This window comes from Artemia sp. Qi Xiang Cuo, chromosome 6 (genome assembly GCF_049724085.1).
Source record: "Artemia sp. Qi Xiang Cuo chromosome 6, ASM4972408v1, whole genome shotgun sequence".
Classification (NCBI taxonomy): Eukaryota; Metazoa; Arthropoda; class Branchiopoda; order Anostraca; family Artemiidae; genus Artemia; species Artemia sp. Qi Xiang Cuo.
Window position 1 is genome coordinate 5,531,004 of NC_142799.1, and position 144,179 is coordinate 5,675,182.

Here is a 144,179-nt window from a genome sequence, read left to right on the forward strand (position 1 = left end):
GTATCCAATAGGTAAAACCAATAAACACTTTATTACTTACTTGGGATTTTATTATGATTTATTGAATTAAATATCTGTATTGTGTCCAGGAAGCGATTCAAGAAAGCTATTGTTACTTACTTACAATTTCTTCATAATTTAATTAAATTAATAAAACTATTCTAAATAATAAAGACGGGTTAAGCTTAAAGATATTTATTGATTAAACGTATTAAAATATTTTTTGAGAAAAAAAAACAAAAAAAAAACAACACCACATATTTATATAAAAATAGTACTTTTAGTTCACACTTAAACATCCAGAAACCATGATTCTATGATATAGAATAGTTTTTTTTACCATGTCTTATGGATTTATCACCATCAGATATGTCCTTAGGTATCAACTGCGCGAAGAACCTAGCCTCGTCTTCAGGACGGTGATAAGCCCCTTCAAATTTAGGATACTTAAACTCTTCTAGATTGAAAAGTGGAATCCCAGGGTCACACTTTTAAATTAAAACTTTATCTGTAGGTAAATTACCCTTTACGTAGAGTACTTCAACCCCGAAAAAGCTGCAAATTTCACTGACTTCCTCTTGAACATTTCTAAGTTCCTTACCACTATTTTTAAGTGGTGTAATCACTCTATCGTAGAATCCCAGTCTGTTTATATAACGTAATGTACTACTCCACAAGCTTTTATCATACTCAAACAGATTATAGTTCACTATCCAATGATAACAGTCAATTTCTTCGAGATCAATAGACAATAATAAAAAAGCACATTCAAATATAACACCACAAGATGATTTTTTTAATCCGATAAATTCGGTGTCATACAGTCCTATCATCTTGGAGGCTATTAATGTAGTTGTTAAGTAGAGAAATACTTCATCAAACTTTTATACCTTCGCTCAAGGTTGAATGGAGTTATGGGTAGTGAGATGAGTCCTAAAAAAATCTGAATCCATTGTGGGGAGGAGTCATAAAACCTCCAGTGGGAATTTCTTAAGAAAAACACTTACATTAGAAAAAATACTAAATGTTCCATTATTACCTAAGTAACACGACAAAAAATCAAGAATTTATGCGCAGTTTTAACTAGCTAAGGTATCTTAAAAACCTAGGTCTGAAAAACCTAAACAGGTAATTAACTATTCTAATTCATGATTTCAGGCACATAAAACCACAAAATACTAAAGTTAACTTCTCAAATAATAAACCCCAGGAGTCAAACACACGCGAAAACCTAAAAAACGTAAGCATGAAAATCTCCAAACAGCCAATTAAATATTCTAATTCATGATTTCAGGCACGTCAAATACGAAATACTAAAGTTAACTTCTCAAATAATAAATCCCAGGAACCTAACCCCCACAAAAATCTAAATAAAAAAGGTCTGAAAGCCCAAACAGCTAAATCAACTATTCTATTTCATGATTTCAGGGACGTAAAACCAAAAATAGCTAAAGTTAACTTCTCAAATAATAAACCCCAGGAGTCAAACACACGAAAACCTAAAAAACCTAGGTCTGAAAATCCCCAAACAGTCAATTAAATATTCTAATTCATGATTTCAGGCAAGTCAAACTATGAAATACTAAAGTTAACCTCTCAAGTAATAAATCCCAGGAACCTAACACCCAAGAAAATCAAAAAAACTAGGTCTGAAAACCCAAATAGCTAATGAACCACGAAGTCAAATCACGAAATACTAAAGTTAACTTCTCAAATAATAAACCCCGGGAACCAAACACCCACGAAAATCTAAAAAACGTAGGTCTGAAAACCCAACTTGGACTTGCAAACACCAGCCCGGACATGCAAAAAAAAAGAATCAATGAAATAAAATCAAAGTGAAATTTGAAAGATCAAGAGAATGTAACTGTGACAAGCTAAACCACGACAAAGCACTACTGAAATATTCCAACTCTTGCATTTCAATGAAAGAAAATCTCAATTCCTCTTAGAATTATTTAAACTAAATACTTACCCCCACCTCTCACAGAAAGTTCAGAAAGACGCAAAAGCCTTATTTATAGTCGACTCTCGTGGAACTCAAGCCCCATTTAACTCAACCCCCGTGCAGCTGAACCCTCCATGTAACTGAACCCCTGTATAACCGAAACCCTGTACAACTGAACCCCCGTGCTACTGAACCCTCGTGCTACTGAACCCTCGTGCAACTCGACCCAATTTAACTAAACCCCCGTGTTACTATACCTCCTTTGACTGAACCCTCGAGCAATTGAACACTCCATGTAACTGAACCCCTGTTAAACCTCGTGCAACTGAACCCTCCATGTAACTGAACCCCTGTATAACCGAAACCCTGTACAGCTGAAACCCCCGTGCTAGTGAACTCTCGTTCTACTGAACCCTCGTGCAACTCAACCCAATTTAACTAAACCCCCGTATAACTATACTCCCTTTTACTGAACCCTCGTGCAACTCAACCCTCCATGCAATCCCATCTCCCTCAAAACACTTTTCAGCCATTTCTTGTTAATTTTTTTTTTATTTCTAAACTATTTTAAACTGACAATACTCTCCAAAACATCACTTGTGTATTATACAGACCAACATCATCCCATCTCCTCCAATTCGCAAATCCCCCCTCGTGCAACTGAACCCTCCATGTAACTAAGTCCCTGTATAACCGACACCCTGTTCAACTGAATCTCCATTCTACTGAACCCTCGTGCAACTTGACCCAATTTAACTAAACCCCAGTGTAACTATACCCCCCCTTTAACTGAACCCTCATGCAACTGAACCCTCCATGTAACTGAACCCCTGTATAACCGAAACCCTGTACAACTGAACCCCCGTGCTACTGAATTCTCGTGCTACTGAACCATCGTGCAACTCAACACACTTTAACTAAACCCCCCGTGTAACTGTATCCCCTTTAACTGAACCCGCATGCAACTCAACCCTCCATGCAACCCATCCCCCTCAAAACACTTATCAGCCATTTCTTTTTAAATTGACAAAACTTTTCAAACGTTACTTGTGTATTATACAGACCACATCGGAGAGGTAAAGCGAGGTCGAGTCACAATGTCATTCTATCGTTACTTTTCAATTAAGCTATTGAATACCTTTTACCAATGTCTCTTGTAGGCGTCAAATCTATTAAGTATCTGAGCATATTCTTTGTATTGTTGATGCAAGCATCCCATTCCTCATTCTTTAATTACCCGTGAGACATTCTTAACTAACGCAATACCTCTACGCAAATACCTTTTCGCAAAAAAAATTCGCAAATAAAGTTATTTTTACGTCACAATTTCCAACTTAAGACCATTCCAATTATGGCATCCCATTCCTCATTCTTTAATTACCCGTTACGCTTTCTTAACCAACACAATACCTTCACACAAATACTTTTTTACAAAAAATTCGCAAATAGAGTTATTTTTACGTCACAATTTTCAACTTAAAACCATTCTAATTATATTATCCCATTCCTCATACTTTAATTACCCGTTACGCTTTCTTAACCATCGGAAGTTTAACCTACGTAAATTAAGTTATAGACAATACTGGTTTAGAAAAACTGGAATAAAATAATTGATAATTATACCCATCAAACCAGACTATACCCACCAGAAACCGGTCCGGTACGGGGGCCCCTTAGAAGTATAATGTTGATTACTACTTCTTACAACCCTTGTCCTGAGGACTGTGAGGGGGTTTTCATCCTCAAAGACAACATTCTGGACTTTTAAACTACGTCAAACAAAATAACTATCTCGAAATTTTGACTGGAAGTGTTTGGGGAAATGATGGGCGTGGGGGGGGGGGGTTGGTTGGCCTCCAATCACTTTTGACTATTAAAGAAGGCACTAGCCCTTTCAATTACCCACCGACTGAACCCTTTTCGAAGTTTCTACGACAAAAAATGGTCATCTTAAAATTTCTATCATTTGCTTTTCGGGAAAATACGACGTGTGTGTTTGTGTTTTTGGAGGGGGGGGGTTATTTGCCTTCTGATCACTTTGAATCTTAAAAAGTGCACTAAAACTTCTGAATACCAGTCCCAAGAGCCCTCTTTGAAGTTTATACGACCACCATTTCTATAACAACCTTATATGCCTCTAGGGTGTAACTTACAATCCTTGACCTGAGGGCTATATGGGGGAGGATATCCTCAAAGACATAATTTCTGGACCTTTCAACTATACCGAACAAAATGAATAGCTAAAAAATTATGATTGAATGTGTTTGGGGAAATGATTAGTTACGGGGAGGGGGGGGGGCTGGATGACCTCCAATCACTTTGGACTGTTAAAAAGGCCAGTAGAACTTCTGTTTACCAATCAAATGAGTCCCCTTTGAGGTTTATACGACCACCGTTTCTATAAAAATTTTGTATTCCCACAGGGCCTAACTTACAACCCTTGCTCTGAGGGTTGCGGGGGGAGGGTGGCATTCTCAAAGTCCTAATTTCCGGACGTTTAAACTACACTGAACAAAATGGCTATCTCAAGATTTTGATTTGATGTGTTTGGGGAAGTAATTGACGTGGGGGAGGGGAAGCTGGTTGCCCCCATGGGCTCTTTTGAAGTTCCTATGACATTTATTTTTATAAGAAGTGCCCTGGTCTAAAAAAAAATAATATATTGTGCCCACATCGTTCTTTAATATAAATTTTGCCTCTGATATTTTGTCTTGAGATTTCAATTATACAGCACTGGAAGTGCCGTTTAGACCAGGTAACCCCCCCCCCACCCCCTAAAATTCATTCTATGGATTCCCATGCTGAATACAAGGATGTGTCAAAGGCAGATGTTCTCAAAACCCTGGTTTCGCTTTTCCAGCTGCTTAGTCAACGCCCAAGATTCACAGCCGTACATTAGTACGGAGAGGACATTACTATTGAAAAGCCGGAGCTTGAGCTTTAGGGAGAATGCTGGATTCATCCACACACTTCTTAGTTTATTGAAGGCGCTTCCTGCGCATGCAATGCGTGTGGTAATTTCTCGCTCAAGGCTACCATCACACTTAATGACACTATCAAGGTACTTGAACTCTTCAACCTCCTCTAGCTTCATCAGATCTGATTTTAAGCGGTGGGGCAGGTAGGGTATTGACGCTGACTCCCATGACTTTTGTTTTCTGTGTACTGATTGACAGACCAACTCACCCGGCCATACTGGAGAGTGGAGCGATATTATTCTGTAGCTCCTCTTTTAAATGAGAAAGGAGGGTTATATCATCAGCAAAATCACCGTCACAAAATGTGTGGTTGGGTTCAGCTGAATTCTACCTCTGAAATTACATATTCAAAGTACATAGTCGATGAGAATAGCAAATAACACTGGGGAGAGGATACATCCTTGGTGGACTCCAGACTTCACACTGAACCATAGCTTTTTTGAAATTACAAAAAAACTTTAGCGTAAAGAGCGAGGTATTGACTAGGGGGTGAACCCCCTCATATACGTAGTAATTTCTGTTCGTTTGAAGTTTTAATGTTGCTCCTCACTTTCAGTTGAAAAAGCTTCTTTTATTTTATTTCTGATCGTTTTTTAAATAATGCTGGGAAATCCTGCGCCCCCTTTAATGAAATGTTCCGTCCCCAATGAAGATCCTCCCACGTACTCCCCTCCCCTTAAACCCCCCACCCCCCACCAGACAAAATCCCTTCTGAAAATGTCTTTATGCTTCCCAATAACAAATACTATATGTAAACAATGGGCAAAATTCATAACTTGCAGCCCTTCCCCCAGACACGATGGAGAATTAGGTCATCCTCAAAAACATAGTTAAAGACATGGTTATTAGATTTTCGACTAAGTTGAACAAAACGACTAACTCAAAATTTTGATCGAGTGACTTCGGGAAAAAATGAGCGTGGGAGAGGGCCCAGTTGTCCTCCAACTTTTTCGGTCACTTAGAAAGGGCAGAAAAAACAAAACAAACACGCATCCGTGATCTTTCTTCTGGCAAAAAATACAAAATTCCACATTTTTGCAGATATGAGCTGCAAACATCTACGTTAGGGTTTTCTGATATGCTGATGGTGTGATTTTCATTAAAACTCTATAACTTTTAGGCGATTTTCCCTCTTTTTTGAAAATAAGGCAATTTTTTTCAGGCTCGTAACTCTTAATGGGTAAAACTAAACTTGACGAAACTTATATATATGAAATCAGCAGAAAAACCCAATTCTTTTGATGTATCTATTGGTATCAAAATTCCCTTTTCTTAGAGTTTCGATTACTATAGAGCCTGGTCGCTCCTTACTTACAATTCGTTACCACTAACTGTTTGAAAAAAAAGAAAAATGCTGTATAACTGACTTTTGAAGTTTTGCGATCGATAACTTTGACTTCTTTTTTTCTAAGCCTTGTGAATTTTTTGAGTGGGATGGGCTAAAATTAAAATAGTAACCATTATTGACTCCTAACAGCCCTCTGACCTAAGAAGGTAAGTTTGATAACGCTCTATCTTCAGGGCTGCAGTTTAGGTTTTGAGTTTGGAGGGGGGATATAAAGCATGTGCCGAAAAAATGGTCCGAAAAGTGTGCCAACCCCCTCCCCTTTAGGTGCGCCCTTGCATGTCTTGTTCATTTAATTATCATGTTTCAATGAAGACTGAGGATTCAAATGTATGGCTTACTGTTACTTTTGTTCTTTTGTAAAAGCTTTTTATTTACCAGACTACAACGTTTCAATTTAGGGCCTTATAACTGAATTTCAAATTAACAATTTTTAGGCAAAACTTTTCTTGTTTTTTTGCTGTCCTACAAAAAAAAACCAGAAACACTAACAGAGTCCTCCCTGTCAACTATTGCATTTTCATGGCAGTTCATTGAGCTTATCATAATGTTTAACAGCCACAGTAATTATATTCCCATTAGGTGGATATTTGTGAACGATATGTTTTATTTCAAGTTGTGGTATAACGTTATCAAAAGTAGGAGCCGATGTTACCCCCCAGGAAATTTTTACCCACGGAAAACTCCTGAACGTAAAATTGAGCGGCTACAGAGAGAGTGCAAAATAGGTACCTCAAAATGTCGATCAGATGCCCTAAGGGGTAGATATCAAACAGTAAGGGGTAGATATTAGGGAACAGATATCAAAACAGTTCTAGGACAGGTGCTGGTTGGTCTCCAATCCCTTTCCTTGACAAGAACAAAGTACAAATAATATGGTAACAAAGGGACAAGATAGTTGATTAGCTGAGACAAAGGAAAATGAAACGAAGCCCAAAAAGATCCTTGAGCAAACAGGCCCAAAAGATCAGAATCGTAGAATGTGATTGCCTCATGGATTATACAAGGAATCAGACAACATTGTTTAGAAAAACTGTATTTATAGAAAAAGTTAGCTTACAAAACTTATAGATTTGTCTTTTAAAAAGATGGCTGAGTATTAATTGCATCACAGCTGTTTAAATCACAAGGCACATCAGTAAAATCAAAGAAATATTAACAAACAGAACAAAATTCAAAAATAGTAAAATATAATAACACCGCAAGACAAAGCAAGAAAAACAAACACAAAAAAATACAGATAAATGTAGAGATCAGATCCCAACTCGTAGAGTGTGTCTAAGAAGCTGATTGGTCATTTATTAGTATTTTTTAATCTTAAAATGGCAGAAAATGAAAACTTAAGGGTATTTTGATTTTTATTAGAGTGAAAAATTTCATTAATTTATAAAAGAACAATTATATTTAGTTTTTGTTCTCAGCTTTTTGAAGTGAAAATAGGTCTTATCTAATAAGGGGAAACGTTTGAGAAGCTTCAACTGTCAGGTTGTAATTTTCAACATAATTTTCAACATAAATTACATTCTATATACTAGCCTTTTCTTTTCTTAGACAAAAATTAAGAAACAAAGATCAAAAAAAGGATCTGGTATTTCACAAAGATGTTTATTCAAGGTAAAAAAAACTAAAGGTAATGTTGTATAAGATTTATGTTAAAATTTAACCATCTACACTAAATATTTTATTAATAATTTAAAAAGAATAAAATTAAATAAGATTTAAAATATTTAAAGATCACTAAGTATGACTAAGATCACTAAGGATATTAAGCATTTAAGTTGAGAGATTCACGAACAGGAGATCTGTAGTTTGCTGAGGCTCAAACTAAGAAATTCAAAAAGCTTAATCAAGAAAAACAAAGTTCGCAAAAAGGAGTGACAAGAACTAAGACATTTCAACTTAGGTAATTATAAGATTAGAGATTTATTCTGACATTACCTGGATGACTCTTTCTCTCCTTTTTTGCATAACCCTTTAAAAAAATTGAATTCTGCATGAAGTAAATTAGTATAGAAATAAATTTTATTCTTTAAAGGTCACCTTGACTTGTTTGAGAAAGGTAATGTCAACATTACTGTATACACAAAGTAAGGTTGTATGTCCACGGAATTATCACTGCTAAGTACTATACAGACAAAAGTTTTTTTTTAATACAGTCTGTACGTCTTTTTTGATGTGGGTGTACCTTGCACCAACTACCAAATAAGTATTTCTTCCCAGATTAATATTTATTTTGAGTTCTCTTGCGTTTACCTATTTAAGGTGGAAAAATGGTTAAAAGGAAGCAAAAAAGTACTCTGCATCAATATTACAAACAGATGAAAAAAAAACTAACGAACAAATATATATTGTTGCCCAAAATCCGAGGATGTCAGTACTACTACTGATTATCTCTTCGATTTTACTATATTTGAAAAAAGTTTTTAATCTAGTTTTGAATTTAAAATAAATAAAAAGTATTTTAATGACTATCAGAATAAATAAATAATCAAAATAAAGTATACATTTTTCGTGAATAAATCTGATTAAACTGACAACCCTGGATAAAAGCAACGCCTAAAAAATTCATAATGCACAAACAAATGCTTTAAAGCACAAAACAATTCAACAGTACAACTCGAGGTCAATGTAGTTATTGGCTTATGACACGTTCCAAACCAAGTTAAAAACTACCACCAACAGATAGTAACAAATTGAAAGTGTCCAGAAATTAAGCACGTCCATTGAGGAATTTTTGATCAAAATTTACGAAGTAGGTAAGTTGAGAAATGTTTCATCAAACAGGAGATGTACAGTTTGGTGAGGCTCAAACTAACGACTTCAAAAAGCTCAATCATGAATAATTTAACAAGTAAAATGGAGCAACAGAACCAAGATATTTCAAATCAGGTGATTACAAAACCTGACTTCTCAGGGGCATGAGGGCTATTGGCGGAAAAATCCCAATTATTATTGATACAAAGCAAGCACACAGGGAAAAAATAAAGCTACTTTAATAAGAAAAAAAATATAAAATTGTTTTTTGGATTAAGAACAAATCCCGACTGTAACGAACTGAGATAATTTTGTACCAACAACCAAGGGACATATCTGAAACTTCCTCGAAAAATGAGTTATTATGCCCCTAATGGTAAGTTAAGACATAGAAAAAATAGTGTCTCTAATCTGAAAAAATAATACATTTTTTAGACCGAAGAAGGTCTAGTTAACTGTTTATCTATCCTTTTTTTTAATAATTTAACTCCTCTTTTCAAGAAAACGTTCCAAATAGCATAAAAAGGCATGGAAATGAGAAAAAGGTTAGCGAACCATTGTTGTCAAAAATTTTTGATTAAACACTCAAAATATGTAAAGTACAAATAAGAGTTAAAACAGGGATAAATTCTTTTATTAGACACTGAAAAAACTAACAAAATTTCTGGACATTTTGATTACACACATAGCGATGTTCATCAGCAGATAAACCACAGATAATACATATGACAATTACTGCGTGTATGATTTTTCCGGAGATTTTGTCATTGTTTTCACTATCTAATAAAAATTTATCCCTATTTGAACTGAAAGGCAGTTCAGTTTTCAAAAATGCTTAGATATGTAAAGATAATACACAGCATATGCTATAAAATCAGTTTAAAATATTAGTTCAAGAATAAAGCTTAAGAAACTGGATAAAAAAGGTAAAAATTAAAACAGGAAAATCTTCAGACTGTTCGTCTTTTTGATGGGGACAGTCACTTGCGCACTAGATGGTCCCGTGCTGGCAGGAACTGGTAGCTTCGGTCGAATCTAGAACAAGACTAAAAAATTGAATCACAGTCAATACTATGCTACCTAAGTTTTTCTGTGTCAATGAAACATTATTCTAAAAAACTCAATTACACATTTGACAGCCAAAAAAAGTCTTTTATGTTCATCTCTCATGAAACTAATAGCATGAGCATGTCAATATTGTGTAATGTGCTGCTTCAAGTACAAAGAGATTAAATTGAGTCATAAACATAATTTATGTATGTCAAGAGTCAGGTGACACGGTTTATTATTACTAGAGTGACCATGAATGCTACAGATTACACAAATTAATGAATATAATAGATACATCATTTATACAGAATTACGATCAAACGTAACTCCAGTAAACAAATATTAAAACGTCAGTTGGGAAATCCTATCGCTTCAGGTTGAAAAATGAACTTAAAAGTGATTTACCTTTTTTAGTCAGACAGTCAACGTGCGAGTTTCATCTTAAGTCTTCGTCCAAAAGTATTTCAAGCATTTTGACTCTTTTCTTTGCTGGTAGTAGAAAATTATGAAAAGTGTTAGAAGAAAACCTTTAAGAAGGAAAAGGCCATAGAGGAGCTCTTAGTCTAATGTAAAAGGAACGTTTAAGAAGAAAAAAGTCATAGAAGAGCTCTTAGTCTAGTGTTGAAGAAACCTTTAAGAAGAAAAAAACATAGAAGAGTTATTAGTCTAGTGTAGAAGCATCCTTTAAGAAGGAAAAGTCAAAGAAGAGCTTTTAATCTAGTGCAGAAGGAACTTTTAGAAAGGAAAAAGTCATAGAAGAGCTGTTAGTCTAGTGTAGAAGGAACCTTTAAGAAGGAAAAAGTCATAGAAGAGCTCTCAGTCTAGTGCAGAAGGAGCCTTTAAGAAGTAAAAATTAATAAATAGCTCTTAGTGTAGTGTAGAAGAAACCTTTAAGAAGGAAACAGTCACAGAGGAGCTTTTATTCTAGTGTTGAAGGAACCTTTAATAAGAAAAGAGTCATAGAAAAGCTCCTAGTCTAGTGTAGAAGGAACCTTTAAGATGGAAAAAAGTTAATAAAGAGCTCTTAAATCTAGTGTAAGAGGAACCTTTAAGAAAAAAAGTCATAATAAAGTTCTTAGTCTAGTGTAGAAGGAACCTTTAAGAAGGAAAAATTATAAAAAAGCTATTAGTCGAGTTTAGAAGGAACCTTTAAGAAGGAAAAAGTCATAGAAGAGCTCTAAGTCTAGTGTAGAAGCAAATCTTTAAGAAGGAAAAAGTCATAGAAGAGCTCATAGTCTAGCGTAGAAGGAACTTTTAAGAAAGAAAGTCACAGAAAAGCTCTTAATCTAGTGTAAACGGAACCTTTGAGAAGGAAAAAGTAAAAAAAGAGCTCTTAATTTAGCGTAGAAACAACAGTTAAGAAGGAAATAGTCATAGAAGAGCTCCTATTCTAGTGTAGAAGGAAACATGAAGAAGAAAAAAGTCATAAAAGAGATCTCAGTCTAGTGTAGAAGCAAAAATTTAAGAATGAAAAAGTCATAGAAGAGCTCTTAGTCTAGTCTAGAAGGACCTTTTAAGAAGGAAAAAGACAAAGAAGAACTCTTAGTATAGATAAGAATAAAACTTTAAGAAGGAAAAAGTCATAGAAGAGCTCTTAGTCTAGTGTAAAAGGAACTTTTGAGAAAGAAAAAGTAAAAAAAGAGCTCTTAATTTAGTGTAGAAGGAACCTTTAAGAAGGAAAACATCATAGACGAGCTCTTAGTCTAGTGTGAAACGAACCTTTAAGAAGGAAAAAGTCATAAAAAAGATCTCAGTCTAGTGTAGAAGGAACCTTTAAGAAGGAAAAAGTCATAGAAAAGCTCTTAGACTAGTTTAGAAGAAACCCTTAAGAGCGAAAAGTAATAGACGAGCTTTGAGTCTAGTGTAGAAGGAACCTTTAAGAAGGAAAAAGTCATAGAAGAGCTCTTAGTCTAGTGTAGAAGGAACCTTTAAGAAGGAAAAAATCATAGAAGAGCTCTTAGTCTAGTGTAGAAGAAGCCTTTAAGAAGTAAAAAGTCATAGAAGAGCTCTTAGTGTAGTGTTGAAGAAACCTTTAAGAAGGAAACAGTCACAGAGGAGCTTTTATTCTAGTGTAGAAGGAACCTTTAAGAAGGGAAAAGTCATAAAAAAGATCTCAGTCTAGTGTAGAAGGAACCTTTAACAAGGTTAAAGTCATAGAAAAGCTCTTAGACTAGTTTAGAAGGAATCCTTAAGAAGGAAAAAGTAATAGACGAGCTCTGAGTCTAGTGTAGAAGGAACCTTTAAGAAGGAAAGTCATAGAAGAGCTCTTAGTCTAGTGTAGAAGAAACCTTTAAGAAGAAAAAAGTCATAGAAGAGCTCTTAGTTAGTGTAGAAGGAGCCTTTAAGAAGTAAAAAGTCATAGAAGAGCTCTTAGTCTTGTGTAGAAGAAACCTTTAAGAAGGAAACAGTCACAGAGGAGCTCTTTTTCTAGTGTAGAAGGAACCTTTAAGAAGGATAAAGTCATAGAAAAGCTCTTAGACTAGTTTAGAAGGAATCCTTAAGAAGGAAAAAGCAATAGACAAGCTCCGAGTCCAGTGTAGAAGGAACCTTTAAGAAGGAAAAGTCATAGAAGAGCTCTTAGTCTAGTGTAGAAGAAACCTTTAAGAAGGAAACAGTCACTGAGGAGCTCTTTGTCTAGTGTAGAAGGAACCTTTAAGAAGGAAAAAGTCATAGAAGAGCTCGCAGTCTAGTGTAGAAAGAACCTTTAAGTAGTAAAAAGTCATAGAAGAGCTCCTAGTGTAGTGTAGAAGAAACATTTAAGAAGGAAACAGTCACAGAGGAGCTTTTATTCTAGTGTGGAAGGAACCTTTAAGAAGGAAAAAGTCGGAAAAGAGCTCTCAGTCTAGTGTAGAAGAAACCCTTAAGAAGGAAAGAGTCATAGAAAAGCTCCTAGTCTAGTGTAGAAGGAACCTTTAAGAAGGAAAAAGTCAAAGAAGAGCTCTTAATCTAGTGTAAAAGGAACCTTTAAGAATAAAAAAGTCATAGAAGAGCTCTTAGTCTAGTGTAGAAGGAACCTTTAAGTAGGAAAAACTCAGAGAAAAGCTCTTAATCTAGTGTAGAAGAACCATTTAAAAAGAAAAAAGTCATAGAAGAGCTCTTAATTTAGTGTACAAGGAACTTTTAAGATATGAAAAATTCATAAAAAAAGCTCTTAGTCTAGTGTAGAACCAACCTTTAAGAAAGAAACAGTCACAGAGGAGCTCTTAGTCTAATGTAGAAGGAACCTTTAAGAAGGAAAAAGTCGTAAAAGAGCTCTCAGTCTAGTGTTGAAGGAACCTTTAATAAGGAAAGAGTCATATAAAAGCTCCTAGTCTAGTGTAGAAGGAACCTTTAAGATGGAAAAAGTTAATGAAGAGCTCTTAATCTAGTGTAAAAGGAACCTTTACGAAGAAAAAAGTCATAATAAAGCTCTTAGTCTAGTGTAGAAGGAACCTTTAAGAAGGAAAAATTATAGAAAAGCTCTTAGTCTAGTTTAGAAGTCATAGACGAGCTCTTAGTCTAATGTGAAAAGAACCTTTAAGAAGGAAAAAGTCATAAAACAGATCTCAGTCTAGTCTAGATGGAACCTTTAAGAAGGAAAAAGTCATAGAAAAGCTCTTAGACTAGTTTGGAAGAAACTCTTAAGAGGGAAAAAGTAATAGACGAGCTTTGAGTCTAGTGTAGAAGGAACCTTTAAGAAGGAAAAAGTCATAGAAGAGCTCTTAGTCTAGTGTAGAAGGAACCTTTAAGAAGGAAAAAATCATAGAAGAGCTCTTAGTCTAGTGTAGAAGGAGCCTTTAAGAAGTAAAAAGTCATAGAAGAGCTCTTAGTGTAGTGTAGAAGAAACATTTAAGAAAGAAACAGTCACAGAGGAGCTCTTATTCTAGTGTAGAAGGAACCTTTAAGAAGGAAAAAGTCGGAAAAGAGTTCTAAGTCTAGTGTAGAAGAAACACTTAAGAAGGAAGGAGTCATAGAAAAGCTCCTAGTCTAGTGTAGAAGGAACCTTTAAGAAGGAAAAAGTCATAGAAGAGCTCTAAGTCTAGTGTAGAAGCAAATCTTTAAGAAGGAAAAAGTCATAGAAGAGCTCATAATATAGCGTAGAAGGAACTTTTAAGAAAGAAAGTCACAGAAGAGCTCTTAATCTAGTGTAAACGGAACCTTTGAGAAGGAAAAAGTAAAAAAAAGAGCTCTTAATTTAACGTAGAAAGAACATTTAAGAAGGAAAAAGTCATAGAAGAGCTCCTAGTCTAGTGTAGACAGAACCTTTAAGAAGGAAAAAGTCGGAAAAGAGTTCTCAGTCTAGTGTAGAAGAAACCCTTAAGAAGGAAAAAGTCATAAAGAGCTCCTAGTCTAGTGTAGACGGAACCTTTAAGAAGGAAAAAGTCAAAGAAGAGCTCTTAGTCTAATGTAAAAGGAACGTTTAAGATGAAAAAAGTCAGAAGAGCTCTTAGTCTAGTGTAGAAGGAACCTTTAAGCAGGAAACACTCAGAGAAAAGCTCTTAATCTAGTGTAGAAGGAACATTTAAAAAGAAAAAAGTCATAGAAGAGCTCTTAGTCTAGTATACAAGGAACTTTTAAGAATGAAAAAGTCATAAAAAAAGCTCTTAGTCTAGTGTAGAACGAACCTTTAAGAAGGAAACAGTCACAGAGGAGCTCTTAGTCTAGTGTAGAAGGAACCTTTAAGAAGGAAAAAGTCGTAAAAGAGCTCTCAGTCTAGTGTTGAAGGAACCTTTAATAAGAAAAGAGTCATAGAAAAACTCCTAGTCTAGTGTAGAAGGAACCTTTAAGATGGAAAAAGTTAATGAAGAGCTCTTAATCTAGTGTAAAAGGAACCTTTCAGAAGAAAAAAGTCATAATAAAGCTCTTAGTCTAGTGTAGAAGGAACCTTTAAGAAGGAAAAATTATAGAAAAGCTCTTAGTCTAGTTTAGAAGGAACCTTTAAGAAGGAAAAAGTCATAGAAGAGCTCTAAGTCTAGTGTAGAAGCAAACCTTTAAGAAGGGAAAAGTCATAGAAGAGCTCATAGTCTAGTGTAGAAGGAACTTTTAAGAAAGAAAGTCACAGAAGAGCTCTTAATCTAGTGTAAACGGAACCTTTGAGAAGGAGAAAGTAAAAAAAGAGCTCTTAATTTAGTGTAGAAGGAACCTTTAAGAAGGAAAAAGTCATAGACGAGCTCTTAGTCTAGTGTGAAAGGAACCTTTAAGGAGGAAAAAGTCATAAAAAAGATCTCAGTCTAGTGTAGAAGGAGCCTTTAAGAAGGAAAAAGTCATAGAAAAGCTCTTAGACTAGTTTAGAAGAAACCCTTAAGAGGGAAAAAGTAATAGACGACCTCTTAGTCTAGTGTAGAAGGAACCTTTAAGAAGGAAAAAGTCATAGAAAAGCTTTTAGACTAGTTTAGAAGGAACCCTTAAGAAGGAAAAAGTAATAGACGAGCTCTGAGTCTAGTGTAGAAGGAACCTTTAAGAAGGAAAGTAATAGAAGAGCTCTTAGTCTAGTGTAGAAGAAACCTTTAAGAAGGAAAAAGTCATAGAAGAGCTCTTAGTCTAGTGTAGAAGGAGCCTTTAAGAAGTAAAAAGTCATAGAAGAGCTCTTAGTCTAGTGTTGAAGAAACCTTTAAGAACGAAACAGTCACAGAGGAGCTCTTTTTCTAGTGTAGAAGGAACCTTTAAGAAGGAAAAAGTCATAGAAAAGCTCTTAGACTAGTTTAGAAGGAACCCTAAAGAATGAAAAAGTAATAAACAAGCTCCGAGTCCAGTGTAGAAGGAAGCTTTAAGAAGGAAAAAGTCCTAGAAGAGCTCTTAGTCTATTGCAGAAGGAGCCTTTAAGAAGTAAAAAGTAATAGAAGAGCTCTTAGTGTAGTGCAGAAGAAACCTTTAAGAAGGAAACAGTCACAGAGGAGCTCTTAGTCTAGTGTAGAAGGAACCTTTAAGAAGGAAAAAGTCATAGAAGAGCTCTTAGTGTAGTGTACAAGGAACTTTTAAGAATGAAAAAGTCATAAGAAAAGCTCTTAGTCTAGTGTAGAACGAACCTTTAAGAAGGAAACAGTCACAGAGGAGCTCTTAGTCTAATGTAGAAGGAGCCTTTAAGAAGGAAAAAGGCGTAAAAGAGCTCTCAGTCTAGTGTTGATGGAACCTTTAATAAGGAAAGAGTCATAGAAAATCTCCTAGTCTAGTGTAGAAGGAACTTTTCAGAAGAAAAAAGTCATAATAAAGCTCTTAGTCTAGTGTAGAAGGAACCTTTAAGAAGGAAAAATTATAGAAAAGCTCTTAGTCTAGTTTAGAAGGAACCTTTAAGAAGGAAAAAGTCATAGAAGAGCTCTAAGTCTAGTGTAGAAGCAAATCTTTAAGAAGGAAAAAGTCATAGAAGAGCTCATAGTCTAGTGTAGAAGGAACTTTTAAGAAAGAAAGTCACAGAAGAGCTCTTAATCTAGTGTAAACGGAACCTTTGAGAAGGAAAAAGAAAAAAAAGCTCTTAATTTAGCGTAGAAAGAACATTTAAGAAGGAAAAAGTCATAGAAGAGCTCCTAGTCTAGTGTAGAAAGAACCTTTAAGAAGGAAAAAGTCGGAAAAGAGTTCTAAGTCTAGTGCAGAAGAAACCCTTAAGAAGGAAAGAGTCATAAAAAGCTCCTAGTCTCGTGTAGAAGGAACCTTTAAGAAGGAAAAAGTCAAAGAAGAGCTCTTAATCTAGTGTAAAAGGAACCTTTAAGAAGAAAAAAGTCATAGAAGAGCTCTTAGTCTAGTGTATAAGGAACCTTTAAGCAGGAAACACTCAGAGAAAAGCTCTTAATCTAGTGTAGAAGGAACATTTAAAAAGAAAAAAGTCATAGAAGAGCTCTTAGTCTAGTATACAAAGAACTTTTAAGAATGAAAAATTCATAAAAAAAGCTCTTAGTCTAGTGTAGAACCAACCTTTAAGAAAGAAACAGTCACAGAGGAGCTCTTAGTCTAATGTAGAAGGAACCTTTAAGAAGGAAAAAGTCGTAAAAGAGCTCTCAGTCTAGTGTTGAAGGAACCTTTAATAAGAAAAGAGTAATATAACAGCTCCTAGTCTAGTGTAGAAGGAACCTTTAAGATGGAAAAAGTTAATGAAGAGCTCTTAGTCTAGTGTAAAAGGAACCTTTACGAAGAAAAAATTATAGAAAAGCTCTTAGTCTAGTTTAGAAGGAACCTTTAAGAAGGAAAAAGTCATAGAAGAGCTCTAAGTCTAGTGTAGAAGCAAACCTTTAAGAAGGGAAAAGTCATAGACGAGCTCTTAGTCTAGTGGGAAAGGAACCTTTAAGAAGGAAAAAGTCATAAAAAAGATCTCAGTCTAGTGTAGAAGGAACCTTTAAGAAGGAAAAAGTCATAGAAAAGCTCTTAGACTAGTTTAGAAGAAACCCTTAAGAGGGAAAAAGTAATAGACGACCTCTTAGTCTAGTGTAGAAGGAGCCTTTAAGAAGTAAAAAGTCATAGAAGAGCTCTTAGTGTAGTGTTGAAGAAACCTTTAAGAAGGAAACAGTCACAGAGGAGCTTTTATTCTAGTGTAGAAGGAACCTTTAAGAAGGGAAAAGTCATAAAAAAGCTTTTAGACTAGTTTAGAAGGAACCCTTAAGAAGGAAAAAGTAATAGACGAGCTCTGAGTCTAGTGTAAAAGGAACCTTTAAGAAGGAAAGTCATAGAAGAGCTCTTAGTCTAGTGTAGAAGAAACCTTTAAGAAGGAAAAAGTCATAGAAGAGCTCTTAGTCTAGTGTAGAAGGAGCCTTTAAGAAGTAAAAAGTCATAGAAGAGCTCTTAGTCTAGTGTGGAAGAAACCTTTAAGAACGAAACAGTCACAGAGGAGCTCTTTTTCTAGTGTAGAAGGAACCTTTAAGGAGGAAAAAGTCATAGAAAAGCTCTTAGACTAGTTTAGAAGGAACCCTAAAGATGGAAAAAGTAATAAACAAGCTCCGAGTCCAGTGTCGAAGGAACCTTTAAGAAGGAAAAAGTCCTAGAAGAGCTCTTAGTCTATTGCAGAAGGAGCCTTTAAGAAGTAAAAAGTAATAGAAGACCTCTTAGTGTAGTGTAGAAGAAACCTTTAAGAAGGAAACAGTCACAGAGGAGCTCTTAGTTAATGTAGAAGGAACCTTTAAGAAGGAAAAAGGCGTAAAAGAGCTCTCAGTCTAGTGTTGATGGAACCTTTAATAAGGAAAGAGTCATAGAAAAGCTCCTAGTCTAGTGTAAAAGGAACCTTTAAGACGAAAAAAGTGATAATAAAGCTCTTAGTCTAGTGTAGAAGGAACCTTTAAGAAGTAAAAATTATAGAAAAGCTCTTAGTCGAGTTTAGAAGGAACCTTTAAGAAGGAAAAAGTCATAGAAGAGCTCTAAGTCTAGTGTAGAAGCAAATCTTTAAGAAGGAAAAAGTCATAGAAGAGCTCATAATATAGCGGAGAAGGAACTTTTAAGAAAGAAAGTCACAGAAAAGCTCTTAATCTAGTGTAAACGGAACCTTTGAGAAGGAAAAAGTAAAAAAAGAGCTCTTAATTTAGCGTAGAAACAACATTTAAGAAGGAAATAGTCATAGAAGAGCTCCTAGTCTAGTATAGAAGGAAACTTTAAGAAGGAAAAAGTCATAAAAGAGATCTCAGTCTAGTGTAGAAGCAAACCTTTAAGAAGGAAAAAGTCATAGAAGAGCTCTTAGTCTAGTGTAGAAGGAACTTTTAAGAAGGATAAAGGCACAGAAAACTTTAAGAAGGAAAAAGTCATAGAAGAGCTTTTAGTCTAGTGTAAAAGGAACTTTTGAGAAGGAAAAAGTCAAAAAAGAGCTCTTAATTTAGTGTATAAGGAACCTTTAAGAAGGAAAAAGTAATAGACGAGCTCTTAGTCTAGTGTGAAAGGAAACTTTAAGAAGGAAAAAGTCATAAAAAAGATCTCAGTCTAGTGTAGAAGGAACCTTTAAGAAGGAAAAAGTCACAGAAGAGCTCTTAGTCTAGTGTAGAAGGAGCCTTTAAGAAGTAAAAAGTCATAGAAAAGCTCTTAGTGCAGTGTTGAAGAAACCTTTAAGAAGAAAACAGTCACAGAGGAGCTTTTATTCTAGTGTAGAAGGAACCTTTAAGAAGGAAAAAGTCATAAAAAAATCTCAGACTAGTTTAGAAGGAACCTTTAAGAAGGAAAAAGTCATAGAAAAGCTCTTAGACTCGTTTAGAAGGAACCTTTAAGAAGGAAAAAGTAATAGACGAGCTCTGAGTCTAGTTTAGAAGGAACCTTTAAGAAGGAAAGTCATAGAAGAGCTCTTAGTCTAGTGTAGAAGAAACCTTTAAGAAGGAAAAAGTCATAGAAGAGCTCTTAGTCTAGTGTAGAAGGAACCTTTAAGAAGTAAAAAGTCATAGAAGAGCTCTTAGTCTAGTGTAGAAGAAGCCTTTAAGAAGGAAACAGTCACGGAGGAGCTCTTTTTCTAGTGTAGAAGGAGCCTTTAAGAAGGAAAAAGTCATAGAAAAGCTCTTAGACTAGTTTAGAAGGAACCCTTAAGAAGGAAAAAGTAATAGACCGGCTCCGAGTCCAGTGTAGAAGGAACCTTTAAGACGGAAAAAGTCATAGAAGAGCTCTTAGTCTAGTGTAGAAGGAACCTTTAAGAAGGAAAAAGTCATAGAAGAGCTCTTAGTCTAGTGCAGAAGGAGCCTTTAAGAAGTAAAAAGTAATAAAGAGCTCTTAGTGTAGTTTAGAAGAAACCTTTAAGAAGGAAACAGTCACAGAGGAGCTCTTAGTCTAGTGTAGAAGGAACCTTTAAGAAGGAAAAAGTCATAGAAGAGCTCTTAGTCTAGTGTAGACTAAGAAGTAAGTCATAGAAGTAAGTGTAGACTAAGTAAAAAGTCATAGAAGAGCTCTTAGTCTAGTGTAGACTAAGAACCTTTAAGAAGTAAAAATTATAGAAAAGCTCTTAGTCTAGTTTAGAAGGAACCTTTAAGAAGGAAAAAGTCATAGAAGAGCTCTAAGTCTAGTGTAGAAGCAAATCTTTAAGAAGGAAAAAGTCATAGAAGAGCTCATAGTCTAGTGTAGAAGGAACTTTTAAGACAGAAAGTCACAGAAGAGCTCTTAATCTAGTGTAAACGGAACCTTTGAGAAGGAAAAAGTAAAAAAAAGAGCTCTTAATTTAGCGTAGAAAGAACATTTAAGAAGTAAAAAGTCATAGAAAAGCTCTTAGTGCAGTGTTGAAGAAACCTTTAAGAAGGAAACAGTCACAGAGGAGCTTTTATTCTAGTTTAGAAGGAACCTTTAAGAAGGAAAGTCATAGAAGAGCTCTTAGTCTAGTGTAGAAGGAACCTTTAAGAAGTAAATAGTCAGAGAAGAGCTCTTAGTCTAGTGTAGAAGAAGCCTTTAAGAAGGAAACAGTCACGGAGGAGCTCTTTTTCTAGTGTAGAAGGAAGCTTTAAGAAGGAAAAAGTCATAGAAAAGCTCTTAGAAGGAACCTTAGAAGGAACTCCTCTTAGAAGGAGTAGTTTAGAAGGAACCCTTAAGAAGGAAAAAGTAATAGACAAGCTCCGAGTCCAGTGTAGAAGGAACCTTTAAGAAGGAAAAAGTCATAGAAGAGCTCTTAGTCTAGTGTAGAAGGAACCTTTAAGAAGGAAAGTCATAGAAGAGCTCATAGTCTAGTGCAGAAGGAGCCTTTAAGAAGTAAAAAGTAATAAAGAGCTCTTAGTGTAGTGTAGAAGAAACCTTTAAGAAGGAAACAGTTACAGAGGAGCTCTTAGTCTAGTGTAGAAGGAACCTTTAAGAAGGAAAAAGTCATAGAAGAGCTCTTAGTCTAGTGTAGAAGAAACCTTTAAGAAGGAAAAAGTCACAGAAGAGCTCTTAGTCTAGTGTAGAAGGAGCCTTTAAGAAGTGAAAAGTAATAGAAGAGCTCTTAGTCTAGTGTAGAAGAAACCTTTAAGAAGGAAAAAGTCATAGAAGAGCTCTTGGTCTAGTGTAGTAGGAGCCTTTAAGAATTAAAAAGTCATAGAAGAGCTCTTAGTGTAGTGTAGAAGAAACCTTTAAGAACGAAACAGTCACAGATGAGCTCTTATTCTAGTGTAGAAGGAACCTTTAAGAAGGAAAAAGTCATAGAAGAGCTCGTAGTCTAGTGTAGAAGGAACCTTTAAGTAGTAAAAAGTTATAGAAGAGCTCCTAGTCTAATGTAGAAGAAACATTTAAGAAGGAAACAGTCACAGAGGAGCTCTTATTCTAGTGTAGAAGGAACCTTTAAGAAGGAAAAAGACATAAAAAAGATCTCAGTCTAGTGTAGAATGAACCTTTAAGAAGGAAAAAGTCATAGAAAAGCTCTTAGACTAGTTTAGAAGAAACCCTTAAGAGGGAAAAAGTAATAGACGAGCTCTGAGTCTAGTGTAGAAGGAGCCTTTAAGAAGGAAAAAGTCATAGAAGAGCTCTTAGTCTAGTGTAGAAGGAACCTTTAAGAAGGAAAAAGTCATAGAAGAGCTCTTAGTCTAGTGTAGAAGGAGTCTTTAAGAAGTAAAAAGTCATAGAAGAGCTCTTAGTCTAGTGTAGAAGAAACCATTAAGAAGGAAACAGTCACAGAGGAGCTCTTTTTCTAGTGTAGAAGGAACCTTTAAGAAGGAAAAAGTCATAGAAAAGCTCTTAGACTAGTTTAGAAGGAACCCTTAAGAAGGAAAAAGTAATACACAAGCTCCGAGTCCAGTGTAGAAGGAACCATTAAGAAGGAAAAAGTCCTAGAAGAGCTCTTACTCTAGTGTAGAAGGAACCTTTAAGAAGGAAAAAGTCATAGAAGAGCTCTTAGTGTAGTGTACAAGGAACTTTTCAGAATGAAAAAGTAATAAAAAAAGCTCTTAGTCTAGTGTAGAACGAACCTTTAAGAAGGAAACATTCACAGATGAGCTCTTAGTCCAATGTAGAAGGAACCTTTAAGAAGGAAAAATTATAGAGAAGCTCTTAGTCTAGTTTAGAAGGAACCTTTAAGAAGGAAAAAGTCATAGAAGAGCTCTAAGTCTAGTATAGAAGCAAATCTTTAAGAAGGAAAAAGTCATAGAAGAGCTCATAGTCTAGTGTAGAAGGAACTTTTAAGAAAGAAAGTCACAGAAGAGCTCTTAATCTTGTGTAAACGGAACCTTTGAGAAGGAAAAAGTAAAAAAAGAGCTCTTAATTTAGCGTAGAAAGAACATTTAAGAAGGAAAAAGTCATAGAAGAGCTCCTAGTCTAGTATAGAAGGAAACTTTAAGAAGGAAAAAGTCATAAAAGAGATCTCAGTCTAGTGTAGAAGCAAACCTTTAAGAAGGAAAAAGTCATAGAAGAGCTCTTAGTCTAGTTTAGAAGGAACTTTTAAGAAGGAAAAAGGCACAGAAGAACTCTTAGTCTAGAGAAGAAGAAAACTTTAAGAAGGAAAATGTCATAGAAGAGCTCTTAGTCTAGTGTAAAAGGAACTTTTGAGAAAGAAAAAGTAAAAAAAGAGCTCTTAATTTAGTGTAGAAGGAGCCTTTAAGAAGGAAAACGTCATAGACGAGCTCTTAGTCTAGTGTGAAAGGAACATTTAAGAAGGAAAAAGTCATAAAAAAGATCTCAGTCTAGTGTAGAAGGAACCTTTAAGAAGGAAAAAATCATAGAAGAGCTCTTAGTCTAGTGTAGAAGGAGCCTTTAAGAAGTAAAAAGTCATAGAAGAGCTCTTAGTGTAGTGTTGAAGAAACCTTTAAGAAGTAAACAGTCACAGAGGAGCTTTTATTCTAGTGTAGAAGGAACCTTTAAGAAGGAAAAAGTAATAAAAAAATCTCAGTCTAGTGTAGAAGGAACCTTTAAGAAGGAAAAAGTCATAGAAAAGCTCTTAGACTCGTTTAGAAGGAACCTTTAAGAAGGAAAAAGTAATAGACGAGCTCTGAGTCTAGTTTAGAAGGAACCTTTAAGAAGGAAAGTCATAGAAGAGCTCTTAGTCTAGTGTAGAAGAAACCTTTAAGAAGGAAAAAGTCATAGAAGAGCTCTTAGTCTAGTGTAGAAGGAACCTTTAAGAAGTAAAAAGTCATAGAAGAGCTCTTAGTGTAGTGTAGAAGAAGCCTTTAAGAAGGAAACAGTCACGGAGGAGCTCTTTTTCTAGTGTAAAAGGAACCTTTAAGAAGGAAAAAGTCATAGAAAAGCTCTTAGAGACTAGTTTAGAAGTAACCCTTAAGAAGGAAAAAGTAATAGACAAGCTCAGAGTCCAGTGTAGAAGGAACCTTTAAGAAGGAAAAAGTCATAGAAGAGCTCTTAGTCTAGTGCAGAAGGAGCCTTTAAAAAGTAAAAAGGAATAAAGAGCTCTTAGTGTAGTGTAGAAGAAACCTTTAAGAAGGAAACAGTCACAGAGGAGCTCTTAGTCTAGTGTAGAAGGAACCTTTAAGAAGGAAAAAGTCATTGAAGAGCTCTTAGTCTAGTTTAGAAGTAGTTTTTAAGAAGTAAATTAATAGAAGAGCTCTTAGTCTAGTGTAGAAGAAACCTTTAAGAAGGAAAAAGTCATAGAAGAGCTCTTAGTCTAGTGTAGAAGGAGCCTTTAAGAAGTAAAAATTCATAGAAGAGCTCGTAGTCTAGTGTAGAAGAAACCTTTAAGAAGGAAAAAGTCATAGAAGAGCTCTTGGTCTAGTGTAGTAGAAGCCTTTAAGAAGTAAAAAGTCATAGAAGAGCTCTTAGTCTAGTGTAGAAGAAATCTTTAAGAAGGAAACAGTCACAGAGGAGCTCTTATTCTAGTGTAGAAGGAACCTTTAAGAAGGAAAAAGTCATAGAAGAGCTCTTAGTCTAGTGTAGAAGGAACCTTTAAGTAGTAATAAGTTATAGAAGAGCTCCTAGTGTACTGTAGAAGAAACATTTAAGAAGGAAACAGTCACAGAGGAGCTCTTATTCTAATGTAGAAGGAACTTTTAAGAAGGAAAAAGACATGAAAGAGATCTCAGTCTAGTGTAGAAGGAACCTTTAAGAAGGAAAAAGTCATAGAAAAGCTCTTAGACTAGTTTAGAAGAAACCCTTAAGAGGGAAAAAGTAATAGACGAGCTCTGAGTCTAGTGTAGAAGGAGCCTTTAAGAAGGAAAAAGTCATAGAAGAGCTCTTAGTCTAGTGTAGAAGGAACCTTTAAGAAGGAAAAAGTCATAGAAGAGCTCTTAGTTAGTGTAGAAGGAGTCTTTAAGAAGTAAAAATTCATAGAAGAGCTCTTAGTCTAGTGTAGAAGAAACCTTTAAGAATGAAACAGTCACAGAGAAGCTCTTTTTCTAGTGTAGAAGGAACCTTTAAGAAGGATAAAGTCATAGAAGAGCTCTTAGACTAGTTTAGAAGGAACCCTTCAGAAGGAAAAAGTAATAGACAAGCTCCGAGTCCAGTGTAGAAGGAACCTTTAAGAAGGAAAAAGTCCTAGAAGAGCTCTTAGTCTAGTGTAGAAGGAACCTTTAAGAAGGAAAAAGTCATAGAAGAGCTCTTAGTGTAGTTTACAAGGAACTTTTCAGAATGAAAAAGTCATAAAAAAAGCTCTTAGTCTAGTGTAGAACGAACCTTTAAGAAGGAAACAGTCACAGAGGAGCTCTTAGTCTAATGTAGAAGGAACCTTTAAGAAGGAAAAATTATAGAAAAGCTCTTAGTCTAGTTTAGAAGGAACCTTTAAGAAGGAAAAAGTCATAGAAGAGCTCTAAGTCTAGTGTAGAATCAAATCTTTAAGAAGGAAAAGGTCATAGAAGAGCTCATAGTCTAGCGTAGAAGGAACTTTTAAGAAAGAAAGTCACAGAAAAGCTCTTAATCTAGTGTAAACGGAACCTTTGAGAAGGAAAAAGTAAAAAAAGAGCTCTTAATTTAGCGTAGAAAGAACATTTAAGAAGGAAATAGTCATAGAAGAGCTCCTATTCTAGTGTAGAAGGAAACTTCAAGAAGAAAAAAGTCATAAAAGAGCTCTCAGTCTAGTGTAGAATCAAACATTTAAGAAGGAAAAAGTCATAGAAGAGCTCTTAGTCTAGTCTAGAAGTAACTTTTAAGAAGGAAAAAGACACAGAAGAACTCTTAGTATAGATAAGAATAAAAATTTAAGAAGTAAAATGTCATAGAAGAGCTCTTAGTCTAGTGTAAAAGGAACTTTTGAGAAAGAAAAAGTCAAAAAAGAGCTCTTAATTTAGTGCAAAAGGAGCCTTTAAGAAGGAAAACGTCATAGACGAGCTCTTAGTCTAGTGTGAAACGAACCTTTAAGAAGGAAAAAGTCATAAAAAAGATCTCAGTCTAGTGTAGAAGGAACCTTTAAGAAGGAAAAAGTCACAGAAGAGCTCTTAGTCTAGTGTAGAAGGAGCCTTTAAGAAGTAAAAAGTCATATAAAAGCTCTTAGTGCAGTGTTGAAGAAACCTTTAAGAAGGATACAGTCACAGAGGAGCTTTTATTCTAGTGTAGAAGGAACCTTTAAGAAGGAAAAAGTAATAAAAAAATCTCAGTCTAGTGTAGAAGGAACCTTTAAGAAGGAAAAAGTCATAGAAGAGCTTTTAGTCTAGTGTAAAAGGAAATTTTGAGAAGGAAAAAGTAAAAAAAGAGTTCTTAATTTAGTGTAGAAGGAACCTTTAAGAAGGAAAAAGTAATAGACGAGCTCTTAGTCTAGTGTGAAAGGAACCTTTAAGAAGGAAAAAGTCATAAAAAAGATCTCAGTCTAGTGTAGAAGGAACCTTTAAGAAGGAAAAAGTCACAGAAGAGCTCTTAGTCTAGTGTAGAAGGAGCCTTTAAGAAGTAAAAAGTCATAAAAAAGCTCTTAGTGCAGTGTTGAAGAAACCTTTAAGAAGGATACAGTCACAGATGAGCTTTTATTCTAGTGTAGAAGGAACCTTTAAGAAGGAAAAAGTCATAAAAAAATCTCAGTCTAGTGTAGAAGGAACCTTTAAGAAGGAAAAAGTCATAGAAAAGCTCTTAGACTCGTTTAGAAGGAACCTTTAAGAAGGAAAAAGTAATAGACGAGCTCTGAGTCTAGTTTAGAAGGAACCTTTAAGAAGGAAAGTCATAGAAGAGCTCTTAGTCTAGTGTAGAAGAAACCTTTAAGAAGGAAAAAGTCATAGAAGAGCTCTTATTCTAGTGTAGAAGGAACTTTTAAGAAGTAAAAAGTCATAGAAGAGCTCTTAGTCTAGTGTAGAAGAAGCCTTTAAGAAGGAAACAGTCACGGAGGAGCTCTTTTTCTAGTGTAAAAGGAACCTTTAAGAAGGAAAAAGTCATAGAAAAGCTCTTAGACTAGTTTAGAAGGAACCCTTAAGAAGGAAAAAGTAATAGACAAGCTCCGAGTCCAGTGTAGAAGGAACCTTTAAGAAGGAAAAAGTCATAGAAGAGCTCTTAGTCTAGTGAAGAAGGAGCCTTTAAGAAGTAAAAAGTAATAAAGAGCTCTTAGTGTAGTGTAGAAGAAACCTTTAAGAAGGAAACAGTCACAGAAGAGCTCTTAGTCTAGTGTAGAAGGAACCTTTAAGAAGGAAAAAGTCATAGAAGAGCTCAGAGTCTAGTGTAGAAGGAGTCTTTAAGAAGGAAAGTCATAGAAGAGCTCTTAGTCTAGTGTAGAAGAAACCTTTAAGAAGGAAAAAGTCATAGAAGAGCTCTTAGTCTAGTGTAGAAGGAGCCTTTAAGAAGTAAAAAGTCATAGAAGAGCTCTTAGTCTAGTGTAGAAGAAACCTTTAACAAGGAAAAAGTCATAGAAGAGCTCTTAGTCTAGTGTAGAAGGAACCTTTAAGAAGTAAAAAGTCATAGAAGAGCTCTTAGTCTAGTGTAGAAGAAGCCTTTAAGAAGGAAACAGTCACGGAGGAGCTCTTTTCTAGTGTAGAAGGAGCCTTTAAGAAGGAAAAAGTCATAGAAAAGCTCTTAGACTATTTTAGAAGGAACCATTAAGAAGGAAAAAGTAATAGACAAGCTCCGAGTCCAGTGTAGAAGGAACCTTTAAGAAGGAAAAAGTCATAGAAGAGCTCTTAGTCTAGTGTAGAAGGAGCCTTTAAAAAGTAAAAAGGAATAAAGAGCTCTTAGTGTAGTGTAGAAAAAACCTTTAAGAAGGAAACAGTCACAGAGGAGCTCTTAGTCTAGTGTAGAAGGAACCTTTAAGAAGGAAAAAGTCATTGAAGAGCTCTTAGTCTAGTGTAGAAGGAGTCTTTAAGAAGGAAAGTCATAGAAGAGCTCTTAGTCTAGTGTAGAAGAAACCTTTAAGAAGGAAAAAGTCACAGAAGAGCTCTTAGTCTAGTGTAGAAGGAGCCTTTAAGAAGTAAAAAGTCATAGAAGAGCTCTTAGTCTAGTGTAGAAGAAACCTTTAAGAAGGAAAAAGTCATAGAAGAGCTCTTGGTCTAGTGTAGTAGAAGCCTTTAAGAAGTAAAAAGTCATAGAAGAGCTCTGAGTCTAGTGTAGAAGAAACCTTTAAGAAGGAAACAGTCACAGAGGAGCTCTTATTCTAGTGTAGAAGGAACCTTTAAGAAGGAAAAAGTCATAGAAGAGCTCGTAGTCTAGTGTAGAAGGAACCTTTAAGTAGTAATAAGTTATAGAAGAGCTCCTTGTGTAATGTAGAAGAAACATTTAAGAAGGAAACAGTCACAGAGGAGCTCTTATTCTAGTGTAGAAGGAACCTTTAAGAAGGAAAAAGACATAAAAGAGATCTCAGTCTAGTGTAGAAGGAACCTTTAAGAAGGAAAAAGTCATAGAAAAGCTCTTAGACTAGTTTAGAAGAAACCCTTAAGAGGGAAAAAGTAATAGACGAGCTCTGAGTCTAGTGTAGAAGGAGCCTTTAAGAAGGAAAAAGTCATAGAAGAGCTCTTAGTCTAGTGTAGAAGGAACCTTTAAGAAGGAAAAAGTCAAAGAAGAGCTCTTAGTCTAGTGTAGAAGGAGTCTTTAAGAAGTAAAAAGTCATAGAAGAGCTCTTAGTCTAGTGTAGAAGAAACCATTAAGAAGGAAACAGTCACAGAGGAGCTCTTTTTCTAGTGTAGAAGGAACCTTTAAGAAGGAAAAAGTCATAGAAAAGCTCTTAGACTAGTTTAGAAGGAACCCTTAAGAAGGAAAAAGTAATACACAAGCTCCGAGTCCAGTGTAGAAGGAACCTTTAAGAAGGAAAAAGTCCTAGAAGAGCTCTTACTCTAGTGTAGAAGGAACCTTTAAGAAGGAAAAAGTCATAGAAGAGCTCTTAGTGTAGTGTACAAGGAACTTTCCAGAATGAAAAAGTCATAAAAAAAGCTCTTAGTCTAGTGTAGAACGAACCTTTAAGAAGGAAACAGTCACAGAGGAGCTCTTAGTCTAATGTAGAAGGAACCTTTAAGAAGGAAAAATTATAGAGAAGCTCTTAGTCTAGTTTAGAAGGAACCTTTAAGAAGGAAAAAGTCATAGAAGAGCTCTAAGTCTAGTATAGAAGCAAATCTTTAAGAAGGAAAAGGTCATAGAAGAGCTCATAGTCTAGTGTAGAAGGAACTTTTAAGAAAGAAAGTCACAGAATAGCTCTTAATCTTGTGTAAACGGAACCTTTGAGAATGAAAAAGTAAAAAAAGAGCTCTTAATTTAGCGTAGAAAGAACATTTAAGAAGGAAAAAGTCATAGAAGAGCTTCTATTCTAGTGTAGAAGGAAATATCAAGAGGAAAAAAGTCATAAAAGAGATCTCAGTCTAGTGTAGAAGCAAAAATTTAAGAATGAAAAAGTCATAGAAGAGCTCTTAGTCTAGTGTAGAAGGAACATTTAAGAAGGAAAAAGGCACAGAAGAACTCTTAGTCTAGAGAAGAAGAAAACTATAAGAAGGAAAAAGTCATAGAAGAGCTGTTAGTCTAGTGTAAAAGGAAATTTTGAGAAGGAAAAAGTAAAAAAAGAGTTCTTAATTTAGTGTAGAAGGAACCTTTAAGAAGGAAAAAGTAATAGACGAGCTCTTAGTCTAGTGTGAAAGGAACATTTAAGAAGGAAAAAGTCATAAAAAAGATCTCAGTCTAGTGTAGAAGGAACCTTTAAGAAGGAAAAAGTCACAGAAGAGCTCTTAGTCTAGTGTAGAAGGAGCCTTTAAGAAGTAAAAAGTCATAAAAAAGCTCTTAGTGCAGTGTTGAAGAAACCTTTAAGAAGGATACAGTCACAGATGAGCTTTTATTCTAGTGTAGAAGGAACCTTTAATAAGGAAAAAGTAATAAAAAAATCTCAGTCTAGTGTAGAAGGAACCTTTAAGAAGGAAAAAGTCATAGAAAAGCTCTTAGACTCGTTTAGAAGGAACCTTTAAGAAGGAAAAAGTAATAGACGAGCTCTGAGTCTAGTTTAGAAGGAACCTTTAAGAAGGAAAGTCATAGAAGAGCTCTTAGTCTAGTGTAGAAGAAACCTTTAAGAAGGAAAAAGTCATAGAAGAGCTCTTAGTCTAGTGTAGAAGGAACTTTTAAGAAGTAAAAAGTCATAGAAGAGCTCTTAGTCTAGTGTAGAAGAAGCCTTTAAGAAGGAAACAGTCACGGAGGAGCTCTTTTTCTAGTGTAAAAGGAACCTTTAAGAAGGAAAAAGTCATAGAAAAGCTCTTAGACTAGTTTAGAAGGAACCCTTAAGAAGGAAAAAGTAATAGACAAGCTCCGAGTCCAGTGTAGAAGGAACCTTTAAGAAGGAAAAAGTCATAGAAGAGCTCTTAGTCTAGTGCAGAAGGAGCCTTTAAGAAGTAAAAAGGAATAAAGAGCTCTTAGTGTAGTGTAGAAGAAACCTTTAAGAAGGAAACAGTTACAGAAGAGCTCTTAGTCTAGTGTAGAAGGAACCTTTAAGAAGGAAAAAGTCATAGAAGAGCTCAGAGTCTAGTGTAGAAGGAGTCTTTAAGAAGGAAAGTCATAGAAGAGCTCTTAGTCTAGTGTAGAAGAAACCTTTAAGAAGGAAAAAGTCATAGAAGAGCTCTTAGTCTAGTGTAGAAGGAGCCTTTAAGAAGTGAAAAGTCATAGAAGAGCTCTTAGTCTAGTGTAGAAGAAACCTTTAAGAAGGAAAAAGTCATAGAAGAGCTCTTGGTCTAGTGTAGTAGTAGCCTTTAAGAAGTAAAAAGTCATAGAAGAGCTCTTAGTCTAGTGTAGAAGAAACCTTTAAGAAGGAAACAGTCACAGAGGAGCTCTTATTCTAGTGTAGAAGGAACCTTTAAGAAGGAAAAAGTCATAGAAGAGCTCGTAGTCTAGTGTAGAAGGAACCTTTAAGTAGTAATAAGTTATAGAAGAGCTCCTAGTGTAATGTAGAAGAAACATTTAAGAAGGAAACAGTCACAGAGGAGCTCTTATTCTAGTGTAGAAGGAACCTTTAAGAAGGAAAAAGACATAAAAGAGATCTCAGTCTAGTGTAGAAGGAACCTTTAAGAAGGAAAAAGTCATAGAAAAGCTCTTAGACTAGTTTAGAAGAAACCCTTAAGAGGGAAAAAGTAATAGACGAGCTCTGAGTCTAGTGTAGAAGGAGCCTTTAAGAAGGAAAAAGTCATAGAAGAGCTCTTAGTCTAATGTAGAAGGAACCTTTATGAAGGAAAAGATCATAGAAGAGCTCTTAGTCTAGTGTAGAAGGATCCTTTAAGAAGTAAAAAGTCATAGAAGAGCTCTTAGTGTTGTGTGGAAGAAACCTTTAAGAAGGAAACAGTTACAGAGGAGCTCTTATTCTACTGTAGAAGGAACCTTTAAGAAGGATAAAGTCATAGAAAAGCTCTTAGACTAGTTTAGAAGGAATCCTTAAGAAGGAAAAAGCAATAGACAAGCTCCGAGTCCAGTGTAGAAGGAACCTTTAAGAAGGAAAAAGTCCTAGAAGAGCTCTTACTCTAGTGTAGAAGGAACCTTTAAGAAGGAAAAAGTCATAGAAGAGCTCTTAGTCTAGTGTAGAAGGAGTCTTTAAGAAGTAAAAAGTCATAGAAGAGCTCTTAGTCTAGTGTAGAAGAAACCATTAAGAAGGAAACAGTCACAGAGGAGCTCTTTTTCTAGTGTAGAAGGAACCTTTAAGAAGGAAAAAGTCATAGAAAAGCTCTTAGACTAGTTTAGAAGGAACCCTTAAGAAGGAAAAAGTAATAGACAAGCTCCGAGTCCAGTGTAGAAGGAACCTTTAAGAAGGAAAAAGTCCTAGAAGAGCTCTTAGTCTAGTGTAGAAGGAACCTTTAAGAAGGAAAAAGTCATAGAAGAGCTCTTAGTGTAGTGTACAAGGAACTTTCCAGAATGAAAAAGTCATAAAAAAAGCTCTTAGTCTAGTGTAGAACGAACCTTTAAGAAGGAAACAGTCACAGAGGAGCTATTAGTCTAATGTAGAAGGAACCTTTAAGAAGGAAAAATTATAGAAAAGCTTTTAGTCTAGTTTAGAAGGAACCTTTAAGAAGGAAAAAGTCATAGAAGAGCTCTAAGTCTAGTATAAAAGCAAATCTTTAAGAAGGAAAAAGTCATAGAAGAGCTCATAGTCTAGTGTAGAAGGAACTTTTAAGAAAGAAAGTCACAGAAGAGCTCTTAATCTTGTGTAAACGGAACATTTGAGAAGGAAAAAGTAAAAAAAGAGCTCTTAATTTAGCGTAGAAAGAACATTTAAGAAGGAAAAAGTCATAGAAGAGCTTCTAGTCTAGTATAGAAGGAAACTTTAAGAAGGAAAAAGTCATAAAAGAGATCTCAGTCTAGTGTAGAAGCAAACCTTTAAGAAGGAAAAAGTCATAGAAGAGCTCTTAGTCTAGTGTAGAAGGAACTTTTAAGAAGGAAAAAGGCACAGAAGAACTCTTAGTCTAGAGAAGAAGAAAACTTTAAGAAGGAAAAAGTCATAGAAGAGCTTTTAGTCTAGTGTAAAAGGAACTTTTGAGAAGGAAAAAGTAAAAAAGAGCTCTTAATTTAGTGTAGAAGGAACCTTTAAGAAGGAAAAAGTAATAGACGAGTAATAGGCGATACCACAGCAAATTCCGTCGGGATAGCATCTAAGTCATACAAAAAATACCTTGGCCCAAAGTGCATGAAATCAATGGCAGTGAGTCCTGTAACACCACGTGAACTTAAATTACTCGTAAAAAAATTGAAGGGCTATTCTACTTCAGATTTTGACCTGGTCCACACAAAGGCACTGAAAGCAGTAATGAAGACCATTGCTGAGCCGCTAACTTACCTTAGAAATCTTTCATTAGATAAAGGGGTTTTTCCTAAAATGTTAAAAAAGGCAAAGATAATACCTTTTCACAAAGGTGGAAGTCATACAGACACAGAAAATGATAGACCAATCTCAATCTTATCAGTTTTCTCGAAAGTCTTTGAAACGCCAATGAAAAACCAGCTTTACCAATATTTAGAGGCCAAAGGCTTTTTTAACTGCCGCCAATTTGGGTTTAGTTCGGGCCCTTCAACCAAAGATGCACTTACTTCACTAAATTTGTTCTTAAATGGAATTCTAGACTTGGGTGCTTTATCGGCAGCAGTACTTTTAGATTTTAAGAAAACACTTAATAGCATCCACGAAAAAATATTACTAGGAAAGCTGGATCATATTGGAGTTCGTGGCCAAGACCTAGATTGGTTTAAGTCTTACCTTGAAAATTGTCGAATGTACACAGGAAATGACAATAAAAATGATGTCGTAGTTAACTGCGGAGTGCCACAGGGCTCTAAATTGGGACCGGTATTGTTTCTTGTTCACGTAAATGATCTTCAGCAAGTACTGGCTTCTGCAAGTCATAGCCCTTATTGCTGCAAACTATGTCACCCACAAACGACGCCGGGGTCTCTGGTAGAAGCCAAGGACGAACTAATGGCATGTGTGGATGATTCACTTATGGAAAGCTCAGAATAGAAAAGCAGGTATCTCAAGACGAAGCTCCAAGAAATTCTTGAAGAAACGTAATTGTGGATGGACACAAATCGTATAGTCATCGAGACTGACAAATCAAGGGTTTTATTTTTTTCACGTATGGATTCACTGGCTCCTGATGTTATTGGTATAGACACCTCTCGAGGACTTATAAAAAGGCCAGAAAAAGTACACGTTTGTTACCTAGGGGTTTTAATCGACAAAAACCTCTTGTTCAGACACCATATAGCAAGTGTCGAGACGAAGCTTTCAAGGAACCTTGGAATCTTGAGAAAACTCAGTCACCATTTCCCTAAAAAAATACTGATCCTGATTTACAATAAAGTTATCAAGCCTCACATTCAATATTGTTCTACGGTTTGGCAATCTAATTTCAAGACACATTTACAGAGACTAAACTCAGTTCACAATAAAGCACTTCAAATTTTAGGCCCAGCACCGAACAGATTATCAATGGCATCACTTTACAGACTATCTTGCACCGTTTTTTGTTTTAAATATTTTTCAGGAACACTCCCATCACCATTTAAAGGCTTATTCACACTAGCATCACAAATCCATAGTTTAAATACACGATCTTCATCATACATTTACATACCTCCGACACCGACAGCAAGGTCGGAATTTTCTCCTAGAATTGCGTGTGCTAGAGAGTGGAATGCACTTCCGCAAGAGCTGAGGTCATATAGGTCTCTCGGCTCCTTTAAAAAGAATGTGAAAAAATATCTAAAAGATGAAATATTTTTTTACTAGATTTATTTTATTATTATTATGTTTAGAATTTTTCGATATTATTATTAATTATCATATTTCAGTTTAATACTTCAAGGGGTGTGAGTGGAGGAGAGGTTGTGTTAAATTTATTGTTATTTGATGGCGGTTCGGGGTGGAAATTGAAGAGGACAGGAGGCCAAGCTGTATGTAGAGTGTGCATTTATTACGGGCCCAAACGTGCATCAATGCACAAGGAACTAAGTTAAGTGTATTTTTATATATATTTTTTTGAATTAAAACCCATATTGAACTGAACTGAACTGAACTGTGAAAGGAACCTTTAAGAAGGAAAAAGTCATAAAAAAGATCTCAGTCTAGTGTAGAAGGAACCTTTAAGAAGGAAAAAATCATAGAAGAGCTCTTAGTCTAGTGTAGAAGGAGCCTTTAAGAAGTAAAAAGTCATAGAAGAGCTCTTAGTGTAGTGTTGAAGAAACCTTTAAGAAGGAAACAGTCACAGAGGAGCTTTTATTCTAGTGTAGAAGGAACCTTTAAGAAGGAAAAAGTAATAAAAAAATCTCAGTCTAGTGTAGAAGGAACCTTTAAGAAGGAAAAAGTCATAGAAAAGCTCTTAGACTAGTTTAGAAGGAAACTTTAAGAAGGAAAAAGTAATAGACGAGCTCTGAGTCTAGTGTAGAAGTAACCTTTAAGAAGGAAAGTAATAGAAGAGCTCTTAGTCTAGTGTAGAAGAAACCTTTAAGAAGGAAAAAGTCATAGAAGAGCTCTTAGTCTAGTGTAGAAGGAACCTTTAAGAAGTAAAAAGTCATAGAATAGCTCTTAGTCTAGTGTAGAAGAATCCTTTAAGAAGGAAACAGTCACTGAGGAGCTCTTTTTCTAGTGTAGAAGGAACCTTTAAGAAGGAAAAAGTCATAAAAAAATCTCAGTCTAGTCTAGAATTTTAAGAAGGAAAAAGTCATAGAAAAGCTCTTAGACTCGTTTAGAAGGAACCTTTAAGAAGGAAAAAGTAATAGACGAGCTCTGAGTCTAGTTTAGAAGGAACTTTTAAGCAGGAAAGTCATAGAAGAGCTCTTAGTCTAGTGTAGAAGAAACCTTTAAGAAGGAAAAAGTCATAGAAGAGCTCTTAGTCTAGTGTAGAAGGAACCTTTAAGAAGTAAAAAGTCATAGAAGAGCTCTTAGTGTAGTGTAGAAGAAGCCTTTAAGAAGGAAACAGTCACGGAGGAGCTCTTTTTCTAGTGTAGAAGGAACCTTTAAGAAGGAAAAAGTCATAGAAAAGCTCTTAGAGTAGTTTAGAAGGAACCCTGAAGAAGGAAAAAGTAATAGACAAGCTCCGAGTCCAGTGTAGAAGGAACCTTTAAGAAGGAAAAAGTAATAGAAGAGCTCTTAGTCTAGTGCAGAAGGAGCCTTTAAGAAGTAAAAAGGAATAAAGAGCTCTTAGTGTAGTGTAGAAGAAACCTTTAAGAAGGAAACAGTCACAGAGGAGCTCTTAGTCTAGTGTAGAAGGAACCTTTAAGAAGGAAAAAGTCATAGAAGAGCTCTTAGTCTAGTGTAGAAGGAGTCTTTAAGAAGGAAAGTCATAGAATAGCTCTTAGTCTAGTGTAGAAGGAACCTTTAAGAAGGAAAAAGTCACAGAAGAGCTCTTAGTCTAGTGTAGAAGTATCCTTTAAGAAGTGAAAAGTCATAGAAGAGCTCTTAGTCTAGTGTAGAAGAAACCTTTAAGAAGGAAAAAGTCAGAGAAGAGCTCTTTGTCTAGTGTAGTAGGAGCCTTTAAGAAGTAAAAAGTCATAGAAGAGCTCTTAGTCTAGTGTAGAAGAAACCTTTAAGAATGAAACGGTCACAGAGGAGCTCTTATTCTAGTGTAGAAGGAACCTTTAAGAAGGAAAAAGTCATAGAAGAGCTCGTAGTCTAGTGTAGAAGGAACCTTTAAGTAGTAATAAGTTATAGAAGAGCTCCTAGTGTAATGTAGAAGAAACATTTAAGAAGGAAACAGTCACAGAGGAGCTCTTATTCTAATGTAGAAGGAACCTTTAAGAAGGAAAAAGATATAAAAGAGATCTCAGTCTAGTGTAGAAGGAACCTTTAAGAAGGAAAAAGTCATAGAAAAGCTCTTAGTCTAGTTTAGAAGAAACCCTTAAGAGGGACAAAGTAATAGACGAGCTCTGAGTCTAGTGTAGAAGGAGCCTTTAAGAAGGAAAAAGTCATAGAAGAGCTCTTAGTCTAGTGTAGAAGGAACCTTTAAGAAGGAAAAAGTCACAGAAGAGCTCTTAGTCTAGTGTAGAAGGAGCCTTTAAGAAGTAAAAAGTCATAGAAGAGCTCTTAGTCTAGTGTAGAAGAAACCTTTAAGAAGGAAAAAGTCATAGAAGAGCTCGTCTAGTGTAGGAGCTCTTTTTCTAGTGTAGAAGGAACCTTTAAGAAGGAAAACGTCATAGAAGAGCTCTTAGTCTAGTTTAGAAGGAACCCTTAAGAAGGAAAAAGTAATAGACAAGCTCCGAGTCCAGTGTAGAAGGAACCTTTAAGAATGAAAAAGTCCTAGAAGAGCTCTTACTCTAGTGTAGAAGGAACCTTTAAGAAGGAAAAAGTCATAGAAGAGCTCTTAGTCTAGTAGAGAAGGAGCGTTTAAGAAGTACAAAGTAATAGAAGAGCTCTTAGTTTAGTGTAGAAGGAAACAGTCTCAGAGGAGCTCCCTTTAAGAAGAAAAAAGTCATAATAAAGCTATTAGTCTAGTGTAGAATGAAGAGCTCTTAATCTAGTGTAAAAGGAACCTTTAAGAATAAAAAAGTCATAATAAAGCTCTTAGTCTAGTGTAGAAGGAACCTTTAAGAAGTAAAAATTATAGAAAAGCTCTTAGTCTAGTTTAGAAGGAACCTTTAAGAAGGAAAAAGTCATAGAAGAGCTCTAAGTCTAGTGTAGAAGCAAATCTTTAAGAAGGAAAAAGTCATAGAAGAGCTCATAGTCTAGTGTAGAAGGAACTTTTAAGAAAGATAGTCACAGAAGAGCTCTTAATCTTGTGTAAACGGAAACTTTGAGAAGGAAAAAGTAAAAAAAGAGCTCTTAATTTAGCGTAGAAAGAACATTTAAGAAGGAAAAAGTCATAGAAGAGCTCTTAGTCTAGTATAGAAGGAAACTTTAAGAAGGAAAAAGTCATAAGAGAGATCTCAGTCTAGTGTAGAAGCAAACCTTTAAGAAGGAAATAGTCATAGAAGAGCTCTTAGTCTAGTGTAGAAGGAACTTTTAAGAAGGAAAAAGGCACAGAAGAACTCTTAGTCTAGAGAAGAAGAAAACTTTAAGAACGAAAAAGTCATAGAAGAGCTCTTAGTATAGTGTAAAAGAAACGTTTGAGAAGTAAAAAGTCGAAAAAGAGCTCTTAATTTAGCTTAGAAAGAACATTTAAGAAGGAAAAAGTCATAGAAGAGCTCTTAGTCTAGTATAGAAGGAAACTTTAAGAAGGAAAAAGTCATAAAAGAGATCTCAGTCTAGTGTAGAAGCAAACCTTTAAGAAGGAAAAAGTCATAGAAGAGCTCTTAGTCTAGTTTAGAAGGAACTTTTAAGAAGGAAAAAGGCACAGAAGAACTCTTAGTCTAGAGAAGAAGAAAACTTTAAGAAGGAAAAAGTCACTGAAGAGCTCTTAGTCTAGTGTAAACGAAACTTTTGAGAAGGAAAAAGTAAAAAAAGAGCTCTTAATTTAGTGTAGAAGGAACCTTTAAGAAGGAAAAAGTAATAGACGAGCTCTTAGTCTATTGTGAAAAGAACCTTTAAGAAGGAAACAGTCATAAAAAAAGATCTCAGTCTAGTGTAGAAGGAACCTTTAAGAAAGAAAAACTCATAGAAAAGCTCTTAGACTAGTTTATAAGAAACCATTAAGAGGGAAAAAGTAATAGACGAGCTCTGAGTCTAGTGTAGAAGGAACCTTTAAGAAGGAAAAAGTCATAGAAGAGCTCTTAGTCTAGTGTAGAAGGAACCTTTAAGAAGGAAAAAGTCACAGAAGAGCTCTTAGTTTAGTGTAGAAGGAGCCTTTAAGAAGTAAAAAGTCATAGAAGAGCTCTTAGTGCTGTGTTGAAGAAACCTTTAAGAAGGAAACAGTCACAGAGGAGCTCTAATTCTAGTGTGGAAGGAACCTTTAAGAAGGAAAAAGTCATAAAAAAGATCTCAGTCTAGTGTAGAAGGAACCTTTAAGAAGGAAAAAGTCATAGAAAAGCTTTTAGACTAGTTTAGAAGGAACCTTTAACAAGGAAAAAGTAATAGACGAGCTCTGAGTCGAGTGTAGAAGGAACCTTTAAGAAGGAAAGTCATAGAAGAGCTCTTAGTCTAGTGTAGAAGAAACCTTTAAGAAGGAAAAAGTCATAGAAGAGCTCTTAGTCTAGTGTAGAAGGAACCTTTAAGAAGTAAAAAGTCATAGAATAGCTCTTAGTCTAGTGTAGAAGAATCCTTTAAGAAGGAAACAGTCACGGAGGAGCTCTTTTTCTAGTGTAGAAGGAACCTTTAAGAAGGAAAAAGTCATAAAAAAATCTCAGTCTAGTGTAGAAGGAACCTTTAAGAAGGAAAAAGTCATAGAAAAGCTCTTAGACTCGTTTAGAAGGAACCTTTAAGAAGGAAAAAGTAATAGACGAGCTCTGAGTCTAGTTTAGAAGGAACCTTTAAGAAGGAAAGTCATAGAAGAGCTCTTATTTTAGTGTAGAAGAAACCTTTAAGAAGGAAAAAGTCATAGAAGAGCTCTTAGTCTAGTGTAGAAGGAACCTTTAAGAAGTAAAAAGTCATAGAATAGCTCTTAGTGTAGTGTAGAAGAAACCTATAAGAAGGAAACAGTCACGGAGGAGCTCTTTTTCTAGTGTAGAAGGAACCTTTAAGAAGGAAAAAGTAATAGAAAAGCTCTTAGAGTATTTTAGAAGGAAACCTTAAGAAGGAAAAAGTAATAGACAAGCTCAGAGTCCAGTGTAGAAGGAACCCTTAAGAAGGAAAAAGTAATAGAAGAGCTCTTAGTCTAGTGCAGAAGGAGCCTTTAAGAAGTAAAAAGGAATAAAGAGCTCTTAGTGTAGTGTAGAAGAAACCTTTAAGAAGGAAACAGTCACAGAGGAGCTCTTAGTCTAGTGTAGAAGGAACCTTTAAGAAGGAAAAAGTCATTGAAGAGCTCTTAGTCTAGTGTAGAAGGAGTCTTTAAGAAGGAAAGTCATATAAGAGCTCTTAGTCTAGTGTAGAAGGAAACTTTAAGAAGGAAAAAGTCACAGAAGAGCTCTTAGTCTAGTGTAGAAGGAGCCTTTAAGAAGTAAAAAGTCATAGAAGAGCTCTTAGTCTAGTGTAGAAGAAACCTTTAAGAAGGAAAAAGTCATAGAAGAGCTCTTGGTCTAGTGTAGTAGAAGCCTTTAAGAAGTAAAAAGTCATAGAAGAGCTCTTAGTCTAGTGTAGAAGAAACCTTTAAGAAGGAAACAGTCACAGAGGAGCTCTTATTCTAGTGTAGAAAGAACCTTTAAGAAGGAAAAAGTCATAGAAGAGCTTGTAGTCTAGTGTAGAAGGATCCTTTAAGTAGTAATAAGTTATAGAAGAGCTCATAGTGTAATGTAGAAGAAACATTTAAGAAGGAAACAGTCACAGAGGAGCTCTTATTCTAATGTAGAAGGAACCTTTAAGAAGGAAAAAGATATGAAAGAGATCTCAGTCTAGTGTAGAAGGAACCTTTAAGAAGGAAAAAGTCATAGAAAAGCTCTTAGACTAGTTTAGAAGAAACCCTTAAGAGGGAAAAAGTAATAGACGAGCTCTGAGTCTAGTGTAGAAGGAGCCTTTAAGAAGGAAAAAGTCATAGAAGAGCTGTGAGTCTAGTGTAGAAGTAACCTTTAAGAAGGAAAAAGTCAAAGAAGAGCTCTTAGTCTAGTGTAGAAGGAGCATTTAAGAAGTAAAAAGTCATAGGAAGAGCTCTTAGTCTAGTGTAGAAGAAACCATTAAGAAGGAAAAAGTCACAGAGGAGCTCTTTTTCTAGTGTAGAAGGAACCTTTAAGAAGGAAAAAGTCATAGAAAAGCTCTTAGACTAGTTTAGAAGGAACCCTTAAGAAGGAAAAAGTAATAGACAAGCTCCGAGTCCAGTGTAGAAGGAACCTTTAAGAAGGAAAAAGTCCTAGAAGAGCTCTTACTCTAGTGTAGAAGGAACCTTTAAGAAGGAAAAAGTCATAGAAGAGCTCTTAGTCTAGTAGAGAAGGAGCGTTTAAGAAGTAAAAAGTAATAGAAGAGCTCTTAGTTTAGTGTAGAAGGAAACAGTCTCAGAGGAGCTCCCTTTAAGAAGAAAAAAGTCATAATAAAGCTCTTAGTCTAGTGTAGAATGAAGAGCTCTTAATCTAGTGTAAAAGGAACCTTTAAGAAGAAAACAGTCATAATAAAGCTCTTAGTCTAGTGTAGAAGGAACCTTTAAGAAGTAAAAATTATAGAAAAGCTCTTAGTCTAGTTTAGAAGGAACCTTTAAGAAGGAAAAAGTCATAGAAGAGCTCTAAGTCTAGTGTAGAAGCAAATCTTTAAGAAGGAAAAAGTCATAGAAGAGCTCATAGTCTAGTGTAGAAGGAACTTTTAAGAAAGATAGTCACAGAAGAGCTCTTAATCTTGTGTAAACGGAAACTTTGAGAAGGAAAAAGTAAAAAAGAGCTCTTAATTTAGCGTAGAAAGAACATTTAAGAAGGAAAAAGTCATAGAAGAGCTCTTAGTCTAGTATAGAAGGAAACTTTATGAAGGAAAAAGTCATAAGAGAGATCTCAGTCTAGTGTAGAAGCAAACATTTAAGAATGAAATAGTCATAGAAGAGCTCCTATTCTAGTGTAGAAGGAACTTTTAAGAAGGAAAAAGACACAGAAGAACTCTTAGTCTAGAGAAGAAGAAAACTTTAAGAACGAAAATATCATAGAATAGCTCTTAGTCTAGTGTAAAAGGAACGTTTGAGAAGGAAAAATTAAAAAAAGAGCTCTTAATTTAGCGTAGAAAGAACATTTAAGAAGGAAAAAGTCATATAAGAGCTCTTAGTCTAGTATAGAAGGAAACTTTAAGAAGGAAAAAGTCATAAAAGAGATCTCAGTCTAGTGTAGAAGCAAACCTTAAAGAAGGAAAAAGTCATAGAAGAGCTCTCAGTCTAGTGTAGAAGGAACTTTTAAGAAGGAAAAAGGCACAGAAGAACTCTTAGTCTAGAGAAGAAGAAAACTTTAAGAAGGAAAAAGTCATAGAAGAGCTCTTTGTCTAGTGTAAACGAAACTTTTGAGAAGGAAAAAGTCAAAAAAGAGCTCTTAATTTAGTGTAGAAGGAAACTTTAAGAAGGAAAAAGTAATAGAAGATCTCTTAGTCTATTGTGAAAGGAACCTTTCAGAAGGAAACAGTCATAAAAAAAGATCTCAGTCTAGTGTAGAAGGAACCTTTAAGAAAGAAAAAGTCATAGAAAAACTCTTAGACTAGTTTAGAAGAAACCCTTAAGAGGGAAAAAAGTAATAGACGAGCTCTGAGTCTAGTGTAGAAGGAACCTTTAAGAAGGAAAAAGTCATAGAAGAGCTCTTAGTCTAGTGTAGAAGGAACCTTTAAGAAGTAAAAAGTCATAGAAGAGCTCTTAGTGCAGTGTTGAAGAAACCTTTAAGAAGGAAACAGTCACAGAGGAGCTCTTATTCTAGTGTAGAAGGAACCTTTAAGAAGGAAAAAGTCATAAAAAAATCTCAGTCTAGTGTAGAAGGAACCTTTAAGAAGGAAAAAGTCATAGAAAAGCTCTTAGACTCGTTTAGAAGGAACCTTTAAGAAGGAAAAAGTAATAGACGAGCTCTGAGTCGAGTGTAGAAGGAACCTTTAAGAAGGAAAGTCATAGAAGAGCTCTTAGTCTAGTGTAGAAGAAACCTTTAAGAAGGAAAAAGTCATAGAAGAGCTCTTAGTCTAGTGTAGAAGGAACCTTTAAGAAGTAAAAAGTCATAAAAGAGCTCTTAGTCTAGTGTAGAAGAAGCCTTTAAGAAGGAAACAGTCTCGGAAGAACTCTTTTTCTAGTGTAGAAGGAACCTGTAAGAAGGAAAAAGTAATAGAAAAGCTCTTAGACTAGTGTAGAAGGAACCCTTAAGAAGGAAAAAGTAATAGACAGGCTCCGAGTCAAGTGTAGAAGGAACCCTTAAGAAGGAAAAAGTAATAGAAGAGCTCTTAGTCTAGTGTAGAAGGAACCTTTAAGAAGGAAAAAGTCATAGAAGAGCTCTTAGTCTAGTGTAGAAGGAGCCTTTAAGAAGGAAAGTCATGGAAGAGCTCTTAGTCGAGTGTAGAAGAAACCTTTAAGAAGGAAAAAGTCACAGAAGAGCTCTTAGTCTAGTGTAGAAGGAGCCTTTAAAAAGTAAAGAGTCATAGAAGAGCTCTTAGTCTAGTGTAGAAGAAACCTTTAAGAAGGAAAAAGTCATAGAAGAGCTCTTAGTCTAGTGTAGTAGGAGCCTTTAAGAAGTAAAAAGTCATAGAAGAACTCTTAGTCTAGTATAGAAGAAACCTTTAAGAAGGAAATAGTCAGAGAGGAGCTCTTATTCTAGTGTAGAAGGAACCTTTAAGAAGGAAAAAGTCATAGAAAAGCTCTTAGACTAGTTTAGAAGAAACCCTTAAGAGGGAAAAAGTAATAGACGAGCTTTGAGTCTAGTGTAGAAGGAACCTTTAAGAAGGAAAAAGTCATAGAAGAGCTCTTAGTCTAGTGTAGAAGTAACCTTTATGAATGAAAAGATCATAGAAGAGCTCTTAGTCTAGTGTAGAAGGAGTCTTTAAGAAGTAAAAAGTCATAGAAGAGCTCTTAGTGTAGTGTGGAAGAAACCTTTAAGAAGGAAACAGTTACAGAGGAGCTCTTTTTCTAGTGTAGAAGGAACCTTTAATAAGGATAAAGTCATAGAAAAGCTCTTAGACTAGTTTAGAAGGAACCCTTAAGAAGGAAAATTAATAGACAAGCTCCGAGTCCAGTGTAGAAGGAACCTTTAAGAAGGAAAAAGTCCTAGAAGAGCTCTTAGTCTAGTGTAGAAGGAACCTTTAAGAAGGAAAAAGTCATAGAAGAGCTCTTACTCTAGTGTAGAAGGAGCCTTTAAGAAGGAAAGTAATAGAAGAGCTCTTAGTCTAGTGTAGAAGAAACCTTTAAGAAGGAAAAAGTCATAGAAGAGCTCTTAGTCTAGTGTATAAGGAGCCTTTAAGAAGTAAAAAGTCATAGAAGAGCTCTTAGTCTAGTGTAGAAGAAACCTTTAAGAAGGAAAAAGTCATAGAAAAGCTCTTGGTCTAGTGTAGTAGGAGCCTTTAAGAAGTAAAAAGTCATAGAAGAGCTCTTAGTCTAGTGTAGAAGAAACCTTTAAGAAATAAACAGTCACAGAGGAGCTCTTATTCTAGTGTAGAAGGAACCTTTAAGAAGGAAAAAGACATAGAAGAGCTCGTAGTCTAGTGTAGAAGGAACCCTTAAGTATTAAAAAGTCACTGAAGAGCTCCTAGTGCAGCCTAGTGTAGAAGAAACATTTAAGAATGAAACAGTCACAGAGGAGCTCTTATTCTAGTGTAGAAGGAACCTTTAAGAGGGAAAAAGTCGAAAAACAGCTCTTAGTCTAGTAAAGAAGAAACCTTTAAGAAGGAAAGAGTCATAGAAAAGCTTCTAGTCTAGTGTAGAAGGAACCTTTAAGAAGGAAAAAATCAAAGAAGAGCTCTTAGACTAGTTTAGAAGAATCCCTTAAGAGGGAAAAAGTAATAGACGAGCTTTGAGTCTAGTGTAGAAGGAACCTTTAAGAAGGAAAAAATCATAGAAGAGCTCTTAGTCTAGTGTAGAAGTAGCCTTTAAGAAGTAAAAAGTCATAGAAGAGCTCTTAGTGTAGTGTTGAAGAAACCTTTAAGAAGGAAACAGTCACAGAGGAGCTTTTATTCTAAGGTAGAAGGAACCTTTAAGAAGGGAAAAGTCATAAAAAAGATCTCAGTCTAGTGTAGAAGGAACCTTTAAGAAGGAAAGAGTCATAGAAAAGCTCTTAGACTAGTTTAGAAGGAATCCTTAAGAAGGAAAAAGTAATAGACGAGCTCTGAGTCTAGTGTAGAAGGAACCTTTAAGAAGGAAAAAGTAATAGAAGAGCTCTTAGTCTAGTGTAGAAGAAACCTTTAAGAAGGAAAAAGTCATAGAGGAACTCTTAGTCTAGTGTAGAAGGAGCCTTTAAGAAGTAAATAGTCATTAAAGAGCTCTTAGTCTAGTGTAGAAGAAACCTTTAAGAAGGAAAAAGTCATAGAAAAGCTCTTAGACTAGTTTAGAAGGAACCCTTAAGAAGGAAAAAGTAATAGACAAGCTCCGAGTCCAGTGTAGAAGGAACCTTTAAGAAGGAAAAAGTCATAGAAAAGCTCTTAGACTAGTTTAGAAGGAACCCTTAAGAAGGAAAAAGTAATAGACAAGCTCCGAGTCCAGTGTAGAAGGAACCTTTAAGAAGGAAAAAGTAATAGAAGAGCTCTTAGTCTAGTGTAGAAGGAGCCTTTAAGAAGTAAAAAGGAATAAAGAGCTCTTAGTGTAGTGTAGAAGAAACCTTTAAGAAGGAAACAGTCACAGAGGAGCTCTTAGTCTAGTGTAGAAGGAACCTTTAATAAGGAAAAAGTCATTGAAGAGCTCTTAGTCTAGTGTAGAAGGAGTCTTTAAGAAGGAAAGTCATAGAAGAGCTCTTAGTCTAGTGTAGAAGAAACCTTTAAGAAGTAAAAAGTCACAGAAGAATCTTGTGTAAACGGAAACTTTGAGAAGGAAAAAGTAAAAAAAGAGCTCTTAATTTAGCGTAGAAAGAACATTTAAGAAGGAAAAAGTCATAGGAGAGCTCTTAGTCTAGTATAGAAGGAAACTTTATGAAGGAAAAAGTCATAAAAGAGATCTCAGTCTAGTGTAGAAGCAAACCTTTAAGAAGGAAAAAGTCATAGAAGAGCTCTTAGTCTAGTGTAGAAGTAACTTTTAAGAAGGAAAAAGGCACAGAAGAACTCTTAGTCTAGAGAAGAAGAAAACTTTAAGAAGGAAAAAGTCATAGAAGAGCTCTTAGTCTAGTGTAAAAGAAACGTTTGAGAAGGAAAAAGTCAAAAAAGAGCTCTTAATTTAGCGTAGAAAGAACATTTAAGAAGGAAAAAGTCATAGAAGAGCTCTTAGTCTAGTATAGAAGGAAACTTTAAGAAGGAAAAAGTCATAAAAGAGATCTCAGTCTAGTGTAGAAGCAAACCTTTAAGAAGGAAAAAGTCATAGAAGAGCTCTTAGTCTAGTTTAGAAGGAACTTTTAAGAAGGAAAAAGGCACAGAAGAACTCTTAGTCTAGAGAAGAAGAAAACTTTAAGAAGGAAAAAGTCATTGAAGAGCTCTTAGTCTAGTGTAAAAGAAACTTTTGAGAAGGAAAAAGTCAAAAAAGAGCTCTTAATTTAGTGTAGAAGGAACCTTTAAGAAGGAAAAAGTAATAGACGAGCTCTTAGTCTATTGTGAAAGGAACCTTTAAGAAGGAAACAGTCATAAAAAAAGATCTCAGTCTAGTGTAGAAGGAACCTTTAAGAAAGAAAAAGTCATAGAAAAGCTCTTAGACTAGTTTAGAAGAAACCCTTAAGAGGGAAAAAAGTAATAGAAGAGCTCTGAGTCTAGTGTAGAAGGAACCTTTAAGAAGGAAAAAGTCATAGAAGAGCTCTTAGTCTAGTGTAGAAGTAACCTTTAAGAAGGAAAAAATCATAGAAGAGCTCTTAGTCTAGTGTAGAAGGAGCCTTTAAGAAGTAAAAAGTCATAGAAGAGCTCTTAGTGTAGTGTTGAAGAAACCTTTAAGAAGGAAACAGTCACAGAGGAGCTTTTATTCTAGTGTAGAAGGAACCTTTAAGAAGGAAAAAGTCATAAAAAAATCTCAGTCTAGTGTAGAAGGAACCTTTAAGAAGGAAAAAGTCATAGAAAAGCTCTTAGACTAGTTTAGAAGGAACCTTTAAGAAGGAAAAAGTAATAGACGAGCTCTGAGTCGAGTGTAGAAGGAACCTTTAAGAAGGAAAGTCATAGAAGAGCTCTTAGTCTAGTGTAGAAGAAACCTTTAAGAAGGAAAAAGTCATAGAAGAGCTCTTAGTCTAGTGTAAAAGGAACCTTTATGAAGTAAAAAGTCATAGAAGAGCTCTTAGTCTAGTGTAGAAGAAACCTTTAAGAAGGAAAAAGTCATAGAAGAGCTCTTAGTCTAGTGTAGAAGGAGCCTTTAAGAAGGAAAAAGTCATAGAAGAGCTCTTAGTCTATTGTAGAAGAAACCTTTAAGAAAGAAACAGTCACAGAGGAGCTCTTGTTCTAGTGTAGAAGGAACCTTTAAGAAGGAAAAAGTCATAGAAGAGCTCTTAGTCTAGTGTAAAAGGAACCTTTAAGAAGTAAAAAGTCATAGAAGAGCTCTTAGTCTAGTGTAGAAGAAACCTTTAAGAATGAAAAAGTCATAGAAGAGCTCTTAGTCTATTGTAGAAGGAACCTTTAAGAAGTAAAAAGTCATAGAAGAGCTCTTAGTCTAGTGTAGAAGAAGCCTTTAAGAAGGAAACAGTCACGGAGGAGCTCTTTTTCTAGTGTAAAAGGAACCTTTAAGAAGAAAAAGTCATAGAAAAGCTCTTAGACTAGTTTAGAAGGAACCCTTAAGAAGGAAAAAATAATAGACAAGCTCCGAGTCCAGTGTAGAAGGAACCTTTAAGAAGGAAAAAGTCATAGAAGAGCTCTTAGTCTAGTGCAGAAGGAGCCTTTAAAAAGTAAAAAGGAATAAAGAGCTCTTAGTGTAGTGTAGAAGAAACCTTTAAGAAGGAAACAGTCACAGAGGAGCTCTTAGTCTAGTGTAGAAGGAACCTTTAAGAAGGAAAAAGTCATAGAAGAGCTCTTAGTCTAGTGTAGAAGGAGTTTTTAAGAAGGAAAGTCATAGAAGAGCTCTTAGTCTAGTGTAGAAGGAACCTTTAAGAAGGAAAAAATCATAGAAGAGCTCTTAGTCTAGTGTAGAAGGAGCCTTTAAGAAGTAAAAAGTCATAGAAGAGCTCTTAGTGTAGTGTAGAAGAAACATTTAAGAAAGAAACAGTCATAGAAGAGCTCTTGGTCTAGTGTAGTAGAAGCCTTTAAGAAGTAAAAAGTCATAGAAGAGCTCTTAGTCTAGTGTAGAAGAAACCTTTAAGAAGGAAACAGTCACAGAGGAGCTCTTATTCTAGTGTAGAAGGAACCTTTAAGAAGGAAAAAGTCATAGAATAGCTTGTAGTCTAGTGTAGAAGGAACCTTTAAGTAGTAATAAGTTATAGAAGAGCTCCTAGTGTAATGTAGAAGAAACATTTAAGAAGGAAACAGTCACAGAGGAGCTCTTATTCTAGTGTAGAAGGAACCTTTAAGAAGGAAAAAGACATAAAAGAGATCTCAGTCTAGTGTAGAAGGAACCTTTAAGAAGGAAAAAGTCATAGAAAAGCTCTTAGACTAGTTTAGAAGAAACCCTTAAGAGGGAAAAAGTAATAGACGAGCTCTGAGTCTAGTGTAGAAGGAGCCTTTAAGAAGGAAAAAGTCATAGAAGAGCTCTTAGTCTAGTGTAGAAGGAACCTTTAAGAAGGAAAAAGTCACAGAAGAGCTCTTAGTCTAGTGTAGAAGAAACCATTAAGAAGGAAACAGTCACAGAGGAGCTCTTTTTCTAGTGTAGAAGGAACCTTTAAGAAGGAAAAAGTCATAGAAAAGCTCTTAGACTAGTTTAGAAGGAACCCTTAAGAAGGAAAAAGTAATAGACAAGCTCCGAGTCCAGTGTAGAAGAAACCTTTAAGAAGGAAACAGTCCTAGAGGAGCTCTTACTCTACTGTAGAAGGAACCTTTAAGAAGGAAAACGTCATAGAAGAGCTCTTAGTCTAGTAGAGAAGGAGCGTTTAAGAAGTAAAAAGTAATAGAAGAGCTCTTAGTTTAGTGTAGAAGGAAACAGTCTCAGAGGAGCTCCCTTTAAGAAGAAAAAGTCATAATAAAGCTCTTAGTCTAGTGTAGAATGAAGAGCTCTTAATCTAGTGTAAAAGGAACCTTTAAGAAGAAAAAAGTCATAATAAAGCTCTTAGTCTAGTGTAGAAGGAACCTGTAAGAAGTAAAAATTATAGAAAAGCTCTTAGTTTAGTTTAGAACGAACCTTTAAGAAGGAAAAAGTCATAGAAGACCTCTAAGTCTAGTGTAGAAGCAAATCTTTAAGAAGGAAAAAGTCATAGAAGAGCTCATAGTCTAGTGTAGAAGGAACTTTTAAGAAAGATAGTCACAGAAGAGCTCTTAATCTTGTGTAAACGGAAACTTTGAGAAGGAAAAAGTAAAAAAAGAGCTCTTAATTTAGCGTAGAAAGAACATTTAAGAAGGAAAAAGTCACAGAAGAGCTCTTAGTCTAGTATAGAAGGAAACTTTATGAAGGAAAAAGTCATAAAAGAGATCTCAGTCTAGTGTAGAAGCAAACCTTTAAGAAGGAAAAAGTCATAGAATAGCTCTTAGTCTAGTGTAGAAGGAACTTTTAAGAAGGAAAAAGTCACAGAAGAACTCTTAGTCTAGAGAAGAAGAAAACTTTAAGAAGGAAAAAGTAATAGAATAGCTCTTAGTCTAGTGTAAAAGAAACGTTTGAGAAGGAAAAAGTCAAAAAAGAGCTATTAATTTAGAGTAGAAAGAACATTTAAGAAGGAAAAAGTCATAGAAGATCTCTTAGTCTAGTATAGAAGGAAACTTTAAGAAGGAAAAAGTCATAAAAGAGATCTCAGTCTAGTGTAGAAGCAAACCTTTAAGAAGGAAAAAGTCATAGAATAGCTCTTAGTCTAGTGTAGAAGGAACTTTTAAGAAGGAAAAAGGCACAGAAGAACTCTTAGTCTAGAGAATAAGAAAACTTTAAGAAGGAAAAAGTCATAGAAGAGCTCTTAGTCTAGTGTAAACGAAACTTTTGAGAAGGAAAAAGTCAAAAAAGAGCTCTTAATTTAGTGTAGAAGGAACCTTTAAGAAGGAAAAAGTAATAGACGAGCTCTTAGTCTATTGTGAAAGGAACCTTTAAGAAGGAAACAGTCATAAAAAAAGATCTCAGTCTAGTGTAGAAGAAACCTTTAAGAAAGAAAAAGTAATAGAAAAGCTCTTAGACTAGTTTAGAAGAAACCCTTAAGAGGGACAAAGTAATAGACGAGCTTTGAGTGTAGTGTAGAAGGAACCTTTAAGAAGGAAAAAGTCATAGAAGAGCTCTTAGTCTAGTGTAGAAGGAACCTTTAAGAAGGAAAAAGTCACAGAAGAGCTCTTAGTTTAGTGTAGAAGGAGCCTTTAAGAAGTAAAAAGTCATAGAAGAGCTCTTAGTGCAGTGTTGAAGAAACCTTTAAGAAGGAAACAGTCACAGAGGAGCTCTTATTCTAGTGTAGAAGGAACCTTTAAGAAGGAAAAAGTCATAAAAAAATCTCAGTCTAGTGTAGAAGGAACCTTTAAGAAGGAAAAAGTCATAGAAAAGCTCTTAGACTAGTTTAGAAGGAACCTTTAAGAAGTAAAAAGTAATAGACGAGCTCTGAGTCGAGTGTAGAAGGAACCTTTAAGAAGGAAAGTCATAGAAGAGCTCTTAGTCTAGTGTAGAAGGAACCTTTAAGAAGTAAAAAGTTATAGAAGAGCTCTTAGTCTAGTGTAGAAGAAGCCTTTAAGAAGGAAACAGTCTCGGAAGAACTCTTTTTCTAGTGTAGAAGGAACCTTTAAGAAGGAAAAAGTCATAGAAAAGCTCTTAGACTAGTTTAGAAGGAACCCTTAAGAAGGAAAAAGTAATAGACAAGCTCCGAGTCCAGTGTAGAAGGAACTTTTAAGAAGGAAAAAGTCATAGAAGAGCTCTTAGTTTAGTGTTGAAGGAACCTTTAAGAAGGAAAAAGTCATAGAAGAGCTCTTAGTCTAGTGTAGAAGGAGCCTTTAAGAAGGAAAGTCATAGAAGAGCTCTTAGTCGAGTGTAGAAGAAACCTTTAAGAAGGAAAAAGTCACAGAAGAGCTCTTAGTCTAGTGTAGAAGGAGCCTTTAAAAAGTAAAGAGTCATAGAAGAGCTCTTAGTCTAGTGTAGAAGAAACCTTTAAGAAGGAAAAAGTCATAGAAGAGCTCTTAGTCTAGTGTAGTAGGAGCCTTTAAGAAGTAAAAAGTCATAGAAGAACTCTTAGTCTAGTATAGAAGAAACCTTTAAGAAGGAAATAGTCAGAGAGGAGCTCTTATTCTAGTGTAGAAGGAACCTTTAAGAAGGAAAAAGTCATAGAAGAGTTCGTAGTCTAGTGTAGAAGGAACCTTTAAGTAGTAATAAGTCATAGAAGAGCTCCTAGTGTAGTGTAGAAGAAACAATTAAGAAGGAAACAGTCACAGAGGAGCTCTTACTCTAGTGTAGAAGGAACCTTTAAGAAGGAAAAAGTCATAAAAAAGATCTCAGTCTAGTGTAGAAGGAACCTTTAAGAAGGAAAAAGTCATAGAAAAGCTCTTAGACTAGTTTAGAAGAAACCCTTAAGAGGGAAAAAGTAATAGACGAGCTTTGAGTCTAGTGTAGAAGGAACCTTTAAGAAGGAAAAAGTCATAGAAGATCTCTTCGTCTAATGTAGAAGGAACCTTTAAGAAGGAAAAAGTCACAGAAGAGCTCTTAGTCTAGTGTAGAAGGAGCCTTTAAGAAGGAAAAAGTCATAGAAAAGCTCTTAGACTAGTTTAGAAGGAACCCTTAAGAAGGAAAAAGTAATAGACAAGCTCCGAGTCCAGTGTAGAAGGAACCTTTAAGAAGGAAAAAGTCCTAGAGGAGTTCTTACTCTAGTGTAGAAGGAACCTTTAAGAAGGAAAAAGTCATAGAAGAGCTCTTAGTCTAGTAGAGAAGGAGCGTTTAAGAAGTAAAAAGTAATAGAAGAGCTCTTAGTTTAGTGTAGAAGGAAACAGTCTCAGAGGAGCTCCCTTTAAGAAGAAAAAAGTCATAATAAAGCTCTTAGTCTAGTGTAGAATGAAGAGCTCTTAATCTAGTGTATAAGGAACCTTTAAGAAGAAAAAAGTCATAATACAGCTCTTAGTCTAGTGTAGAAGGAACCTTTAAGAAGTAAAAATTATAGAAAAGCTCTTAGTTTAGTTTAGAACGAACCTTTAAGAAGGAAAAAGTCATAGAAGACCTCTAAGTCTAGTGTAGAAGCAAATCTTTAAGAAGGAAAAAGTCATAGAAGAGCTCATAGTCTAGTGTAGAAGGAACTTTTAAGAAAGATAGTCACAGAAGAGCTCTTAATCTTGTGTAAACGGAAACTTTGAGAAGGAAAAAGTAAAAAAGAGCTCTTAATTTAGCGTAGAAAGAACATTTAAGAAGGAAAAAGTCACAGAAGAGCTCTTAGTCTAGTATAGAAGGAAACTTTATGAAGGAAAAAGTCATAAAAGAGATCTCAGTCTAGTGTAGAATCAAACCTTTAAGAAGGAAAAAGTCATAGAAGAGCTATTAGTCTAGTGTAGAAGGAACTTTTAAGAAGGAAAAAGGCACAGAAGAACTCTTAGTCTAGAGAAGAAGAAAACTTTAAGAAGGAAAAAATCATAGAAGAGCTCTTAGTCTAGTGTAAAAGAAACGTTTGAGAAGGAAAAAGTCGAAAAAGAGCTCTTAATTTAGCGTAGAAAGAACATTTAAGAAGGAAAAAGTCATAGAAGATCTCTTATTCTAGTGTAGAAGGAAACATCAAGAAGAAAAAAGTCATAAAAGAGATCTAAGTCTAGTGTAGAATCAAACCTTTAAGAATGAAATAGTCAGAGAAGAGATCTTAGTCTAGTGTAGAAGGAACTTTTAAGAAGGAAAAAGACACAGAAGAACTCTTAGTCTAGAGAAGAAGAAAACTTTAAGAAGGAAAATATCATAGAAGAGCTCTTAGTCTAGTGTAAACGAAACTTTTGAGAAGGAAAAAGTCAAAAAAGAGCTCTTAATTTAGTGTAGAAGGAACCTTTAAGAAGGAAAAAGTAATAGACGAGCTCTTAGTCTATTGTGAAAGGAACCTTTAAGAAGGAAACAGTCATAAAAAAAGATCTCAGTCTAGTGTAGAAGGAACCTTTAAGAAAGAAAAAGTCATAGAAAAGCTCTTAGACTAGTTTAGAAGAAACCCTTAAGAGGGAAAAAGTAATAGACGAGCTTTGAGTCTAGTGTAGAAGGAATCTTTAAGAAGGAAATAGTCATATAAGAGCTCTTAGTCTAGTGTAGAAGTAACCTTTAAGAAGGAAAAAATCATAGAAGAGCTCTTAGTCTAGTATAGAAGGAGCCTTTAAGAAGTAAAAAGTCATAGAAGAGCTCTTAGTGCAGTGTTGAAGAAACCTTTAAGAAGGAAACAGTCACAGAGGAGCTCTTGTTCTAGTGTAGAAGTAACCTTTAAGAAGGAAAAAGTCATAAAAATATCTCAGTCTAGTGTAGAAGGAACCTTTAAGAAGGAAAAAGTCATAGAAAAGCTCTTAGACTAGTTTAGAAGGAACCTTTAAGAAGGAAAAAGTAATAGACGAGCTCTGAGTCGAGTGTAGAAGGAACCTTTAAGAAGGAAAGTCATAGAAGAGCTCTTAGTCTAGTGTAGAAGGAACCTTTAAGAAGTAAAAAGTTATAAAAGAGCTCTTAGTCTAGTGTAGAAGAAGCCTTTAAGAAGGAAACAGTCTCGGAAGAACTCTTTTTCTAGTGTAGAAGGAACCTTTAAGAAGGAAAAAGTCATAGAAAAGCTCTTAGACTAGTTTAGAAGGAACCCTTAAGAAGGAAAAAGTAATAGACAAGCTCCGAGTCCAGTGTAGAAGGAACCTTTAAGACGGAAAAAGTCATAGAAGAGCTCTTAGTCTAGTGTAGAAGGAACCTTTAAGAAGGAAAAAGTCATAGAAGAGCTCTTAGTCTAGTGTAGAAGGAGCCTTTAAGAAGGAAAGTCATAGAAGAGATCTTAGTCGAGTGTAGAAGAAACCTTTAAGAAGGAAAAAGTCACAGAAGAGCTCTTAGTCTAGTGTAGAAGGAGCCTTTAAAAAGTAAAGAGTCATAGAAGAGCTCTTAGTCTAGTGTAGAAGAAACCTTTAAGAAGGAAAAAGTCATAGAAGAGCTCTTAGTCTAGTGTAGTAGGAGCCTTTAAGAAGTAAAAAGTCATAGAAGAACTCTTAGTCTAGTATAGAAGAAACCTTTAAGAAGGAAATAGTCAGAGAGGAGCTCTTATTCTAGTGTAGAAGGAACCTTTAAGAAGGAAAAAGTCATAGAAGAGTTCGTAGTCTAGTGTAGAAGGAACCTTTAAGTAGTAATAAGTCATAGAAGAGCTCCTAGTGTAGTGTAGAAGAAACAAATAAGAAGGAAACAGTCACAAAGGAGCTCTTACTCTAGTGTAGAAGGAACCTTAAAGAAGGAAAAGGTCATAAAAAAGATCTCAGTCTAGTGTAGAAGGAACCTTTAAGAAGGAAAAAGTCATAGAAAAGCTCTTAGACTAGTTTAGAAGAAACCCTTAAGAGGGAAAAAGTAATAGACGAGCTTTGAGTCTAGTGTAGAAGGAACCTTTAAGAAGGAAAAAGTCATAGAAGATCTCTTAGTCTAATGTAGAAGGAACCTTTAAGAAGGAAAAAGTCACAGAAGAGCTCTTAGTCTAGTGTAGAAGGAGCCTTTAAGAAGTAAAAAGTCATAGAAGAGCTCTTAGTCTAGTGTAGAAGAAGCCTTTAAGAAGGAAACAGTCACGGAGGAGCTCTTTTTCTAGTGTAGAAGGAACCTTTAAGAAGGAAAAAGTCATAAAAAAATCTCAGTCTAGTCTAGAAGGAACCTTTAAGAAGGAAAAAGTCATAGAAAAGCTCTTAGACTCGTTTAGAAGGAACCTTTAAGAAGGAAAAAGTAATAGACGAGCTCTGAGTCGAGTGTAGAAGGAACCTTTAAGAAGGAAAGTCATAGAATAGCTCTTAGTCTAGTGTAGAAGGAACCTTTAAGAAGTAAAAAGTTATAGAAGAGCTCTTAGTCTAGTGTAGAAGAAGCCTTTAAGAAGGAAACAGTCTCGGAAGAACTCTTTTTCTAGTGTAGAAGGAACCTTTAAGAAGGAAAAAGTCATAGAAAAGCTCTTAGACTAGTTTAGAAGGAACCCTTAAGAAGGAAAAAGTAATAGACAAGCTCCGAGTCCAGTGTAGAAGGAACCTTTAAGAAGGAAAAAGTCATAGAAGAGCTCTTAGTTTAGTGTTGAAGGAACCTTTAAGAAGGAAAAAGTCATAGAAGAGCTCTTAGTCTAGTGTAGAAGGAGCCTTTAAGAAGGAAAGTCATGGAAGAGCTCTTAGTCGAGTGTAGAAGAAACCTTTAAGAAGGAAAAAGTCACAGAAGAGCTCTTAGTCTAGTGTAGAAGGAGCCTTTAAAAAGTAAAGAGTCATAGAAGAGCTCTTAGTCTAGTGTAGAAGAAACCTTTAAGAAGGAAAAAGTCATAGAAGAGCTCTTAGTCTAGTGTAGTAGGAGCCTTTAAGAAGTAAAAAGTCATAGAAGAACTCTTAGTCTAGTATAGAAGAAACCTTTAAGAAGGAAATAGTCAGAGAGGAGCTCTTATTCTAGTGTAGAAGGAACCTTTAAGAAGGAAAAAGTCATCGAAGAGTTCGTAGTCTAGTGTAGAAGGAACCTTTAAGTAGTAATAAGTCACAGAAGAGCTCCTAGTGTAGTGTAGAAGAAACAATTAAGAAGGAAACAGTCACAGAGGAGCTCTTACTCTAGTGTAGAAGGAACCTTAAAGAAGGAAAAGGTCATAAAAAAGATCTCAGTCTAGTGTAGAAGGAACCTTTAAGAAGGAAAAAGTCATAGAAAAGCTCTTAGACTAGTTTAGAAGAAACCCTTAAGAGGGAAAAAGTAATAGACGAGCTCTGAGTCTAGTGTAGAAGGAACCTTTAAGAAGGAAAAAGTCATAGAAGATCTCTTCGTCTAATGTAGAAGGAACCTTTAAGAAGGAAAAAGTCATAGAAGAGCTCTTAGTCTAGTGTAGAAGGAGCGTTTAAGAAGTAAAAAGTAATAGAAGAGCTCTTAGACTAGTTTAGAAGGAACCCTTAAGAAGGAAAAAGTAATAGACAAGCTCCGAGTCCAGTGTAGAAGGAACCTTTAAGAAGGAAAAAGTCCTAGAAGAGCTCTTACTCTAGTGTAGAAGGAACCTTTAAGAAGGAAAAAGTCATAGAAGAGCTCTTAGTCTAGTAGAGAAGGAGCGTTTAAGAAGTAAAAAGTAATAGAAGAGCTCTTAGTTTAGTGTAGAAGGAAACAGTCTCAGAGGAGCTCCCTTTAAGAAGAAAAAAGCTCATAATAAAGCTCTTAGTCTAGTGTAGAATGAAGAGCTCTTAATCTAGTGTAAAAGGAACCTTTAAGAAGAAAAAAGTCATAATAAAGCTCTTAGTCTAGTGTAGAAGGAACCTGTAAGAAGTAAAAATTATAGAAAAGCTCTTAGTTTAGTTTAGAACGAACCTTTAAGAAGGAAAAAGTCATAGAAGACCTCTAAGTCTAGTGTAGAAGCAAATCTTTAAGAAGGAAAAAGTCATAGAAGAGCTCATAGTCTAGTGTAGAAGGACATTTTAAGAAAGATAGTCACAGAAGAGCTCTTAATCTTGTGTAAACGGAAACTTTGAGAAGGAAAAAGTAAAAAAAGAGCTCTTAATTTAGCGTAGAAAGAACATTTAAGAAGGAAAAAGTCATAGAAGAGCTCTTAGTCTAGTATAGAAGGAAACTTTATGAAGGAAAAAGTCATAAAAGAGATCTCAGTCTAGTGTAGAAGCAAACCTTTAAGAAGGAAAAAGTCATAGAAGAGCTCTTAGTCTAGTGTAGAAGGAACTTTTAAGAAGGAAAAAGGCACAGAAGAACTCTTAGTCTAGAGAAGAAGAAAACTTTAAGAAGGAAAAAGTCACAGAAGAGCTCTTAGTCTAGTGTAAAAGAAACGTTTGAGAAGGAAAAAGTCGAAAAAGAGCTCTTAATTTAGCGTAGAAAGAACATTTAAGAAGGAAAAAGTCATAGAAGAGCTCTTAGTCTAGTATAGAAGGAAACTTTAAGAAGGAAAAAGTCATAAAAGAGATCTCAGTCTAGTGTAGAAGCAAACCTTTAAGAAGGAAAAAGTCATAGAAGAGCTCTTAGTCTAGTTTAGAAGGAACTTTTAAGAAGGAAAAAGGCACAGAAGAACTCTTAGTCTAGAGAAGAAGAAAACTTTAAGAAGGAAAAAGTCATAGAAGAGCTCTTAGTCTAGTGTAAACGAAACTTTTGAGAAGGAAAAAGTCAAAAAAGAGCTCTTAATTTAGTGTAGAAGGAACCTTTAAGAAGGAAAAAGTAATAGACGAGCTCTTAGTCTATTGTGAAAGGAACCTTTAAGAAGGAAACAGTCATAAAAAAAGATCTCAGTCTAGTGTAGAAGGAACCTTTAAGAAAGAAAAAGTCATAGAAAAGCTCTTAGACTAGTTTAGAAGAAACGATTAAGAGGGAAAAAAGTAATAGACGAGCTTTGAGTCTAGTGTAGAAGTAGCCTTTAAGAATGAAAAGGTAATAGAAGAGCTCTTAGTCTAGTGTAGAAGTAACCTTTAAGAAGGAAATAATCATATAATAGCTCTTAGTCTAGTGTTGAAGGAGCATTTAAGAAGTAAAAAGTCATAGAAGAGCTCTTAGTGTAGTGTTGAAGAAGCCTTTAAGAAGGAAACAGTCACGGAGGAGCTCTTGTTCTAGTGTAGAAGGAACCTTTAAGAAGGAAAAAGTCATAAAAAAATCTCAGTCTAGTCTAGAAGGAACCTTTAAGAAGGAAAAAGTCATAGAAAAGCTCTTAGACTCGTTTAGAAGGAACCTTTAAGAAGGAAAAAGTAATAGACGAGCTCTGAGTCGAGTGTAGAAGGAACCTTTAAGAAGGAAAGTCATAGAAGAGCTCTTAGTCTAGTGTAGAAGGAACCTTTAAGAAGTAAAAAGTTATAGAAGAGCTCTTAGTCTAGTGTAGAAGAAGCCTTTAAGAAGGAAACAGTCTCGGAAGAACTCTTTTTCTAGTGTAGAAGGAATCTTTAAGAAGGAAAAAGTCATAGAAAAGCTCTTAGAGTAGTTTAGAAGGAACCCTTAAGAAGGAAAAAGTAATAGACAGGCTCCGAGTCCAGTGTAGAAGGAACCTTTAAGAAGGAAAAAGTCATAGAAGAGCTCTTAGTCTAGTGTAGAAGGAACCTTTAAGAAGGAAAAAGTCATAGAAGAGCTCTTAGTCTAGTGTAGAAGGAGCCTTTAAGAAGGAAAGTCAAGGAAGAGCTCTTAGTCGAGTGTAGAAGAAACCTTTAAGAAGGAAAAAGTCACAGAAGAGCTCTTAGTCTAGTGTAGAAGGAGCCTTTAAAAAGTAAAGAGTCATAGAAGAGCTCTTAGTCTAGTGTAGAAGAAACATTTAAGAAGGAAAAAGTAATAGAAGAGCTCTTAGTCTAGTGTAGTAGGAGCCTTTAAGAAGTAAAAAGTCATAGAAGAACTCTTAGTCTAGTATAGAAGAAACCTTTAAGAAGGAAATAGTCAGAGAGGAGCTCTTATTCTAGTGTAGAAGGAACCTTTAAGAAGGAAAAAGTCATCGAAGAGTTCGTAGTCTAGTGTAGAAGGAACCTTTAAGTAGTAATAAGTCATAGAAGAGCTCCTAGTGTAGTGTAGAAGAAACAATTAAGAAGGAAACAGTCACAGAGGAGCTCTTACTCTAGTGTAGAAGGAACCTTAAAGAAGGAAAAAGTCATAAAAAAGATCTCAGTCTAGTGTAGAAGGAACCTTTAAGAAGGAAAAAGTCATAGAAAAGCTCTTAGACTAGTTTAGAAGAAACCCTTAAGAGGGAAAAAGTAATAGACGAGCTTTGAGTCTAGTGTAGAAGGAACCTTTAAGAAGGAAAAAGTCATAGAAGATCTCTTAGTCTAATGTAGAAGGAACCTTTAAGAAGGAAAAAGTCACAGAAGAGCTCTTAGTCTAGTGTAGAAGGAGCCTTTAAGAAGTAAAAAGTCATAGAAGAGCTCTTAGTCTAGTGTAGAAGAAACCATTAAGAAGGAAACAGTCACAGAGGAGCTCTTTTTCTAGTGTAGAAGGAACCTTTAATAAGGATAAAGTCATAGAAAAGCTCTTAGACTAGTTTAGAAGGAACCCTTAAGAAGGAAAATTAATAGACAAGCTCCGAGTCCAGTGTAGAAGGAACCTTTAAGAAGGAAAAAGTCCTAGAAGAGCTCTTAGTCTAGTGTAGAAGGAACCTTTAAGAAGGAAAAAGTCATAGAAGAGCTCTTACTCTAGTGTAGAAGGAGCCTTTAAGAAGGAAAGTAATAGAAGAGCTCTTAGTCTAGTGTAGAAGAAACCTTTAAGAAGGAAAAAGTCATAGAAGAGCTCTTAGTCTAGTGTAGAAGGAGCCTTTAAGAAGTAAAAAGTCATAGAAGAGCTCTTAGTCTAGTGTAGAAGAAACCTTTAAGAAGGAAAAAGTCATAGAAAAGCTCTTAGTCTAGTGTAGTAGGAACCTTTAAGAAGTAAAAAGTAATAGAAGAGCTCTTAGTCTAGTGTAGAAGAAACCTTTAAGAAAGAAACAGTCACAGAGGAGCTCTTATTCTAGTGTAGAAGGAACCTTTAAGAAGGAAAAAGACATAGAAGAGCTCGTAGTCTAGTGTAGAAGGAACCCTTAAGTAGTAAAAAGTCACTGAAGAGCTCCTAGTGCAGCCTAGTGTAGAAGAAACATTTAAGAAGGAAACAGTCACAGAGGAGCTCTTATTCTAGTGTAGAAGGAACCTTTAAGAGGGAAAAAGTCGAAAAACAGCTCTTAGTCTAGTAAAGAAGAAACCTTTAAGAAGGAAAGAGTCATAAAAAAGCTTCTAGTCTAGTGTAGAAGGAACCTTTAAGAAGGAAAAAGTCAAAGAAGAGCTCTTAGACTAGTTTAGAAGAATCCCTTAAGAGGGAAAAAGTAATAGACGAGCTTTGAGTCTAGTGTAGAAGGAACCTTTAAGAAGGAAAAAGTCATTGAAGAGCTCTTAGTCTAGTGTAAAAGGAGCCTTTAGGAAGTAAAAAGTCATAGAAGAGCTCTTAGTGTAGTGTTGAAGAAACCTTTAAGAAGGAAACAGTCACAGAGGAGCTTTTATTCTAGTGTAGAAGGAACCTTTAAGAAGGGAAAAGTCATAAAAAAGATCTCAGTCTAGTGTAGAAGGAACCTTTAAAAAGGAAAGAGTCAAAGAAAAGCTCTTAGACTAGTTTAGAAGAAATCCTTAAGAAGGAAAAAGTAATAGACGAGCTCTGAGTCTAGTGTAAAAGGAACCTTTAAGAAGAAAAGTCATAGAAGAGCTCTTAGTCTAGTGTAGAAGAAACCTTTAAGAAGGAAAAAGTCATAGAGGAACTCTTAGTCTAGTGTAGAAGGAGCCTTTAAGAAGTAAATAGTCATTAAAGAGCTCTTAGTCTAGTGTAGAAGAAACCTTTAAGAAGGAAACAGTCATAGAGGAGCTCTTTTTCTAGTGTAGAAGGAACCTTTAAGAAGGATAAAGTCATAGAAAAGCTCTTAGACTAGTGTAGAAGGAATCCTTAAGAAGGAAAAAGCAATAGACAAGCTCCGAGTCCAGTGTAGAAGGAACCTTTAAGAAGGAAAAAGTCCTAGATGAGCTCTTAGTTCAGTGTAGAAGGAACCTTTAAGTAGTAAAAGGTCATAGAAGAGCTCCTAGTGTAGTGTAGAAGAAACATTTAAGAAGGAAACAGTCTTTTTTCCCAAGCCTACCCGATAAAATTCTTAAAATAGCCATTTCGTTAAAAATAGTTCAAAGGACAGATAAGAAAAACTCATTGACGCAACCCCCCAGGGCCCGGAGGCACACGTTGTAACTAATGCCTGGAGGGCATACACAGCTGTTGTGGAAGGGAAGCTCGTATAAACTTCAGAGAGGGCTCGTTTGATTGGAAATTGAAAGTTCTAGTACAGGTTTTAAGAGTCAAAAGAGATCAGAAAGTAAGTATCCCCCCCCACGCCCCCTTTTCCCCAAATGCATCCGATAAAATTTTGAGATGACCATTTTGATAAAAATACTTTAAAGGTCAGAAAAAAAAACTTTTGTGTCGATGCAACCCTCCAGGGCCCAGAGGCAGGCGTTGCAAGTTATGCCCTGGGGGCATATATGGTTCTTAAGGAAGGGATGCTCGTATAAACTTCAGAGAGGGCTGATTTGAATGGAAATTAAAAGTTCTAGTCCAATCTTTAAGAGTCAAGAGAGATCGGAGGGCTCCTAGCCCCCACGCTCTTTTTTGCTCAAACCCATCCGATAAAATTTGAGATATCCATTTACTTTAAATAGTTCAAAGGTCAGATAAAAAAACTTCGGTGTCGATTAAACCCCCAGGGCCTGGGGGGAGGCAGGCATTGTAAGCTATGTCCTGTGGCCATATATGGTTCTTATGAAAGGAACGCTCGTATAACCTTCAGAGAGGGCTCATTTGAATGGAAATTAAAAGTTCTATTTCAATTTCTCAGAGTACAAAAAGATCGGATGGTAACTAGCCTCTCCCGCCCTCCACACCTTTGGGTTTATCGAATGGATAAACCCATCCAATAAAAATTTGAGGTGATCCTTTTTTTAAAAATAGTTCAAACATCAGATATTAAAACTTTGGGGTAGACACAATCCCCTAGGGCTCAGGGACAGGCGTTGTAAGTTATACTCTGGGGGTATATATGGTTCTTATAAAAGGGATACACGTTCAAACTACAGAGAGGGCTCATTTGATTGAAAATAGAAAGTTTTAGTTCACTTTTAAAGAGTCAAAAGAGACCGAAGGGTAATTAGCCCCCCCCCCACGCCCTTTTTTCCCCAAACCCATCCGATAAAAATTTTGAGATAGCCATTTTCTTAAAAATAGTTAAAACACCAGATAATAAAACTCCGAGGTTGACACAAACCCATTTTTTCACTTTGATATTGCTACTTTGATACCAGTTTTGATACTTTGATGAACATTTTTTTTTTTTAAGAAGTTTGATTTTGAAATTAGGAATTTTTAAAAACTTGAACCTTTTTGCAATCATAAACGAACAAAAATTAATTAAAAAAAAACTTTCCAAAAAAAAAAGTTTTTCAAAGAAAAGTAAACTTAAGCTCAGCAGATATGAATAACTGTTAAAATTCAAATTCATAACGATTAGAAATTACTGTTAAAGAATAAATGAAACCCAAAACGAACAGAAATTAAATAAACAATCATAGCAAAAAACATACAACAAGTAATAATGTAAATGAATAAATAGATCTTAAAGTGATTAAGGCTTAGATTGAATATGAAAATCATGCTTAAAACGAAAAGAATAAAATTTTGCTCATGACGTATAAATGAACGAACAGAAATTAAATAAACAATCAATGCAAACAAACATACAATAGATATTACTGTATATGAATAAATAAATCTTAAAATGAGTGAAACTTAAATTGAATATGTAAGCCGAACGTAAAACGAACAAAACTCACTGCAAAAAACGATGTTCGCATCGCCATCTTATTTGATTGTATAAATGAATAAATCTTTGTACAACAGGCAGTTTGCTTAAGGCCAATTTTATTACAAATGTTTTCTTTTGTACTTAATATTGAAATTAAACATTAAAATTATAGTAAAATTTTGAACCAATAGATACCAATAGATACATCAAAAGAATCAAATTTTATGCTGATTTCAAATATATAAGTTTCATCAAGTTTAATCTTACCCATCAAAATTTACACGCCTGAGAAAATTTGCCTTGTTTTTGAAAAAATGCGGAAACAACCCCTAAAAGTCATAGAAATTTAATGATCACACCATTAGATTCATCGTACCAGAGAACAATACTATAAAAGTTCCGAGCTCCTATCTGCAAAAATGTGGAATTTTGTATATTTTGCCAGAAGAAAGATCACGGATGCGTGTTTATTTTTATTTTTCCCAGGGTTGATCGTATCGATCTAGTAGTCCTAGAATATCATGAGGGGTCTCATTTGATGGAAACTAAAAGTTATAGTGGCCCTTTTAAGTGACCAAATAAATTGAAGGGCAACTTGGCCCCCTCCCACGCTCATTTTTCTCCAGAAGTCACCTAATCAAAATTTTGAGATAGCCATTTTGTTCAGCATAGTCGAAAACCTAATAAATATGTCTTAGGGGATAACTTAATGCCCCACAGCTCCTGGGGGAAGGGCTGAGAGTTATAAGCTTTGCCCATTGTTTAAATATAGTATTGGTTAAAGGGAAATAAATATACAGACGATTTCAGGAGGGAATTTTTTCTGATTGGGGGGGGGAAGGTGTCGGAGGAGAGGGTTACGGGTGGATCTTTCCTTGGAGGATGTTTCCTTGGGGGAAGGGACATTTCTATGAAGGGGCGCCGGATTTCCCAGCATTATTTAGAAAACCATCAGAAATTATATAAAAAAAAGTTTTTTCAACTGAAAGTTTGGAGCAACATTAAAACTTAAAACGAGCAGAAATTATTACGTATATGAGAGGGTTCGCCCCCTAGTCAATACCTCACTCTTTAGGCTAAAAGGTTTATTTAGTACTGAATAATACTGAACACTAATCTATCCAAATATCATGATGATAATGATTGTAGATATCCAGTTTTTATGTTTATTAGTCTCCTAATCGTGATTGTGTTTCCCCTCAGTAATTTCAAAGCATCTTTAAAATGATGCGTCTCATCTCAGATTTTTCCCAAAGTACCAATGGAGCAATTAAACTACCCTGGAGCAATTAATCTAGGCAATTTAATAGCAACTTACCTTAAAGTTGTCTTCTCAAGCAGTAAGTCTCTGCACTGTGACTTCAAACCTCTTAGTCTGAGCCTTGTGTTCTTGTAATTTTGCTTCACAACTTCGAAGCTTTTCCATCTGGGACAATTCCTTCTACTGGCTTAACTACCAAAAGAGGACACTGGTAAGTCTGGGATTATTTCAAATTTATACCCTTGCTCCAGTAAATCGTCTCTTAGTAAGAAAAACATTGTGGCCTGGGATCCGAGCTTCCCTCGTAAATCTGTTTTGAAATGAAAAAGAAGGACCGCAGAAATTATAATCCTATACCAAGGATCCTCTTTGATTATGAGTAGGTCCTGAAAAAATTGACAGAATAAATCGAGGACCAAAAAGGCCCTTCATGTGCTAGCCTTTGAAAGAATGGGAAACCCAGATTATACGAAACTTGACTATATTTAATGACATGTGCAAATTAAATAATACAATAGATATAATTATATAATTTAAGTAATGTATATTAAAACCAAACTGCCATAGTGAATAGCAACTGAAATGCAATTAAACCGGAGATCTTAAGGTAGGCGAATAATTGTATTTATTTCATCTTTGAGATGAATAGTCATGTTCACAAAATCCTCCGAAATTTGTCTTTTTGTGGAATTCAGTTTCTCTTATTTTGAATTTGAGCTTGCTATATTTGACCCTAATTTTAGGCCATCTTGGCAAAAAAGCCCAATTCCAGTTCCCTCTTCACTTTCTATATTTTATGGATGTTACTCTTCATCTCAAGTTCACTGCAGCTCTTAATTTTCTTTGAAAAATAATTTTTTGAAAGTTTTTTAGATTAATTTCTGTCCGTTTTTGATTGGCATGGCTTTTGATAGTTAAACAAAAGAAATGTTTGAAAAATATTTTTCTGTTTTTCTCCATAAGAATCAAGATTTTGGCTCTCTATTTAGATATAGGACAAAATTTTGCAATAAATCTTGACGATTCTTGTATTGTGGAACTTTTGATGAAATGTGGAATATAGAATTGTATTCAAACAAATGGATTGAAAAGCTGCATAATGTTAGAGCTTCTATAGGATTGAAGCCATTCTGTCCATCGTCATATTACAACCATAAGTATAGAAAAACGGTGATTAATTATCCTCCTCAACACAACATAAGAACTTCAACTTCATTCCCTTAGGAAATTTCGAGATATCACAATTAAACCCTTCTCACAACCTTGAATACACACAGTGTCCTTTGATTTAGTTGAACATCTGCCTCAATATGCTCTGAAAGTATTAACTTAATAGCCTTAGCTGTTCCTGAGATTCTGCAGACATGTCGTTTTGACTGTTTGGTCAAAAGGATATAGTTTCTTTAGATTCAACTCGATCTCCCCCTCAACATACCAAAGAAGTTTCAATTTAATACCTTAAGAAACTGCAGATTTGCCCTTTTGACAACCTGGATGTGCATAGTTTCTTGGTATTTAGTTCAACATTGAAATTAGTAAACTTAGTCATTCATTGGATATTACAGTATCACCTTCCAGTGACCATGGACATACATAGTGTCTTTTTATTTAGTTAAATATCCCCATAACATGCCCAGAAAGTTCAAATGTAATAAGCTTGGCTGTTTCTAAAATATCATACAGATGCGATTTTAACTATCTGGATGCACACAGCATCTTTTGATTTAGTTTTAGATTCTCCTGAGCTTTCCCTGAAAGTTTAAACTCAATAACCTATTGTTACTTCGATATTTATTGCATCTGTATACTACTTTGACAACCTGGATACACTCCAAATCTTTTGAATTGATGCAATAATTGAAGTAGTAGTAGTATTGGTAGTTGCAGTAGCAGCAGTCATAACAGTGGTAGTAGCCATTGAAGTCACAGTCACATTAGCAATAATAGTAGTTGCAGTTTCAAGTTGTCACAGTTGCAGCTGCAAGTATTTGCAGTTCCATGTGGCCACAGTTTAAGAACTTAGAAATGCAAGTACTGCTGTTGTCTCAATTTACTGCTGTTGCAAGTAGGCAAATTCCCACAGCTGCAAGTAATCGCAGTTGCAAGCAGTCTCAGTTGCAGCTAGTCACAGTCACAAGTAGTTGCAATTGCAAGAACTAATAATCTCAATCATGAGTAGTCACAGTCGCAAGTCTCACTTGCTAGAAGTCACAGTTACAGATAGTTGCAATTACTAGCAGTTGCAGCAGTTACAGCCACATTTACAACTAATTGCAATTACACACATAAGTAGGTGCAGCTGGTAATAGCAACATTTGTAAGTAGTTGCCATTGCAGTAGCAGAATCCACACAACGCCTTTTGGTCAGTTCAACATCATCCTCAACCTACCCTAAAAGTTTCAACTTAATATTCTAAGTTGCTCCTGAGATATTGCTGATACACCCTTGTTAAAACCAGCATACACACAGTGTCTTCTGATTTAGGTCAACATCCTTCTAGACCTTCCCTAAAGTTTTATCTTAATACCCTTAACTCAGTAGTAGTATTCATAGTAAATTCCAGAACAGTAGTAGATACAGATTGTCTTTTGGTTAGTTCAGTCTCATCATATAATCGCCTTGTTGGTTTCAACTTAGTAGGCTATTCTAGGTCATTTCTGACATATTACTGATATGCACTTATGACAACCTGCATGCAGAGAGTGTGATTTTATTTAGTTTATCATCCCCTCTACATTCCCTGAAATTTGACCTTAATACCCTTAGCCTTAGTAGTAGCAGTTGATGTAGTAGAAGAAGAAGTAGCACTCATGATAGTAGCAACATGAACATATTGCCTTTTCGTCAGTTGAAAATCACACTCATCATTCCCTGAAAGTCTCAGCTTATTATACTAAGGTATTCCTGATATATTGCTGATGAACCCTTATAACAACTTGCATGCACATAGTGTATTCTCATTTCGTTCAAGGTTCCCCTCAACACTCCCTGAAATCTTCACATTGATAATCTTTGCCTTTTTGGAGACCCAATATCAAACATGCTCCATTTCCCAATTGCAGCTCTTATATGCAACTATGAACAAGTTCCATAACTTGAAAAGTTATTGGGCCTTCCAATTATACTTAAAATAATGTGCACGTCAAAATTTAGATTTAAATGTCTTTGGAAGGAGGACAAAAAGAGGCATGGGAGGGGTTAGCCGCCGTCCAATCACTTTTGACTCTTAAAAAAGGTACAAGAAATTCAATTTCAAATCGAATGAGCCACTTCCAAAGTTTCTACACCAGTTCCTTCCACACAAAGCGTCTAAGTGAAAAAATATTTATCCTGCTTCGCTCTTTACTCAGGCAATGTTATAGTACTGCCTATGATAAGCCAATATCACTATCTAAACCTACATATATCAATTCCAAGATTATTAGTCTGGTGTTTAGGAAGGATTCATTTTAATCAAGATATTTGTCTAGGATAAGACAATGTCTGAGTACTGGGGATCTTACCTAACCATTCTTTTGTTATTATAGTGTAAAGTGCAAATTATATTCTAGCATTCAAAAGGCATGGGGGCATCAGCCCTACTCATTTTAGTTTCAGCTCGTTCGCTTTGTTATTTGTTGTATGTTCGTTTTGGGTTTTGTTTATTCCTTGATAGTGATTTGTGGCAGTTTTATGCTTGGAAAAATATTTGACTTGATTTCTGCTTATTTTTAGTTCAATTTAGACCTAGCTCTTTACTTTTTTTTAAAAACTTATTTTGTGGAAAATTATTTTTCAATTAATACAATAACAGGAGAGGAGTAGATTTGCTATTATTTCCGATCTAAAACCATACAAATATTATGGCCACTATTTCGCAGCACAGTAGATTGGCATTGGCTTTGTAATATAAGGTTAGGTCCCAGCAGCCACAAAATCAAAAGGGAAGAAGACAGGCTATCTAAATACATTCTTAAGTAACAATAATCCCTTGTGCACCACACATAGCCCAAGAGAAACTATTTATATTTCTCGTTTATATACTGTACCTTTTACCCCCCCCCCCCTCATCCTTTACTAAACAGAGCCCAAGTTTACATTCAATATGGTAACAGTCTGATCTGTGCACTCTTTTGTAGGAAACACTATAATAGCAAAAGAATAGTAGGACAAGATCCCCGTAACTCAGGAATTGCCTTATCCTAGGCAAATACCTTGATTAAAATGTCCATCATCAAAGACTGTTAAAATATCTTTTCGTAACTCTTTTATCCTCTTTGCATTTATAATTGCTCTGCGCAATTTAGATGTATCAGATAAGCTATTTCTGCAACATTTAATTATATAATGATTAAAAGGCGTTTAAATATAGAGTATATTAGAATTTTTAAATTTTATATCTAGGTTTTATATTCATATGCTTGAATGTTTTTGGTAGCCAAAGAATTGATGAAATTGTTTGAGCTACCTTTAATTCCAGTGTGATAATTGCTTCATGGTGGGGTTAAATACCCCATTAGTCACCATTCCTCTTGCTCCCAAGCGATCTCCTATTTTCAGGAAAATTCTGCATAATCATCATTGAAAATTGATCATTATCAGCTTTTTAATAAAATTTACCTCAACTTGAAGGCACTAAACCATGTTCTATGTGAGTATCAAATGCCTCTGGTTTATCAATTTTGCAACGGCTGTGCAGAAGTGATATTTTCAAACAAAAGCATGAACAACAAGCCATAATCAGGCTTACTGAGTGGAGTGCCTTCAAAATTGTGCAGTTCGTGTTCTGTCCCCCCTTACACATTTGTTTTCAGTTCAATGTGCAGTGGCATTATTGCCCTACTTGAGTGCAGTAACTACTGAGACAAAAAAAGAAAAGAAGCTTCAATCAACACTTCTTTGTTAATGTAACAGAGTATTTAACGATTCAATCTTAAATACGGCAGTTTTAATTAAGAAGTGAGGAGCTAGAAATATATAAAGCAATTTTGAAGTATCTCGGTACTAAGCGCCAGAAACATCCATTTCGGATTCTTGTTCTGTCCCCCCCCCCTAGGCCCCTATACAGTTAATATCAGCTCAATGTGTAGTGCCCTGATTGTCCTACTTAAGTGTTTACCGAAAAAAAAGCTCCAATCAGCACTTCTTGGTTAATATAACAGAGTATTTAACGATTCAATCTTAAATGCGGCAGTTTTGATTAAGAAGTGAGGAGCTAGAAATATATAAAGCAATTTTGAAGTATCTTGATACTAAACGCAAGAAAACAACAATTCCTGGTGTCTTGATATGTCCCTTCGATATAACACTTGTCCCACACAATTTTGTAGACATGACATAGAAGTTCTTAGAGTTGTGGGGACTTTTTATTTACTATACAAAATTATGACGCGAAATTAGTACAGAATCTAAACAGTCTATTCGCAGTCACTTCATTAAACAGTCACTGTTAACTATTACAGTCACTGTCACTGTTAACTCACTATAAGTACAGTCACTGTTAACTCACTATAAACTATTAAACTACAGTCACTTCATTTTATACGCTAAAGTGAGCTCTTATTCTCTAAATAATTTTGGATGAAAGCTAACAACAAGCATCAATGACTTAGTTTGAAAATATAGATTTTGCAATTTTTATTCTACCTCATAAATAGTTCCCAAAATAGTCCTTTCAGAGGCAACGCTATAACGTTGCCTCTAGTAAAGGCCATACGGCTCCATTGTTTTGTTATTATTAGTAATTTTTTTCCCCAGAGGCCCATCATATGGAAGGGGTCGTCGTAGAAACTTCAAAGGGGGCTCATTCAATTGGAAATCAAGAGTTATAGTGCCCTTTTTAATAGTCGACAGTGATTGGAGGGCAACTAGCCCCCCCCCGCCCATCATTACCCCAAGCACATCCAATGAAAATTTTGAGATGGCCATTTTTTCAGCGTAGTTGATTTCCAGATAGAAAATATGTTTTTGAGGAGGACACTCCCCCACAACCCTCAGGGCAAGGGTTTTAAGTTATGCCTTGGGGCATATAAGGTTTTTATAGAATGCGTTTGTATCGTAGAAACTTCAAAACAGGCTCATTCGCTTGGAAATTCAAAGGGCTAGTGCCTTTTTCAATAGTCAAAAGTGATTGGAGGGCAACTAACCCCACTCTCACGCCCACCTTTTCCCCAAACACATCCAATCAAAAAGGGCTAGTGCCCTTTTCAATAGTCGAAAGTGATTGGAGGGCAACTAACCCCCCTATCACGCCCATCATTCCCCCAAACACTTCCAATCAAAATTTTTAGATAGCCATTTTGTTCAGCGCAGTTGATTTCCAGATGAAAAATATATTTTTGAGGAGGAAACTCCCCCACAACCCTCAGGGCAAGGGTTTTAAGTTATGCCCTGGGGGCATATAAGGTTTTCAAAGAAGGTGTTGGCATAGAAACTTCAAAAAAGGCTCATTCGATTGGAAATTATAAGGGCTAGTACCCTTTTTAATAGTCGAAAGTGATTTGAGGGCAACTAACGCCCCTCTCACGCCCACCTTTTCCCCAAACACATCCTATCAAAAAGGGCTAGTGCTATTTTCAATAGTCGAAAGTGATTGGAGGGCAACTAAACCCCCTCAAACGCCCACCTTTTCCCCAAACACATCCAATCAAAATTTTGAGATAGCCATTTTATTAAACGTAGTTTTAAGTTCTGGAAATTAGTTCTTTGAGGATGACAACTACACCACAGCCCTTAGGGCAAGGGTTTTAAGTTATATCCTGGGGGCATATAAGGTTTTGTATAGACAACGTTGTCTTAGAAACTTCAGAAAGGGCTCATTCGATTGGAAATTTTAATGGCTAGTTCCCTTTTTAATAGTCGAAAGTGATTCTAAGGCAACTGACACCCTTTCCACGCCCATCATTTCCCCAAACACATCCAATCAAAATTTTGATATAGCCATTTTGTTCAGCGTAGTTGAAAATTCTGGAAATTATATGTTTGAGCAGGACACTCCCCCAAAGTCTTCAGATGCAAGGGTTATAAGTTATGCCCTGGAGGCATATATGGTTCTTATGGAAGGAATGCTCGCATAAACTTCAGATAGGACTCATTTGATTGGAAATTGAAAGTTCTAGTTTATTTTTTTAAGCGTCAAAATATATTGGAGGGTGACCAGCTTCCCCCCCCCCCAAACCCTTTTCTTCCCAAATGCATCCAATGAAAAATTTAAGATAGCTATTTTGCTATTATGCTTGAAAATAGTTCAAAGATCATATAACAAAAATTCCGGTGTCGACACAACCCACCAGGACCCGGGGGCAGGTGTTTTAAGTTATGCCCTGGGGGCATATATGGGTCTTATGGAAGGGATACTCGTATTAACTTCAAAGAGGGATCATTTGATTGGAAATTCAAAGTTCTAGTTCACTTTTTAAGAGTCAAAATAGATTGGATTGCACCTAGCCCCCCCCTCCACACCCTTTTTTCCTCAAACCCATCCGATAAGAACTTTGAGATGAATTTTTTTTTAAATAGTTCAAAGACCATATAATGAAAATTCAGGGGTCAACACAGCCCCCCAGGGGTGGTGTTGTAAGTTATGCCCTGGGGGAATATATGGTTCTTATTGAAGGGATGCTCGTAAAAACCTCAGAGATGGCTCATTTGATTGGAAATTGAAATTTCTAGTTCAGATTTTTAAAGTCAAAAGAGATTGGAGGGCTACTAGCCGCCCCCCACGCCCCCTTTTCCCCAAATACATCCAATAAAATTTTTTAAATAACCATTAAGTTAAAAATTGCTCAAAAGTCAGATAACAAAAACTCGTCACAACCCCCCAGGGTCCGGGGGCAGGCGTTGTAAGCTATGGCCTGGGGCATATATTGTTCGAATGAAAGGGATGCTCATATAAACTTCAGAGAGGGCTCATTTGATTGAATATTGAAAGTTCGAGCTCACCTTTTAATAGTCAAAAGAGATCCGAGGGCAGCTATCCCCCCCACGCCTTTTTTTCAGCACCCATCTGATGAAAATTTTGAGATAGACATTTTGTTAAAAATAGTTTATAGCTAGGATAAGAAAAAATCCGGTGTCAATAGAAAACCCCCAGGGCACAGGGGAAGGTGTTCTAAGTTATGCCCTAAGGGCATGTATGGTTCTTATGAAAGGGATGCTCGTATAAACTTCATAGGTCATTTGATTAGAAATTTAAAGTTCTAGTTCACTTTTTAAGAGTCAAGAGAGTTAAACTAGCCCCCCTCCCACGTTCTTTTTTCCCCAAACCCGTCCGCTACCAATTTTGAGCTAGCCAGTGTTTTGGAAATTGTTAAAAAATTAGATAACAAAAACGCCCCCCAGAGCCTAGGGGATAGGCGTTGTAAGTGTTGTCCTAGGGGCGAATATGGTTCTTATGAAAGGGATGCTTGCATAAACTTCAGAGAGGGTTGATTTGGTTCTGAATTGAAATTTCTAGTTCAATTTTTAAGAGTCAAAAGATATGCGAGGGCAACTGGCCCCCCACACACCCTTTTTTCCCCAAGTCCACCAGATAAAATTTTTATAATAGCCATATCATTAAAAAGAGTTCAAAGGTCAGATAAGAAAAATTCCTGTGTCGAAGGAACCTGCTAGGGCCCGGAGGCAGGCGTTATGAGTAATGCTCTAGGGGCATATATAGTTCCTATGGAAGGGATGCTCGTATAAACTTCGGAGAGGGCTCATTTGATTGAAAATGGAAAGTTGTTAACTTTTTAAGATTCAAAAGAGATCGGAGGGCAACTCGCCCCCCCCCTCCTTCACGCTCTAAACGCATCGGATAAAAATTTTGAGACAGGCATTTTTTTATAAATAGTTCTAAGTTCGGATAACAAAAAAACTCCGGTGTCGACACAGCCCCCCAGGGCCCCGGGGGTAGGCGTTGTAAGTTATGCCCTGGGGGAATATATGATTGTTATGGAAGGGATGCTCGTATAAACTTCCTAGAGGGCTCATTTGATTAAAAATTGAAAGTTGTAATTCTTTTTTATGAGTCAAAAATGATTGGAGGGCAGCTAGCCTCCCCCCCACTCCATTTATTTTTTTCCCAGAGGCACTTCATATAGAAAGGGGTCGTCGTATAAACTGCAATGTGAGATCATTCGATTGGAAATAAAGAGTTCTAGTACCCTTTCTGAGAGTCGAAAGTGATCGAAGGGCAAATGCTCCCTAAGCCCTTTGTCCGCCAATGCATCTCATAAAAAATTTGAGGTAGCCATTTTGTTAAAAATAGTTCAAAGGTAAGATAAGAAAAACTCCTGTGTTGACACAACCCTCCCCCCCCCCAAGGGCCAGGGGCAGGCGTTGTAAGTATTAATTTGGGGGCTTATTTGGTTCTTATGGAAGGTATGCTCATATAAACTTCAGAGAGGGTTCATTTGAATGGAAATTAAAAGTTGTAGTTCATTTTCTCAGAGTGAGAAAGATCGGAGTGTAACTAGCCCCTCCCGCCCTCTACGCCTGTGGGTGTATCGGATGGATAAACCCATCCGATAAAAATTTCAGGTGACCATTTGTTAAAAATAGTTCAACCATCAGATATTAAAACTCCAGGGTAGACACAACCCCCCCGGGCCTAGGGACAGGCGTTGTAGATTATACTCTGGGGATTCTTATAGAAGGGATACTCGTATAAACTTCAGAGAGTGCTCATTTGATTGAAAATAAAAAGTTCTAGTTCATTTTTAAAATGTCAAAAGAGACCGAAGCTTAATCTAGTCCCCCCCACACCCTTTTTCCCAAACCCATCCGATAAAAATTTTGAGATACTAGTTTTGTTAAAAATAGTTCAAACATCAGGTAATAAAAACTCCACGGTTGACAGAAACCCATTTTTTCACTTTGATATTCTTAATTTGATACCAGTTTTGATGCTTTGATGAATATTTGATTTTTTTTTTAAGTTTTATTTTGAAATAAGGAATTTTTAAAAAATTGAAATTTTTTTCAATCAAAAACGAAAAAAAACTTAATAAAAAACAATTTCAGAAAAATAATCCGTTAAAATTCATGTAAAGGCAGTTTTAAACTTAAGTTCTACAGATAAAAATTCCTGTTGAATTTAAATCAAAACACGACCATAAATTATAATTAAAGAATAAATAAGAGTTTGGTTATGACCTCCTTCTCTCACTGTAAAAGTCTAAAGCCTACTGCGTCATTGGCGCTTTACTGAAAACCAATTTTATGACAAATATTTTCTTTTGTACTTAATATTGAAAATAAACATTAATGTTATAGTAACATTTAGAACTGATGAGCTTTCAGCAATTAATATCATCATGCATCAAATATTCAGTTTAATTTATTAGCTCTTTTTAAAGTTGCTAAAGACGAATAGAGTTACCCTACAAAAAAGTGTTTGGATACTGCCTCCTTTCCTAACTGTTCAAACCAAAAGCCTACTGTGTCATTGGCGCTTAACTGAAAACAGATTATATTACAAATATTTTCTTTTCCAGTTCTTACAGTATTGAAAATAAATTACAATTACAGTGAAATAAATTCTTGAACTGATGGATCTTTCAACAACTAATATCATTATACATCAAATATTCAATTTGTTTATATTTTCTAAGACTGTTCAAAACGCCTAGAGTTTTCAGTAAAGCGCCAAAGACGCAGTAGGTTTTTGAGTTCTACAGTGAGAGAAGGAGGTCATACTCAAACTCTTGTTTGTGGTGATTTTTGTTCGTTTCAAGCTTGATTTGCATGTTCAATTTAAGTTTCACTCGTTTTAAGATTTATTTATTAATTTACATTAATATCTATTGTATGTTTGTTTGCATTGATTGTTTATTTCATTTCTGTTCGTTTTAAGTTTCATTTATTCAATAGGAAAACTTTTTTTTCGGTTGAAGCTTGATTTTCATATTCAATCTAAGCATTACTCGCTTTAAGATCTATTTATTCATTTATATTATTACTTGTTGTATTTTTTTCCTATGATTGTTTATTTAATTTCTGTTCGTTTTGGGTTTCATTTATTCTTTAATAGCAATTTCTGGTGGTTTTAAGTTTGAATTTCAAAAGGTATTTGTATCTGCTGAGTTTAAGTTTAAAATGGCCTTTACTTTTCTTTGAAAAACTTATTTTTCGGAAAGTTATTTTTTAATTAATCTAGCAAAACACCAAAGCTATTGTAGTTTTCAGGGGTATCAGTAGACATTTGCTGATATCATCTGCTTTGAGACACCTAAAAACTAGATGGCTACATTGCTCAGATGAAAGTTATCAACTTCAATAAGTTCCATTAAAAACACTTGACATAGTAAATAACAACGAAGACCACAAGATATAAATTTTAATAAGTTCTATTACATGCACTTAACTAAGTACTTTTTTATTTTTAGTAGACTGTCCAATGACGTCAATAAAGTTAAAAAATTGTTTTGCTCATATTGATTTGTCAACATTTTCAAAAACGAACAGAAATTGAACTATATTTAACTTTTCCATGAAAGTCAACTAAGTTTAAACAATAGTTGAAGAATGTTTTATCAGCAACCATAATTAATTTACATATAACAAAGAATACAAGTTGAGTTTCAGACAAATTTACAAAATAATAAAATTAAAGTTGCAAGATGATTCTTTATAATAATTAAATTATTAGAAAGTGAGCTTATTTGTTAGAACTCAACGTTAGAACAATTTCCAATTATTTGTTACAAAAATTGGTCCTGCCCGCGTTGTTTGTGGGGAGTCAAGGAAGAAAAATTTTCTAGCTTATTTATTCTTCAGTCTTGGACAATCAACCCTTTAGCCCCATGAATCTGGAAGAGTTTTTTTTTCTCTTCTTCTAGGTCCTGCCCGCAAAGCTCGTTCACGAAGCAGAACAGAACGGATGTGCCTAATTTGCTTTTAAAAGAACATTGACAATATGAAGAAGCATGTACTTACTGCTGGTCACATGCTGTCGTCCTCATCCTTAACTGATTCAAAAACAAAAGAAAAACCTAAAAATATGCCTGGGAAGCATCAGCTGCATTTTAAATCAACTATACTTCATGGCACAGGCAATCTCACGCGAAAGTTAAAAGCTTGCAAAATTTGTTTAAAAACAGATGTTCAAATAAAAAAGCTAACGAAACTCACTATTGAAGAAACTTGCTTTGGCATATGGCGGTGTAATACTTGTGAAAGGATTGAAAATTTCTACTATCTGTTACAAGTGCACAAGTCGATAAATTGTGAAAGAAGGTTGACATTTAGCTGCAAGATATGTGAAAGGGAAACAGAGAAATACACAAACTTCGCTATCCATGATATAGAACATGAAGCTGATGAGGAAACCTCAAACAATTTGTTTAAGACACAAACTTATGCTTAAAAGACTAACAATCCAGACTATTGAAGAAACTCGTGTTGGTAATTGGCGATCTAAGGCTTACGACAAGATTCAGAATTCTTTTTATTTGATTGAGCTGCATAGATCTACAGACTATGAGACAGGGCTGTTGTTTAAGTGCCAAAAATGCCCGAAACGAATCGAAAACTACCAGAAATATGTTGTCCATTGTATGAAACATGAAGCAGGTAAAGAGAAGGAATGCCCTATTTGTTTGGAAAAGAATATTCGCAATATAGATGAGCATGTAATTACGAAGGGTCACATGTTGAAATCTGACCATTGCCAAAGTATCTGTTAATTTCTTTTCAAATGGGGTATGCTATGGCTACTAGTGCTTCGGATTGTATTTCGATGTTGACTTTTTTTAAATGGTCTAGAGCGGTCTAAGGGGAAAAAAGCTGATGAAAGCAATTAGTAAAATAAAAGTTCACATTCCTGCATATCTAAAGGGGTTGTCAAGGCCTTTGGACAGAAGCAAAATGGGAGAATCTTTACACCTGCTATTGCTTGCCACTTTGTTAGTTGCGTCCTCTGGGGTAACAAATTTTTTGCGCTGTGTTTGTATCCCCAAGCCCTGTTTGAACTTGACTTACTTGACTTAATGCTCCTGCTGGTGGTCCAGCGTAGAGAGACACGTGACTCTTTGCCTCCATTCGGAACGGTCTTGTGCAAGCGTGACTGTTTCTTGTATATCAGTGCTGATCATTGAGAGGTACTGGGTGAGGCTGTCCCTCCATCTGAACCGGGGCCTTCCTGTGGGGCGCTTCCAGCCATGCAGAGGGGGATCAAAATTGAAGAGAGTGCAGGCGGGTGTTTCTGCTGGCATGTGGACCAAATGGCCGAACCACCGTAGGGTTCGTGCAGCGACCTGACGAGAGTTGGGGGTCTGATCTGTTAGCGCCAGCAATCGGGCGTCCGAGACGAAGTCGTCCTATCTGATCCCTTCAATACGTCTCAAGAGCTTTGTTTGAACCACATCTATGGCATCGCGAGCAGAAGCAGCAGCCGGCCAGGTCTCAGAACTGTAGAGAAGGACTTGGGTTACGGTGGTGTTGTAGATCTGCATTTTTGTTTTTTGGCTGATGTTGGGCTTTGACCACACTGAACGGCATAGTCGTTCCATAATTGATGCGGCTTTTCCGATGCGCGACTGAACTTCAGTTTTGACTGAGCCATTTTCCGTGATGACAGATCCAAGGTAGGTGAAAGACTTGACAACCTCGACGGTGTGCCCTGATACGTTGAATGCTGGTGGGCTGGCGGCGTTACCTGAGGAGTCAACGATCATTATTTTTGTTTTCTGCCAGCTAATATGTAGTCCCACTTTCAGGGCTTCTTCCGACAGTGTGTTGAGGGCTTCTTCGAGTTCAGCTGCAGAAGTGCATATCAGAGCAATATCATCAGTAAAGTCACAATCGGCTAAAACTCTATCGCCATACCTTAGTCCGAAGGGGAGCCGGTTCGTGGTTCGATCCATGACATAATCAATCACCGCGTTGAACAGTTCAGGAGCAGTAGCACAACCTTGCCGTAAACCGGTATTTATTTCGAACAGTGAGCTTCAACGACCATTAACCTGGACGGAGCTTTTTTTACCAGTGTAGAGCACCTTGAACAGGCGACAGTATATGTCCGGGAGACCTGTTCCTTCTAGTATCAGCCAGAGAGACTCACGGTCGACCGAGTCGAAGGCTGCTTTAAAGTCAACAAAGGCGAGGTATGCTGTACGCTGGAACTCACGAGCTTTCTCGATGACCTGGCGTACGGTGAAGATCTGCTTGGTCGTGGATTTGTTCGGCATGAAACCTGCTTGCTGAATCCGGCGGCACTTACGGATGAACTGGGTACTTCTATCTATCAAAGTTATGGCAAATAATTGCTGGGAACCGACAGGAGGGTGATTCCTCTGTAGTTTGAGCAATCACTTCGACTACCTTTACGCTTCCATAGAGGGAGGATTATCCCTTCCTTCCATTCTTGTGGAATCAGTTCTGTTGTCCAAACGAGGGAAAACAGCATGTGCAGCCATAGTAGCATCGTCGGTCCTGCGAATTTTAGCAGCTCTACGGTGATCCCGCAGGTTCCTGGTGCTTTGTTGTTCTCCATCCTCCTCAGAGCATTCTGTATCTCTTCTACGGAGGGACGATCAGTCTCTGTTAGATTTTTGTTTTTTGTTTGCTCACTCGTTGCGACTATGTCAGGATCGACTTCGAATCTGTTGGAGTTCAGCAGATTTGTGAAATGCTCCTTCTATCGATCAACCTGCGCGGTTTCATCTTCGAGAATTACACCGGAGGTGGATTTAGCTGCTCCTATCTATGGAGGTTTCTCCTCGCTGAGGTCTCTGACATGCTTGAAAAGCGACATGGTGTCACCTTTTCGTGCTGCATCTTCTAGCTCATCAGCTTTTTCCAACAAATTGTTGCTTATCTCGGTGGATAAGTTTGTTCCTGACCCCGTTTAACCGTCTGTAGGAGGGCATATCTCCGGTTTAGCCGCACTTTTCTGCGTTGCTCAATGATTCGCAAAGTTTCTTGGGACAGCCAGGGCTTTTTTGAGTACATCTTTCGACCAACGGTCTCAGTGGCAACCTCTAATATAATGTTTTTGTACGTCTGCCAAAACGTGTCAGGGTCAACAAGGGTATTCAGGCATTCAAATCTGTTCTGGACTTCAACTAAATACTTTTGGCAGAATTCCTCGGTTTTTAGTTTCTGAGTGTCCAACTTTGGTTGGCGTCGTTCTGTAGGCTGGGCTTTGAGTCGTAGACGGAAGTTCGCAGCAACTAATCTATGGTCAGTATTCCCGATCTCGGCGCAGCGATAGGTTCTGCAATTTTTGACTGATGACCGCCATCTTTGGTTGACTATAATATAGTCGATCATCTTTCGCGTGCGCCCGTCATTGCTATACCATTTTGACTTATGAATGTCTTGCCTGTGAAACAGGGTGTTTGTAATGACCAGTTCGTGCATGGCGCACAGCTGGAGGAGTCGGGTCCCATTTTCTTTCAAAGAATCAGGGGTAACTGGACCAATTACAGATTTAAAAGCTCCTCTGGGGTCAGATACAGTTGCATTGAAGTCGCCTACCACGACCAAAACATCATGAGGGGAAATCCGAGAGAGAGCAGCTGTCAGAGCCAAGTAGAATTTGTCCTTCTCATCCATTGGAGAGATATTTGTTGGTGCGTAGCACACAACAATCGTCATCTTCCCGTGTTTGTGGTTGAAGCGGGCAGTGAGTATTCTATCTGATATTGGGTTGTGGGATATGAGGCATTTCTTTGCCATCTTGTTTAGAAGCAGGCCTATGCCACTGCTTCTACTAGAAGTTTGGCCTAACCAAATCATCCTATGATCAGAACTGGCAATTTCTTCTTCGCCTGATCCCGTCAAGTGGGTTTCTGTCATTCCAAGTATGTCAATTCCAAATAGCAACATCTCCAGCCCTAGAAGGTCTTTGGATCCCTGGCTATTCATTTTCAAAACATTCCAGGTGGATTCTTTAAGCCCATCTTGGTCAGCAAGCTTCAATAGATGGCCAGGGACGTGCCGAAGTCGTAGGGAGTTAAAACGAATAGTATCCAAGGCTTGAGTAACGTTTTTTTTCATTGCAATTGTTTTCAAGAGGGGGGTCACAAGCCCAACCGTCCCTAGGCCTGGGTTCTGATTGACACCAGGGAAATCCTGGGCACTGAGAGACCCTGGGGTGGGCTCCACCCGCACCCATAAGGTTGGGGCAGCCCTGTTCGGAGAGATTAGTTAGGGGGTTAAGCCCCATATCCAGTGGCACGTGGTCAGCAAACAAAGTTTGCATCCTTCCGGACGAGCTCCTCTGCCATCAAATTAAACTAGGAAAAAGTAATAAATCATGTTGTTTGTGGCTCTTGCACAAACTTCTGACTGTTATGGAGGAGGGCTTCTCAGAGGGGTATTGAATTGAAAATAAGGTATCACGCATCATTAGGCAACTTCCTTCCGGGGAATGGGGTGCATTAAACAATTTTTGGGAGGGGCACTCCTTTTTCTGTGAGCCGGTATGTGTTTTTTGTATCAACTTAATTATTTGAAGTATTAATAATAACGAATATTTTTAGATTTGCAGAGAATATACGAGGAAGGCTCTCCATCAGCATTGATCAGAATCCCCCTCCACCTTCTCAGGAATTCTCATATAAGCTCCTTCTCATAGTGTCCTAAAATTTCACTGCATTGATTAAATTTTTTGAGGCACGAGTAGAGAGGCTTCATAGGAGAGAGGCTGCACAGCTTTATATTTTTCACACAAATTAAAGAAAAGTAATTGTATATGAAAAGCTGCAAAGTCCAGCTATTTTTTATGTAAGAAAAGGAGATTCTATGTGTATAAGGAGCCAACGGGATAGATAAAAGGACTGAATCAGTCAATAATGCTTGCTTTGTTTGCGAAGGTGGGATACTGCTCCAATTTTCCTGTTCTAACTTTCGAACGAAGTTTTGAAACAATAAAAAGCTTATTTTTTACCCCCTCCACTTCTCCTTGAAGGAACTCACTGGCATCTTTCAATAAGCCCAAGATCACTACATCTTCAAATTGGCTGTGGCTTTTCTAGTTCTTCAGGATAAGAGCTATCCCACAGACACAAACATTCAGCCCTATGTTCATAATACATAATTCAAGTATTTCCCTTCGCACAATCTCCTGCTTCTACTGCTTATTGTCAACAAACTGGACTGCATTTGCTTTTTCTGAGCTGGCTGTCTTTTCCTCATTTTTCCTTTAACAAAAAAAGTGTAATCAGCTGTGAATAACTATTGGTACTTGAAGCATAGTAACAACATTCAAGAAGGTTTAGCACTATGATTAGTTTAAAGCAGCTCTCAAACAGCAAATTGCCAAGCAGCAGTAGTCACACACAAACCAAATTGGCCATTATTTTTTAATTTTTCCAGGGGAGATCTTTGGACCAATCTCTAGTGGAAGGGGTGGACACTCCTCTCCATGTTCCCTGTGCACAGAAGTCTACAGCAGAAGATATAGCACGAGCTACTCCGCACTCACTCTTATCACCTTTCTTATAGAGGAGTTTAATTAGTTTTCCTAAAATTAATTGGTACTTACGCCGTTTTTAAGGGTTTTATGCTGCCTTTCGAGTTTCCCATAAATTGGTTTTCAAAATAGAGTTTTAAGATGAGCCAAATCGAGTTAATGGTTATTATTTCCGAATCAGTAAGAAGTGGTAATTCTCTCTCAATTGTCAGGCTTTTTTAATTATATAAAATTACGCTTTTATTCAAAAAATTTTAAGTTTTGAATTTTCTTTATAAATGAACAGTTTTTATACTAGTTGTTTATGCCCTTTTTTAATCATTCAAAGGCTCAACCTAAACTATATTCCAAAGAGGTGTTTTCAAGTGCCCAGTTTTATCCTTCCTTTTCTAGAACATCGACCGTTCGAGGTATGTTCATATTTACCAACAAATCATGTTTACCCACACAATTATATACCTGTGAGTGAGACTTTCAGAAATTGAGTTATAGCTCAAATAGGCATAGGCAGCGCTGAGCAATGAGGACACAGTACTTTTTTTTATTATTATTTTTTTTTAGACCAGGGCACTTCGCATAGAAGTAGTAGTCGTAGAGACTTGGAAAGGAACTCATTCGATTGGAAATTGAAACGACTAGTCCCCTTTTTAATAGTCTAAAGTGATTGAAGAGCAACACTCCCCCCCTACGCCAATCCTTCAGGCAAACCCATCCAATCCAAATTTTTAGACAGCCATTTTGTTCAGCATAGTTGAAAGATCTGTAAATCATGTCCTTGAGGATGACAACCCGCCCCTACCCCACATCCATCATGGCAAGGTTTGCAAGTTATTCCCTGGGGGCAAATAAGGTACTTATAGAAAGGGTGCTCGTATAATCCTTGAAGGGGGCTCATTGGATTGGTAATCAGAAGTTCTAGCACCCTTTATAAGAATCAAAGTTACCGAGAAGCAGCTCTTCCCCCCACACACACACAGCGTGCTTTCCCAAAATGTATCAGACATTTGACAACAAGAAAACATCACTTTTTGTTACATGGCCAGCTGGGATATGTCCTCTTATTTTTCTTCATCGCTATTGAGGCACTGCAGCTCCATAGAGAGCTGTTTAAGGACTCATAATAAATAAATCTTATTTCGTATCGTCTTTTTTTATATGCAAAGACTTGACAAGGCTGTCATTAACTGCCAAATAGTGCACTAAAAGCACAATCTGGGTGACATTTTTGGAATGGAAAGGCTGAGCTGGACGCATGGACATCAGAGAGTTCCAATTATGGGCTCATTTATAAACTAAGTTTTATACTTGATTACTCTTTATTAATTTGAATTTATAAGGCAATCATTAAATGACACATGGCACCCAAAGAGTGCTTTGTGTTGTTTTTCTTTTTTTTTAAATAAAAAATAACAGAAGTGTGTTGTCTAATGAATAAAGTTGGCAGATTAATTTTCCTTCACCTCTGTGGAATCACCTCTGTGGAACTCTGTGGAATCACCTCTGTGGATTTCACCTCTGTGGAATCACCTCTGGGAAAAATCCCCCTTGAAATTTTTCTTGCATTTGAAAGAGCAACAGTATTTCTAATTTAAAGTATCCAAAAAAATACATGAATTATTAACTTATTTGCTGAACATTGTTTGATTAGGAAAATCCAAAAAATGTGGCAGCATTGTGGTAGAAACCTTGCATTAATTATAACTTACCAGGGATTCAAATTGGATTGGGAAAAGTTGATACCTAGAGTTTGAAAATTACCTTCCTCTTTGCATCGTTTAAAAAAAAAAAGAAATCTAGAAAAACTACACAAAAGCTTTTTTTGTGTAAATCAGGTTAAGGGAGGTATGCATTTCCAGAAGGGGAGCAAGCCCCTGAATATTTTATTTCTAAAATTCCTTTCAACAAGCAAAGCTTGGTCTCCTATTACAGCATATTAAAACTGATAACAACAGATAAAGAGCATGGCCTGGTACTGCTTATTTATGAGCATAAGATTTCTAATTTGATCAGATTCATTTTATCCTACTTGCAGTAGACATTTTTTACAGCATGCTGATGCAGAGATAAATGTCACACAAGTAGCACTGGCATTACATGAAATACAACTAATAACAATAATAATTCTCAGCACATTTATGTCAATTCTTTTTTGGAGCTGGTTAAAAGAAATATTTAGAAAAGCAAAATTAGCAAGAAGTCAGTATGGTATTGCACAGAGAGGCTGTTCTACATTTATGGATTAGTATGTGAATCAAAAACGCAAGGTATAGAACATTATCAGCACTCAATAGTTGTTTCAATTACAATTAAGAGATTTTGGAGCTATATTGGAGTTTTGATTCAAATATTGGAACTAAAAAATCAAAACAAGCAAATGATTCCTGAAGCTGACCCCTCCCCCCTAATAACTTTTATGACTAAACTACAACCAATATGACCTATCTAGCTACAGTACAAATATTACTATGAAAAGTATTAAGTCTTATTTTCTTTTTTGATGATTTCTTTTAACGTTTTTCAATATTTTATTTTCTTGCTTTCAACAATTTCTTGTTTTTCAGTGATCCCATTTCTGTCCTATTTACAGATCTAGAGGGTGTATTCATATCCATTTTTAAAAGTTTTAGAACAAGAAAATCCTATATTGAACTGATGGATTTTAGGAAGTAAAAGACCCTGACTTCTCAGGAGAAACAATTGACGTGAGCAAACATGGTGAAAAAGGATGTATTAGAATTTTTTTGCAATTTTTCCATTAAATAGGCTCGCCTATCTACTTGATGATACAGTTTCAAAGGCAGTATATTTGTATAAGTACTAATGTGAGAAATATTAGGAAGTTCAATAGATCCCTGATTTTAGCATTTTATTATATTAAAAATGATACCTACATGGGTCGACCGAAAACGGAACATTAAGCAACCATATTTTCTTTTTAATCTACTATAATTTTTCATATCAAAGCCAGGATTCTTTTTTGGGTAAGAGCTATATTACTACCATTATCCCTCATTTCCTCAAAAATTTTTTGGTAAATCCTTCTAACCATCTCTCTAATCTGTTAATATTTTTCTGTACGGGGTGTAAGGGTCATATTTTGTGCTGTTAGTTTGGCATTTTTGTCTGCTTTTTCATTACCCGCCACCTCCACCTGGGCTGGACATCACAAAAATTGTATCACTATTCCTTTCTCAACAATCTTCAGAATAGAACTATAACACTTATGGACCTCATCATTTGGTTTATTTGGAAAATTCTTTAGGGACTGGAGGGCAGATTTTGAGTCACTGCATATGAGGAACTTAGATTGGTTTTTATCACTTTCACTAGTTTTTCTCAATACCCATTCTAGTGCACTTTCAATTGCTTTTATTTCTGCCTAAAAAACAGTTAATTCTTTACATAGTGACTTTGTTATCACTGTATTAAATTCTGGAACCACTGCTGAACAACCCACTCCTAAACCATTTATTTTTGAACCATCTGTATATATTTTAACATATTATTGATACTTGATATTCAAAACTGAGAAGAATTCATATCTCATTATTGGGGGGTTATTTTCAATTTTTTCCATGTAATCAATCTGACACTCAATCTGAACCCAATCCCAAGGGGGAATTTTTGGTGGTTTTTCATAACGTAGCATTTGGGTAATAGGTACTTCTATACCTTCTTGAGTTAGCAGTTCTTCACATTTTTCAAAAGGATTCAGACGATTCCTTTTTCTATGGTGATTTCTAGTGTGGGTCAGACCAGGTTTAATTATCAATTTCTTAACTGGGTGATTAAAATCTGCTTTCCATAGATGGTTCGTGTACACTATAAGCATTTTTTCCCGTCTTGTGTTGAGTTTCTCCACTCCAGACTCGCCCAGGAGAAAAGAAATCGGGGTACTCTGGTGACCTCCAAATGCTAATCTTAGAGCTGTATTCTGTATTGTATCAAGTTTTCTGAAAGTAGATTATGGGGCTATGCTGTATATCGAACTCCCATAATCAATTTTAGGTCTTATGTATTTGATATAAAATTGTCTTGCTGTGACTATGTTGACACCATGCTTCCCACACGAAAGCATCTTCATCAAATTCAGTTGCTTTGCACAGGATTCTTTTAGATATTTGACGTATTGACTAAATTGAAGTTTATCATCAATATGTATTACAAGGACTTTATGACAATTGGTTAAAAGCAGCTCATCTCCAAATAGAGTAAGTTGGGGAGGTCTAATATTCCTCTTAGATGTGAACAACATAACTTTAGCTTTAGATGGTTCAAAATCAAGATCTATTCCTAGGGACCATAACTCTATTTGGTCTAATGTTTCTTGGACAACTTTTTCTGCTTCTTCCACTGTGTTTTGGATTGTCCAAGTATTAGTATCATCTGAAAAAAGATTCCTCCTTTGCAGTTGTTGTGTTCTAAAGGGATATCAAATTCTCCAACATTATAATAGTCTGATCCAAGAAAACTGCCTTGTGGAACACCTCTTTCCGACCTCAATTTCCACTGATCTTTCTTGTCCTACAGTCACAGCAATTTTCCTATCTGACAAGTAGCTCAGTGTGAATTTCATCAAATTTTCATTAATTTTTGCTTTAGATAAACCTTGTAGTATCTTTCTGTGAACGAAAGTATCAAAATCTCCTTTAACATCCAAGAACACTGCAATCATTACTTTGTCATTATCAAGTGCATCAATGATGCCTCTCTGCACCCTGATCAGGTTATCTACTGTATTTCTCTCTCTGCAAAAACCTGTCTGAATATCCTGCAGCAGGTTAGCTTCGTCTATTGCAAATCTCAGTCTTTCCTTTACTAGCCTTTCGGAGGAGGAAGAAGGCCCCTCAAATGTACACTCAAAAGGGCCCACTGCTTTGTCCACAAGTCCCATGAGTTGCAAACCTTCTCCCAGTAATGTGTTAAATTGCATGGTAATGCAGAACACCATCGCGGGAGGATCCTCGAGAGGAGGACAACTGCGGCAGGGCGTAAGATCCAGATCTATGGACAGCAGCCTCTGTAAAGGGCTGCCTTGACCGTTTTGGGGTATCTATACGACTGGGGACCTTGCAGTAAATTCTATTCCCATTTGAGGAGTGGCGACCCTCGAGGAAATTATAGCCTAGTAAACGACACAGCATTCGCACGGGATTCTGACTAATGGGCAATTTTTCTGGACTTGGTATGTTTTGATGGGCGCCTTTGGGCTGAAAAACCTCTTCCTAGCTAATTTATCTATTATGGGTTGCCTCCCCGTAGTAGCATAATATTTGTAGGCATGAATATATACTGAGTCGGAGGTAATAGGCTTGAGACTGTCTGTGCAGGATTTCAACTCTTGTTGATAGAAGAGCATCGCCAAGTGCTGAAAACCATGTTGTGACCAAGATGGGCCCAGGATTGCACAAAGCCTTCATTTATACTGGGGGTCCTAGGGACTTCTTGCTTTCCGGTTCTAAGCCGGCTTAAGCACTTCGGTGGAGAATTGAGAAGATATGTGATCTCCGTCCTCCTCTAGTATGCAGGGTCTTTGCTAGTCTTAGTATGATAGTGATTTCAAAAATATAGAGAACAGTAAATCTAAAACTCGGAATGTTACGTCGTCAAATAACTACTGTGGTTTTAATGGTTTTAATCACGAATGTAAGTGAGTTGAACTAAACTTCTTAAGAGTTACAGCAACGCATATCACAGAGGTAGGAAGCATGAAATTAGGTGATATAGAATTTGTTTACTCAGGCAGGAAGGATGGGGTGCATAGAGAGGGAGCAGGGCTCATGATGAATAAGGAAGCTGCTAAGTCATATTTAGGCTGGGAAGGTATTATTAATAGAATGCTAATTACTGATTTTATGACTAAAAAGTTCAGGATATCAGTTATAGCAGCATACGCCCCTGTAGAACCGACTGACGGAGATACTAGTGACTCTAGATGAATTTTACTACTAGATGAAGTTTGCTTACAGTTACAGGAGCAAATAGACAGGGTCCCAGGTAGAAATATGATGTTATTACTGGGAGATTTTAACGCCCAGGTTGGTAGAAATAGGGATAGATGGTATCACAGCCTAGGTAAATTTGGTGTAGGAAAAGAAAACAGTAATGGATACAGACTTTTGTAATTTTATTGGTGTAGTAATCTAGTTATATCCAACACGGTGTTTGTTCATAAAATGGCTCATAAGTTAACATGGTATTCACGTGATGGTAAGACAGCAAACTTTATTGATTATGTTGTAGTAAACCAAAGATTGGCAGGATCAATAAAAGACACTTGGGTATATAGGAGTGCTGTTATTGATGTTAAAAGTAAAGATCACCATCTAGTAGTGTCAAGGGTTAATTTAAAGCTGAAATATTGGAAGGGTAGCCACCTCCCGGGAAGTTATGATCTTGGTAGACTCTAGGATGAGAATTTGAGAGAAACTTTCCAGAAACAGTTGAATACTAAACTTGAGAGTTTAAAATTTTATAATGTGGAAGATGGATGGAATGATTTTAGGAAAACAATTTGTGAAGTTGCTGAAGGTGTATTAGGGAAGAAAGCTAGAACTGCAGTTAAGAATATTAGTGAAAAAGCTTTATATTTAATAGAAAGGAGAAGGGACTTGTACAAGAATTGTCTGAGCGATAGATTATATGAAAACAAAAGGAATGTAAAGAAAGTGGAGAAAGCATTAAAATATGAACTAAGGAGGTGTGAAGTGGAGGCTATGGATCAAATTTCCGAGGATCTGGAAGATGCAACTAGACGGCATAATAGTAAAATATTGTACTGGCACGTTAACAAATTGAGAGGGAGTAGTCAATCTGGACGTGGCCCAGTTAAAGATAGGAATGGGGCCACAATTAGCAATAATAGATAGATAGCGAGATAGAGTTGCAGGAAAAAATATAGAGGAAAATGAAAAAGTTTGTGATACCTTGGATGTGAAGGAAGATTTGTTTTGTGAGGAGGAATTAGCAACAGTACTAAAAGTATTAAAGAATAATAAGGCTCCAGGTGCTGATAGGGTAGTAAATGAGTTTCTCATATATGGTGCCTCTGAGGGTACAAATAAGTTACTGAAGATTATGAATATGTTTTTTAAACAAAGGGAAGCACTTAAGAATTTTTGGAAAAGACCAATTTGACCACTGTATGAGAAAGACGATAACAGAGAATGTGATAATTATGAAAAGATTTGTCTGATCTCTGTAGGTAGTAAATTACTTAGTAATATGATACCTTTTAGACTGAGAGATGCTGTAGACAAAGTTTTAAGAGAAGAGCAGTGCGGTTTTAGAAAAGGTAGAGGATGTGTCGACCAAATTTTTACTCTTAGGTTAATAATTGAGAAGTGCCTGATTTTTCAAACACCTTTGGTCCTCAGCTTTATATATTATGCGTAAGCGTTCGATTCTGTTGATAGAAGAGCTTTAGTAAAGGTTTTATCCTTGTATGGTGTACCAGACAAATAAATTAAAGTGATTAGTGCGATGTACGAGAATAACACTGCTGCGGTTAAGGTAGGAAATGAGGTTAGCAGCTGGTTTTGTATTAAATCAGGGGTTAAGCAGGGTTGTGTTTTATCTCCCTTTGTATGGATTATTTTGATGGACTTTGTTTTAAGGAGCACAGGAAAGGCAATGGGAGAGCACGGAATCAAATGGGGAGGAAAAAGTCTCCTGGACTTGCTGATGATTTAAGCATTCTAGATGGAAGTGTGAGCAAAATGAATGAAGTTTTAGAGGTTTTGCAAGTTCAGGGTGCTAGAATTGGTTTGAAAATTTATGTTAGGAAGACTAAGTCACTAAGTCAAGGAATAAGTGAAGATGAAAAGATGACGTTGGGTAATGAAAAGATTGATCAGGTGGGCAGCTTCAATTACCTTGGTAGTATTATTAGTAAAGATGGTGGGAGCAGTGAAGAGGTTAAATATAGAATAGCCAAGGCTCAGGGTGTTTTTTCACAGTTAAAAAAAAGTCTGGAAGAATAGGAAGATAATTCTGCAAACCAAGATTAGAATATTAGAAGTTACAGTGATGACAGTGGTCAAATATGGCTCTGAAGCATGGACGCTCCAAAAAGCGGATGAAGATTTTTTAGATGTTTTCCAGAGAAATTGCTTAAGGATTGTTTTGGGTACCCGGCTGACTGACCGTATTTCAAACAATAGGCTATACGAAAAATGTGGTTTAATACTGCTCTCTAGAGCTATAATGAAAGAAAGGTTGAGGTGGCTAGGGCACGTTGTGCGGATGAAGGATGACAGATTGCCGAAGATTGTCCTTTTCGGCCAACCATCTAGGACTAAACGGAAAGAAGGTCGTCCCCATCTGGGGTGGAAGGACATCATAAAGAAAGATTTAAAGGAAATGGGAACTTTGTGGGCGGGTGTAAAAAGGGAGGATTTGAATAGATTGGGGAGGAGGAGGAGCGTGCGCAGCTGTGTTGGCCTCAGGCGGCTTGGTGCTGCGGTGAGTTGTTAGTAGTAGTAGTAGTATATATCTTACCTCCAACTGGGAGCAGAGTTATAAAACGATGATTTTCTACTTTGTATGGTTTATTTGGTTTTGGGATCATGATAGATGTGCCATTCTTCCAAATTGTAGGGAAATTGCCCTCCTTCCACAATTTGTTGATGAGCTGTAGCAGAATACCCTTCCATTTATCGGTCAATCTTTTAAAGAAAACAGGGTAAATGTTGTCACTGCCAGATGAAGTCTCTGGTAGTGTCTTTAGAACAAGTTCAAATTCAGCTTTTGAGAAAGGTTTGTTGTAATTTGATACTAATTGTTGCATAGAAAGTCTTCTTGCTTTAGTGAAAAATGTTGAATGTGGGCTGGCTCCTTCAAATGGATCTTTCTTACCTATTGTCTGGTGGAGATGACTTGCTCCTGCCTCAGATTTTGTTTTGTCATCAGCAATCACTTGTCCTTGGTAGGTTGTTTGCTCCTGTGGATGGTGGTACGATTCTCTCCTATTCATCTTTCTTATGAAGGTATACACTTTTCCAAATGGATCCCTGAAGCTGAGATTTGCAACAAATTGCTTCCAAGATCCCGCTTTAGCTTCATTTATTGTTTTTCTAAATTCTGCCTGGGCTAATATTTTTTTTTTTTTAATTTTCAATTGTCAGAATCTTGTTGTAAAATGTACTTAAGCTACACTGTTCATTCCACCATACTGGTTCATTCCTAGTCTTGTTGCCCAATGTCTTAATGGGGATAGTCTTCTTAGCCACTTGCATCAGCAGATCCTGTAATCTTTCAATTTTCTTCTCTGTAGTTGTAACTGTTGTCAGTTCTTCTTCAAGACTTATTCTTGTAAGTTCTTCCTGGAAGTAATCCCAGTTAACTTTCTTCAATTTGAAGGTAGGGCGTGTTGGTGGGGTTTGACTTCTTAGTGTAGAGTCTTTATAGTCAATTATCACTGGCTCATGATCAGTGGTTAAGGTTGGTTCAGGAGTTAAACTTATATTTAGTTGATTGATTATTGCTACTACAGAGAATGTCAGGTCAGTAGTAAAGTATACTCCTGTAATTGGGTTTCTTTTAGTTTGAAGTCCAAGTGGGGTCACTAGGCCAATGTCATCATTCTTATCCAGAGCACTTAGGATACCTATACCACTACAATTATGAGATCCACATAAACACCAGGCATCTGAATGGGCGTTAAACTCACCAGTAATAATAAAAGGCTCTTTGGCTTTAATCACTTTTTTCACTTTAGTTTCTTGTAAGACTCACGTTATAGCAAGTTTAAATTTCTGCCAATTTTTCTGTTCTAGTTGAAAACGCCTAGCGAAGTTTCTGAGTTCACCTTCTGGAATATAAAACGCAAAAAGCGAATAGACTTGTTATTTGTTAACTAACTTTTTTTTAAATCATATGCATCTTAACTTGGTTTGTCATGTATCAAAATTCACTGATTTTTCTTGACTTTTTGTACTGTTGATTTGTATGTACATTTTGAGTTTTTTTTTTTTTCTTATCTACGGTTGTCAGCTCAATCTGTTTTATCCTCATTATTCAAGCAAAAATTGCAATTAATTTTTTTCAACTGACTAAAAACATGCACCTGATAGTAAATAAAATATTTGTTTTATTTTAAAATTGAAATTTTTTCAATATTAAATCAAATATATTAAAATAAAAAATTAAACAGCTGCGTTTTTGATCACCATTCAGTGAAGCAGTCGAACTGACAACAATGGACGTTCAACAGCATCATTGAAAACCTTGAATTTTGAGCAGCAATAAACTATTATTTTGTTGTTGTTTTTACAAAATTCCGTAATATTAGCTGCCTTTTTTTTTATCACCGTTCAGTGAAGCGGTTGAACTGACAACGTTAGACGTTCAATTGCTAATTTAGTTTTTATTAGACTGTGGAAGTTTATGAGGCCATTCGACGTTTTTCGGTAAAAACGGAGATTGAGTATGAAAGGCTAAATTAGCGTGGTTTTTTTTTAATTACACTCAACAACTGAAATTTCTCGAAGATGACAGTTAAAGAAACTGAGCAGATAATTATTTGTGAAGCTCAGCAGTTTCAAGCTAGCTTCTCTTCCTCAGAATCAAGTGCTAAAGATGAGAGTCAAGGAATTCATTTGCTAAATTCCATGCTAGAAGCTGACTTGAGTGATTAGAAAGATGCCTTGATTAGAACTTTAGCCTTTCAGAAAAGTTGCTTTGCTTTTTTTTGCATCAAAAAAGTTTTACTTTTATAACACCAGGTTTGTCCAAGTGCAATGCCCTTTGGAGCTAAAAGGAGTTCAGATAGATATTTCATAAGACCTTCCCAGGGCAATAATTTGGTCTCCAATTGCGCTATTTCACAAAAATGTAGATGGGGTGGGGCAAATGTATTTTTTCAAAATTTATGGGGGTACAATGGTTGTTAATCACAGGAAATACCAAAAAAAGAAATTATTCCTAAAAAATGTCCCCCAAGAGTATTTTTCACAGTTCAAGCAAGAAGGGTTGTCCCCCTTCAATTGAAGCCAATGTTGGCTCTAGATCTAAACCTGAAATTTTATCCAACTCAGAAACTACTTCCTGAGATAATAAAAAAGCCATCATCTACAAGTCAAACCAGACTAGTCTAAATTCATAACTTAATACTTCAGCTGAAGGTCAAGAGTAATATTCCAACAAGTAATTAAATCAAATTTAATTTATTTTAGCGTATAAATTAAAGCCCTAAAACTGATGAGGGAATGTATAATAACGTAAATCTAATATAATGCATGCACATTTAACTGATTGCAAATTTTTACCTTTGCATACGTAACCTATTACTACACTCATTATGCAATTTTCTACTTTCCTGTTTAGAATAGAATAGAATATGATTTATTGGCTAAAATAGCACAAAAGCTAGCATAAGCACGTCAGAATTACCATAACAAAACAAATGTTATGGGATAAACATAAAACAAAAAATTGAATCAATAATAAAATGGATGTTAGGGGATAAACATAAAAAAAAACTTATATCAATTGACTTAAGTTCTAAAATGACTTAAGTGACTAAAATGACTTAAGTTCCTGAAAAGTGAAGATACTTTTCAGGAACTTAAGTCATTTTATACAGCAGATTAAATTTAAAATCATAGGTTAGTCAACCAGTTACCTTAACTCTTCCTACAAATCAAATAATTTGGATTAATTAAAGGATGTTCGATGGATGGACATTGACGATTTAGAGATATCATTGGTTAATGTTCTAGATACTGGTTGATGTCAATCAGTACATCAATTAGATCTACTGATATACTACCAGTGGATTTATGATCTATTGATCTTCTACTGATCAGTAGATGAAAATATGTAAGAAAATCGATTGAAGAATATAAGAAGGATAACTGAAAAACAATTTTTGAAGGTTTCGAAGAAATTTTGAAGGAATAGATTGTTTGGCCTTGAAATGTGCCAAGTTTAAAGCCAAAATAGGAGATTTGACAGACAAATATTAGCACCAAAGAAATGACTAAATGGCTTTATAAATTTAGATTTTGCATTTTAAATGATATTATGCTCATAATGAAATTACCAAAACTATAAGCGTTTCTATTTCTCTTATATCCGGTTCCTGCCTTTATTGTTGGATACAACTTCAATCAGACAAACAAACAGTATCGATCCGATGCGCTTGAACTGATACAAATAGTGAACATTCCCACCCATCAAAGTGGCAGTACTTTAAACCTGATATTTACCAATGTCAGTGAACTTTACCGTGTCTCAATTGGCCCATTACAAACCGCCAATCATTTTGTAATCCTGTTACTAACAAAGAACAACATGCTGAAACCGAAAAGAAGCAAAGTGACCGTTCGTCTACTGAACTGGGACTCTATATGTGGCTTTGGTCAGTGGATTGCTATTTACTCATTCGAAGAAATAAGCTCAATTGCTGACTTGACCTTAAGATTGGAACGCTCAACTCTCTGCTGTTCGAAAAGTTAATGAATTTTTCCCGACTAAAGTAGTGCCAGTTTTTGAATCTGATAAGCCGTGGATCACGAAAAACCTGAAGCGATTGATCAAACTTAGATGCCGACTACATAGTTCAGGGTGTATTTCAGCTGCAAAAAAGTTGCGGAACCGCATTGTCACTGTCAGAAGATATGGTAAAGAGAACCATGTTATTGAGAAAATTACCCACTGCTTGATGGTGGTTTGCGTAAGTGGCATAAAGCAGTCAAAAAGATGACCGAGAATTCTGTTAGTAGTGAGCTACGGATGCTGAAAACAGATGGGAATTTGATATCAGCACAAGAAGTCAATTCTTTCTTCGCCGAAATCTGTACCACGTATCCATTGTTGAATGAAGTTAAGTTGAATACTTTGATAGAAGAATACGAATGCGGTAAAATCAAGCAAGTTTCTTAGTACGAAGTTTACAGGGGGGATACGGTTACTGCAAAATAACTATGCTTCCTATCTTGGCGAGTTGCCAGTAAAACCTCTATCTGAACACGCCATTTTTCTTCCGAAACTTTCAACGTCGGTCATTAATCAGGGCTTCAATAATCAGTTATTTCCCCAGTCCTGTAAACAAGCTTATGTACGTGTCGTTCCAAAGCTCATGCATGCCGAAAGCTGTGATCAGTTAAAACCTATTTCAATCATGCCAAACCTTACACAGTCACTGAGTCCTTTATTTACCGTGAACTTAGGTCGCAAGTCGCAGATTCCCTTGACTCCTACCTTGACTCGGTTGTTTATAAGATTGTAGTACCAGAGTATATTCAGTTAGGCTTTATCACCTAATCGTAAAATGGCTCGAATCGGGAGACGCTTTTGTTGATTTGCTACTTGTTTATTACAGGAAAGGATTTGATTTGATCATGCACCTCGTGGCTGCTATGAATCTTAAAAGAATGGGCGCACTTAAAAATATCTAAATGCTTGTTATTGATTTCCTACGTTCCCGGTACCAGCATGTCTACGCCCTCTTTCCCAGTGATCTCGACTGGGAAGAGATTGTATGTGGAGCCCCTCAAGGCACCAAATTGGCCGCTCTACGTTTCCTTGTGGTAATTAATTATGTTATGGACAACATGGATGACCGATTCAAATACGTTGACGATCTGCGCTTCTTAAGTTCACAGTAGATACAACCCTAGCTATGCCCCCGTTCAGCCCTGATCTTCTAATAGAATTCAAAGAAGAATAAAGTACAAATACTTTCCAGATCAACGACAGCAAAACCAAAATCGTAAAATTTAATTCGCTGAAACAAAATCTTGTTTGCCCAACTCAGTGGTCTCGGCTTGTATAGTCAGCTATAGTCCTGGGAGTTAATTTCAGTGCCAATTGCTCATTTAGTGCTCATGTTCAGGGGCTAGTCCAGAAAGGCAACAGTGCACTACGCTCTTTGATTTAAATGCGCCGCTTGGGTTTCCCAGTAAATCAGCTGAAAACGGCATATCTGACATACATACGTCCCATATTAGAATACGCAAGTCCGATTGGGGTAACTCAGATTCATAGTATTGAATGTCTAAGTGATGATGGGGAAGGAGTCCAAAAAGGGCAGTTAAAATCATCCTTGGAGAAAAATGTGTCGATTGTAAGTCTGCTCTTGAGTCTTTAAGGATTGAAACTCTTAGAGATCGCAGGTTTCAGTTGATAATTGCCAGTGCCTTGCAGAATGAATCGATTTAGCAATTCATTTGTGCCATTTTTTACCAGTGCCTATAACAAAATGCCTTAGGATTATGTTTGTAAATAACAGCAACATTTAGTTTGTGATTTTTATCTATGACTGTGAAAGCTGTATTTAAATAAATGATTTCTGATTTCTAAGTTCCAATAAAAAATATGTTATAAATTTTCTTAAATTCATAACATATTTTGGCCATATCAAGGTGGGCCAAATATAATGATAGATAATAATAATAATAATAATAATAATAATAATAAAAAATTCACATAGAAGTCCAAAGGACAATATAAAAACCAAAGGTAAAAATAAACTCTGAAACCAAAATAAGGATGAAATTATTTTAGTTTCATTGTTTATTTTGAGGTTGGTTTTCATATTGTCCTTTGGACTTTTATCTGTATTTTTTTTTTTATTATTCTGCACTGGGGGTGGTTAAGTGGTGGTCTCAACTAAATTATTTGCATAATTTTTTCTTCTGTTTAAACCAACTGTCGTTGTTTCTCTCTTTTTTTAGTTTTTTTTTTGTTTTGTCATCATTAGCCAGTGAGGTCTCAGAAGTTGTTTAAAGTATATTTTCTTAAAATGTGACGTTTTGTCAAGAAATTGATGCTAATAAAATTAAATATTAACATAGGAAGCTAAAAGAAAGAATTTATCCTAAGAAAGCCCCATTTGGAGAACTTGTCCAGGTCGCTCTGCCTAATGTGGGGAGGGATTTATTATTCATAGGAATTTATATATGTATATATTCATATATTCAATTTATATTCATAGGAATTTATTTTTGCTTCATATGTTTATTTATTTCATATAATATATTTACTCTATTTATGGAAGATGTGGCCAGTCAAAAAAGGCTTTGGGGCAAATTGCCATCTAATGAATTTGTAAATTCAAAGCAAGTAAATATTAACAAGTAGTAGTTTGATTAACAAAAATAATCACAGATTCTAATTTCGCAATTTATTAAAGGCTCATAAATTAATGATTGTTCTGTTTTAATTTACTAGTTTAATTATCTTAGTTTTTTGTCAATAGATTGGATGGAATAATAGTACACTGCAATAATGAGCATCAGCGTAGGTTGACTATTTTGAAATTAGTTTTCTATAGATGGCGTAAAAATTCCTACTCCATGCAAAATCTTTCATTTAAAATGAAAAAAATTTTCCTCAAATTGAATTCCTAAGTGAATTTCCCCAATGTCTTGACCTATCTAAATGGTTTTCTGACCAAAAAGGGAGAATAGTTGTTTTCAGTGGAACATCATAGTAATATATAGAAAAGAAATTACCGTATATCAGATATATAAACATCATATTTGACATATCAGAAAAACATTGCAGCAAATTTATTGAACTAAAAATGATGAGAAATTATATATACATTTATAAATATATATATATATATATATATATATATATATATATATATATATATATATATATATATATATATATATATATATATATATATATATATATATATATATATATATATATATATATATATATATATATATATATATATATATATATATATATATATATATATATATATATATATATGCTAAAGTTTTTTATTGTTTTAAAAAATAAAGTTGTGAGACAAAGTCAAACTTTAGCGTAAAGAGCGAGGCGTTGAGGAGGGGACAGTCCCTTTCATATACGGAATAATTTCTGTTCGTTTTAAGTTTTAATGGCGCTCCTTACTTTCAGTTTAAAAAACTTGTTTTTTTATTTAATTTTTGAACGTTTTTGAATAAATGCAGTTTTTGATCTTGGCTCACCGTACATGAATAATTAAAACAAAATTTTCACACTAATTTCCTTTTATTTAGTTAAATGGCTTTCTCGAAACTTGTTTAATTTTAGTTACGAACGTTTTTATTAGGAATAAATATACGTAACTTACAAATTTACTTACGTAACGAACTACTATATTCATATATTTTTAATACGTTTATTAGGGGGTTCACCCCCTAGTCAATACCTTGCTCTTTAAGCGAAAGTTCGAATTTTTTTCCAATTCTTCAAAAATGACCGCTTAATCACAAAGGCCGTAAATTAGAATAAATAGCTCTTATGAAAGTACTAGAAAATCTTTGGCTTAAAGAGCGAGGGATTGACTACGGGGTGAACCCAATCATATATGTAATATTCTCTGTTCGTTTAAAGTTTCGATGTTGCTGCAGTTGCAGTTGAAATACTTGTTTTTTTATATTAAATTTCTGATCTTTTTTTAAATAATACTGGGAAGTCTGGCGTCCCCTTCATAGCAATGTCCCTTCCCCCATGAAAACTTCCTTCATGGAAAAATCCTCCCACATCACCCCCAACCCCCCCCCACTACCAGGAAAAATCTCCCCTGAAAACGTCTGTATACTTACAAATAACCGATACTATATGTTAACATTGGGTAAAGTTCATAACTTTCAGCCCTCCCCCCGGAAACTTCGGGGGATTAAGTCATCCTAAAAGACATAATTATAATATTTTCGAACATGCTGAACAAAATGGCTATCTCAAAATTTTGATCAGGTGACTTTGGGAAAAAAATGAGTGTGGGAGGGGGCCTAGTTGCCCTCCATTTTTTTTTCACTTAAAAAAGGCACTAGAACTTTTAATTTCCATTCCAATGAGCCCTCCCACGATATTATAGGACAACTGGGTCGATACGATCACCCTTGGGGAAAAAACCCAAAACAACAAACAAATAAACACGCACCCGTGATCTTTCTTCTGGCAAAAAATGCAAAATTCCACATTTTTGTATATGGGAGCTTGAAACCTCTACAGTAGGGTTCTCTGTTACGCGGACTATGATGGTGTGATTTTCGTTAAGGTTCTATAACTTTTAGGTGGTCTTTTCCCCTTTTTTCGAAAATCAGCCAAATTTTCTCAGGCGCTTAACTTTTGATGGGTAGGATTAAACTTGATGAAACTTAGATATTTGAAATCAGTATTAAAATATAATTCTTTTGATGTATCTATTTGTATCAAAATACCGTTTTCTAGAGTTTCGGTTACCATTGAGCCGGGTCGCTCCTTACTGACAGTTCGTTACCACGAACTGTTTGAAAAATAAAACTTTTAGCAACAACCAACGTTATCTTGTTTTATCAACATTCAAGAAGATGTTGCAGCATACCCGTAGTATTGCACTAGAATTCTGTTTAGCTCTTTTGAAGGATTGTAGATTCTTCTATAATATGTTCATTAGCATTTCCTTCTTTTATATTTTCAGAATCAGAATCAGAATCATTTTAATGAAAACAGCTGTCATAGACACATTAAAAAAAATGCACTAAAAGGCGCTGTTTTTTACGTGAAAACATTTTTACATGAAAACACTTCTCTAAATTTTATTAAAAGCACTTGTAAAAACAGGAACAAAGGAGTTACTAAGTCTGTTTGTGCGGCACGAGGCGGGCATAAGTTTGCTTTTGCTTCTGGTATTTGCGCGGACAGGCATTTTAGGTGGTAATATTGTCCTATGTACAGGACTAGACAATAAAAACTGGCCAAAACGAATCATCAGCTGAAAACGGCGATCGCGAAGGCTTGGAATTTCAAGTGACTTCAGAGCGGAGCTGTAATCTACATATTTGTCGCAAAGAATGATCTTTACTGCTCGTTTCTGGATCCCCTCCAAATCATCACTTAAATAATCTATGTGATGAACTTGTGTGGGCCCCAAACGGGACACGCATATTCAAGGATGGGTCGAATAAAAGTGAGGTACGCTGTTTTCAGCTGATACACTGGAAAACCTAGGCGGCGCATCACCACCAGTGTCCGCATAGCATAATGTCCCTTCTTAACCAGCTCTTGTACATGAATAGAGAACGAACAGTCCACACTAAAGGTGACGCCCAAAATAGTCGCACACGAAGCAGAAGGGAACAAAGTCGCGGGGTAGGTAAAATCGCGTTTAAGTGGGTTGAACCTCAAAACCTTTGATTTATTCTCATTAATTTAAAGACTGTTCGCAGTACACTGTGATTTAAACTGATCGAAAAAATTTGGGTCGAACTGGGCTACAGCTTGCGAATCCTGTACGTGGTATTTAAGAAGCGCAGACAAATCATCGACGAATTTAAAACGATCGTCAAAGTCAGAAAGTACATAGTTGATAACAGCCTGGAAAAGAAGAGCTGCTAATTTGGTACCTTGTGGGGCGCCACATGTAATTTCCACCCAGTCCGATTCAATATCTCCGGGAAAAAGGGTGTACACTTTTTGATACCTGTGACGTGAGAAATCAACTACCAATCGGAGGATGTATTTACGGGCACCCATTGACTTGAGATTCTGGGCGAAACGAGGGCGCTCAATCAAATCAAATGCCTTTCGGTCGTCTACCAGAAGTAAATCTACAAACTAGCTTCCAAACTCCAACCATTCATCTACTAGGTGATAAAGCCGTACTAAATAAACAGACGTGCTGCATCCCTTCAAGCAACCATACTGGAAGGGGTCAAGTGACGGTGAAATGTCCGTGAGAAGTTCACGATATATGAAAGATTCTGCAACTTTAGCAAGGTTTGGTGTGATCAAAATAGGTCTTAACTGATCACATGTCTTAGGTCCTTTAACTTTGGGTATTACACGAACATAGGCTCGCTTCCAAGCATCGGGAAAGGTTTGTTCACTGAAGCACTGATTGATGATCGATGCCAATGGTTTGGCTAAAAACAAGGCATATTCGCGAATAAGTTTGACCGGCAACTCACCAGGGTAGGAAGATCAATTCGGTTTTAGTTTTTGAAGTTCTTTAAAAACAGCAAATTCGGTAAACTGTTTTATTTCGTCAGTTTCACAATCGACTAAGAGATCAACCAGTTCGGCCTCTGTAATTGAGGGGTAGGTGGTACAAATGCCAGCAAAGAACTCGTTTAAGTCTGATGCGCTCATTTGAGATCCGTCAGGCTTGGGTATTCTTAGCTCACTGTTAACTGACTTGCCAGTCATTTGTTTCACTGTGGAATGCCACTTCCGACTGCTACTTTGGAGAAGGGGTACTACCTTTTTCCGAACATAATTTCTTCGCTTCAAACGATTGACGGCCACGACTCGAATTTCTAAGTTTTGCCACCACGGCTATTTGTCCGGAACTGTGCAGCTTGCACCTCATCTTGATCATTTGTTTGAGATCGCTTGTGATCCGTGGCTTATCGGACTCACTTACCGCTTCAACTTTAGTGGGAAAAAACTTGTGGAACATCTCTAACAGAAGAGAGTTAAACTGCTGAACTTTGCTATTCAGGTTTACTATAGAACACAGGTCGTCGAAGCTGTAAGTCCCGATCCACCGACCGAAATCGCAGATTGATTGAGAGTTAAGCGGACGAATAGTCACTTTGGTTCTCTTTGGCTTCGGTTGGTTATTTTTGCCTTGCCAGAGAATTACATAATGATCTGAACTCTGAAGAGGACCTAACGACCGAGGGGAGTAATAATTGTCACTCATGTTTGTAAAAATTAGGTCTAGAGTACTGCCACTCTGGTGCGTAGCAATGGTAACTACCTGCTTCAGATCAAGGACACTGGATACCCATTTTCTGTTCGTCTGGTTAAAATCACCAGCTATTATGAAGCCAGGATAGGCATGGGCACGACGAAGTTTATCGATGTAGGTCTGTAAGTAGCTGATAAGCTCTTTCCTATTTTTTGCACTCTCTGGGTAATACACAGATGCAATTATCAAACATGAGAACTTTTTTGATAGTTTGGATGGCTTGCACTCTACCCAGACAACTTCGTGACACGAATCGGTTGGTATATTTAACAGCTTAGATGAAATGTCATTACGAATATAGATACCAACGCCACCACCTTTTCTACTCAAGCCTCTATCACGGCAAGTGTTGAAATAGCTAGTGTAGCCTTTTATTCGACCCATTTCATCAGTGATATCCCAGCATTCGGTGATTGCGGCAATAGGAACACTCACTTCTCTCGGTAGTATCTCCATCTCGTCAACTTTATTTGTTAAGGATCGGGCATTACACAGAATGAAATTCGGAAGCTTTGCCTGAGCTGATAACTGTTCAGGACGTAATAGCGGGGGAAGTTCATCAGAGGAACACGGTAAGATCGGCTGCAGCTGTGATGGAGAAAGAGTGGGAGGAATTTCATACCTTTGCAAACATCTTATTTTCACAAGAGTCCTTGGTTCACATACAGCCGTCATCTGGTCAGAAAGACGTTCCTCAGAAACATGAACGGGTATGGCCGTCTGTCTGTTTCGCCGCCCGCCTCTCTTTCCACACCGTCTACGCTTTTTTTTAAGCACCAAAAGCAGGGAGTCCTCTGGTGGCCGTTTGAGTAATCCAAAAAGCCACAGACTGACAAATGTAAATGGCGTTGTAGTCAGTTGAAATGAATTAAGTCTTCTTAAACATTCTTTTTGATAGGTAAAAGTCATTATGATTGCACTTAGTAAAGCTAGGGAGGCCAATTCTTTGAAAAAATGCACCATCAAAAACAGTTGAGAACTCCACACAAACAAGCTAAACTAGAGTTTAGCAGTACCATCTATATGAATCAAAATTAGATGTCGCTGTAGTCAGTTGAAATGAATTAAGTCTTCTTAAACATTCTTTTTGATAGGTAAAAATCATTAAGATTGCACTTAGCAAAGCTAGGGAGGCCAATTCCTTGAAAAAATGCACCATCAAAAACAGTTGAGAACTCCACACAAACAAGCTAAACTAGAGTGGCGCAAAAGCAGCTGTAATAGCGCTAGCAGCACCATCTGCTTCCATTTTGCTTCAACCTTCTCAAATAAGCCTAGAGATACCCACATACCAGGTTCTTTTTCAGGTTTTCCAGGTTTAATGGCTGTTCCGCCAACCTGGGGCTACAACCAGTCCATCAGCATAAAAGTATTTTGTGTAAAAATGGTATGTCGTTTAAAATAGAAAATTAATCAAATTAAAAGGATATGTTGTTTTTCAGAGGATAGAACATGAAGTTTTACAAATTACAACGAGCTTAAGCCAATTCCTCTAAGTTATCAAACTTAAAACCAACAGAGACAACATTGAAGGATGACCTTATCGAGCTAAAATTTTCAATGAAAAAAATTGTAATAATTGCTGCTCCCTCGTAGAATTCCTTGCCAGTCTGAGTTTGCACGAGTTTCTTTGGTAAAAAGTAACACAGGCGTTCCACAAGGCGGCATCACAGTCAACCTCTGACATGTTTCATTGCCGGCTTATAACCAGGCCCCACTCATTGGAGTTCAAACCTTTTCTACTATTTGATAAAGCTCATTGTTGAGCCTATCGCTCCATACTTCAAACTACCATAACCAACGAGGAGTTTGAAATAAAGAAAACTAGGAATACAAAAACTAGGAAACAAGGCTTAATAATTTTAAGCTAGGAATAAATCTCGCTCCTCGTTAATTTGACTAATCTAGATTGTTTATAAAATTCCCTTATTTTTATTCCAAGCAAAAACATTAGAATATGTAATAGACAAATACAAAGAAAGAAGATAAGGGTATTTTATAATTTGGACGTTGAAAAATAAGTATTTTGCTTGCAAAATAAGTACAGCAGAGACTGCTGATTAACTGAACATGCAAGAATTGACACTAAGCCTCATAGATTAAAATAAAAATTTTTAAACCTGTGTGAATTGCAAATTAATTGCTAATTGACCAGTTCAACCTCGTTTGCAGATTCATCTCTACTGTTTCTTTTTAGTTCCAACACCATACCAGCGTGAGTGGAGGGGGGGGGGGTCCAAATCTTGATCAACAGACCCCCTGGAAAGTTGAAAAACAATGGTATTAACGATTGCTCGTAACAATCCCGTCCCCACCTACGTAGGAAAAAAGTTACCTATGAAACGATTGCACATACAAAGGAAGTACAAAGGATATCAAAAATATGATTCTATTCTGCGATATATGACAGTTTTATTCCGATAGCGGCAAATAAATTTTGCCACTATAGCAGTATCCTTTACTTGAAATTTATTTCTCAATTGCCTTTTATAGCCCAAATTCCATTGAAGACGCTGAAATTATGTATCCCCGATTAAGGTCCAGTTGGGATCAAAGGCTTTCTGGATTGAAATATTTCAAAATTTAGTTTGCCTTTCACTCAAAAGGTCTAGAAAATGAACTAGTATTCTAGAAATGCTGAGTGTATATTGAAACAAAAGAAAAGGCAAGCAATATTGAAATTGAAAGCAATATTGAAAGAAAAGCAATATTAATAAGATAAGGGCAGATTTACGATGCTCACAAATGAAAAATCTGATTGACATTGATTGACATTAGATTGAGATTAGACTGACTCAAAAAGAAGTGGCCGTTTATTGTAATGGAAAGTAAATAAAAAGGGCCCCCTTTCAAAAGATAATGAATCTTCTTTTCTTTTTCTTAAAGTATGTCTGTAAAAGAACTCATACTGTTTCAAAATATATGTAGTTCATTAGTTTTATATTTACCCGTCAAAAGCTGTAAGTATAAGATTATTTATATGATTATATATATTATAAGGGGGGAAGGGGCACCTCCAAAAAGGAATAAAACTCGATGAAAATTGCAATATCAGATCAAAAATGTCTGAGAACTATAGGGCAGTTCTTTGTTTATTCAATTAAGTGCTTTGTTTAGAAGCTGTAGAACAGCGTTATTTTAGGGTGTTTGTGCATTTTTATGTTTAGATCTCCAACGAAGCTCAAGAAGGGAATTTGTGTACATCCACATTAGAAATCAAACCATTGCAGAAAAGGAAAGGCCTTCCAAAAGTACATCTATATGTAGTATTTCTGAAAAACTAGGGCATGTATCTGGGAAACCAGGGGTGGATCCTGGGTGGAACCGCTGTCTCCCCTCCCCCAAGAATTTTCTCGCGTCCTCATTTGTTTTCTCTCTTTTTTTTATCTTTTTTTAATAAACTTGTCAATTTGGTCAATAATTGGCGCTCTTGTCACGTTACCCCCCTCCAAGATTCTGCTCTAGGTCCGCCTTTATGGGAAACCAAACTATTGAATATACACGTTAATAGGGTAATACATAAATGTCACATTACAGTTTCACCTTGAGTGGCTAAGTTTCCAGATTTCCAACCGAGTTTTCCAGAAGATGTAGATGCGTACTTAAACATATTTTATTATCCATGGTATATAAAATACATCATGCAATTTTTAGATGCAGTTAGCCTAGGATTTATTGAAATTCCTCTCATGATATTTTCCAATTTTTTTTGGGAAAAAATATTATGGCTGCTTACTTGAACAAGCAAGTAATTATTCTGATTAGCTTGACTCGAAACGCCAGAATTTGAGACCTCAAGCCAGCAGTCTTGAAACTGTAGAATTTTTAAATTACGTGATTTTTTTTTGTAAACTTTAGTTACTCATGGATAAACTAGCCAAAATAATTGTTGGTTAGGAAAAATTGTCAGAGATTTTGAATAAAAAATATTAACAAAGAATTAAAAAATATATCAATTTGGCCACAGAAATGGCCACACATCCCTCACTCAAGCAATGCTCAGATTGGTCACCTATCCTCTACCTGGAAAATACGTGGCCCTTCAGCCTTTGCACACATGTCACTTTGTTATGCATGTAAATGTACACATGTACATGTCACACAGCATTATATTTGAATTTTAACCTTGTTTATGACCTTTTTTCAACTCTGTGGTGTTGCAGGGCCGGAAAAAGGGTAATTTGAATGATTGGGCCCAATCGAGCCCCGTGTTTGAAAGGGCCCCGTGTCGTCATCAAAATGAACAGTTGATTTTCGAAATTATGAAGTGTTCTTCACAATTCCAGCAAGCGTTGTAGAGAAATAATTTTCGAGTCTAAAACCAATAAAAAATAGGTGGTATCAACAATAAATCAGGATAGACTAACTTGTTTAGCAATCATGTTGACTAAAAGTGAAGACACAAGAAAAATAGATTTTAAAACCGTTCTAGAAGCATTTGCAGAACAGAAATATTCGAATTCATGTGTCCATGGTTGGTGATGTAAGTTTCAAAAGGCATTTTCAGCAGTTTCACAATATCTAGGGGACACGAACGTAAATTAATGTTAGCACAAAATGAGTACAAAAAAGAACAGAAGAGGGCAAAACCGTGAGCTCAAAATGAACAAACTGGAACATCAAATGAGAAAAGATAAAGAGAACGACCTGAAGAATGCAAATGAACGACGGGTGATAACGGACCACCATCAAAAGTGACAAGACCAATCCAAACAACTAAGGCAAAAGGCACTGAAAAATGCTTGAAGCGATGATAAACGAAAATAAAGATCAAAGAACTATGTAGTTTAAATATTGGTGAAACCGAAAATCAGAACAAGTCAAAATGAAATTGAAGAATATTGAAATATACAATTAAAAGATAAGTGGCAGCGAGAATCACAACAACTCAAAAACGAAAGTGAAGAACAAAAAAAAATATGCGATTACAAGACATATGACAATGAGGATCAAAACAAATAAAAATGAAAATGAAGAAAAGAGAAATGTGTGCTTAGAAGATATACGACCGCGAGAACAAAGAAGTATGCAGTTAGTAGATAATGAGCAACGATAATTACAAGAAACAGCAGGAATCAAAACGTGCCAAAGATGAAAGTGAAGAACAAAGAATTATAGGGTTAGAAGACACGCTACGAGAGTTTCAAGAGTATCAAAAATGGCAGTGAAGAACAAAGAACTGTGCTGTTAAGGACAGCAAGAATAAGAACGAGTCAAAAATGAAAATGCAGAAGAAAACAGGTACTTGTGTACATAATGGTACATATTCGAGAACAAACTGGTTTTATCTGTCTTTATTAAGGGACAATTAGCTTACGCTCAGTGGAAAACAAGTGACGGGTGAAAGAATATATTGGACGTACGTAATTCGGGCTATATATTTGCACACATCCAGGTGGTGAGGATGGGGGTTAAGTATTTGGACAGTGTGAAGCTATAAAACAATTCTTACTTCATAATATGCAGAATAGTTGTAGTTCATACTTTTTTTCATGCAGAACCGCTATATTCCAACCCCCCCCCTCCTGTGTACAAATAGAGCCTAAATTTATTTCTAAAGTATTATATTTTTACTATATTTTGGTATATATAATTAGAATTGACCTAACTTTACTTTTCGGAATAACATTAAAACTTAAAACGAACATAAATTATTACGTATATCTTTTAAAGATCTTTTTTTTTTCATTCATTTCAGTGATTAAAAATAAATAATTTTTTTTTAACTGAAAGTAAGGAGCGACATCAAAACTTAAAACGAACAGAAATTATCCAGTATATGAAAGGGGCTGTCCCCTCCTCAACGCCTCGCTCTTTACGCTAAAGTTTTTTATTGTTTTAAGAAACAAAGTCAAACTTTAGCGTAAAGAGTGAGGCATTGAGGAGGGGACAGCCCCTTTCATACACTGAATAATTTCTGTTCGTTTTAAGTTTTAATGTCGCTCCTTAATTTCAGTTAAAAAAAAAACTTTTTAAAAATTAAATTTCTGAAAGTTTTTGAATTAATATAGGTTTTGATTTTGGTTCACCGTACATGAATAATTAAAAAAAAAAATTGTATATTAATTTTTCTTGTTTTTGGTTAAATGGCTTTCTAGAAAGTTGTTCAATTTTATTTACGAACGTTTTTATCAGTAATAAATATACGTGACTTACGAATTAACTTACGTAACGACCTTCTATATTCGTATATTTTATAACGCATATTAGGGGGTTCGCCCCCTAGTCAATACCTCACTCTTTACGCTAAAGTACACATTTTTTTCCAATTCGTTAAGAATGATCCCTTATTCACAAAGGCAGTTAATTAGAATACTTACCTGTTATGAAAGTACTAAAAAAAACTTTAACGTAAAGAGCGAGGTATTTACTAGGGGGCGAACCGAATCATACACATAATAATTTCTGTTTGTTTTAAGTTTTGATGTTGCTCCTTACTTTTGATTGTTGCTCGTTGTGTAAACCTTTCTTTCTGCTGATAAAGGGTATACTTTGATAAGCGTTTTGGAAACGCAGCCGAATTATTCAGTTATGGGTTCTCGTGGAGGATGTAAAAGAGTCTCTTTCACTATAAACTATATGTTTTATTGTATATAAAAATACTATACAAGAGCTTGACTGCATCAAGACAAGACAGGAACTAACTCTAAGCGCTTCAGAAATTCAATAAATAATCACTTCCAAGGTCCGTTGAATTGCACATCAACAAATCAAAAACCCCATATCTTAGAATAAAACTCACTATCTAGAATAAACCATAACACTTACTAACTAGACCTAAAAACCCGGTTTCTCGGTACTTATACATTATACGGTAGCATTATCTTTATCAGAAGTTTACAGATTCCCCCCCCTTTTTGAAATTATTTGTACCAAAAATAATTTTCCAAACACTATTAGTTTCCTTGTTTAAGCCACCCGACACCAACATAAAAACCAACTAAAAGGAGAAAAAAAAACTATGAACAGACAATTCTATAGAATTCAGAGTCACTTTACAGGGTCTCGAAGGAGTCACCAAAATGTAGATGGCTTCAAACTTTTTTCTTGTAGTTCTCTCATGGTTCCAAATGTGAATTTTCGATTACTTATCTCTTTCACATTTCTAGGGTTAAAATTTTCATAAGACTATTTAGATAAAGTGGCTCTGTCTTGAGTCATGCTTCCAATCTTGTTCGCAGAAAACTCGCATTCCCTACACCTAATTATTAAATACATAGTAGAGATTAAACAAGTAAATAGACATTAAAGCAAAAGCAGCATTACAATAAATGCCAGTCAATGAAGACAACCATTCATATATTTAAAAAAACAAATGAAGATTTTAAAATATTCCAAGGAACAAAGTCAAGGCATTTATCCTTTCTTTTATTTCTCAATTCAATTATTTTTTTTTTTTTTTTATAACTGTCAGCTGATGAGCTTTCAGCAAATCCCAAAATCAACTTCCAAATATACCCTTCCAAAAAAACATAGATTCCAACTGGCAAAAAAAATGAAGAAATTCCAATGGTCTATTCTATATAAGAAAAAATCTGAAGAAAAATCCCATCACTATCTCTACCAAATTATATTTCCTAATATTCTTTGTAAAATCCTATTGACCTCATTGGTCTTCATCTTACTTACTTGTACTTGTACTTGTTGTGGGACCAGACGCGGATGCCTTGAAGACTGCCGGCATCTAGAAGACTAAGTATGATTGACTCCCATTGGTCGCGATCTTATGCCAGCTCTCTAGCAACCCGGAGCCAGCAGCTCTTCCACTTTCTGCCAAAATTTCGAGATCCCCCAATGGGGTCGAGGTCGTTTTTGGCAGTTGTCCACCAATTCTTAAATTGACCGCCAGGTCGCCTGCGCTAATCTGGCAATGGGAAAGCTAGAAGCGCTTGCTTTGTGATGCGGTCATTGGGTCTTCTAAGGACATGACCAAGCCAACGCAGTCTTTTCTGTTTGACAATCATGGTGGCGGGTTCGATGTCACAGCAGCGGTGGTGCACATCAACATTTGAGATTCTATCGGAGTATCGAATCCTCAAGATTTTTCGTAGACAGCGGTGGTCAAAGACTTCCAAATCATGGAGGTGAAGCGTTTTCAGTGGCCAAGTTTCGACTGCATAGAAGAGAACAGATCTAACAGCCGCTTTATAAAATTAAAGTTTTGTCTTCATGCTGATCTCCCGCCGGATCCACAGATGGCGGCGGAGTTGTGAGAAGATGGCTTGGGCTTTGTTGATTCTGTTCTGTACGTCAAGGTCACAGCCTCCACGAGAGTCAATTATTGAGCCAAGATAGGTGAAGCTTGATCTTCATCCTCTTGACTTCATTGGTCTTATTTTTCTAGGTATACTAGGTCTAGAAGGTCCTACGGCAATTGGCTCCCTAACTTCGAAACTACCTGTATTTCTCTGCTCTGACCTCAATTGAGTCATAATTGGTTCATCAAGCTGCTGAATAGTTGGTATCTGTAGCCAATTAATTTCTGGTTGTTCACAATTTTTGTCGAGCTCTGAGTTACCTACCTCGGTTTCAGACCCCGTAAAATTTATTTCAGTTTCCTGTAAACTTCTGATAAAGATAATGCTACAGTATAATGCATAAGTACCGAGAATCCGGGTTCTTAGGTCTAGTTAGTATGTGTTATGGTTTATTCTAGATAGTGAGTTTTATTCTAAGAAATAGGGTTTTTTATTTGTTGATGTGCAATTCAACGGACCTTGGAAGTGATTATATTGAATTTTTGAAGCGCTTAGACTTAGTTGCTGTCTTGTCTTGATGCAGTCAAGCTCTTGTACAGTATTTGTTTTGTATAATAAACACATAGTTTATAGTGAAAGTGACTCTTCTACCTCCTCCACGATAACCCATAACTGAATGATTCGGCTACGTTACCAGACGCTTATCAAAGTAAACCCTTTATCAGCAGAAAGAGAGGTTTACAAAGTGGTGGCAGCGGCTTTTCGTGGGGGAGGGTATGTCAGCAGTGCTAGCAGTGAACTTACAGCTAGTTATTTGTGGACTTGACCTGAGCTTTATCTTCCCCAGCTTCAATTGGACTTGAAATTTGGTGAGTTTCACACCTTACCTTTGCACCTGTGCTTGTACCGCTTACACTGTCTGTGAAGTTATTTCAACTTTTTTGCTAAATACGTCTGCTGTATTCAAGCAATTTCTACCGTCGCTAGCGCCACAATTTAGCGCCTGTTTTTCATCATTCACTGCCTGAAGGCTAAGCCTGCTTACTTGTGTTGGGTCAGTGGCGAAGAGACATTTCCGCCATCGGCGAGACCAGTTTCCGCCGAAAGCCATCTGGATTAAGTGACTTTGTTTCTGAAGCGAGGAATTTATTCTCCAATCTACACCTAGGATTTGCTATTGTTACCGTTGCCGTTTGTTGCTGTTCCGATTTGTCGTCGTTGCCGTTTGTTCCTGTCGCCGTTCTCCATTCTGCCGTTTACCGGTACCATAAACAAAGTGCCTACATCAGTAAACTGTGACCTGAATAAATTACTGAAAATCAAAGAAAAGTGAATCGGTAAGTCACGCATTCAGTTCGCACCACGAATATAGGAACCTTGCTAGGAGTGATATTCATTGTTTAAAGTTTGAATTTATTGCACATTAACTACCAGATTTTAACCGTTTTCTGCTCGTTGTTTGCTTGAATAAAATGAGTCAAATACCTATTCTTGACCCTTCTGATTGTGCGTATAATAAAGTAATTGCTCTCTTATTATGAGGGAAGTTAAAAGTAAAGGCATTAATGTCCCGGAAAATTTTGATTCTGAAAGTGAAGATTATGAGCCTGTTCTAGTTGTAAAATTTTTAATGGAAGTTGGAAACCTTTTGGCCAAACAAAAAACCGATAATGAGGGAGAGACTTCTGGGCAGGGTTCAATAAATGGATTATTGAGAGATGAGGGTCATGTTGGCAGTGAAGGTCGGGGTGTAATTGGACCTATTATGGACCTCTTAGCAAATATTCCAGTTTTGAATATACCAAAGTTTATTAAGCCATTTTTCAGCCAATTGAAAAGGGTGAAAGCGCTGATCAATTGGTCTGATAGTCAAATGATCAATGCAATTCCGGTGAGGGTCAGAGGACCGTTGTTGAATTTTTTTGAGGACAGGGATTTTATGAATGTTGTAAGTCTAGAGGAATTGGAAAGAGAATTGACCGAGGCGTATTTGCCGGGAAAAACCGCTGGAAAAAAAATTTCAGGAGTTAGCTGAGCTCAAGCAGTCAGCTGATGAAACAGTATATCAGTTTCATATGAGAGTGCAGCGAAAGCTTACGGGTTTGAATTTGGAACTCCAGCTGTTTTTTCCGAAGGGATAGCTTTACATTGTTTTGTTGACGGCTCAAGGGTGAATATAAAGAGGTATCTATTAGAGCATTATGAGGAGTATAGTACTTTGAAAGAAGCGTATAAGGTTGCAAAACGCTATGAATCCATAGAAAATGTAGTTTTAGAAGATAAACAGGAATTTTTTCGGCTGCCGTAGGGTTTGGCATGAGAACGACAGGGCAAGATGAGGACCTTTGTCGAGGCTGGCACGACGTAAAACGAGGTCAGGGAATAAGAGGTAGGTCAGTTGGTAGGGGATACAGAGTTAGAGGAAGAGGTCAGGGTAGACGTTATAGTGTAGATAGTGGAAATGAAGGATTTGGTTACATGTCCCAGGGAAGTGGTAGTAATATTCCCGGTACCAGAGAGTGCTACATATGTCATAGTAAAAGTCATCTAAAGACAGATTGCCCAAATATTATGTGCAATAATTGTAAGAAAAGAGGACATGTGGCTAAGTTTTGTTCAGAACAATCAAGGGAAGTACAGTACAGAGATAGATCCAACTGTTTTGTATGTGGGAGTAAGGAACACAAAGCCTATGATTGTCCTAGCCGATACAGGGATCAGGACAGGTCTCAGGGAGCAGGCTCTATAGGTATGAATCAGGGAAACTAGAAAGCCAGATAGTAAAAGAGGAGTTGGCATCTGGTATTGAGATTGAAATAGATTATCTAGGATTAGAATTACCGGAGTTAGCTCGGATTCAGAGAAGAGACCCTGAGTTAAAGAGAGTCATTGAGTATCTTTAGTCAAAGAATTGGGGTGATAATTCTTTGAATGACATTCACGTTGGGATACGTGGTGCTGGGACTGGTGAAGGGGTGGATGTAAGTCGACCGAGGGACCAGCTTCCAGGTTATAAGGAGGAACCTAGAAGGAGTGCAGTTCAGGAGATCCTGGATCAGGAAGGCTTGGACTTGGCACGGAATGGGGTAGGCGGTGGATCACCGAGCCCCAGAAATCCTGCAGGTAGCGCGTCTAGTGAGAGAGATGCAAATTTGCCAAAAGAGAGTAATGCCAATTTTAGCGACAAAGAGAATATTTCATGTGTGAAGAGAGATGAAGTCATGTGTTCAAAGAGAGAGAGAGACTTACCGTTGTGGTTGGTTCGAATTTTTGACAGTTTATTTATGAAGGATGATGTTCTTTATTGCTACCCGGTAGGAGGTGTTGGCAATGAAAAAGGGTAATCTAGAACATCTAGAATTGTCTTGCCAAGTGTCCTAGTAGATTCCGCAATAAAGCTATCGCATGATCATTTACTTATTGGTGGACATATGTCAGCTGAGAAGATATTAGAGCGAGTTAGTCGAATTTTCGTTTTTGATAAAATGAATTTGAAAGTCAGAGAATTTTGTGAGAATTGTAACGTGTGTCTGCGTAAAAACAAGCTTCATCGAAATGTAAAACCAACTTTAGATCAAAATGAAGATCCGAGGTACCCTTTCCGAATCTTTTCGTTGGATTCTGCAGGTCCAATGGGAAGTACGTTTGGTGGGCCTACAGAGGAAAGGAATTCACATATTTTGGTAGGTGTTGATCATTTTTCAAAGCTCTGCGTTTTAAAGGCTGTGCCGAGGATCACTGCTGAGACAATGTGTAAATTCCTTTGTGAGTCAGTTATATCTTATTTTGGTCTTTTTGAGGTATTAATCACGGATTCTCATTTGTCTTTCCGATCAAAGTTGATTTCTGAGTTGTGTCGTAAATTGAAAATAAACTACCATTTTTCCTCTAGTTATAACCCACAGTCTAATGGGTTATGTGAGAATCGTGTGAAAGTGGCAAAGTCTATTCTGAAAGCTTATTGTCAGGAGTACCCCAATTCGTGGGATAACTATTTACCCTTGGTACAGAACGTTTTGAACTCCACCGTTTCTTCATACTCACCACATCAAATAGTGTTTGGTCGACAACCTCTTAACTCTTTAGATATTCAGCTTTCAGTACCTACTGTTGATTATTTTGATTCTTACGAAGATTACATGATCAACAAGGTGAGGAATTTGTTTGGAATTTACAGGATTTGTGACGAAGAAGTAAGGAAGGAAAAGAAGGCTCAGAGTTAACAATATAATAAGAAAGCTGTTGATTTACCAGTTCTGACGGAAGGAAACTTGGTGTATGTTCAAGATCGCGCACAGAATTCTCAAGAAATCAAAGGCTTAAAGTTGAAATTCCGAGGTCCATATATTATTTTGAAGGTTTTGAAGGATTCGTTGTTTTTATTCAAATGAGTTGTCTGGATCTTATTTAAGGGGAACTGTTAATGCTCGTTTGGTGAAACTGGTTTAGGATACAGAAAATTTCTTTCGTTTTAACCCGGTGTTCAGACAAGAAATTGAGATAATAAAGGACAATTTTAACATTAATGTGAGTAGGAGAAAGGAGAAAAAGATTGTTCAGGCTAAGGTTACCCACAGCTATAGTTTACGGAAAAGACCAGGGCTTGTAACACTATTGGGACAATCTGAGTCCTAATTTCCTCTAGTTGATTCTACCCAAACATCTAATTCTGCAACAGAGACCCATATAGAAGCGAGAGAAGATGAACTGGATCTAAGAACATTGGAATGTAAACCTTTTCTTTCTGCTGATAAAGGGTTTACTTTGATAAGCGTTTTGGTAACCTAGCCGAATCATTCAGTTATGGGTTCTCGTGGAGGAGGTAGTAGAGTCTCTTTCACTATTAACTATGTGTTTTATTGTACAAAACAAATACTATACAAGAGCTTGACTGCATCAAGACAAGACAGGAACTAACTCTAAACGCTTCAGAAATTTAATATATAATCACTTCCAAGATCCTCACAAAATTTTCTGACTTTCAAATTTATTTAATCGAAAACGAAAATTCGACTAACTCACTCTAATGTCTTCTCAGCTGACATTTGTCCACCAATAAGTAAATGATCATGCGATAGCTTTATTGCGGAATCTACTAGGACGCTTGGCAAGACAATTCTAGATGCTCTAGGGTACCCTTTTTCATTGCCAACGCCTCCTACAGGAGAGCAATGAAGAACATCATCCTTCACAAATAAACTGTCAAAAATTCGAACCAACCACAACGGTAAGTCTCTCTCTCTTTGAACACATGACGTCATCTCTCTTCACACATGAAATATTCTCTTTGTCGCCCAAATTTGCACTACACTCTTTCGGCAAATTTGCATCTCTCGTCACACATGAAATATTCTCTTTGTCGCCCAAATTTGCATTACTCTTTCGGCAAATTTGCATCTCTCTCATTAGGCGCGCTACCTGCAGGATTTCTGAGGCTTGGTGATCCACCGCCTACCCCATTCCACGCCAAGTCCAGTCCTTCCTGATCCAGGATCCCCTGAACTACACTCCTTCTAGGTTCCTCCTTATAACCTGGAGGCTGGTCCCTCGGTCGACTTACGTCCGCCACTTCACCAGTCCCAGCACTACGTGTCCCAACGTGAATGCCATTCAAAGAATTATCACCCCAATTCTTCGACTCAAGATACTCAATGACTCTCTTTAACTCAGGGTCTCTTCTCTGAAACCGAGCTAACTCTGGTAATTCTAATCCGAGATAATCTATTTCAATCCCAAAACCAGATACCAACTCCTCTTTTACTATCTGGCTTTCTAGTTTCCCTGATTCATACCTGTAGAGTCTGCTCCCTGAGACCTGTCCTGATCTCTGTATCGGCGAGGACAATCATAGGCTTTGTGTTCCTTACTCCCACATACAAAACGGTAGGCTCTATCTCTATTCTGCACTTCCCTTGATTGTTTTGAACAAAACTTAGCCATATGTCCTCTTTTCTTACGGTTATTGCAGATAATATTTGGGCAATCTGTCTTTATATGACTTGTACTATGACATATGTAGCACTCTCTGGTAGCGGGAATACTACTACTACTTCCCTGGGACATGTAAACAAATCCTTCGTTTCCACTATCTATACCATAACTTCTATCCTGACCTCTTCCTCTAACTCTGTATCCCCTACCAACTGACCTACCTCTTATTCCCTGACCTCGTTTTACGTTGTGCCAGCCTCGACAGAGTTCCTCATATTACCCTGTCGTTTCCATGCCAAACCCTGCGGCAGCCGATAGAAATTCCTGTTTCTCTTCTAAAACTGCATTTTCTATGGATTCATAGTGTTTTGCAACCTTATACGCTTCTTTCAAAGTACTATACTCCTCCTCATGCTCTAATAGATACCTCTTTATATTCACCCTTGAGCCCTCAACAAAACAATGTAAAGCTATCCCTTCGGGAAAAACAACTAGAATTCCAAATTCAAACCCGTAAGCTTTCGCTGTGCTCTCAACTCTCATATAAAACTGATACTGTTTCATTAGCTGACTGCTTGAGCTCAGCTAATTTCTGAAATTTTTTTCCAGCGGTTTTTTCCGGCAAATACGCCTCGGTCAATTCTCTTTCCAATTCCTCTAGACTTACAATATTCATAAAATCCCCGTCCTAAAAAAAATTCACCAACGGTCCTCTGACCCTCACCGGAATTGTATTGATCATTTGACTATCAGACCAATTGATCAAAGATTTCACCCTTTTCAATTGGCGGAAAAATGGCTTAATAAACTTTGGTATATCTAAAACTGGAATATTTGCTAAGGGGTCCATAATAGGTCCAATTACACCCGACCTTCACTGCCAACATGACCCTCATCTCTCAATAATCCATTTATTGCATCCTGCCCAGAAGTCCCTCCCTCATTATCGGTTTTTTTTTTGCCAAAAGGTTTCCAACTTCCATTAAAAATTTTACAACTAGACCAGGCTCATAGTCTTCACTTTCAGAATCAAAATTTTCCGAGACATTAATGCCTTTACTTTTAACTTCCCTCAAAAATAAGAGAGCAATTGCTTTATTATACCCACTATCAGAAGGGTCAAGAATAGGTATTTGACTCATTTTATTCAAACAAACAACGAGCAGAAAACGGTTAAAATCTGGTAGTTAATGTGCAATAAATTCAAACTTTAAACAATGAATATCACTCCTAGCAAGGTTCCTATATTCGCGGTGGGAACTGAATGCGTGACTTACTGATTCACTTTTCTTTGATTTCCAATAATTTATTCAGGTCACAGTGTACTGATGTAGGCCCTTAGTTTATGGTAACGGTAAACGGCATAATGGAGAACGGGGTCATCAACAAACGGCAACGGTGACAATAGCAAATCCTAGGTGTAGATTGGAGAATAAATTCCTCGCTTCAGAAACAAAGTCAATTGAGCCAGATGGCTTTCGGCGGAAATTGGACTCGCCGATGGTGGAAATGTATCTTCGCCACTGACCCAACAACACTAAGCTTTATTGCGGAATCTACTAGGACACTTGGCAAGACAATTCTAGATGTTCTAGATTACCCTTTTTCATTGCCAACACCTCCTACCGGGTAGCAATAAAGAACATCATCCTTCATAAATAAACTGTCAAAAATTCGAACCAACCACAACGGTAAGTCTCTCTCTCTCTTTGAACACATGACTTCATCTCTCTTCACACATGAAATATTCTCTTTGTCGCCAAAATTGGCATTACTCTCTTTTGGCAAATTTGCATCTCTCTCACTAGACGCGCTACCTGCAGGATTTCTGGGGCTCGGTGATCCACCGCCTACCCCATTCCGTGCCAAGTCCAAGCCTTCCTGATCCAGGATCTCCTGAACTGCACTCCTTCTAGGTTCCTCCTTATAACCTGGAAGCTGGTCCCTCGGTCGACTTACATCCACCCCTTCACCAGTCCCAGCACCACGTATCCCAACGTGAATGTCATTCAAAGAATTATCACCCCAATTCTTTGACTAAAGATACTCAATGACTCTCTTTAACTCAGGGTCTCTTCTCTGAATCCGAGCTAACTCCGGTAATTCTAATCCTAGATAATCTATTTCAATCTCAATACCAGATGCCAACTCCTCTTTTACTATCTGGCTTTCTAGTTTCCCTGATTCATACCTATAGAGCCTGCTCCCTGAGACCTGTCCTGATCCCTGTATCGGCTAGGACAATCATAGGCTTTGTGTTCCTTACTCCCACATACAAAACAGTTGGATCTATCTCTGTACTGTACTTCCCTTGATTGTTCTAAACAAAACTTAGCCACATGTCCTCTTTTCTTACAATTATTGCACATAATATTTGGGCAATCTGTCTTTAGATGACTTTTACTATGACATATGTAGCACTCTCTGGTAGCGGGAATATTACTACCACTTCCCTGGGACATGTAACCAAATCCTTCATTTCCACTATCTACACTATAACGTCTACCCTGACCTCTTCCTCTAACTCTGTATCCCCTACCAACTGACCTACCTCTTATTCCCTGACCTCGTTTTACGTCGTGCCAGCCTCGACAAAGGTCCTCATCTTGCCCTGTCGTTCTCATGCCAAACCCTACGGCAGCCGAAAAAATTCCTGTTTATCTTCTAAAACTACATTTTCTATGGATTCATAGCGTTTTGCAACCTTATACGCTTCTTTCAAAGTACTATACTCCTCATAATGCTCTAATAGATACCTCTTTATATTCACCCTTGAGCCGTCAACAAAACAATGTAAAGCTATCCCTTCGGAAAAAACAGCTGGAGTTCCAAATTCAAACCCGTAAGCTTTCGCTGCACTCTCATATGAAACTGATATACTGTTTCATCAGCTGACTGCTTGAGCTCAGCTAATTCCTGAAATTTTTTTTCCAGCAGTTTTTCCCGCCAAATACGCCTCGGTCAATTCTCTTTCCAAGTCCTCTAGACTTTGAATATTCATAAAGTCCCTGTCCTCAAAAAAATTCAACAACGGTCCTCTGACCCTCAACGGAATTGCATTGATCATTTGATTATCAGACCAATTGATCAACGCTTTCACCCTTTTCAATTGGCTGAAAAATGGCTTAATAAACTTTGGTATATTCAAAACTGGAATATTTGCTAAGAGGTCCATAATAGGTCCAATTACACCCCGACCTTCACTGCCAACATGACCCTCATCTCTCAATAATCCATTTATTGAACCCTGCCCAGAAGTCTCTCCCTCATTATCGGTTTTTTGTTTGGCCAAAAGGTTTCCAACTTCCATTAAAAATTTTACAACTAGAACAGGCTCATAATCTTCACTTTCAGAATCAAAATTTTCCGGGACATTAATGCCTTTACTTTTAACTTCCCTCATAATAAGAGAGCAATTACTTTATTATACGCACAATCAGAAGGGTCAAGAATAGGTATTTGACTCATTTTATTCAAGCAAACAACGAGCAGAAAACGGTTAAAATCTGGTAGTTAATGTGCAATAAATTCAAACTTTAAACAATGAATATCACTCCTAGCAAGGTTCCTATATTCGTGGTGCGAACTGAATGCGTGACTTACCGATTCACTTTTCTTTGATTTTCAGTAATTTAGTCAGGTCACAGTTTACTGATGTAGGCACTTTGTTTATGGTACCGGTAAACGGCAGAATGGAGAACGGCGACAGGAACAAACGGCAACGACGACAAATCGGAACAGCAACAAACGGCAACGGTAACAATAGCAAATCCTAGGTGTAGATTGGAGAATAAATTCCTCGCTTCAGAAACAAAGTCACTTAATCCAGATGGCTTTCGGCGGAAACTGGACTCGCCGATGGTGGAAATGTCTCTTCGCCACTGACCCAACACAACTAAGCAGGCTTAGCTTTCAGGCAGTGAAGATGAAAAACAGGCGCTAAATTGTGGCGCTAGCGACGGTAGAAATTGCTTGAATACAGCAGACGTATTTAGCACAAAATTTGAAATAACTTCACAGACAGTGTAAGGAGTACAGGCACAGGTGCAAAGGTAAGGTGCGAAACTCACCAAATTTCAAGTCCTTTGATAAGCGTTTTGGTAACTCAGCCGAATTATTCAGTTATGGGTTCTCGTGGAGGAGGTAGAAGAGTCACTTTCAAAATAAACTATGTGTTTATTATACAAAACAAATACTGTACAAGAGCTTGACTGCTGATCAAAATGGATATCTAAAAATTTTGATCGGGTGACTTTGGGAAAAAAATTAGTGTGGGAGGTGGCCTATTTGCCCTCCATTTTTTGGTGACTGAAAAAGAGCACTAGAACTTTTAATTTTGGTTCGAATGAGCCCTTCCGCGATATTATAGGACCACTGGGTCGATACGATTACCCCTGGAAAATAACAAACAAAGAAGTAAACACGTATCCCTGATCTTTCTTCTGCCAAAAATGCAAAATTCCACATTTTTGCAGATAGGAGGTTGAACCTCTATTGTAGAACTCTATGATACGCTGCATCGAATGGTGTGATTTTCATTAAGGTTCTATGACTTGTAGGGGGTGTTTCCCCTTTTTTCGAAAATAAGGAAAATTTCCTCAGGCTCGTAACTTTTGATGGGTAAAACTAAACTTGATGATATATATATATATTTGACATCAGCATTAAAATCCGATTCTTTCGATGTATCTATTGGTATCAAAATTCCATTTTTTAGAGTATCGGTTACTGTTGAGCCGGGTCGCCCCTTACTTAGCCTACAGTCCGTTACTGTGAACTGTATGATTTGAGAATTGCTCAACTTCTGACTTTAATTTTCATAAAAATATTTTTGAACTCTTTGGCCGTTTTGTTATTATGCCTTACAAAATTAGTTCCTCAAATATCGCTAATTTAAGTTACGTGGGAGAATCTTTCCATGGAGATAATTTCTCATGGGGAAGGGAATTTTTCATGGAGGGGGAGCTGGATTTCCGTACATTATTTTAAAAACGATCAATAATTAAATAAAAAAACATTTTTTTTTAACTGAAATTAAGAAGCAATGTTGAAACTTAACAGGAACAGAAAATATTATGTATATGAGATGAGTTGCGTCTCCTCTTACGCTAAATTTTCTTTTTTAACTTTTAAAAGAGGTTATTATTCTAATTAAACATCCTTTGGGATTCAAGAGTCATTCTTAAACAACTGGAACAACAATCTAACTTAGGTTCTTATAAGGTTATTATTAGTGAAAAAAATTAGTGAAATTAATATGAAAATTTGGTTGCTATTATTCATGTACGGTGAGCCAAATTCAAAACCTGCATTAATTCAAAAACGTTCAGAAATTAAATAAAAAACAAGTTTTTTTTAACTGAAAGTAAGGAGTGACATTAAAACTTAAAACGAACAGAAATTATTCTGTATATGAAAGGGGAGGTTCCCTGCTCAATGCCCCGATCTTTACGTTAAAGTTTTTTATTGTTTTACAAAGCAGAGTTGTAAGAAAGAGTCAAACTTTAGCGTTTAGAGGGGGGCGTTGAGCAGGGGACAGCACCTGTCATATACGGAATAATTTCTGTTCGTTTTACGTTTTAATGTCACTCCTTACTTTCAGTTAAAAAACTTGCTTTTTGTTTAATATTATTTTAGACTTAATTACTCTCATAAAAATTAAATAATTATGTTATATAGCATTACTCTTTGAGATAAGGTTACAAATGAAATGGTAAATAAACAGCTTTTGGTAGATTTAACGTTGAGAGGTCCAATATTTTCGGCTTCTTCTATCCAAGACATTCATTTTTATTTATTTATTTAAATTAGTATTTAGTTAATATTCTCCGTAGTTTTTTTTTTTTAGAATTACCTCCGGTACGGAAAAAGGATTCACAGGGTTCAATGGTCTCATGGTTGTTATGAAGTTAGATTTTACAGAAATGGCCAACAAATTATGGAAGATGGACCCAATGGGAACAAAAACAAAAAATAATGCTGTAGACTAAATATAAAATTGGCTCGGAAAAATAGGATTGGGAGTTGTTTTTTTATTAGATAATTCACTATCGCATACAAATTTATTATTTCAGACTTAATTACTCTCAAAGAAATTAGATAATTATATTAAATAACATCATTTCTTGAATTAAGGGTTAAAATGAAAAGGTAGATAAAGTATAAAAATGTAGATAAAGTAGATAAAGGTAGATAAAGTAGATAAAGTAGATAAAAAGGTAGATAAGTAGCCTCTGGTATATTTAACGTTCAGAGGATCTCCAATATTTTCGGTCTCCTCTATCCTAAAACATTCATCCTTATTTCACTGGTAAGAACTGGTTGGTTGCAGTTTCATTCAGTAAATAATGACCCCTTTCTACCATTATTTGTGTTTTAAAAAAAATCAGGGTTCAGTTACTACTCTCCGTATTTTTTTTTGTTAATTACCTCTGGTACGGTAAAGTTAAAAGTGAATTAAAAAATATTCGACTTAAAAACATTTCTCCTATTTTTACTTGAAACCAGCTCATTAGATACCAAGGTATTGGTGGTATTTGATAACAGATGGGTTTTGACACATCTGGCAGTCGAGTTAACCCCAAAAGACAACCCCGTGTTCCAAATTAAGATTCTGAATTTGATATGGTTTGGCAACTACAAGAAGTCTTAGAAGACTCATTAATGTAAAATGTGACCCGTGCCCGGAGAGGGACCGCTAATAGAATTTAATAGGGGAGAGAGCAGGAAGATCCCCTAAACTGACCAGCCGTGTCAAACTTCCTCTCGGTTTGGGTCATTAGACTATTGGAGAACTTGACAATGGAATCCAAGCAACAATTGAAAATGGATTTGTGGATCAGTGAAAAAAGCAACAATTGAAAATGGATCAGTGGTTTACTTTCATTTCCCCCGATTGTTCGATGAAATTAAGCTTTCCAGCTGCTTAGAAATCAGTATTGTATGAAGTACATTTCCGAATCTAATCCTTAGGTAATTAGTCACAATTACGTCACGAAAGTTCTTAAAATTTGCCACGTGGCAAATTTTCCAGCTACGGATTTCATATCCTTACCGATATTGAGTAAAAAAAAACAAGTTTTTTTCAACTGAAAATAAGTAGTAGCAACATTAAACTAAAACTAACAGAAATACTTAAGTATATGAGGGTGGGTTGCCCCTTCTCAACACCTCGCTCTTTACACAAATTGTTTTTAATATTTAAAAAAAAAGCTATTTAATGTTCTAGTTAAACGAACCTTGTGTTTCTGGACGGTTTTATATAATTGAGACAAAATTCAAACTTTAGCGTAAAGAGCGAGGTGTTGAGGAAGGGGCATTCCCCCTCATATACGTAATACTTTCGGTTAGTTTTAAGTTTTAGTGTTACTTCTTGCTTTCAGTTGAAAATTTTGTCGTTTTATTTAAGTTCTGATCGTTTTTTAAACAATGCTAGGAAATCTGGCTCCACCTCCACAGAAAAATCCCTCCTTCCCATGGGTATATCTTCTAGACAACTCAATCCTAAATTGTTGAGTTTTTTTGGTGGCATAGCTAGAAGTGGTTACACTTGTCCTTTGTCGTAGATGAGTGGCACCGCTATAGGGGGAGGGGTATAACGGAAATTTACCATGGGCCCTCAAAACCTACCGAAACCTCTGTAAGTGCTAAAGAAAGCAAAAGATATTACCCAAGATAAGCCTTAGATAGATCGATTGAATGGCAATTTTATTGTTTTATATCAGTGCAAAATTTGTAACCTTGACCACTCTTTTATCAAACAGTTTGTTGTAAAGAACTGTAAGGAAGGAGTGCCCCGGCTCAATAGTAACCAAAACTCTAAAAAAATGAATTTTGATTCCAATAGAGACCTAAAAAGAATCGGAACTTATGCTGAATTCAAATATGTAACAAGTATGCAATCGTTTTTCAGAGGGGGGGGATTTCTTGCTGCTTGGATTTTCTACTGGGATAATTTTCCATGGAGAGGGAAGTTTCCAGGGGGTAAATTTTCCAGGGGAAATTTTACACTGGGGGAATTTATCATAATTCCTATATGGAATTCTTCTTATATGTTGTTCTCTCTTTGCCGACTCAATTTTACGTGTGGAGATGTAAGGGTCATTGTCCAGGGTACATTTTCACCAGAATTGAATGGTCTAGAGAACATTTCCTTGGGGAGGAGGGATTTTTCCGTAAAGGAATAGCCAGATTTCCTGATACTATTGAAAATAACGATAAGAAATTAAATAAAAAAACAAGTTTTTTCAACTGAAATCAAGAAGCAACATAAAAACTTAAACCGAACAGAGATTATTACGTATATGAGAGGTTATCCCTCAACAACACCTCACCCTTTACGCTAGAGTCTGAATTCTGTCCCAATACTTTTAAGGACGACTGCTGCAACACTTTGTTCGTTTAATTAGAACAATTAGAAGTTTTTTTTTAATTACTAAAAAACTTTACCGTAAAGAACGAGGTGTAGTGGAGGAGTAATCCCCCTCATATACGTAATAAATTATGTTCTTCTTAAGCTTTAATGTTGCTCCTTACTTTCAGTTAAAAAAATTTTGTTTTTATTTTTATTGTCAAAAAATTGTTAAAAAATAAAAAAAATGCTAAAATATTGTTGTTTTAATTGTTGTTTAATTGTTGGTTTTATTTAACTCAATTACTTAAAATGAATAATATATAAATATGTATGTCAAAATATACAAAATAGTTTATGCAAGTCAAAATGCTAGGTCTCGACATATGTCATTTCTTTGTATCCTAAAGTTTTTCCTTGTACCCTAAGGTTTATTTTTCCTTGTATCCTAAGGTTTTACCTAAGGCGTCATTTCCTAAGGTATTTTTCCTTGTACCCTAAGGTTTTTTCCTTGGATATTTTTCCTTGTACACTAAGATTTTTCCCAAGGCGTCATTTCCTAAGGTATTTTTCCTTGCAAACAGTCATCACTTCACCAAATATTCTCCTCCCTCCTTCGGAGCTTGTTCAAAACCTGTTATAGACAAGCAGAATGTTCTTCGCCTTACGGTGTGAACGATTTGGCAGGGAAAACGTACCGTGCTTAAACTTAGAAAAATAAAATTGTATTGTCTCACCGTGGGGTCTCTTTCTTTGACGCAAAGTACGCTTTGAGGGCTACCCAGTAGACACTATAATTTATGGCTGTCATATTAGCTTTAAATCAGCTCCATAAATAAACCGAATGTGATATTATTTCATTATTTGAAAAGTTTTAAGTCCGAGGTCTTCAGTCTTGCTTCAACTTAATAAGCTTAAAATAAATACCGTTTGACTTTCAGAAGCTTGTAGAAATCAAACGTTTCACCATTCTTATATCACCCTTCTTGGTTCAATCTTCAACATCTTATTATGTTTGTTCACCCATGTTCCTTGTTTTCACTGACATGTAATTTGAGCGTCAAAAGCTGCTATCTTATTGTATTTCCGTGTGTCTTCTATTCTAAAGGACATCTTTCAAGATAGGGGCTCAACTGTCATCATCCCTCCCACTTCTAATATCCCAAATTTCCTATTCAACCTTTCTTAATTTCCTGAGCTCTATTGTTTCGATCGCTTTGTTACTGCACCCGCAAAGAACAAATGCACCTGTTTGAGAGACATGATTTCAATTGCTGTTCAGATGGTTTCAAATGACTGTTTGTTAGCCATTTTTTTTCGCCCATAAGTTATTAGTTGTGATCAGAGTTAGAGTTGAAAACTGAACGTCATAAATTGCCCTTGAATGGTCGAAACATTATACGAAAATAAGTGACAGACAGGCGCATATACATAATTTTTTCTTCTGGGAAGGGGGAACCTGTAAGTCCAAACTTAGAAAAAAAGTTGAATCGCAACAAAAATATAGAACAATTATCCAATTCCGCCTGCTTTTCTTGGTTGTGATGGAGGGCGGACAAAATATGAACTTTTTATGGTGCCGGTAAGAGGATAAGCTGGGTAGTTAAGTAATTACAGTTTATGACTAGTTAAACAATTTAGAATTATATGTTATTGTATTGAATAAATAATCAAAGGCCCAAAATGGAAAGAAGGCTGTTTTTGGATTTTTATTCGGAAGTTGCTGATTGTGATCGAAGTAAAAGGTAGCTTTTAGGGCTAGATTGGCACCACGGAAAAGGTGCCAAGTTTGGCCTTTCGAGGGTACCTAATGGAGATTGGGGGTCCAAACCCCCTAAAAAAGGGAAGTCAGGGGATCTTCCCCTAAAAAGCTTTCCATCCTTAAATCGTTTTTAGCATATTTCTAACTTGAAAAGCTTATACTAATCTGTGCGTTTTTATATTGGGTTGTAATAAAATATTTTTGTAAAATGAAGTTAGTTCTCAGTTAGACCAACTTAAAAGGCCACATTTGTGTAAGTCCAATTTATAGCAGTAGGCCTACATTATTATGTTTTTTAAAAATCGTTACTGGTATTTGCTATGAGGTTAATGACAAAAATATATGGAAATCAGGACCAATGGCAAAAAATTTCTTTGATTACAGGAGCTGAAATTTAGAAAAACTGAGTTTTCTTAACCTTCAGCGATAATTAAATGAGCCAGACTCCTTTTTTTGTTCTGTAGTGGTCCCATCACAGTTTACCCATTAGTTTGACCTGATAAAAACAACAGCAAAATCCATTTTTTGCTCAGACTTCATCTTTTAGAACATGGGCTACAAGAAAAAGGGTGTTCTAAAAACCTTTTAATAGCATAAAATACGATTCTGTAGATAACAAACGGTACTGGTGCGTTTGATGGTCACTTATAAAAATTCAAGTTTGGTTAATGCTAATGAAATAAAATAAAATGGATGAATATATAAGATAAGATAAGATAAGATAAGTTTTATTCTTCATTAAATACACATATAATATTACATGTTATTAATCCCTCAAAGGCTCATTGGCCTGTACAAAGAGGGACGACATATGAATTACATACTCAGAGATAAAAAACAAAAGAAAATTTAAAATGATCACTTACACATATATGAAGGAGAAGAAAAGGAAATATAGATAAACTGGAAACTATAGAAAAAATTAGAATAAATAAACTAAATTTATTAATTATATTAAATAGACTCACAAAAAAAAAAAAAAAAAAAAAAAAAAAAAATATTATTACTATAAACGAATCCCTATCGTCGAAACAGAATTATGTGTATTGTCAGGTAGAACCAACATCATAATAGCTGTTACGATATTATTCATAACTCTTATCCAAAATATTAAAAAATCAAAACTTAAGCCATGTACAGCCCTTTTAACTTGTATTTAAAACTATATAAATTGCAATTCAATCAACTCTACTTATTTCTGAGGCTAGGTAGCAAAATTGAGGTTTATGGGTTATTTCAGTCATAAGGCTTATAATTATTGGACTGTAATAAAATGGTGCGAAAGCAATAAAATTTAACCCGTCTTCATGAATGCTACTCCTTAGTGAACTATACAATTTTCAGCAATAAATATTGATAGTCATACCTGTGGTCTGGGAGTAATAGCGCATATAACACCACCAAAAAACAAAACTAACCATTCAGGGGAAAAAAACTCCACAAAAAAAAAAAAAAAAAAAAATTATTCAGTTTGATTCTTAACTAAATGGTCCATAATAATCCTCTTTAAAGTGCCAAACGAGTGACATTTCTGTACTGAAGAAGGCAGGGAGTTCCAAACTTGATGACAAGCGATGAGGGGATTGAAATCTGACCGGACAGTGGGAGTAGGAGGAATGCAGATATTATGTGACGAACGAAGGTTATATGGAGCTGAATCAGAAATAAACTGAGGAGTTTTTTGAAGAGATTTTGGAAGATTGCCATGAAGCTGAGGAAAAACAAAAGAAGCACAAGAAAGAATGTATGAATAATAGAATGTATATAATAGTTTATATACAAATTTGGGCTATATATTTGCACATTAGGGGAGGTGGTGGGTAAAGCATAGCATATATTAAATACGTAACCTAACCTAGGTACCTTACCCCACCCCCTAAACCCCAAAAAACAACAGTTTAAATATCGTAAACGTAATGAAAACCACTCTATATTTAATTTCTTAACATTGGTCTCTTTGAAAATAACCGGTCTCTGGCGGGTTTCGTCTGTCATTGCATGACTGGTTTCCTTGCATAGTATATAAAAGTGACCATCTAATGCACTAGTACCGAAGAAAGAAACCTAACAAACTTGCAACACATTTAGCGTTTCAAAACTTTTTAAAAGCATAACTCACATCACTATAAGGAAAACAAACATAATGGGTTTATATCAAAACCATTTGCAACCAACCATCAATAACATGTCAACTCAATCCACACAAACGAAGTCAAAATTAGTATCTAAAAGCAGCTGAAGAATGAAGAAAAGATCTAAAGCCGGACTGGCCAGCCATGATAGAAAACGCAAAAAATATAAATACGACAAACGGGTCTATGGAAACAACAGGCATTTCCAATGATAAAGGTTTCACGCAATGGGCTCTTGAAGCACTAGAAATAAAAAAAAATCATATTTTTGCTGGTTTATCAATTAATAGAGATAATAAAAATATAAATATTGATCCTACTGATGATACTATTTTAAAAAATGAACCCATATTCAAAAATAAAAATAAAGTATTGCAAAATGTCCCAGGGGTTAGTTCAAGTAATAAACCTAAGCGAATAGCATGCATCAGAAGCTTTGCATAAAATTTTGTCTCAATAACTTATTCTTAGTTCATTTGCTATTTTAAAATGTTTAATCCAGTTACTTTTGTGAGGTGGTTTCACGAAGGTAGCTTCAAATTGTAAATGTTAAGTAATTTTGCATTATATTTTTAGGTGAGTCTTTTTTGGTTTTATATATATTTATAGTTTTAGTTTAATTTTTTTTCTCTACGCTAAAGACGCCTTGTTAGATACGGGCGAAATATTCGTTTTTGTTTTTTTCTTCGTTTTCATTTACTGACCATATACCCGTTTGTCGTTTATATATTTTTTGAAGAATGAAATAGAGGGGATGATTTAAAGGTTGCACAACATTGACCATCCTTCTCAAGAAAAATACCCAAGTTAATATCTTTGGAGATAGGAGTTGCATACTTTTGGTCTGAGTTCTCAGGCATGTTAAATTTGATGATGAAATTTTTGTCAGGTCACTCCTCGTTTGGGAGATGGTTTCTGTCTTTTTCTGAGGTTATAAAAATGTTCTAATGCCAAACTCTTAGTTGGTAGCTTTAAACTGGACAGGCTTTTATTACATATTGATCATTATATTATTAATTCCTTCCTAGCCTATACAAGAGTTAGCAGCTTCCTATTCATCATGAGCCTTACTCCTTGCCTATATACCCCATCCTTCCTGCCTGAGTAAATAAATTCTGAAACTCACAATAAGTTCAGTTCCAACTGTCTTAATTCGTCAGTCAACATATCCGTACAATAGTTATTTTTCAACGTTGTAACATTCCAATTTGCAATTTAAATATTCTTTAATTCATTGAAATTGTTATTGCCTCGGGGAAGGCAATGGTCCCAGAACTGGTGGAGAACGGGGACTAACACATCTTCTCAAGATTATACAAAGTGCTTAAGCATGCTTAGAAACAGAAGGCCCAGGGCCAAGAAGTCCCTGGGACTTCCTTTTGAATAGAGGCTTTGTGCAATCCGGGGCCCATCTTGGTCACGACGTAGTTTTCCAGACTTGGCGATATTCTTCCATCAACAAGAGTTGCAATCTTGCAAAGACAATTTCAAGCCTTTTAAATCCAACTCATTATATATTCATGCCTACAAATATTATGCTACTACGGGGAGGGAACCCATAACAGATAACTTATCTAGAAAGAAGTTTTTCAGCCCAAAAAAGCCCCCCAAAAACAATCCTAATCCAATCCCGTTTATACTTAGAACGAACGTAAATTCACTCATATATGGAGGGAGGTCTCCCCTCCTCAACCTGCCACTCTTTACACTAAAAAAAAAAAAAAAAACATTACAACGTGAAAGCAAAATTAAAACTTACAACGAAAAAAATTTATTCCGTATATGGAAGGGGCTGTCCCCTCCTCAACGCCCTGCTCTTTACGCTAAAGTTTGACTCTTTCTCACGAGTCTAATTTAAAAAAAAATAAAAACTTTAGCGTAAAGAGCAAGGCGTCGAGGAGGGGGATGTCCCTTTCATATATGGAATAATTTCTGTTCGTTTTAATCTTTAATATCGCTCATTACTTTCAGTTAAAAAAAACTTGTTTTTTTATTTAATTTGTGAACGTTTTTGAATGAATGCAGTTATTCATTTTGGCTCACCGTAAATGAATAATTAAAACAAAATTTGCACATTAATTTTACTTTTTTTTGGCCAAATGGCTTTGTCAAAATTTTGATCGGACAATTTTGAAAAAAAAGGCGTGGGGGAGGGCACCTAGTTGTGCTCCAATTTTGTTTGTTTCTTAAAGAGGGAATTAGAACTTTTAATATTATTTACGAACATTTTTATTAATAATAAATATACGTAACTTACGTAACGAACTTCTATATTCGTAATATTTTTATTACGTATATCAGGGGGCTCTCCCCCTCGTTAATACCTCGCTCCTTACGCTAAAGTTCGAATTTGTTCCAATTTTGTAAGAATGACTTCTGAATCACAAAGGGTTTAATTAGAATAAATAGCTTTCATGAAAGTACTAAAGGAACTTTAACGTAAAGAGCGAGCTGTCCCCTCCTCAACGCCCCTCTCTTTGCAGTAAAGTTTTTTGGAGGGAGCTCTCATCAATTTTCATCCCTGCGTCATAGAGACGACAATTGAAGCAGAAGGGGCGATTTGAATGGAATAGAGAGTATTTCTCCCAATATTTCAAGAATGGGAAAGCATATATGCATTTGCTTTTAAACAATAGAATTTTATTTCAACGCTTTAAAAGACAACTGGTTGCATGTTTTTTCATTCAAAAATGCTCGCAGCATAAAAATATAAGAATTTAGTGTAAAATGAGGGGAGTTAAGAAGAGTACATCCATCTCAAATAAGGAGTAATCCATCATTCAAAAATGCTCGCAGCATAAAAATATAAGAATTTAGTGTAAAATGAGGGGAGTTAAGAAGAGTACATCCATCTCAAATAAGGAGTAATTTCTGTTTGGTTTAAGTCTTAATGGTGCTATTTACTTTTATTGAAAAGATATCTTAGTTAATCAGAAGAAAGTATACAACTGGGTACATTATTTTTAAATAAACTGATTCACACACAATTAATTTTTGAGATGCTTCCATAAAAAGATTAAAATTGTTAGTAAAACCAGGGTATATCACTGTTTATTGGCTGATAACGAAACTGATTTTTGCAGTTTCCTGCAAGTCAGCCTGCAAAGAATTGCAACGTTCCTGCGGGACGTGCCTCAGCCTGCAAAGGATTGTAAAGTTTCTGAATTTAAAAATTGCTTTCAGCAATTTCTTTTACATGGTAAACATAGTTATAAAAGATCACATTTAGTAATATTCAATATAAACATATTGTCTGTAAGTCCTCCAAATATGTAATTGCAAGTCCTCAGCCGAAAAGGACCATAAAAAACTAACAAAAGTATTGGTTCGTTCAAAATAGGGCCTGAAAAAGGGCCAAGATTTTGTTTTTGTTAAAGCCTTTAAAACTACATCTGTGTGTCCCTGGGTCAAGGAGATCCTAATGTAGAAACATATCTTTAGGCTGTGCGGACATAACCACCAAAATCGGCTAAAATTGTATATTTTATGATCCGACTGAAACTCCCAGGAATATTCCCTGGCCAAATGAGCCCCCACTTTTTTGTAGAAACGGAAGAGTGAGGAAAGTGAACAATGTCTGTCTGATCAGAAGAAAGCGTACAACTGGTTGTATAATTTTGTGATAAGCTGATTTACATGCAATTCAGACTCAACATGCTTCCATAAAATAGCTAACATTGTTATTAAAACCAGACTGTATAGCTGCCTAGTGGCTTATCATGGAACCACTTAAAAGGGCGTATCCTTCGTATCAGCCTAAAAAGATTCCGATATGTTCCTTAATCTAATAAATTGTCTTCATCAATGTCGTATATATAGTGAGCATAGTTATAAGGAGATTGTAATCATTCAGGAATATTTAACATAAGCTATGATCATTAAACCGTTTTCATTTTTATTCACTGCATGTATCAAGCTTGCCTATGTTAATGGTTAGAACCACTTCCTTAATATTTTCAGTTGGTTCTTTTGGCTAAATCTTACCGCTTCGGTAGATACTAATTAGGGGTATGTCTAAATTGGCTATTTGAGGATATTAAAGACAAGAAACAGAATCTGAAGTCATAAGCTTGACCTATCAATAACTTTAAGTAAGACAATATTTTTTTACAATAAGTGAGATTTAAGGTAAAAATATGGAACCTTAATTTACAATCACTAATAATATACTCATCAGTACATGCTAATTAACCAGTACATGCTAATTAATAGCGTATCAAAATTGTCTATTTGAGGATACAATAGAAAGGAACCAAGCTGGATTTTTAACAGCCCTTTATTTATGAGGACAATAATAAGTTAGGATTAGTGAAAGGTATTGACAGAAACTTATTGACTTTCAATTTCTTTCATATTTCAACATATTGACATTCAATTTCTAAAATGACACCGATCATAACGATAAAATTTTCGAAACACTTCTTGAATTTTTTGAGCAATTGCCCCACCCCCTGAGATGTCAGGGGACCATCTGTCTGTTGGCCCATCTGATGATCTATGTTACAATTTTTTAATCTGTAAATGTTAACCCTAAGACGTGAATTGACACTTGAGTGACAGCGGATAAGTAGAGTTATCAAAAAACACATAGCCTACATATGAAAAAGTGTCAAAAAGGCAAATTTTCTGATAGTTGGCGACAGAAAATTAGGAGAATGATTGTAAAAAGTTTTCAACCTATACAATTATGAGGTTCTAGTTTTTGAGACACCTGTATGATATTTTTTTTTTTTTTTATTATGAGAAAAGAAATTGATACTAAGAATGAATATTAATGTGGCTGACTCTTGTAAACGGGTTTCCTATAATTTCTCTATATTTTTCATAGAATTTGTGTATTTCGTCAATGATGATTTTTATCGAATGCCCCACACACAAGTTGTAAATTCCAGTATATACGTCTGATGTTTTCGTATGATTTTACTACTATGTTAAATAAAAAAAACAAGTTTTTTTAACTGAAAGTAAGGAGCGACATTAAAACTTAAAACGAACAGAAAGTATTCAGTATATGAAAAGGACAGTCCCCTCCTCAACGCCTCGCTCTTTACGCTAAATTTTTTTATTGTTTAAAAAAATAAAGTTGTAAGACAGAGTCAAACTTTAGCGTAAAGAGCGAGGCGTTGAGGAGGGACAGTCCCTTTCATATACGGAATAATTTCTGTTCGTTTCAAGTTTTAATGTCGCTCCTTACTTTCAGTTTAAAAAACTTGTTTTTTTTATTTAATTTCTGATCGTTTTTTAGTTAATGCAGCTTTTATTTTGGTTCACCGTCATTGAATAAGTAAACAAAATTTGCATAAAAATTTTACTTTTCTTTTGCTAAATGGATGTCTCTAAATTTGGTTATGACGTAATTTACAAATTAACTTACGTAACGAACTTCTATATTCTTAGGCTATATTTTTCTTCTGGCAAAAAATACAAAGTTGCAGATTTTTGCAGATATGAGCTTGAAACCTATGTAACAGGGGTATCTGATACGCTGAATCTGACGGTGTGATTTTTATTAAAATTCTTTCACTTGTAGGGGATGTTTCCCCCTCTTTAAAAAATCGGGTAAATTTTCTCAGGCTCGTAGCCTTTGATGAGTAATACTAAACTTAATAAAATTTATATATTTAGAATCAGCATTACAAACCCATTCTTTTGATACATTTATTGACATCAAAATTCCGTTTTTAAAAGTTTCGATTACTATTGAGCCATATCGCTTGTTTTTTTTATTGTTTTTTTATTACGCATATGAGGGGGTTCTCCCCTTAGTCAATACCACGCTCTTTACGTTAAAAGCTAAAAAAAAATTTAATTCACTAAACCCTGAATCACAAAGTCCGTTTAATTATAATATATAGCTCTTTTGGAAGCAATAGAAAAAAGGGTAGGGTCACGCGCGTGGTATGGCCTTGGGGGAGAACCCCCTCATATACGTTATAATTTCTGTTCGTTTTAAGTTCTAATGTTGCTTCTTATTTTCAGTTGAAAAAAACTAATTTTTTTTATAATTTAATTTCTGATCGTTTTTAAATAATGCTTGGAAATCCGGCGCCCCCTTCATAGAAATGTCCCTTACCCCAAAGAAACATCCTCCACGGAAAGATTCTACCGAGTAATCCCCTCCTCCAGCCCCACCCTCCAGAAAAAAATCCTTCCTGAAAATGTCTGTATACTTCCCAATAACCAATAAATAATGCTGGCAAGTCCTTTGCCCCCTTCATGGCAATTTCCCTTCCCCCATAAAAACTTCCTTCATGGACAGATCCTTCAACATAGCCCCCGACCCCCCCCCCCACCTACCAGAAAAAACCCTCCTTAAAACTTCTGTATACTTCCCAATAACCAATAATATATGTTAACAGTGGGTAAAGTTCATAACTTTTAGCCCTCCCCCCGGGGACTTCGGGGGATTAAGTCATCCTAAAAGACATAGTTATCATATTTTCGATTATGCTAAACAAAATGGCTATCTCAAAATTTTGATCGGGTGACTTTGGGAAAAAATGTGCTTGGGAGGGGGCCTAGTTGCCCTCCATTTTTTTTGGTCAATTAAAAAGGGCATTAGAACTTTTAATTTACGTTCCAAAGAGCCCTCCCACGATATTCTAGGACCACTGGGTTGATACGATCACCCCTGGGGAAAAAAAACCAAAAAACATAAACACGCATCCGTGATCTTTCTTCTGGCAAAAAATGCATAATTCCACATTTTTGTAGACAGGAGGGTTAAATCTCTACAGTAGGGTTCTCTGATACGCTGAATATGATGGTGTGCTTTTCATTAAGGTTCTATAACTTTTAGGGGGTCTTTCCCCCTTTTTTTGAAAATCAGCCAAATTTTCTCAGGCGCGTAACTTTTGATGGGTAGCCCTAAACTTGATGAATGTTATATATTTGAAATTAGAATTGAAATCTGATTCTTTTGATGTATCTATTAGTATAGATACCCCGTTTCCTAGAGTTTCGGTTACCATTGAGCCGGGTCACTCCTTACTTACAGTTCGTTACCACGAACTGTTTGAAAGAAAAGGTACTCTTCCTTCTAGCTTCAACTTCACTTTCTCTATTTCTAAACATCGACATGTTTCTATAGATAGTTTTGCGATATGTAAGCTTACCGAAAAGAATTCTGTTATGCCTATCATACGTAATAAATGTTTTGTCCGAGGAAGCCTTGTATCTTGAATGCTCATTATAAAAAAGAAAAAGAAAAAAAGATGTGTTTCTTATGGAATCAAATAGCAAGTTTGACACTTGTTGCTTCGCAGTTAATATGATATATATCTAGAAAATCCTCAACAAATAAACTGAATAAAAATATTTTTTTATTTTTGTAGGATTCTGAAAACAAAAACTAGAGCTTTGAATCTCACTAGACAGTTTCATAGAAAATGGGGCTTTAAAGTTTCTCTTAGAGTAAAGCCCCCAGTATTTGAACAGTACCTAATTTTGAATAAAAACTCTGATTAAAATAAATTATCCGTTATTACGGACAGTAGGTTTCCAATCTTTGAAGTTATTTAGGTTACTTTAGATTGCCAGGGCTGGCTAACTACAATTTTTAAAAACAGTAAATTAAGATCTTTTGCCTGTCCAATTTCTGGTATATTATTTTTTTTTTCTCGCACATCGCAACGAAACACGGCAGTTTAGCTATCATTTTATAGCCGAGATGTTCTATTAATTTATTAGAATACATTTTTGAAATTCAGTGTTAATGGTTTTTATATTTGAAATCGTTGAATATTGCTAAAAATTGTTGAAAAAAAGAAAATTTTCCTTTTCTAAGCAAGTTTAGAATCTTCTCAAAGAAAAAGTACAGGTAATATCATAATTCTAACTCGGTGAATGGACAGGCCTGATATTGATAAACCTAATTGCAAGTATTTTGTCCTATGATGCAACTTTTAGCTGCAGCCCTGTCGCAAAATCTCTTGTTTCAGTGGCAACATATACTTATAGGAAAATTTATCTTTTTAGTCTGGCATATCTAAATATCAAATTAGAATAAATCTTTTAAACTGAAAGTAATGAAAACTTAAAACGAAGAAATTATTTTTCAGGGGACTTCTGAGGAAGGGGACTGCCCCTTCCTCAGTCTTCGTTCTTTACCCGAAAGTCTTAAAGATAATTAAAAAATACTTCTCATTCAAATTCAACAACCCTTGCGATTGAGCAATTTTTCTTAAAGAATTGTGACAAGAAGTCAAACTCTAGCGTAAAGAGTGAGGGTATAGGAAAGGGCAGCCCCATTCATTTACGGAATAATTTCTGTTCGTTTTAAGTTTTAATGTCGCTCCTTACTTTCAGTTAAAAAACCTTATTTTTTTAGTTAATTTCTGAACGTTTTTGAATTAATGCAGGTGTGATTTTGGCTCACCGTACATGAATAATTTAAACGAAATTCGCATATTAATTTTCCTTTTTTGGCTAATTAGCTTTCTCGAAATTTTGTTCTGAAGTAACTTACTAATTAACTTACGTAACGAATTTCTATATTCGTGTGTTTTTATTACGTATACTAGGGAGTTCACTCCCTATTCAATACCTTGCTCTTTACGCTATAGTTCGAATTTTGTTCGAATCACAAACCACTGAATCACAAAGGTCGGTTAGTTATAATATAGCTAAATTTTTAAATTCATAAAAAAACCTGCGCGCACCTAGCGTTTTGTTGACAAGGGTGCGAAACCCCCTCATATATATAATATTTCTTGCCGTTTTAAGTTTTAATGTTGATCCTTACTGTCGATATTAATAAATTGTTTTTTTTTATTTAATTTCTGATCGTTTTTTAAATAATACTGGGAATTCTGGCGCCCCTTTATAGAAATGTCCCTTCCCCCAATGATATATTCTCCATGGAAAGATCCTCCCGCGTAATGCCTACTCTGACCCCGACCATCACTAGAAAAAATTCCCCCTGAAAACGTCTGTATACTTCCAATAACCAATACTATATGTAAACAATGGACAAAGTTTATAATTTGCAGCCCTTCCCCCGGGAACAGTGGGGGATTAAGTCATCCTCAAAGAAATATTAACTTGATTTTCGATTATGCTGAACAAAATGGCTATCTAAAAAGTTTGATTGGGTGACTTCGGGAAAAAACGAGCGTGGGAGGGGGCCAAGTTGCCCTTCAATTTTGTTGGTCACTTAAAAAGGGCACTAGAACTTCTAATTTCCGTTCAAATGATTCCTCTCACGATATTCTAGGACTACTGGATCGATACGATCAACCCTGGCAAAAAAAGAAACAAATAAACACGCATCCGTGATCTTTCTTCTGGTAAAAAATACAAATTTCCACATTTTTCCAGATAGGAGCTTGAAACCTCTATAGTAGGGTTCTCTGATAAGCTGAATCTGATGGTGTGACTTTCATTAAAGTTCTATGACTTTTAGGGGTTGTTTCCCCTTTTTTCGAAAAAAGGCAAATATTCTTAGGCGCGTAACTTTTGATGGATAAGACTAAACGTGATGAAACTTATATATTTGGAATCAGCATAAAAATATAATTCTTCTCATGTATCTATTGGTATCAAAATTCCGTTTTTAGAGTTTCGGTTACTATTGAGGGAGTCTCCGGGTCTCTCCTTACTTAGAGTTCGTTACCACGAACTGTTTGATACTTCATCAAATAGCTATCTCAAATTTTTTTCGAATATCTTTGGAAAAAAGGGGCATGGGAGGGGGGGGGAGTTAGCCTGCGATCTTTTTGGTCAAAAAGGGAAGTAGAACTTTGGTTTTCTTTCAAATAATTCCTTTTCCAATCTTTTAAGACTATTGGTTCGATGCAATCACCCTGGGGAAAAGAAAAAAAATAACACGCATCTGTGTCTCATCTGTCTTCTGGCAAAAAATACAAAATTCGAAATTTTTGCTGACAGGAGCTTGAAACATCCACAGTATCGGTCTTTGATATACTGAATTTGATGGCGAGATTTTGATCAATATTGCTTGATTTCTTGGGACCCTTTTTCAAAAAGCAGGCAAATTTTCTTGGGCGTAGATTTTTACGGGTAACGCTAAACTTAATCAATCTTATATTTGGAATCAGGGTAAAATGCAAATTGTTTTTATCTATCAGCTATTACTACATTTTTATGTTTTAGAGTTTCAGTTACTATTGGACCGCGTCACTCGTTACTTACAGTTCGTTGCAACGAACTGTTTGGCAATTATTCTTCTTCACAAATTTTGCCTGTGATTGAATTGTGTGTATACTTTGTTTGAACTTTAAGATGCTGCGTCCAAGATTGGGAAATGTTTTCCAAAATTAGACTTGAGCCAGTTTTTTGGACGTCAAAATTTTGTTGTCAAAATTTCTTGTTTAAGAGATTATGTTACTATTAGCCCGAGTCACCCCATACTTATAGTTAACACATCAAAGGGTTAGTCTAAATAGAAAAAGTATATTGGACTATACTACACAACCTTGAAATTTAGAATTATAATGAAAAAAAAGAAGAAAAACGGAGTTAAACTCTGAATAAGACACTAAACTTTGCAGTGAACTTTGACAATTTAGTTTTTTTTGCAAAGTTCAATGTCTCGTTGAAAGTTATATTCCGTTGTTTTTTTTTTAATTTTATTATATTTTTAAACTTAAAAATAGTTTATTCCAAGATACTACTTCTATTTGAACATGAAGTTTTGTTATGGAAGAATGGAACAAATGACACTGAATAAAGATCCTGGCCTCTTTTCTTTTGTCTCTTTGTTTCCAATACAGCTCCAGGAAGTGTCTTTGCTCCTTTGACGGATTAAAAACACAAATATTTTGCTATTGGTAGCTATATAATCTAAGGTTCTTTTAGAAAGGGACAATCTCCTGCTTTATGTTTTCTGTTTGTTGAATTTCATATTCCTAAAATGTTGGAATGTCAAAGATACTTCAACTTTATAGAAACGTAGCTATAATATGCCAGAAGGTTTCAGGAGATGAAACTTAGGTTGAGGATTAAATTCTATGAAACAGATTTGATAGAAAACTTTCTGCAATCCCTTTCTCGAGAAGGCTGGCGGCTGTGAGTTTGAAAATGAAAACAGTATCAACACAAATGGGAAGGATTAATGTGCAAGTTTCTGTAAAATCGGAGTTCTAACCTACTTTAATACATTCCGGAACACCACTGACTATGCATGGCATACGAAAGAAAAACGAAGAAAGAAAAATATGTGACGGAAAATGCGATACCAAACGTTTAACTTTTATTTTTCTGCTCTTATTTGGTTCTGCTTTTACTTTTATAGTAGGCCTACACATGTATTATTTCTTTCTTAAGCTCTTAGGACGGTTTAATGGAGATCTTTGGTCAATTCTACCTTTTATTTGGTAATCTATTTCGCTCCTATTTTTTTCGTGTGTCTATAGAATTTAGGGGTCTAGAATTTAGAATTTAGGGGTCTAGAATTTAGAATTCAGGGCCAACTATAGAATTTAGGGGTCTAGGCATCTATCCCCCCTAAAAAACGAAAAAACACTGGAAAATTCCCCTCCCCGTAGAGAATACCTCCCCCCGTGGAAAATTTTCCCTGAAAATACTCCCTGGAAAATCCCGCCATCCTCACGGAAAATTTACAAATTGTTAATGTGGACATTTATCTTAATGCCAAATCTAACTAATTAGGTACAAATGATTTTTTATGAAATTATATTTTGTGATGTATAATTGAGCATCAATTACTATAAGAGAGGGGCAGTGGGTCATTGTGTAGGATGGGAAGAGGGTGGTAGATGTCTAAAACGGTCCGTTTCAATGCCCAATCTTCTAATTCTCCATGAACCTGTAGTTAAATATAGGAAAGGGTCTGGGGGGATAGGAGTTAATCTATCACCTCCTTTCATTTAGATCAAACCTGGATAAGGGTGCTGCGGGGAGATGAATTCCTTTTTACTACACAGAAAGTTTGATATATTTATTTAATTTTAACGAAACTGATTTTCCTCATATTTCCTAATAATTATATGAAGCATTGTGTAAGTACACATCAGCTATTTAAAGGAGTGACAGGAAAGGGACAGGTGCCTCAAAGGGTGCATTGTAGTTTCCAAATGTTCTAACTCTCATTTAACCTTCATGTAAATGTAGAAAAAGTTTTGGGAAAGGAGGGTGAGGTATAAATTGATATCTAATCCCTATTGATTCCCAGGAATAACTTTGGTCAGCACCTATATCATTGATACACGGGGGATGAGGAGAATAGTGTCACTCTAATCGCTACAATCTTTTTTCTGTGTAGTATTAAATAAAAAAAACAAACAAGTTCTTTCAACTGAAAGTAAGGAGCAACATTAAAATTTAAAAAGGAACAGAAATTATTACGTACATGAAGGGGATTGCCCCCCCCTCAACACCTTGCTCTTTACGCTAAAGTTTTTTAGTACTTTCAAAAACAACTTCTTATTATTCCAATTAAACGAACCTTGTGTTTCAGGAGTTGTTCTTAAAGAATTGCGACAAAATTCAAGATTTAGCGTAAAGAGCGAGGAGTTGAGGAGGGAACAATCCCCTTCATATACGTAATAATTTTGGTTTCCTTAAGTTTTAATGTTGCTCCTTACTTTCAGCTGAAAAAACCTGTCTTTTTTATTTAATTTCTGATCGTTTTTAAATGATGCCAGGAAATCTGGCCCCACCTCCACGGAGAAATCCCTTTCTCACAGAAATATCTTCTAGACATTTCAATTCCTGCGAAAATTTACCCCTGACAATTACCCTTAACAACTCCATGCGTAAAATTGAGACGGAAAAGAGGAAACAAGACATATTAAAATAATTTAGTTTCAGAATGAGGGCTAATTCTGCCAGCGTATAATTTCCCCTGATTAGTTCACCCCCCTGGAAACTTCCCTGCCCATGGAAAAATCCCGCGTGAAAAAACCCCAGCAAAAAATTCGCCCCCCCCCCGAACGAAAATATATACATACTTCCCAATAACAAATACAATGCGTAAACAATGGGAAAATCTTATAACAAATACATTCTTAGACCACACTGGCTATACATGACAAATGAAACTCAGAGAGGAGAGAAACTAACAAAACAAAAAATAAAATCAAAAAGGGTGATCAAAAGGTTTTTTTTTCTTTGTCTTCTTTTTTATTTAGCACTGAGGACGACTTGGTGGAGGTCCTTGTCGAAATATTTGCTTATATTTTGTCATCCTCATGGTTCGCCACTGGCTGACAAAATCCTCGTTTTTTCACCCTTTTTGATTTTTTTTTTCGTTTTGTTAGTTTCTCTCCTCTCTGAGTTTCATTTGTCAAATCATATAACTTAAATATATTTCCCCTGGCTCTGTGGGGGTTTCATAATTGAAAGACCTCAAAGGGGCCTTTCAATTATGATGAACAAAATGGCTATCTCAAAATTTTGATCGGACGATTTTGGGAAAAAAGAAGCAAAGTATTAATTTCTTTTCTATTTGAATGAGTACTAACTTTTAATTTCTATTTGAATGAGTCCTCTCACGATATTCTAGGACCACCGGGTCAATACGATCACCCCTGAAAAAAAGAAGCAAAAAAAACACGCATCCGTGATCTTTCTCCGGGCAAAAAATACAAAATTCCACATTTTTGCAAATAGGAGCTTGAAACTTCTACAGAGGGGTTTCCAATACGCTAAGTCTGATGGTATGATATTCATTAAGGTTCGAATACTTTTAGGGGATGTTTCCCCTTTTTTTCAAAATAAAGCAAATTTTCTCTAGCCTTGAAAGAATAAAACTAAATTTAATAAATCTTGTATATTTGAATTCAGCATAATAAGCCAATTCTTTTGATATATTTATTAGTATCAAAATCCTGTCTTTTAGAGTTTCGGTTAGTATTGAGTCGGATCACCCCTTACTTACAGTTCCTTTCTTCGGACTGTTTGATAGATATTGCATTCAAGGGCCTACCGGAAAAGAAGGGGAAAAGATGAGGCAGGGCATCATGGGCCTTGCCAAAAATTTCACGATTTTAAATGGTTATTTTCCTCTTTTCCTATGCAAAGGTATAAATGTATCTAAACATACATTTAACATGTATTTAAACATCAGACAGGTATTTAAACATCAGAGAATACTATTGTGAAGGTTGTGATGGCTTCAACGCCGTAAAAAATCAAGTCGGGCAGAAATTCCGTCCCCATGAACAATAATACCTGTCTTTATTCGCCCGAATTACTTTAGTAAGATTAGTATTAAGAAATTATCCAATGAAACCACTGTTTTTTGAAAATTTTGACTAAATAATCAAATATTGTCAAAAATTTTACTTACAATTCAATAGTTGAATCATCGAGCAGAGAATTGAAAAAATGGGAAGTCAGTTCACAATTATTGGTACCTACACAATAACAGAAGTAATCGTGTGTTTATTGGGCTGGTATCGACATCATATCCTGGTTAAGCAAGGCATGATTTGAAAAATGATCAGAATTTAAATTAAAAAATAATTATTTTCAAAAGCAGGGAGTAACTAAGATTAAAACTTCAAACAAACTGAAATTATTCTGCATATGAGAAGGGCTACCTCCTCCTCAAAACCTTACTTTTTATGCTAAAATTGTAGTTTTTTCTAAATTCTTTAAAAACGACTGCCGCGTTACCCTGGGAACTGGTCAAACCAGGAGGCAAGGTTATTTGACATTTGAACTATTGTGAACAGAATGGCTATCTTAAAATTTTGATCGGATGCGTTTGAGAAAAAATATTGCGGCAGGTGGCTTGTTGCCCTCCAATCACTTTTGACTCTTAAAAAGTGCACTAGAAGTTTTAATTTGCAATTGAATGAGCCCCCTCCGAAGTTTATACGACTACCTCTTCTATATGAAGTGCCTCTGGGAAAAAAATAAACAAACAAATATTAATGCATTGAACCCTTTTGGCTATTATAGGTAATGCTATAGAATTGCCTCTGACTTAAACAGGCGAGTAAAACTATCAATTTCCTTTCTAATGAACATCCGGAATTATCCGGGGAGGGAGAAGATCCGGGGGTATTTTCCAAAGGTTTTCCACTGGGTCTCTGGTATTTTTTGGGATGGTATTTTCTGGGGGGGGGGGGTAAACGCCAGCTCCCAGAATCTAGATCATGAATTAAAGGGTAATGTTTGAATGTCTGCATCCCCACATGCATGTGAGCAAAATGGACGGGATGGCTTTGAACCAGGCCTCTTCAAAATGTGATATTAGTAAAACTGTTTATTTTTGTCTCTAGCAATTTGAGGGGAGTGGGTATTTTAGCGTTTCGAGGCCGATTTGAAATAAAATGTCTTTTTCTGAATTCAACCCTTCACATCTTCTTTTTTGAGACAATAACGACACAAATGTTTTAGATAGCATTAGGAAATTCTCAAGGGATATAAGAAATTACAAACACAAAAATTAGTGAATATCTTTAACCGCTCCCACCACATTTTAATATCCGAATACACATAATATCCTAATACATTCCAACTCTAGTGTCAAAAACACACCTTATTTCTTTTGTAACCAATTTTGTCTATTAGGAATAATGGATTTACAATGACTTTTGCTTTTAAATGTCTAAATATCAAAGATCTTTAAAGGAATAATTCATTTAAGGAAATAACTACTATATAAGCCCATTAATCATTGATTTGTTCATGCCAGCACATTAAGATACTCAGTAAGAAACCATCGATTACTCTTAATGTGTTTCTATTACCTATCATTCGCGACATACAAGAATTGGAAGGCGAAGAACCTCTTAGGATCAAGTCAAGTGGATTTCATTGTTTCTGTCAAATCTTAAATAGATTGGCACAATGTCTCTTTAGGTTGAAATAAATGAGCTTTCCCATCTGGTCTAGATCATAGTTTATTTATCACCAGCTTCATTTTCTTCTACAGCTTACTGGGGTGTTGATTGCTGGGGAATAAAATTGCCCACTTAGATTTTAAAAATAATTTCTTAGACCACACTGCTTTTCCATTTACGAAAAATCAAAAAAGAAAAACGGGTTTTGATTTTTATAAAGCAGTGAATACAATAAAATAAACACTTAATTAAACAAAACTACTCCGAATATTTCGGCCCCACGTCCGGGAGCCTTTCTCAACGGAAAAAAAAGAAAAAAGAAAAAAATGAAACAAAAAATGTTCTTTTTAAAAACCTTAATTTACATCAAAATAAAAAGATACTAAACACATGAAGAGAAAAAAAAACAACAACAAAAGGAAAAATATAAATAAATAGGAAACAAAACTCACATATTAAATAAACACTTCCATTCACTGGCGTATAAACAAAATCAAATGTCTGTATTGATTCAAACACGTCTCCTCACAGTATATAAATGGAAATCTATCAAAAAATAAAGAATGTATTTATACTTAAACCAAAACAATAAAGGTCAGCTAACCCCCCGGCCCATAACCCCTAATTAAATCTCACAAGTTCATCAACCAATGTTTGAATTATAAATTGAACGGATTCGTTTGGTTCCAAGCTTAGCTGCAGTTCGTTTACTTTTCCCAGCATTTAACCCATTCTGACCTTTGTTCGCAAGGTCATCTTTCGTTTCAGAACTATTATTAAAATCAGTACTGGTTGAATATCTTACCTGTTTTTTAATCAAACTATTATAAATTGAATTGATCCTAAATTCCCCTTCATCTCTATTGATACTAATAGCAGTAGAACCCTATCAGGAGGTCCGGTACGAACACATGTGCTGCCATCTACAATTTAGTTTAATGCTGACGGGACATAATTTATTCAAGGATTATCGATCGAGTCTAATGGGGGTCAAGGTCAATCGATCTGTTGTTGTTGTTTGGCCACGTGTAATGGCATGAGGGGTGATTTACATAATCGACGGGGGAATTATTGATTCACGTCTGGGTGGAATTATGAAACAATATGGGCATTGAGTCCCTAGGGAGAAAGATTACGTAATCGCTCAATGACTTCTTTTTCCAAGGTCGATTTATTTGATGTTTTTCTCGGATGTCAACATCAAATTATGGATGTTTTATGGTTTTTGTCAGTATGAATTTGAAAAACAGGAACTTTGTCACATTTATGGATGTCAACAGCAATTCATGTCTGTTATATGGTTTTCTCAGTGAGAATGAAAAAACAGGAATTTTCTCACTTGGATTTACATAATCGCTAGGGGAAATTATTGATTCACGAAGGGGGAATTAAGAAACAAACATGGCTTCATTGTTGTTTGGTTAGCTTAACCTGAGAAATTGATTTACATAATCGCTAGGGGAAATTATTGATTCACGAAGGGGAGAATTAAGAAACATTAAGGCTTCTTTAATCTTAGGTCTGAGGGATAAACGTTCTTTAGGTCAGAGAGAAAAATTAATATTCTATTTTTAAATAGGGCTTCATTGATCTTTAGTGTCAGGAATTATAATTGACGAAGGGGCGAATTAAGAAACATTAAGGCTTCTTTAATCTTAGGTCTGATGGATAAACGTTCTTTATGTCAGAGAGAAAAATTAATATTCTATTTTTAAATAGGGCTTCATTGATCTTTAGTGTCAGGAATTATAATTGACATCACTTGTTATCTTGGACTTATGCGGGAGTCTAAAGAGATAGAAATTCTATTTTTAAATACGGCTTCACGGAGCTTTAAGTCGGAGAGATAAATTGATATTCTAACGAAACCCTAATAGTTTAGCTAGGAAAATTTATGAGATGAAGAGATTAACGTAGGAAAGGGTTTCCTAGAAATTTGAAATGCGTTAGCGCAGAGATGCCAAACAAAAGGAACACGCTGAAATTACGTTTAGGGATTATTTGGGCGAAACGGTTTTAGATATTTTATGGGATTATTTCGGCGAAACAGTTAGAGACATTTGAAAGAAGATTTTAGGAAAGGTTTTAGAAGAGAATTTGAGGGTGAAACTCTGTGGTCGTTATAATACACAAGTTCCATTTGAACAGTGTTGTGAGGTCCTCTACCCCAACCCCAAAGGGTTCCGATCCCCCACCCCAACCCCGAAGGAAGCCCCCGGTACTCAAAGGTCCCCCAAGCTCCCATAGAGCCCCAGCCCCCCAAACGCCCTCCTCAGACCCTCAAAGGCCCTCCTCTGGTCCTCAAAGGGCCCCCGGACCCCCAAAGGGCACCCCGGACCCCAAAGGCCCTCCCCCCGGTCCTCAAAGGTCCCCCCCGGGCTCCCAAAGAGCCACCGGCGCCCCCAAAGGCCCACCCAGACCCCAAAGGGCACCCCCGGGCCCCCAAAGGCCCATCGAGCTCCCAAAGGACCAACGGGGTCCCAAAGGCCCTACACCGGTCCCCAAATGTCCTCCAGGCCCCCAACTGTCCCCCGGACCCCAAGGCCCTCCCCCGGCCCCCAAAGGGCCAACCGGCTCCCAAAGGACCAATCGGTCCTCAAGTGTCCCCCAGACCCCCAAAGGCCCTCCCCCGGCCCCCAAGGGCCCTCCCCCGGCCCCCAAAGGGCCAACCGGCTCCCAAAGGACCAATCGGTCCTCAAGTGTCCCCCGGACCTCCACAGGGCACCCCGGACCCCAAAGGCCCCCCCCGGTCCTCAAAGGTCCTCTGGGCCCGATCCGCCCTGCGGGCCCGGAAAGCGCCAGAGGGGGACGTGTCGCAGGGGGATGCGCTGTGGGTCGAGGGACGTACCACCGGGATGCGCCGCAGGAATGCGCCGCAGGAAGTGCCGCAAGGATGTGCCGCAGGGATGCGCCGCTTTTTTTGTTTGAGTTCTAATTTACTTTAATTTGGGTTAAGAGTTTGATGTTTTATCTTTGAGTTTCAGTTAGA

General features: G+C 36.1%; 2 protein-coding genes across 2 annotated transcripts; both read right to left on the reverse strand.

The window, feature by feature from the left end:
• Positions 1-75,257: 75,257 nt before the first annotated feature.
• LOC148950808 (uncharacterized) lies at positions 75,258-75,614 on the reverse strand. The gene has a single exon (XM_089090439.1). It carries the CDS (start codon positions 75,612-75,614, stop codon positions 75,258-75,260), a length of 357 nt encoding a protein of 118 aa, XP_088946565.1.
• A 1,138-nt stretch (positions 75,615-76,752) lies between these two features.
• LOC148950809 (protein CFDP2-like) lies at positions 76,753-77,940 on the reverse strand. Its single transcript, XM_089090440.1, has one exon. The coding sequence runs from the start codon at positions 77,938-77,940 to the stop codon at positions 76,753-76,755; it is 1,188 nt and encodes a 395-aa protein (XP_088946566.1).
• Positions 77,941-144,179: the final 66,239 nt, after the last annotated feature.

Bases quoted from the DNA above. Each gene is read 5' to 3' on its own strand.
- LOC148950808 (XM_089090439.1), bottom strand. From the start codon at position 75,614: ATGATCGTTGACTCCTCAGGTAACGCCGCCAGCCCACCAGCATTCAAC.
- LOC148950809 (XM_089090440.1), bottom strand. From the start codon at position 77,940: ATGAAAAAAAACGTTACTCAAGCCTTGGATACTATTCGTTTTAACTCC.